The 138,775-nt window shown below is 58.6% G+C and overlaps 4 protein-coding genes across 6 annotated transcripts; all 4 read right to left on the reverse strand.

Moving 5' to 3' along the window:
* Nucleotides 1-6,570: 6,570 nt before the first annotated feature.
* Nucleotides 6,571-9,207, reverse strand: VENTX (VENT homeobox). Its single transcript, XM_026493631.1, has 3 exons — nt 8,973-9,207; nt 7,032-7,192; nt 6,571-6,951 (listed from the first exon to the last, which is right to left on the reverse strand). Exons 1-3 carry the CDS (start codon nt 9,205-9,207, stop codon nt 6,571-6,573), a joined length of 777 nt encoding a protein of 258 aa, XP_026349416.1.
* Nucleotides 9,208-16,892: 7,685 nt separating this feature from the next.
* On the reverse strand, nt 16,893-18,091 carry UTF1 (undifferentiated embryonic cell transcription factor 1). The gene is made up of 2 exons (XM_026493629.2): nt 17,527-18,091; nt 16,893-17,377 (listed from the first exon to the last, which is right to left on the reverse strand). Exons 1-2 carry the CDS (start codon nt 18,089-18,091, stop codon nt 16,893-16,895), a joined length of 1,050 nt encoding a protein of 349 aa, XP_026349414.2.
* A 5,588-nt stretch (nt 18,092-23,679) lies between these two features.
* Nucleotides 23,680-86,393, reverse strand: KNDC1 (kinase non-catalytic C-lobe domain containing 1). Its single transcript, XM_048219226.2, has 31 exons — nt 86,258-86,393; nt 79,105-79,303; nt 78,417-78,475; nt 66,590-66,736; nt 66,080-66,197; nt 64,325-64,971; nt 61,994-62,108; nt 61,044-61,115; nt 60,890-60,951; nt 53,662-53,820; nt 51,565-51,642; nt 50,943-51,036; nt 50,225-50,387; nt 49,501-50,150; nt 49,041-49,185; nt 47,839-47,936; nt 46,617-47,011; nt 42,081-42,110; nt 37,588-37,681; nt 37,411-37,508; nt 37,064-37,284; nt 34,615-34,728; nt 33,627-33,774; nt 33,334-33,513; nt 32,515-32,721; nt 31,854-31,936; nt 31,435-31,585; nt 26,680-26,802; nt 26,533-26,592; nt 25,587-25,744; nt 23,680-24,055 (listed from the first exon to the last, which is right to left on the reverse strand). Exons 1-31 carry the CDS (start codon nt 86,357-86,359, stop codon nt 23,824-23,826), a joined length of 5,202 nt encoding a protein of 1,733 aa, XP_048075183.1. The 5' UTR covers nt 86,360-86,393; the 3' UTR covers nt 23,680-23,823.
* A 15,352-nt stretch (nt 86,394-101,745) lies between these two features.
* On the reverse strand, nt 101,746-133,336 carry ADGRA1 (adhesion G protein-coupled receptor A1). Of its 3 annotated transcripts, XM_048219227.2 has the most exons (6): nt 133,248-133,336; nt 125,298-125,425; nt 124,083-124,206; nt 119,617-119,762; nt 105,443-105,541; nt 101,746-104,850 (listed from the first exon to the last, which is right to left on the reverse strand). In XM_048219227.2, the coding sequence occupies exons 1-6, from the start codon at nt 133,248-133,250 to the stop codon at nt 103,635-103,637; spliced, it is 1,716 nt and encodes a 571-aa protein (XP_048075184.1). In that variant the 5' UTR covers nt 133,251-133,336; the 3' UTR covers nt 101,746-103,634. The 3 variants fall into 3 exon arrangements, with proteins under 3 accessions (XP_048075184.1, XP_057164709.1, XP_057164710.1); XM_057308726.1 differs by lacking the exon at nt 105,443-105,541; XM_057308727.1 differs by lacking the exons at nt 124,083-124,206; nt 125,298-125,425; nt 133,248-133,336 and adding an exon at nt 120,318-120,597.
* Nucleotides 133,337-138,775: the final 5,439 nt, after the last annotated feature.

Genomic DNA, 138,775 nt, shown 5'->3' on the forward strand with positions numbered 1-138,775 from the left:
CTGTATCCCACAAACTAATGGGGTACCCTCTCTGGGAACAGACGGGGAGAATCCAGCAAGGGTTAACAACAGGCTACCTTCTGGGGGCTGGAAGCCATGGCCTGAGCTGAGCAGACAGCTGTGGGACAGGCCCTCCCCGCCTGGAATGGAGTATGGGGAGGGAGCGAGTTGTCTTGAAGGCCACCCCTTATCACCCATCAACTCAGTGCCAAGCACGTCCTCCCAGGGCCAACAAGGATATTTTCTGTCTTGTAGGCAAAGGGAGGGCCGGGCCTAGTGCATTTGGAGTTTTAGGGGCCGCTCTTGGGGTCCATGGTGCCCAGGGTTGCACCAGACCTAGCAAGGGGGCCCTGCTCCAGGTGACAGGGACCAAGACACAGAGCCCAGGCCTGCATGGACTCCACGGGGCTGGCCAAAAGGAAGGCTTCTTGAGGGTGGAGTCTGCCTAAAGGACCCAAGAGTGCTACAAAGACCCCAGCCTCGGTGTCTGCCCACTGGGAACTGTCCTCACCACTTGAGGGGGGTCTGTACCTGCGTGCAGAAAAGTCTGACCTGGGGTCTCCCTGGACAGGTGGGAGCCAGGCTGTGTGGCCACATGTGCAGGGAGGGGCCGCCTGTGGCCTAGCATTCCTGCTCCCGGTTTGGGTTCCACTCAAACACGGAGGGGGCCACGCAGCAGGTCAGAGCAGGGTGGGTGGGCAGGGTGCCCCTGTCCGGCAGCGAGTGGCCCCAGCGTCCATCTGCTGGGCACTCTCCCAACAGCTCTACCAGGCTGAAGCTGTCCCTCAGTCCATTCCTTCATCTCCTGGATCCACAAGACTGACGTGTGTGGGAGGCTGACGCCTCGAGAGTCGGGCTGTCCAGGGGCCACAGCCAGGCTGCTGGGATGGGAACCCCCCACAGAGCGCCCAGCCTCTCAGCCGCCTCCTTCCTCTGACCATCTCCGCCGGCAGGCAGGCAGCCGAGGGAGGCTCCCGGACACAGAATCTCCCACGTCTCTGTGGCTTTCGGGGGAAACACAGACAGTGGCCTGGCCCCTTCCCCCAGCTGGTGGGTCACTGGCCACCCCACCCCCAGGATAAACTCTTGGGCTCCTCCAGCTTCGAAGGGAAGGGCAGGCCAGGGAGATCATGAGGTGACTGGAGGGGGACCAGGGACACCCAGCCGAGGCCCAGGCCTGGGGTCCTTGCCTGACGCTGTCTCTTTAACCCTTTCTGGCCTTACACTGAGCAGGCCTTGACTTACAACAGGGAAAACAAGTTTAAGGAAACAAAGTGCAGACATGGCAGTGCTCTGTCCCCACCCCACCGCCCTCTGCCCCAGGACCCCGGCGGTACTGCAGAGAACAGTGAACAGAAGACGCGGCCTGAGCCACCACGGGGCTGGAGGGCTGGGGCGTAAGGGCGTCCCCCTTCAGCCCGAGACTCCACAGCCAGTGTGAACGAAGGGGGTGTGAGCAGGTTTGGGGCTCTGCTCCTCTCAGCAGAGGATGGGGGCTGACACGCCCTTTGCCTCCCCAGCATGGGCTCGGGGAGTGTCTGTCCCTGACTGCCCAGACGCTGGTCTCTGCACCTCTGTGTCCATCAGCCTGAGGCAGAGGCCTGAGGCCAGCACTGGGGGACTGTCCCCGCAGAGGCCACGGGCCTGCACTAGCTCTGTTCCAAACAGGGGTCCAGACCATGGCGGGGCGTGTCAGGAGGGCCTGGGCCAGGCAGCAGGGCCCATGCATGTCCATGAGAGGCTGATGGCTGTGCTCATGTGTCCACCTGTGCCCCCCCCCCCAGGGTCCTGCCTCTGCCCACCTAGTGGCCGGTGCGGTCAGAGACTCAGATGCAGCGGCATTCACCCCTGCTCTACAGGTGGGCAGAGCTGAGGGGCTGCGGTGCACATGTACACACACACCCCATCCCTCTCCTAGGCAGGTGCCCCAGGCTGAGGAGTTGCACGCAGGGCAGCTCAGCTCCTGCCATACGGAAGTCGGTGCCCGGTCAGTGCCAGGCCAAGTTGGGGGCAACCTGGTCCCCATGGGGGAGTGTCCACCACTCTGTTCACAGAACTTCCTGACTGTGGGGAGTGGCAGAGGTGGGGGCCTGAGTCTGAAACAGGAGGGTCTTCCAGGTCCCCACCTGTGTCCTGAGTTCCCTGGGGGTGCTGCCTGTCCAGCACCTGCAGCCCCCTCTGCTCTCCCCTCGGCTCCCGCTTGATCTGAGCCACAAGCGTGTGTGTGTCTGTGTGGGCAGTCTTGGGTCCTTGCTTGGCTGTGCCCTCGGTGTGTGGGACCCAGGCAGAGCTATCCCACCTGATCCTCAGGACTCCCATGGAGTCTTGGGGGGGGGGTCCGGGACTTGGTGCCCAGGGGCATCAGCAGGGAAGGGAGGGAGTGGGAAGAGACGTGCATTTTCCGGGCCTGACGCAAGCAGCAGCACGTTGGTAGATAAGGCGGGCTGGGGCTGGCCTGGTCCCAGGCCCCAGGCCGGCAGCCCCCAGGCCCCGTGGCCTCACCGCCCTCCCGCTGGGCCCAGGCTCAGCGCTCTGCTCAGAGCGGGCCTTTGTGCCCCAATCTCGCAGGCGCGGGGGTGGAGGGGGTCCTTGGCACGGCTCAGCCTGGAACCACATGTGACAGCGGCTGCTCTGTGGGCCCCAAGGTCGCGGCCTCCCATAAATGGGACGGACCCGCCGGCAGAGGCAGAGCTCCGCCAGCAGACGGGCTCTCCTCCGTGCTCCCAGGCTCCGCCGCCTGCACCGGCTGCCCAGGACCCGCTGCCTCCCTGCTCCTCGCCAGACCTCCCCGGCCGGCCGCTCCCCGGGACCCTCGCCCAGGACCAGGACCGGTGCACGCTGCTTGCTGTTCCTTTTTCCTATGCATATACTTCTTTGAGGGTCTGGCCTGAAGAGGTGTAAGGCATGGGAAAATGGGGCAGCGAGGTCCTCCTCGCCCACAGAGCCGCTCTTGCGCCGGCATTCCCGCCTGCGCTCCCGCCGGTCCCACGTCCCTCCTCCGGCTGGGAAGGCTTTTGTGTGTGCCCTAGGGGCCTGCCCCTGATTGACCTTTGCCCCCAGGGGCCGGGTCACCCCCAGAGTCACAGAAGCTGCTGGAACAGGACCCAGGGCGGCTGTCAGCGGGCACGGGGGCAGGACCCCTCAGGCAGGGACCGCGAGGGGTGTCTCTGGGCTTCCGCGTGCGGGAGGCTGGGGCAGGTGGGGGGTGTCGCAGAGGCTGTCCCGGGGGCTGGTCACGTTGATTTCTGTTCTTATACCTTCATTCTACTTTCGTAACGGTGAGTGTGAATCGATTTTCTGATCAGAAATGTCAATAAAGCTAATTTGATGTGAACTGAAGTGTGATCATGTCTTGAGGTTAGAGTTTAAATCAAAGCCTCCCGGTCCTACGAGGCTTTCTCTCGCTGCTGGAGTGCGTGTGGGGGGCGGTCGCATGAGGAGGTCTCGGAGGAATCAGTAAGAAATGTGTGGACATGGACGTGAGGGGGTGACCTGGCTCCCGGGCGTGTGCAGGGACGGTGCAGCGGCCAGGGCCTGTGCCACCTAGGGCGGGTGTCCCCAGGGTGCCTGGGAGCGGACGGGGGGGTGGGCCAGGAATCTGCAGCCGCTGCCCCGCGGGTCAGGGTGGGGGCCCCTTATCCCTGGAGCCTGTGATCTTAACTTCCTGGTGTAGAAAAATGGACAGAAGCTCTCAGGAACCGAGAGCTTAAGCAATGATTGCTGGCCTTTGTCGGCTAATCGGCCCAGCCAATCGAGCGATTACAGACGCCCCTTTATCAGCAGTGCTGGGCTGGCCGGTCCCCTAATCTCATTTGATCGTTCCTCCCTCCAAGACCACAGCCTCCGGGAGGAGGGGAAGGGATGGGCTGGGTGGGCAGCAGGGCGGGGCAGCTCCCAGGAGACCCTCCCCGTGCCTTGTCCTTGTGGGGTTGGGGGGCGGGCTCCCCGCGGGACCCCTGAGAGTGCCGCAGGACAGCAGGGATCCCGGCACCACTCAGTGTGGACGCAGCAGATAGGGCCTGGCTCCTGGGAACCTGGGGCGGGGGGTGGTGGGTCCCTCAGCATTGCCAGCTTTCCCCCGGGGTTCCAGGCTGACTAGGTCACACGCCCCACCCCAGCGCTGGGGGTGGGGTCCCCGTCGACCGTGTGGAGCTGGGTGGGCTGCTCCCTTGCCACTTGCAGATAACTGCCTGAGCTGGGAGCGTGGGTGCTGCGGGCCCGGCCGCTGCTGGGGGTCCTCTCCCGCCACTCACGACCGTGGCTGCTGCACAATGATGGGGTCCCGGGGACAGCCCTCCCTCTCGCCCCGGGTGCCCATGGAGTGGAACGTGTGCAGAGCATCGGTGCCACGGCACAAGGAGCTTCTTCGCCGCCGTCGTGGGGGTGCAGGGTCTCTCCAGATGCCCCGGGGCCGGGGGCCGGAGGGGACAGCGTTTGTTCAGCAAGCCCATGACTTCCTCTCTGCTAGCGGGGGTGTGTGTGTGGCGGCGGTGGCCCCCGCCCCCAGGGCTCACTGCCTGGCGCCCCCCGAGTCTGGCCTGCGCGTGCCTGCAGTCCAGCCAGCGCCCATGCAGCCCGCCAGACACCGGCTGTGGTTTCAGGAAGTTCTCAGGGACATAAACGACCGTGGACCCAGCACCCGGCTCCGCAGCGAATAGCCTGCCATAGGTGCTTTTTCCCATTGCTTTTGAAGCCTGTGAGTGTCTCAGACACGAGACCCTGCAGGGACCCCGGCTGCTCCTCGCCTGGGTTGTCACCCACTGAGGGGGGCGCTTGTCTTACAGCTGCTTTCATGTGGTTCTAGCTCGGCTGCTCTGCGGCCGCCGCGGCTCCCTGCCCCTCTCACAAGTGACTTTTGAGGAGCCCCAACAGGTGTCCACTGTAAAGTCTCTGTTTTCTGTAGACTGGAATTTGGGTTTTGGGCAAGACTATTTCACAGGTGTTTCTGTGTTCAGCCGCAGGGGGTGAAGCCTGCTGTCCCGTGCTGGTCCCGCCTAAGGGGGCTGGAGCCCAGCACCAGTCTGAGCAGCAGGGGGAGGGCCTAGGAAGCATGGTCCCAGCAGTGAGTCCCACCCCCCAGCCCCACGGTGACTGCTCATGAAGGCCACTCGGGTTATAGAGAAGACCAGGCGAAGGGGCGTCTACTGCCCAGGTTTCCAGCAAGTGATGCCCCAAGCAGCAGGGTGTGTGGGTCCTGGGAGCAGAAGACACAGCACAGATGCCCCTGGTCACGCCGCACGGAGGACACAGGACATGTAGGACACACACTGTGACTCACTGAGCTTCCCCTGGAACCACTGGGCAAGTAAAAGATCACTAAATGCTCACATTTTTAGGGATGTAGAAAGATTGGTGTTTTTGAACCAAATTAAAACCAAAGAAAACACACAAAGCTGAACAGCATGTGTTTAAGCAAATCCTGACTCCACAAAAAATCTTGAGTAAACGGCCCAACAGAGCGGCAAGTAACCACAAGTGGATGGAGTAGTGGCCGTCCCTACGAGAGGGTTCAGGCCTTGGCCTGTAGCTGGCCTGTGGCTTTGCTGCCCCTGCACAGGTCTGTTCTGACGCCCAGACTTTTGCTGCTGGAACTGGGTGGGGAAGCCGCTCTCTACAGCAAGCTGGACCCTGTGTGCCAGGAGCTCTCGGGGTCCTGCTGCAGCGTCCTTCCCGGGGCCCAGACTGAGGCCTCCCCCTGCAGCCATGACAGTCCGGCCAGAGGGACTGGTAGAAGGCTGGGCCCTCGAGCCACATCGGACACAGGTTTGGATGCTGGCTCCCCACATTTCCAGCCAACGTGAGAAGCACCGAAGCACCCAGCACTGCGCCTGGCTTGCATGGGCTCCGGAGACAAGGCCACAGCAGAGGCTGCCAACCCCACCAGCCTCTAATGTTTCAGTGTGCAGGACGACTATCTGGGTTCCTTTCCGGTTCCAGCCTTGGGGTCGTTGTGAACATGGAACTCAAACCCCGAGGTGATAAAACAAACACGTCACCTCCTTTGATCCCTTCATGGTTTCCACGTTTACACTCGGAACTTACAGGCATACAGCACAATGGAAGTCTCCATCTTAATTTTTTTTAAGATTTTATTTTTAAGTAAGCTCTACGCTCAACACAGGGCTTGAACTCACAACCCCACGATCAAGAGTCGCATACTCCACCCAGCCAGGCACCCCAGCCTCTTTATTTTTTCCCAACACTTTGTATTAATAAATTACCATTTAGTCATATGCTATAAGCCCAACACTTTGCAAGTGCATGTCTGCCTTTGGTTTTGTTCACTGACCCATCACTTAGTTCTTACACTAAGCCTGGAGTGTTTTCAGTGAAGGAGCAGCTGTAAACTGTCTTCAACTGTAAACCCTCCGGAATCTTATGTTGGTTCAGGCTTCCAGGTCCTGCCTGTGGATGGGCACATGGCTCACACCTGGTGTCGCTGTGACGGAAATGAATGGTGAATGGCTCTCTCGAGATGCCAGGCACAGCTCCGCTCGCACCTGCTGTGGGGGGATGGCAGCATCTGACACGCTCCTGTGCCAGCCCAGGCCTCCGGCTTATCACACTTCTTCAAAAGGCATCCCCGGTCTGGGGCAGGGCACGCAGGTCCCAGGGTCCTCTGGACAAGGCTGGGCCCAGCATGTGCGCCTGGCCCCCGGCGTCTGGGAGGCAGCACAGGAGAGGCTGCCTGCTGCACGAGGCCCACGCCAAGGCCACGGAGGTTTGTTCTACTTGGCAGAGATCCCAAAAGGAGCCACGGGGCTGTCCCAGAGCTGGAGGCCCAGGTAGGGATGCCCAAGGGCACAGCAGCTGCAGGCCGCTGCCCAGGGCAGAGGGAGGTGGGCAGAGAGCCACCCGTGGGTAGAGCGCTCCAGGGAAGGGGCTGCTCAGCTGGGAGTCCTGCAGTTGGCGTTTGTGTTTCATTCGACGATTCTGAAACCAGGTTTTTATCTGTGGGAAAAACTCGATCAGAGCACGGGCGAGAACAGCCCCATCTCCTGGGCCGCTCCCACCCTGGCCTGGGCCCTCACCTGCACCTCGGAGAGCCGCATCTCCCGGGCCAGCCTCCGGCGCTCCAGGGGGCCCAGGTAGCGGTGGTGCTGGAAGGCGCTCTCCAGGGTGCTGACCTGCTCCGCGGTGAAGGCCGTGCGCACGCGAGGAGCCCGCAGGGTCTCTGCCTCCTTGCTCCACCCTGAGAAGGACAAGAGGGCACTGAATCCCTGGGGTTTCAAGTGCCACAAATTCTGCAGCCCGCAGACATGGGGACGAGAGGAACGGCTGGGGCCTCCACAGGAGCAAATGGCCCCCCGCGGCTCAGGCTTCCCCTTCCTAGTGGCTTTCACTGCTCTGCTGTCCCATGGTCTGGGCGCAAGTGTGGATCACGGCGGCAGCCCCCTCCTCCCCTGCCAGGTCAGGCGTGGGGTGGAGTCCCGGGACAGGAATCCTGGAGACAGAGGACTGCGGAACGGAACAGTTCTGATGCAGCCCCTCAGCTTCCGCCAGTGCACCCGCACCCCCCCCCCCCCCAACCTTCCAGAGAGCAGCTTCTTTGGCCCACACACAGGGAACCCAGATCACTGGGGTGGCTGTGAGGGCTCAGGGCCTTCATCACCACGCCCCCAGGCTTCCCTGTCACCAACTGAATCTGTGGCAAGTTCGTGTCTTTTTCTAAGATTATTTATTTTAGGGGTGGGGGCAGGGGCAGAGGGAGAGAGAGAATCTCAGGCTGACCCCTCACTGAGCGCAGAGCCCCATGCCAGGCTCGATTCCACGACCCCAAGGTCATGACCTGAGGCGAAACCAAGACTCAGACTCTTATGCAACCATACCCCTCAGGCACCCTGTGTCTAATTTCGAAGTCGGGAGGTGGGGGAAGGCACTAAGTCCCTTGCGGTGAGGAGTGCTACCTGGTGTTTCTTCCACGCACGTCAGACCAAAATGCCGACTGGCTCTTTGTGGCGGAAACAGATCCTACAAAATTAATTTTAACACTTACCTGAAGTGTGCAGTAGGACACGAGGAGCTTTGCTAGAGGGTAGGGGGGGTAGGGTGTAACAAGCCAGCATGAAGGATTTGGATGCGGGGATGACTGCCTGGGTTTTTTTCGGGGGGGGGGGTAGCTGGGTGCAGAGAATAAATTTAAAATTTTACTTCATTGAAGTATAAAAGTCTTCCATAAGATTCAACTTTTTCAAATGTGAAAACTTAACAGTATCAACCCCACGTCTGACTAGATAGGACGACTTTAATGCTAAAAGCAATGATTACATCACAAAGACAAAAAGACAGACCAAGAATCTCTCATCAGCAAACAACAAGGGTCAGAATTTAGGAAGCCACCAGGACCTCCTGGGGTCAAGGCACAGAAGGTACTGGGAATTCCCAGAACTGCGGGGCTGTCCCCGAGCCAAATTCGCGGGGCTCCAGGTCCACTGTCAACAGGCTGGTATCTGCATGCTACGCCAAGGCGCCCAGCTTGAGGGAGGAACCACAACAACCCCTCCGACCCGGGCAGGTTTCACGAGCTTTGAGACACACGCGCCCACTGCCCTGTGACTCCTGTAGAAACGGGCCCCAAGGACTAACTGCAGAACTGGAAAGTCAGCTGCACCGCGGGGTGAGTGTCGGAGTTACAGCGCTCACAGTGAGGAGATGGCGCAAGGGTGCAGTGCTGACTCCTGGAGTCCAGGGGCGGCCCAGTCAGGGCCAGAAGCCAGCCCTTCCAGGAGGGGCGAGGGGAAGCGGGGCCCCCCGAGGGGCTCGAGGAGGGAAAACCTCCATTGCCGTTGCTGCTTCCGAGAGCAAGTGTTTACTTGCGGGGGACAGGGGCGGTCAGAGGAAACCTCCAGCCCCAGCCTTGTAAGAACGTCCAGACCTCCCACCCTACTTAAGGCCTGCCCCTGAATCCTCCCCAGCTCCCATCCCAGTCTGGGAAGGAAGGGAGCATCCTCCCCACTCACCCCGAGACCTACCAGCCGTGGTCGTGCCTGGCGAAGACACATTTGAGGACTTCTCCTCCTCCATGCCCACAGTCTGAGGGAGCTCCCTGCTGCTGGACACCCTGGCTGGGGCAGAGAGGCTCCTCCAAGAGACTTCAGCGGGCCTGGAGGTGTGTGACGGCCCCACGTGGCTGCTCTGGGAAAGCCAGTCCACCGAGCCGAAGCTGGATGGCTCGCGGCCACTGAGCAGGGTAGAGGAGGGGGACATGGCCGTGGGGCCAGGCTCCGGGTTCACAGGATATTAGACCGGGGATGAGGCACAGGGTCCGCCGCAGAATAGACCGTGGGAGCAAGGCACGGGGTCCCCAGCAGGTTTCGCAGAGCTGAACGGCGTCTACAAGCTCAGGTGGAGGGAGTGGGAGGCTGGTTTGCGAAGATGGCTTAAATCCTCCCCCCTCCCCCAGATAAGCAGCACCTAATTGCCTTCAATTCAGAGGCACAAAGGAGGCCATTCACACCTCCCCCGGCTCCAAGATGTCTGGAGAGGGGCGGGGCTGTGGTCACCCGTTAAGGGAGGTGTGCTGGTTGAGGACTTGTCACATCCTTTTATCTCCCCCCACCCCCACCCCCACCCAGGCTGGCCCCCTCCCACTTTAGCACCCATGCTAGAGGCTTGTCCTTTGGGGAAGCGAAGCCCCCTCGTCTCCTGCCCCGTGGGTGTCTGCAGTGCCAAAGTTGACAGGTGTGCACACCTGCTTCGAGTAGGGGGAGTCCACATTATTGTTCCTAGGACAGGGGGGCTCCCAGGGCAGGTGTCCGCTGCCTCTGGCTGTCTGGCAGGATAGGCATTCCTGGACAGCAACTACAATCAGGCAGACGGGAGTACCCACTGGCTCCAACTGGCCCTTCCCTCTCCAGTTATACTCAGAGGCCTCCCAGAACCCTATCCCCCCCACCCCCCGCACTTCACTCTGGTGCCGTAGAGCTGGATTCCAGTGACAGGAAGGAGGGGTGTCTGCCCGCTGGGAGTATGGACTCCTCCCTGCTGCTCCCAGGAGGACCCCAGCAGGAAGGACCGAGGAGGCATTGTCCACGCCCCCACCCGTGGCCAGTGCAGGCTCAGAGCCGCCAGGGGACGCTGCAGCCCCAGGTTCAAGGGCTGTCGTCCTCGCTCCTGAATGCAGTGGGTAGGCCTCCAGGCACCGGTGCCCCAGGGACAGCTGCAGAGTCCCTTTGGGGTCATGCACCCCACCCACGTGCTCAGGTGGCTACCACCTCTTTCTCCAAGACAGACCCCAAGGACCAGCGCGTGCAGCGTCCAGGGCGACCCCCCCTCCCGGCGGGTGTGGTTGCCCCAGCCCACCGCCCGGCTCCCGGGGGCGCTGGCGCCAGCCTGGGCGGAACCGCCAGCCTCTGCGCCCGCCCCGTCCTGCGGGATCAAAGGCCTCTCAGGCCAGGCCTGGATTAACACCCCCAACCCCGCCTTCCGAGCCTCTCGGGCCGGGCAGGGGGTGATGTGGGAGCCGACTCCGGCGGGCACAGCGGGAACCGGCGAGCGCTGACCCGGGCCGTGAAGGGTCAGAGGAGGGAGCGCGACGCCTCGCGCCGGCCCAGTTGGTCCACCGGTCCCTGCAGCGTGTGCCGGTGTGGACAGTGAGGTCCCCGGACTGCTCGAAGGACGCAGGTGCCTAGCGCCGCGGCGGCAGGGGCCCAGCTGGGGGGGCCTGACCGACCCACGGAGGGGGGCGGGGGGCGGCGCCACACAAACCCGACCCCAGGAAGTCGCCCCCCCACGCCCCGAGCCGGCCCCACAAGCACCCTCTCGACGCACGTTTGTCGGGAACTTGTGCGTCGTGTGCTCACTGATGAAACGCCCGGAGCCCGCGCAGCCGCCGCGCCCGCGCCTTTGCAGACCCAGCTTAACCTCGGTCCACTTCTGATCTCAGGGCCCCATCCCGCAGCCTGCCGGGAGAGGCCTCCCTAAGGGGGCCCTCCTGCCTCCACCCTCCCCTACCCGAACCGTCCCCCACCCCAGCTGCCAGCTGTGCCTGGGGTGGACCCTGCCCTACAGCGCCCGCTCCCCTCACCCGGGGGAGTGGGGCTTCGTGTCCACTGGGGTCTCCCTTCCCCTCGCTGCTGCCGTCTGGGTCATCCCTCTCCCCCGCAGCTCGAGCCCACGCCGACCCTCAGCTTCCTCACTCTGGGGCTGCAGGGCTTCGCTCTGACCGCTGACCTCCCCCCGAATCCCGCACCTGCTCGCCGCGGAGAGGGGGCTCCCCACGCGGAGTCCAGTCCGTCCCTCCGAGGCCCTGGCGGTCCCGCCCCCGACTCACGTCTAAAGCCCCCACTCCCTCCCCCCGACCTTCCGAGACTTAAGCCCTCCACCTGGGCTCCAGGTCCCGGGTGTCCTGCGGCCCAGACGCCTCCGCCCCGCCCCGCGCGCCTCCAGGGCCAACCCGGACGCTCCTCCGGGGGAGGCCCGCCCCGCCCAAGACCCCCTTCTCCACGCCCACCCCCATTAGGAAGGGCAGGCTGGTCCAGTGCGGCCGCACCGGTGCCCTTCTGGTCCTGACTCACTCCAGCCCCGAGAAATCAAAGCCACAGCCGCGCGGCCCGCCCCCCCGCCCCCCGCAGCGCGCCCCTCCCCCTCCCCGCCCGCCACACCCCGACCTTGGATCGCCCACGGGGCGGCTCCTCCCCTTCCTTTTCCACCCCTCCCCTCCTCTTTGCCCCCTAGCCTACGCTCCAGGGCCCTCTGCTCTTCAGACTCCCACGGGCCCTTGCACGACCCTCCCCCGGCTTCCTCCCCACCCTCCGTTGGAGCGCTCCCACTTCCTGTTTGTGCTCCAGGTGGGAAGAACCGAGGTGTGAGCGTTGAACGAGGTGGACAGGACCCCACCCCAGCTGGCGGGTGTCAGATTTGCGGGCTGTAGGTGTGGTGACGCAGAGCACCACCCCCCATCCGCTCCCTCGCTCCCCTCCGTGGACATGGGAGTCCAGCGACAGGGCCAAGGGACGCAGGCTCTTCCAGCTCTGTTTACAGAGACAGGCCTGGGGGAGAACCAAAACCAGGCGGGGTTAATCAGGTCCCGTTGGAACAGCAGGGAGTAAGACCTCCTGCTGATCCGTCTGAGATCTGACATTTTTGGGGAGGTCCGAAGGGCCCTTGAAGGAATGTATCAGAACCCTTGAAGGGTTCTGAAAAGAAGGGAAGGAATGGAGTGCCCACTGGCTGTCGTGGAGGTGAGAGTCAGACTCGCTCTATGGGCAGAAAGGCGTGCCTGTGGGCCAGCAGATGGACCCTAAACAGATTCCCACCTACCGGTGATGGAGACGAGGGGCTGCATCCAAGTAGGAGGCCTGGGACGCTGGCCGGGACAGAGACAGGGACTCAGCAAGGCTGGCGTCTGGGCCAGGCCAGGAGGAGGGGAGCCTCACACCGGCAGAGCCATTATCTGTCAAACTGGAAGAACGGAAAATATTAGGATTTCTCTAGAATTGTCACAAACGACAATTCTGGGAGACAGCAGCATGTGAATGAGCCCTGGTGGGCACCATGGAAAACGAAGTGAGGGGCTGGCTGGGCAGACTTCTGGAACGTTGGCATGGACTCGGTGTTGAATTTGAAACGCGCTCATGTCATAGATTTGACAAGTGTGTGGGAGGTTGGAGCACCACCGACTGGGGGCGTAAGCAGCCACTTCTCACAGGTCTGGAGGCTGGAGGTCCAAGATCAGGGTACCAGTGCGCTGGAGTTCCGGGGAGCGCCACCTCCTGGCCAGCAGATGGTCACTTCTTTGCTGTCCTGTCTCTCCTTAGAAAGCACTAAACCCAGTGAGGAAGCTCCACCCCCAGAGTGTAAGCCCGGCCCAAAGGCCCCACCTCCTAACACCATCACACGGCCGGTTAGGATTTCAGCGTATGAATTTGGGGGACACAAACACCCAGTCCATAATATAGAGCAGTATGGTTTCTAACAGACAGGAAAATTTAGCAGCGGAACTGGTGTGGGAGGTCAGGTAGGAACCCAGCATGTAGTCGGAGTGGTTGGCCTCCGTGCTACAACACGGAGGGAGAAATCACAGACGCTGTAATCGCGTAGACCACAGGCCTCTGGCAAAACTGAAGGGATACAGAAGTCTGTCCTTTCTCCTTATAAATCATATGAAAGATAAATTTACCAAAATCTTAGGGATGTAACACTAAGCCGTTTGCTTGGACTTGGAAAACCAGATTTCAGAACCTGCCCCAGCAGAGTCCAAAAGCAGCAGGGGCCTGAGAGTGTTGCAAACACTGAAATGTCTACCGGCGGAGCATTACAAAGATGACGTAACTAGAGGAACAAACACGGAAGAGATGGCAGATAATTTGGACAGATAAACAAGGACGATTGAGAAGACAGCAATTTCAAACAGGAAGTTAAAAGTTTACTTCTGTTAAGTTTTTGGTCACAACTGGACATCAGAGAGAGGACAGGTGCCAGAGATCATTACAACAGCGATGCAGACCATTCAGGAGTCAAAAAGCAGCACCCAGGGGCGCCTGGGCGGCACAGCGGTTGAGCGTCTGCCTTTGGCTCAGGGCGTGATCCCGGCGTTCTGGGATCGAGCCCCACATCAGGCTCCTCCGCTGTGGGCCTGCTTCTTCCTCTCCCACTCCCCCTGCTTGTGTTCCCTCTCTCGCTGGCTGTCTCTCTCTCTGTCAAATAAATAAATAAAATCTTAAAAAAAAAAAAAAAAGCAGCACCCACACCGATAGGGTTTTTTGTGTATTTGGAGAAAATACATGTAACACTGAAGTGTTCCCTTATAACCAACATACTGATCACCAGAAAAAGGTTACTTCACGAAGGCCTGGGCAGCACTGGTCCTGGATGGATCGGCGCTCAACGTTAAAACACACATGCTCTTCACCCTGGAAGGCGGATGTGCCTGGCCGGGAGGCAGGGCCCACAGCAGGGAGGGGAGGACCCTCGGCCACAGCGCTTCCTAGGCTGGGCTGACGAGAGGTGCAGGTGACGTGGACACTTCCGGCCCTCAGAGCAGCACCGGACAGCACGTGCGTGGGGGGTGAGCTCCGGGCTGGCTGGGCGGGTCGACTAGGCAGTTCGACAGTAGGGCATGACTATCACTGGGGCACTGCCGCAGTGTGTGTGCCGTGAGAACACTCATCGCAGGTGCGAGCTGCACACCCACATGGATGCCTACGATCCAAAAGAAGCTAATTAAATACCACATGTTGGTGAGGACGGGGAGACTGGAACCTTGCTACCGCGGGCTGGAATGTGAACCGGGGCAGCCACGCGGACAACAGTATGGACCTTCCTCAAAAAATTCAAAACAGAATCACCAATGATCCCAGCTCTGGGCGCGCCCCCGAGGACTGAAAGCAGGGCCCCGAACGGATGTTTGCACCCCCGTGTTCACAGCAGCCTGATTCCCAGGAGCCAACAGCTGCAATGCTCCCGGGTGTCCAGCAGGGACGAAGGGATGAAGGGACGCGTGTCTCTCCGCCTTGAGAGGAGGGACAGGCTGGCACCTGCTCCCGCGTGGAGGAGCCCCGAGCGCCTGATGCCGAGTGAAAGCCAGACACGGAAGGACCAGGACTGGGTGCCGTCACCCCTGTGAGGTCCCTGGAGCCGCCACATTCACAGAGACAGAGAGGAGACGGTGGGCACCAGGGGCGGGGGAGGGGGTGGGGACAGAGCTTCAGTGGGGGCGGGGGATGAGCGAGTCCCGGGGACGGAGGGTGGGGCTGGCTGCACAGCACGGTGAATGTGCTGGAGGCGCGGAGCTGATGGGGTACATGGCACATTTTTTTTTTTAAAGATTTTTTATTTATTTATTTGACAGAGATAGAGACAGCCAGCGAGAGAGGGAACACAAGCAGGGGAAGTGGGAGAGGAAGAAGCAGGCTCATAGCAGAGGAGCCTGATGTGGGGCTCGATCCCATAACGCTGGGATCACGCCCTGAGCCGAAGGCAGACACTTAACCGCTGTGCCACCCAGGCGCCCCTTGGCACATTTTTTAATGTATATTTTAACTTAAAAAATTCTTTACAAGGTATGACTCTATTGTCCAAGGGCCCCTAGTGAGATGAGAGGGTTTCCCAGGACACCCTGCTGGAGATACTGCCCCGTGCTTGTGGCCAGTGACCCTGTTCCTACTGCGGTGTTCATCCCACACGCCCAGAACCAAACCCAGGCCCCAACGTAAGACAAGCACGTCACAGGACAGGGTGAGGACACGCCTCACCCCACTGACCCACACGAGAGCCACACACGAGGGGGAGGGCCAGCGAGAAGGGACTCGGGCAACTTCAGGGTTTCAGCCACAGTGGACTTAGAAGAGCAGAGACTCTGGCCCAGCAGCTGGGCTTGGGAATGCGCTCCCCTCCCCAGCCTGAAGACGCTGAAGATGACTGGAGAAAGAACGTTTCCTTACTCCGACTAAAGGGCCCGAGGAGGCGGCCATGGGATGCACCCCACCCGCAACATGGGCCGTAAGGCAGATGGGTTTTTCCTGATGCCCCCAAGTATCTCAAACTCAGTGACTTCCATATTTTTCTTCCAGTCACAAAACCACCTTTCTCCAAGGCAGAGGGTCCCTGGTGACCCGAGGGATGCACACACCTCAGGGCGTCATCTCCAGTCCTGGGCAGGGGGTGTATTTGCCTCAGCCTGTGGCTCTGACCTTCTAGGAGCAGGGGGAGTGTGGGTAGGTCTGCAAGCTGGAATCACCCCGTAGCAGGTTTTTGGCAGCTTGGAGACTCTCAGCATGGACCACATCATGAAGCAGAGGCAAATGTGTCTCAAGTGAGGTGACATCTAGTCACTTCTATGATTTTAGTCTCACAGAGCCCCCAGGACCTGCCATCAATGCATAGCTTTTGGGGTCAGGGAGACCACTCCTGCTCCTACTTGGGGATCCCTGCAGGCCAAGGGTGCAACTGGGGTATCTTCTCTGTCTCTGGACTTGGGGGAGATACCCCACCACCCACCCCAGAGCCCCAGGGACTGCTGGAACCTTGGAACACAGGAACAGCAAGGACACCCACCCCTCATTTAGCTTTGTGCCTAGGGCAATCACTTGAGTCTCTGAATGAGCCCCTGTTGGACAAACTGTATTGTCATGCCGGCCAAGTGCCCCAGGCTACTTCCTTATCTCCCCAGGGGGCGGGAGCACCTCCGGGCCCACCCAGTTGTCCTTTCAGAACCACCCATAGAGGGTGGGGCCACAATCACTATTTGGAAAATGCTCCCAGGGCGGTTTTGGTTAAGTCCTCTCAAAACTGCAGAGACCTGATCCTTGGCCGTGGCCAAAGTCGAAAGTCTCAAGAGCCCCTATCCAGCTGTCCCTGGCCCACCCAGAGCCGTCAGTCGCTTCCCTGGTGTGCCTTAACTCTCCTGCCTGTCCTGTTCCAGGCACCTCTGAGGGGTCCTTTCCCAGACAGAGGTCAGCAGAGAGGCTCAGGCCTACCTGGGGCAGCGGTGGGACTCTGGGCACACCCTAACTGCAACCCAGGCCAGGCTGGGGCAGCATAGTGCAGAGGACCCCCTGACACCCCCCCCCCCCCCCAGGGATGCCCAACCTCCCCCTCTTCCTGCTTAGCAGGGCTACAGGGTCTGGGAGACCTGGGGAAAGCCAGGGTGTTACAAAGACGCCAACTTTGGGTTCCACGTGCCCTTGGAAACTGGCCGCCTAGGGGAGGTCCTGGCCAGCATCCCAGCACACCTCAGGGCCTAGGCCGTCCAGGCCCTACCAGCAGGGGCCATTCCTACCCAGCACAAGACCTACACACGTTCACAGGATTAAATCGGGAATAAACAACCTTTTTATTGAACGTACCTAGATTTGGAGTGAGGGAGGGTCGCAGGATGGGGTCAGGGCAGAGGGAACACGGTCCTACAGGAGGGACACGGTCTTACAGAAGGGACCTGTGCAGGCCAGGCCTCACTCTCGCGGGTCAGCCAGGACGCCTCGCTCCGCGGCGGCGCTGCCTAAGATGAAGCCCACGGCCAGGGACACGGTCTGGTCAAAGGAGCCGCGCAGCTGCTCTACGTGCTGGTTCAGGGTCAGCAGCTGGTCGCGCAGCGGGCCCAGGATGGCCACGATGTCGCCCAGGTGCCCCAGGGTCTGCAGAAGGGCGGCGTTCAGCGACGGGGGCGCGGACTGCGGGGGCGCGCGGTCCTCGGGGCGGCTGGGAGGGGAGTCGGGGTCCTCCCGGGCGGGGTCTAGGGCCGGTGGAGGCGGGGATGCCTGGGCGCGGAAAGGCGCGTGGTCCTCCGGGCGGCCCGATGCGGGGGCGACCGTGGAAAGCGCCGTCGGGGAGCCGGGAGCTCGGGGGGCGTCCGCAGACTTGGGCGGGGTCGGGCTGAACCTGAGCGTCCAGGCCGGGTCTGCGTCGGGGTCGCGGGTGGCCGGCGGCGGCGGGACGTCTGGAACGCGGCGGGGCCGTCGGGGCGGGCTCTGGAGGCGCGCCCGCCGCCGCCCTCACGCCCCGGGGCCCCGACCAGCCCTCCCCCCACCGGCCAGCGCCCCAGGCGCCCCCCGGCCCTCTCCAGTCCCGGGGCCCCGCCCCCCTTACCTGGCTCGGCGGGCGCGGCGGGAGCGGGGCGGCGTCCGCGTGGCGGGCGCCCGGGTCCCGGGGAGCGGCGGCGGCCGCGTCGGTGTCCGTTGTCGCCCAGCAGCCCCATGAGCTCGCGGATCTGCGCGTCGAAGGGCCCGGGCGGTTGGCCCTGCGCGTCGCGGAGCTTGTCCTTGAGGAACTTGTAGCGGCGGCGGCACTGCGCGGGCGTGCGCCGCACCTGCTGGCGGGCCAGCGCGGCCGACACGCGGCGGTAGGTGGGGAGCGCCTGGCGGCGGTCCAGCAGCAGCGCGCGCCACACGGCCGGCTGCAGCAGCGTGCCCAGCAGCAGCTCCGTCTCGCGGGCGCTCCAGGGCGTGCGCTGCGCCGAGCCCGGGGACACGGGCGACCCGGGGAGTCCGGGGGAACCGGGGGACGCGGGCGCCGCCAGCGCTCCAGGCGAGGCGGGCCGCCCGGGCGGGGTCCCCGGGGTGCCCCCGGCCGGCCGCGGCTCGGGGTCCGGGCTGGCGGGCGATGCCGGCGCGGGGGGCGCGGGCGGGGGCGGCCGCCGCGGCCTGAGCAGCATCCCGGGGGCCGGCGGGGCTGGCGGGGTCGGGGCCCGGGCCCGAGAGAGGCCGCCCACACGCGCTCGGAGGGTGCGAGCTTGCTGGAGAGGGAGCGGGAGCCGGAGCCGGAGCGGGTCTACGCCGCCCGCCCCCGCGCGCCCCGCCCCGCCCCGCCCCTCCCGCCGGCCAACTTCAACTTGGGCAGGCCCGAGCCCTTACCGGGAACAACCTGCTAAACACCAGTGTTGTACTTTTTAAACTCTCGCACGGAGGTACAAACGGATACGGCAGCTTGCCTCAGGCGCGCAAGGGTCGACTGGTTTTTACGCATGTGCCGTGCCCTTTCACCGCCGCGCAGATCAAGCCATGGAACATTCCAGCTTCAGGAGGCGCCCCCGCGCCCCTCCCTTTTGCCTTAGGTGCGTCCTCGCCCGTGGTTCGAAGAGGCTAGGGTGTGCGGCCCCGCCCCCACCTGCGGGCGGTGCGGGAGTGTGCGCAGGAGGCGTGGTCGCCGCTGCGTGCGTCCGCTGAGGGTAGGACCTGCTGAGTTAACGACCACCGTTCAGAATTGGTGTCATAATTCACACACACACTTCACAGAAAACACTGCTTTGTTCTGATAAAGAGTACCTACAGCTCACGTCATGACTAACAGAATGTTGAGCATAACCCCCTGTGATTAGGAATTACAGTGCCCAGCATCACCGGTTCTATTCCACGTTGTTGTAGAAGTCTAGCCAGAGCAATAAGACAAGAAAAAGGAGAAAGGTTTATAAAGATTGGAAAGGGAGAAGTAAAAGTATCATTATCTGCAGGGGATATGACGGGGTCAACATGGAAAATACAAAATAATCTGTAAGCACAGTATTAGAATTAATACATGAATATAGCCAGGTCATTGAATACAACAGTAAACAAAAATCAGTTGTATTTCTGTATACTAGCTCTAGTAGTTTTTACAACATTTTAGTTTGGGACGATTTTAGATTTACAGCCAGGTGGCAGGGAAGGTGCTGGCGTCTCCGTGCTCCCCTTCAGATGAGCGTCTCATGGGAACACGGCGCCTTCGTCAAAGCTGAGACATCGCAGTGGCGCGTGACCATTGGCTGAGTCAGAGAGCGTGTTTGTGTTTTTCCAGGTTTCCCCAGGTTTCGCACAGGCATGTCTTTTTTCTGCCCCGGGACCCGGTCTGGGGTACCGCTCCGCATTTCATCATCCTGCCTCCTTTGTCCCCTCTGGTCCCTGGCTGTTTCTCACTCTTGTTCCACGTTCCTGACACTTTGAAGAGACTGTTAGGTGTTTTGTGGGTGTCCCTCTATTTGGGTTTGTCAGGTGCCTTTTCATGATTAGCCTGGATTATGGGCTTTTGGGAAGAAGACCTAGGAGTTCAAGTGGTGCTTGCCGTCTCTCCACCTCCCCTCCCTGCCCTGCAGCTGGGGCCAGTCATGGGGTGCACCCCGCACTCGGGGGTCACCAGGCCGTACTTTGGGGGGCACCTACATGTGTTGTTTGGGATTCTCCTGTAATTCTTCCTGTTCAGTGGACTCGTGGGTGTTCTCCTCTCCATGGGGCACAGTCCCACGCTGTCGTGTTTAGGGGCTCAGAGCGCCCCAGCTCTTTTCCCCTTTCCCTCTTGTCCTGTGTCCTTTTGACATGCTTTACGCCCCACCCCCAGCACATCTTTGCTTTGTGGTGCTACCAGATACCTCTGTTCATTTTGTACTTTCTCCACTCCAGCCCCAGAATCAGCCATTCCCCCATTTCTCCAAAAATCTCTAGTTCCTTTTTTTCGGAGAATGGTATTTGCAATCCAAGATCTGGATACAGGGTGTGCCTGATGCTGCAGGGGTGTCACTGCTTCCAGGCCACTGGTTCTCGGGGGTAATAGTTTGCCCCCTGGGGTATATTTGGTGATGTCTGGAGACGTTGGTTGTCACAACTTGGGGATGCTGCTGGCATCTGGCGGGTAGAGACCAGAGGTGCTGGGAACCCCCCCTGCAGTGCCCCTGGGCGAGGGTGGCCCACGGCAGAGATCGTCCACTCAGAGCATCAGCGTGGCTGTGACTGAGCCCTGTGCTGGCCTGTGGAGGGTGAGCTGGGAAGTGCATGCATGTGTACCAGCCCACATGTCCACACACACCTTCCCTCCCCACTGGCTTTTCTGCAGCTTCTTTCTTGGGCAGCAGGAGGCTGTCAACCTTATCTATGATATACTTACTGATTAATGAGCCCTTGTGTGTAAGGAAAGCAGCTTTAGGATTGCTAATCTGGACTCTGGTGAGAAGTCAGTCCACTGACTGGAGTGCAGTCCTTATGTGGTCTCTGGCCTCACACTTTCCCTTCAAACTGCTGTTTCCCATGGTGACGTAGGCCAGCCCCCCAAAGGGGTGGGAGGTGGGTGAAGAGACAGGGGCAGCCTCTCGCACAGCATGCCCCCGAGAACACCCCCCCCCCCGCCTGTAGAGCGGGCTACAAACAGCCACAGCAGCCACAGGAAGCAACCCCAAACTGCCCCCGTCTTCAGGGTCATCCTGCTGGGCTGGCCAGCTGACGGGGTCCCCTTTCACAGACCGGAAGCCCGTCTCAGAGCCAGGAGCCCATCCGCCCCACAGCACACATCAAACAACCGAGTGAGTTGTTTAGCACAGCCTAATAACCCAGCACTCTGAGCAGTGGCCAGGGGTGGCGCTGTTTGGTCATGCTGGTGATTCTGTGGTCAGAGCTGGGACCAGGGTGCGGGTGGGCTGCTGGGCTTTCCGTCCTGACTGGGCACCATTTGCTAGGCCAGGGCCTGGCTGCCCGGGGCTCCCCAGACGTTCTCCAGAAAGCGGATCATGGGCTGGCTGACCAGACATCTCTCTCTCATCTCCTCTCAGCCCACTAGGGCTACCTTGGGCTTGGGCCAGCATAGTGGTCTTGGGGGTAGTCAAACATTGCACATGGTGGGGGCTTCCCCCAGAGCATCCATACACTGAGCCAGCCTCCATCTGGCGTAGGAGGGGACTGCACAGGGTTGGGGGTGTGACCTGGGAAGCATGGCTCCTACGGGGTCACTGGCTGATTCGCCTAAAGAAAAGCCCATTGATTGGATTAGACCCAGTGAAGTGAGGGAGACCCTGGTCTTCATGGCCTTCCTCATGTCTCAGGAAGGAAGAGATACCAGGGTGTAGTGATTTTAAGGTGGGTGAGGACCGAAACCACCCACCACCCACAACTGGGACACACCAGAAGCACGTAATGGTGGCAGCTACTGCCCACGGTGACTTTACGACTTTACTCTTCCGGGACTCTCCTGCCATGCAGAGGACTTCATCACTCATTACGGGGACGTCCCCAGATGATGCTGGCACAGAAAACATTAACTGTTTAAGTCCCCAAATTCTTTGAACCCCTGGCCTTCCACCCTTCCGTTTGCAGTGCCCACCAATCCTAAGCTCTTCTATCAGGACCCTTCGCACTGGGACCCTCAAGGTAATACGCTTGCCTTGCCCTGGGAGGGAGGAGCTGGCTGTCCTGCCCTTAGGCTCCGGGCGACGTTAGTGGTCTGCGGCAGCATGGGGCCTGCCACGTCGGGACTGGCTGGGGTTGGACAGAGTCCGTGGGATAGTAGCTTTGGGGCTGTGATGCCGTGAGGCCTTGGTGGCTCTGCTATTTTGGGTGGTTTGCAGGTAAACATTTCCTGCAGCAGAATGAGTCTGCTTGCTCGTAGTCCCTGGAGTTACGGGGTTTGATACTGGTGGGCCCTGAATTAGCAAATCGGCAGACCTGGCCTTTGTCCGTGCCACCCAAGGACACGGCTGAGGCTAGGACTTCCTGTCCCCTCATGCCTTCATGAGCAACCCCGGAGATGTCTTTGGTCACGAAGGAGCCTACCCTGACCCCCAAAGCAAGTGTCACTTTGGAGACAAACAAAATAAAGTCTATGGAAGCCATTGTGGTAGAAATGATTTTATTTAGAAATCTGTGCCAGTGACATTCGGGCGACATGCAGAGTCGTGCGTAAGCTGAAAGCCCAGTCACTTCCCCGTGAATAAATCGTTACGATTGGAATGTTTATCTGCTCCAGACACGAACTCAGTCTCAGGCTCTGTGACACTACGTTTGTTAAAGTCAGGCTCTGAGAACGCGCGTGTTGCTTAGTAGAACGTAACCCTCGTACGGAAGCCGAGCCCCCGCAGCCGCATGGCGGGAAGCACCGGGTCCCTCTTCTATTCTAGACGTCTTAGATGCATTTATGTGGGAAACACATCTTCACGTGAGAGGCTCAGCATTTTATCACAAGTAACAGTTTTCCCAGAAATACTACTAGCTGCTTGTTCTAAAGAATCACCGATTCTGGAAGCAAGAGAACAACCTCGGGTCTCCCAGCGATTTGCAACGTGAGGACGGTGGTGCCCAGGACGGTGCCCGGGTCTGAGCTCCCTGTCGTGAGGGATGCGACCGCACCTTCCTGGTCCCTGTACATCTGGCCGAGGGTGTCTTCCACCTGCTGAGCAAACGCCCAGCCCTCGCTGTGTGGAAACAGAGCCCCGGGGAAGAGCTGGGTACCATCCAGGCAGCACAGGTCATCTCCTCCGCTCTGGCAAAGCGCTGGGAAGGCAAGCGGCGGGAGCCTGGGCGTAGGCGTGGGCAGCGCATGCATGGCTGCTGAAGGCGGACGGCCGCGGGCCCCGGCCTGAGGCCGCCGGGCCACCAGGTGGGACTGGGGGATGCTCTCAGCGCCCCTGAGGCCTTGAGTCTGCTCTGGAGCTGCTGTTTGTGTCCTGTGTGCTTTGCTAGGAAGCAGAGCCTTGCAGGCCACACCGGGAGCTGTTCTAAGTGGTGGGGGTTGGCAAGGGTGGAGGGCACACGGGGCCACGGGCACCTGGGGGGCTGCCGGTGTGGTGCTGTGAGGTGCTCACCAGCAGGAGGCTGGGCCAGGACGGAGACCCCATCAGGCCTGCTGGGGCATGGCTGCAAGAGTCAGGCACGCCCATGTGGGCTGGAATGGGGGTGAGCTGAGCTGGGCCCTAGAGGGGGGTCTGGAAGGAGGGGTCAGGGGATGTGGGGTGTGTGGAGGGAAAGTCTGGGGTGTGAGGAGAGGTCTGAGAGAGTGTAGGGGGAAGTCCAGGGGGGTGGGGTGGGGAAGTTGAGGTGAGGGGGAGGTCTGGGTGGAAGGGAGGAGGTGTGGGCATGGGAATGTGGACCCAGGTTGGGGCCTGGGCCACTGAGAAGCCTTAGGGCTCCAGGGGAAGGTTTTGGAAACCCCTGGAACCTGTGGTTGGCATGGGGGTCAGAGGTCATTTTGGTCCTTGGTTGCTGGGCAGACATAAGCAGACTTATGAAAACACTGGTCTGAGTCAGGGTGGGTGGGTGTGGGGTTTTGGGGGGCGGGATCCCTGGGGACTTGGGTGAGAGCGGTTTATCTCTAAGAAGTGTAAATAGGTATGTGGCTCCTGGGGAGTTCATTTATTCTATTTCTGTTTTAATTTTTAAATATAGTTTTACACTAGCAGAAACACCCCGACCTCCACTGGAGCCCGTCCTCTCCGGCTCAGCCAGGCCCTTGAGCCTCTGCCTCCCAGTGCCCCCCGGGCATGCCCCCCGCCGCCCAGGCCGAGCCCCGGCTCCTACGCTGTGCTGTCGGGCTCCCTAGTCTAGAGCAGCAGGTGCTGTGTGCGGGGACCTTCTGGGCCTGGGACAGCAAGCGGGTGCCTCCTTTCTTTCCAGGTCTGTCCTCACTTTGGAATCCACGCCAGACCCGCCATCCCCATTACTGAAACGTGGCCTTCATTCTCCGTAACTTGTCCTGGATCTTCCGGGAGTGTTTTTCGCTGGTGATCTGGTGGAAGGAGGCCCTGTTGTCTGCTGCTAAAACGGAAATGTCAGCCCCGCTGAAGCGTGCGATTCTTTGCTTGAGGTAGGACTGCAGCTTGGGGTCGGGGGCGAACGTGTAGGGGTTCTCCTGGAACGCGTGCACCTGGCTCACCACCTTGGCTATGTTTCTGCGTTGGGAGAAGCGAACTGTTAGTTTGCTCAAGCCCGTGCTTGTGAATTCCCACCTTGTCCCGGGAAGTATCTAAACCAAACCTCTTCCAGTACAAGCTCTGGGGTGAGTTTTCTGTATTCATTCACCAGGCCCAACCTCATTTCAGTACTCAGGCCTGTCTGCCCACCCGCACTCCATCCATCCCTCTGTTCATCCCTCTGTCCGTTGGTCCATCCAGCCACCCTTCAGTCCATAAACATGTACTGAAAATCTGTGTTGGGCCTGATGGGTGCTAAGGGCTCCAACGTGACCACACCCCGGGGTCAGCCCCTGAGGGCCCACCGAGGAGGTAGATAGATACAGGGTCACTTAAGGGTGTATCCAGGGGTCATGGGCCCATGTTTCTCCCCAGCTCTGTGTTCAGGGACATCATGATGGCGGCTCAGGAGCCACCATCACGGAAGTATTTACACCCGGGGCATCGGCCTGTGCTGTGGACCGGGGCTCGCTTCCCCGGAGAGCTGGAAGTTGGACTGTGACCAGCACACCCTTGGGGGTCATCCAAGAAAACTGGGACCACGAAGCAGAAGTCAGTAATTCTGCCTGGGGGAGGCCGTGGGCTTCACAGACAGATATTCTCATCCTGACACTTTGGTCATTAACAAACAAACATGCGGGGTGCCTGGGTGGCTCAGTCGGTTATGTGTCCGACTCCTGATTTCAGCTCAGGTCATGATCTCCAGGTCCTGAGATCGAGCCCCCTGTGTGGCTCTGCGTTGGGAGTGAAGCCTGTTTGGGATTCTCCCTCTCCCTCTGCGCCTCCCCGCCGCCCATCTCTCTCTCCCTCAAATAAATAAATAAAAGACAAACAGGCATATACACCCAGACCTAAGACAGAGTGAAGAAGAGTCATCGTTGGACCTCTGCCCACGCTCCTTCTGGACTGTGGCCTTCCCTCTAATTGTTAGTTTCCATTTTGCTGACACGGACCAGCGTGTGCTGTGGTGCTTCCTAAATAGCTTTTGAAGCTGGTCACCAAAACGAGGTTGGAGCCGCTGGGCTCCGGGTCTCCTGGGCCGTGCCTGCTGAGGTCTGCCCTTGACCCTAAGGGGTGTGCAGCTGGACCTTGGGCTGACCAGCCTCACCCGTCTGCACGTGTGGGTGATGCAGAGGGGTGGAAGGAGAACAGGTGGCTCCAAGTCTATGGGGGTGCAGGCCTCTGGAGAAGGGCTGGCCCTGGCCTGTGAGATATGGGGGGCATCTCCGATGAGGCCTGGAGCCCCCAGGAGAGGAGCTGGAGGCAGGGCTTCTACTGGCTTGCTTGCGGCTTCCAAGGCAGAGATGAGCATGGCCCTCTTTGTCCGGGGTCACCAAGGTGGTTTTCACAAGCAGCTCCCAGTCTGCACCTCCCAGGTATGTTGGGCCCCCAGGGGTGCTGGGCAGGGAACCACGGCACCACCGGACCAGGCTGAGGACTGGCCACGGGTGCTGTGCCGATAGCGCTAGGGCGAGGGACCACGGGGTCGTTGGGAGCACAGCCCCTTCACCTGAGCTTGCTCCACCTGTGGGCGCCGTTGGTCATGGTGAAGCCCCCGGTCTCCAGCTGCTGGATGTGCATGGCCAGGAGGCGGGCTGAGGGCAGCGTGGGCTGGGCCCGGAAGCGCCGGCCTTCCATCAGACACAGGCTGTCGCTCTTCAGGAAGACCTGGGGGCCCAGCCAGGGGTGTGGGCAGGGGGAGATGGGTGAGAGGTCAGTCCAGCATGCTCAGCTGCCAGTCCGGGTTGGTTCTAGTATTCCCCCTGCAAGGAGGCTACACAGCACTGATTTACATCCAACCCACACTATGCCTGGGATGACTGGATCCGGGCGGAAAGTCTGGACGTCTGAAGCTTGCAGACACCACGGAACACGGACACCCATCGGAAAGCTGGACACTTCCCGCCACCAGAAATGGCAAACTTGTTTCCTAACTTACTCTTTCTGGGCTCCGGAAAAAAGCTGGGTGACCCAGCTGCCCCAAGGAGGCCAAGACCCAGGCTGCCGGGCTTCAGGGACCTGTTTCTAGTGTCAGAAACCTGTTTCTGGTCCCCCCAGGGAGAGCTGTGTTTGTGGCGGGAGCTGCCAGGCCTCTGCTGCAGTCTGCTCCTGAGACCTCATCTGGGGAAATGCCAGCCTCCCAGTGTTTCCTCGTTTATGATCTCATGAGGCTGCCTCTGCACTTTGAGAGAAGCAAGGAGGCCAGCGGGTCAGCTAAGCTCAGTCTGGTCCTCTGGGCACCTGTACCCTGTGCACCGGCCCCGCGGTCTTTGCCCCTCGGGTGGGGAGATGGGCAAGACTGGTCTAGCTCAGGGCGGGAGGGTGGGGGGTGCTGCATGGTCTGGGGGCCGTGATGCAGGCTCTGCCTGGTGAGCCCCTCGGAGGTGTGCAGAGTGCGTCTGTGGGGGAAGCCCCGAGTGGACACGAGCCGCCAGAAGCTCACGCAGGACCAGTACCTCCACGGCTTTCAGCTCTTCCATGACCTCTGCTATCTTCGCGGGTAAAATTCTCCAGGCCTAAAAGAAAAGCACAGGTGAACCCCCAGCGGCCACGCTGGTGCCCACATGCCCGCTCGTGGCCAGTGGCTCTCCGGGGTGACTCACAGGGGATTGCCTCACGGCAAGGTGCTCCAGGCCTCCCAGGATCTGCATGGCTGTCGCAAAGTTCCTTTGCTCATAGCAGGATTTCGCAATCAGCAAAAATTTGGACAGCAAATTCACCTGCAACTGAAAGCAGAGAAGGCCATACTCAAGGTCCTCCGATTAAAGACAAGTTGGTAGAGAGCCTCTGGGGCCCGTCAGAGTAACCCGGTGACAGGCACACGGGCAGCGAGGGTGTGAAGCAGGTGGGCAAGCGGGCTCAGGTCTCAGAAGGGTGGCCGTGAGGGGGCAGGAGGACAGGCGTGACTTGAAAACACAGAACAGAAAGGCAAGTGCCCCGTAAGTATAAAGATGTGAAGTCAACCTCACTCTTCAAAAGTAAAATCACTCCCAAGACAAAACTCTGCTCTAGGAGTGGGACAAATGGGGAAGGGGGGGGCACAGCTTCAGGACCAGAAGGGCGCCCCCAGCTGGGGAAGAGGGAGCGGATGCATCTAGTGCCAGACAGGGAACAAACAGGCAGCTTCTCATTTTCCACCGGAGTGCACCGTGGGACCGGTTTCAGAGCCTGACGGGGCTGGGGGTGGGGTGGGTCTGGTGCCACGGGTCCCACCGCTCCCTCTGTGCTTAGCCAGCCAGTTGCCTCACCCTGTGAACTGTCACCAGGGCCGGGGCCACCCTTCAGGAGGGGACAGTGCCTGTGGGTCCCAACCACATGCCTCTGCACTGGGCTTGCCCTTGTGTGCGCGACTCCGACGCCATCGAGTGTCACGAAGATGGCGCTCACTCAGCGTGGCGGCCCCCCAGGTGTGCGGCTTGGGTGCCTCTTAAAGGGTCTTGAAAAACATTTACTCACTTATACGTTTTAAGTTGACATCCCAATTTTTTCTTCATATATTTAAATAGATGCAAAATATACTTTCCAACACTTTCAGATAAAACTGTTCCATCACATTTTTGTTTTTAAAAAAAGTGTGGTTAAAAAATGCGTAATATAAAATCTACTCTTGAACCATTTTTAATAAAGCTCAGTAGTGTTAACTACACTCCCCTGGTTGTGTCACAGCTTAGAACTCTTTGTTTCGTGAAACTGAAACCCCTGCTCCGCATCCCTTGTCCCCAGCCCCTGGCGCCCAGCCTTCTACTCTTTGGCCGTGTGACTGCAGCCACTCCGGGGACCTCCTAGAGCGGAATCACGCCGTATTTGTCTTTCTGTGACTGGCTTATTCCCCTGAGCGTAACGTCCTTTAGGTTCATCCACGCTGTAGCCTGTATCAGGACGTCCTTCCTTTTTAGGGCGAATAATATTCGATAGTACAGACAGACGGCATTTTGTTCATCCATTTGTCCGTGGATGGACATCTGGGCTGCTTCTTTCTTTCAGCTGCTATGTTCTATCACTTGTAAGACTATCTGATAAATTGAAATCCAGTTTTGCCTTCAAATCCACCATTATTCATCTAAAAAAAACATTGACAAGCTTTTCTTTAAGGTGACAAACTTCACACTATTTCTTTTTCTTCTTCGCCTTGTCTTTCCATTCTGTGCCCCGACAGGGTGTCATCTGCATGGAATGCAGGGTTACCACCAAGGACATTTAATGACTGTCCCATTGTATTCTCTGGCTCAAAATTTAAATTTTAGCCATTTTCTTGACCCCAGTTTACAAATGTAAGTCAGTCTTCTGGATTGTTCTGACATTACAGTAAGCAACGCACAATACGTGAAACATACCGTCGGAATGTGACAAACACCTCTGCCCGAGGTCCACGTGCCGTTTCACTGGAAACACGACTCCTGGTGAGACCACCAGGCTCTTTCTCCCGTTGGTTCCTGTATGCGGTGAGTATTGCTTATTTGCTTACAGGGATGCGGGAGCCCTTTCATGACAATGGAAATTCTGCCCCCGTGACACCATGAGTCCTTCCTGCCCTTCCAAGCTGGGTGCCAACAACGGGGTGTGTTATTCTGCTCCACTGTGCTGACCACACAGGCCTGTAAATGTGTCATGCCTCTCTGTGCTGACCCGCTGGGCAGGGCACCTCAGATGCAGGACACAGAGCCCACCTTCTCTCTCAGGCAGGGAGGGGGCCTGTCCTCCCTCTGGGCTCAGGTGTACGAATACTCCTGGGAAGCTGAGGTCCGCGAAGTGACTGTTGATTGTCCTTGGTCAGTTCTCCTTGGAAGTCTTTGGGAAGCCCAGCCACGCAAACCCTCTTTGAAGACCCTGATTTAGGGAAGCTACATTTTGATTTCTCTCATGATATTTGTAATGTTGTAGATTAGAACAAAGTGGGTAGAGCCCAGGCTCCCTGTTCCTGAATCCTGGCAGGAATGAAGACAGGTCAGTCTGTTGACTAACAAACCCCTAAAGCTTGAAAATTCTCCCCCAAGAAGGAAAAAGTAGAAAACTCTGCATATGTTAATGGGCTTTGGGTGGCCCTATGAGTTTGGGGTGAGCGGAAACACGAAGAAACATTAGGAAAAGAAAAACAAATTGCAGCGGCTGTTAATGCTGGAATAGACTTACCTTCACTTTGCTGTCTGATGAGGAAGTGGTGGCTTCTGTGGGCTCTGGGGCAGCTGGGGCAGACCAATGGTGTCCCCCACACCCCTGAGTTCCCCCTGTGATGCTCTGCCCAGGGGCAGCAGGAGTGGGGACTATGGTTGAGGAGACCTATTATTTGGGCCAGAGTTTGCTTTAAGGGAGCTGCTGCCCATGGAGTGGTGGGTGTTCCCCATGGGAAGGGGCTGTGTTACACAGGAGGAGCCCCAGTGGTCCCGACTGTCATTCCTCTACGTGCCAGTGCAGCCGCATCATGTGAGCAGGACTCCGGTGATGCTCCGTCCCACTGCTGGCCTCAGATAGTAAGAAACTGGAGGCCTTGGCAATAGGGTTTTGACGGGTGGAGGTGCAGATGTGCTAGGGACTGGGGGTCTCTGTCCTCCCCCAACACTCCTGAGTGGGTGGCAACCTGGAGGGAGGCGCTGACTTTGAGGCAGGTGACTGTCCCTCTTGGGCTGCCCAATACCCTGCCTGAAGCAGGTAGATAAGTTCAGGCTGAGATACCTGCAGTCCAGGCCAAGGCCCAAAGGACATAGAAGAGGCCCCAAAACAGCAAAAGCTTGACCCTGAGTGGACCGCTGACCTGTGTTTCATTTATTCCACAGAATGGCTGAGAACACACACTGTACTGCCTGTAGGGGATGTGACAGTGACTAAGTTGTTCCCAGTCTTGGAGAGTTCAGGTTAGTGGGACAGTTGGGAGTCACAATTCCCAGCCCTGGGACCTGGCTCAGGCAGGAGTGTGGAGTGAGCCCCCAGGGAGCGCACTCTGACTGAACCCTGAGCATGAGCGTGAGAGTGTGTGAGGGGCTGTGTGTGAGCAGGATGGTGTGAGTGTGGGAGAGAGAGGGTGTGTGTGTGATAGGGACTGTGTGTCAGGGAATTTGTGAGAAGATCTATGTGGGCAACAGGGCTATTTAGGAGGGTTTCTGTGTCAGAGAGATTATGTATGTGAAAGCAACAGTGTGTGTGTGTGGGAGGGAGCATGTGTGTGAATGTGAGGGGATATGTGTGTGAGTGTGAGGGGGTATATGTGTGAGTGTGTGTGTGGTTAGGGTTAGGGTTAGGTGTGTGAATGTGAGGGGGTATGTGCGTGAGAGGGAGTGTGAGCGTCAGTATGTATGTGTGAATGTGAGAGGGTATGTGTGTGTGAGAGGGCATGTGTCTGAGGGAGTGTGTACGTGTGTGAGGGAGTATGTATGAGTGTGAAGGAGTGTGTGAATGAGGAGGGTATGTGTGTGAGGGAGTGTATGAGAGGGAGTATGTGAGTGTAAGAGAGTGTGTGAGACCAAGGAGTATGTGTGTGAGGGAGTGTGTGAGAGGGAATGTGAGGGAGTGTGTGTGTGAGGGGGTATGTGTGAGAGGGAGTGTGTGTGTGAGGAGGGTATGTGTGTGAGGGAATGTGTGTGTGAGAAGGTATATATGTGAGGGAGTGTGAGAGGGCATGTGTCTGAGGGAGTGTGTATGTGTGTGAGGGAGTATGTATGAGTGTGAAGGAGTGTGTGAATGAGGAGGGTATGTGTGTGAGGTAGTGTATGAGAGGGAGTATGTGAGTGTAAGAGAGTGTGTGAGACCAAGGAGTATGTGTGTGAGGGAGTGTGTGAGAGGGAATGTGAGGGAGTGTGTGTGTGAGGGGGTATGTGTGAGAGGGAGTGTGTGTGTGAAGAGGGTATGTGTGTGAGGAAGTGTCTGTGAGTGTGTATGTGTGTGCGTGTATATATGTGAGGGGGAATGTGTGTGTGAGAGGGGGTACTTGTGAGGAGTGTGTGTGAGGGAATGTGTGAGTGTGAGAGGGAGTGTGAGGAAGTGCGTGAGAGGGAATGTGAGTGTGAGGAGGTATGTGTGTGAGGGAGTGTGTGTGAGGAGGGTATGTGAGGGAGTGAGTGTGAGAGGGAGTGTAAGAAGGGTATGTGTGTGAGGAAGTGTGTGAGTGTGAGGAGGTATGTGTGTCAAGGGGTGTGTTTCTGTAAGACTGTGCATGTATCAGAGTGTGGCGCACATTGGAGAGCTGGATGGTGTCTGATGTCACCATTAACAAAAGCTGTGACACTACATTTACCTTTTGCCTTGGGTTGAGTCTATGGATTCCCTGCACTTGAAGAACGTTCGACTGGGGGTTCCACAGGAGGCACCATGTGCCCGTGCAGTTCTACCCCAAACCATTCTCTGAGATGGGGGCTGGAGGCACCAACCTTGGAGGTGTGGCTGGTCACAATTTCAGCTGCCACCCAGGTGCTGACATCATCTGCACTTCTCAAAAGCTGTAATAGGTACTTGTCCTGCACGTAATTGGGCAGAAATAAGCTGCAGGTTTTTGCGGACAGAGACTCGGAGGAGCTGGCTCTGGAAGAGACACAGGTGCACATCACAGCGAGGACTGTGGAGGTGGCCTTGTCCAGCCCTGGGGCTGCAGGGGGCTCTCCAGATCCACGGGGGGGGGGCAGGATGGGCTCTGCCGAGAGGGGAGGGCTTGACTCCGAGGCCGTTCATGACACCCGTGTCTCCCTTTGGCCGCGAGTGTCCACGAGACACTCAGATGAAGCCCGGAAGACCCTGCCACCAGCCATCTGTCCAAGGACTCTGGGGTGACACCCCACAGGTGAACACTCACTTGGGGATGGCCACACTTTTGTCCATGACGCCCAGGGCCCGTGAGTTTAAGAAGTGGACGGGATGGCACTTCTGGAATAATTCCTGTCAGAGATAAGGACACAGATGTTCAGGCCTCTCCCAGGGGCCTGGTGGGCAAGGCAGCATCTCTGGGGGATTCCCCATCTGCTGAGCCACGGTGATGGCAGGTAGGGTCACTGCGGTCACCATCACCACTGTCGCCTGCCGAGTGACACAGGGCCCAGGATGGCGGCGGTGTGTGGTGTGTGTGTGTGTGTGTGTCTCAGGGTGGGATGCCTGGAAAAGGGACACCTGGGGGTGGGGATCAGGGTGGCAGCGGAGGCCCCAGGAGGGAGGAGGCCCGCAGGGCGCCCTCTAGTGCTTGCGAGGTGGGAGTGTCAGGAACGCAGGAGCAGGTCGCCAGTGGGAGTGGTCTGTGTGCTGCCAGAGCGGTTCTGGAGCTTCTGGAGCGCCGTCCCCACCCGCCCCCTGCCTGTGCATCTGGCCCCATTCACTGCCCTCCACGTGTCCCTCCAGCAAACATTTGAGCACCAGAGCGTCCCTCCCCGGGACGCCCCTGCAGGTGAGCTGTGTGCAGGCCCTCGCCCTCCATCCTGGGGCCAGCGGCCCTCCAGGCTTGCTGGCCACGCGGCCCCCATCACCTGTTGCAGCAGGGTCAGCTGGCTGAAGAGCTGGTGGGTACTGTACTCGGTCAGGAAGTAGGGCCCCTTCTCGTTGGCCTTGGCATAGGGTCCGTAGAAGTCCTCGAAGAAGCAGGGCTTGGGCAGGGCAGACGCAATGGTGTACTGGCGCTCCTTGTGGTGCGGCAGTGCCAGCCCATTGCCCCGGGACAGCCTCCAGGGGAAGCTCTGCAGGGCAAGGTCAGGCTGTGCTAAAGGGGCCGTCAGTACCAGCTGGTCCCTTCCAGGTGGGCAGCCTGGTGGGGGTGGGGCAGGGGAGGACCAGGCTGGCTCCCAGCCAGGGACCTTCAGACTGGCTCGGCTAGAGCCACAGAGCAAATCCCGCCCGCCTGTGGCCGTGTTGGCTCAAGGACACCTGCCCTGGTCATTTCAGCAGGTCCCCCATGGACAGAGCCACTGAAGTTTGGGGCTGTCCCCATATATTATAGACAGGTCCCTTCAGACCCGGCCCCCATCCCAGGCCATTTCCTGACAATGGTTTCTTCCACCCAGACCTCCGGCCGGAGGGTCAGGAATGTTAGGTCATCTGAGCACCTGGCCGGGGCTCCTCTGCTGTCCTGTCCTTGTGCAGGGCGAAGAGGGGCAGGAAGTGCCAGCCTCACAGGGCTGGTGCCTGGGACTGGCAACATGGGGAGCACGTGTGTACGTGTAGGCGGGTGTGCCTGTCCGTGTGTTCACAGGCACGCGTGCGCGTGTGTGTGCATGCGCTCTGTGTGCTCTGAGCTGGGCTCAGGGGGCTGCACTGCCGGCCCGGGAGGCCCCCCCGGGAGAGGCCCCCACCTTCCGGGAGACGCCGTCTTCTGAGAGCCTCTTACAGAGGGCGTTGAGAGGTCTGGCGTCCTCCTCGGCTTCCTTGGGGTCCTCCAGGTCTGTGCCACGTGAGGTGCCCTCGGCCCGCCGGTCAGTGCCCACCTCCAGGAGGCCCAGCAGGTGCTCTGCGGAGCCGTCCAGGGGCAGGATCTGGGCAGATGCAGAGGGCGGTCACTCGCCACCCAGACAGGGCTGGCGGCTCTTACCCCCTGAGCGCGCCCGCGGAGGTGCGCGGGCTGCTCAGGTGCTCTGCCTGTGCTCACCTTGGAAGAGATGAAGTCCTCAAGCCTGCCCAGCAGCCCGGTGTTCCTAGTGAAGTCCACAGCGTAGCAGTCTTCCAGCCAGGCCTGCAGGAGGCAGAAGCTTCGCTTGTAGATCTTGGTGAAGGTTGAGCTGGGGTCCTGGTGGGCCCTGCAGGCAGAGGGGAGGAGACCTAAGCCGTGCGGGGACCTCTGCCGGCCCCGTGAGGCCTGTCTGCTGCCTTGGGCAGATGGTTGCATGTGGTCACACCGCCAAGCAAGGCGGCGTCGGTGGGGTCTGAGCGTGGCTCTGTCTTTAAGGGCTATTTGAGCCCTACCCTCCTGTCTCAGGGACGGGAGACAAACGCAGTAGCTGCACAGCTGAGCCCGGGGCTCGGCGACCTGCTGCCTCTCCTCCGCCCTGGCCCGGCGCCCAGTCCCGGAGCACCTGTCACCCGCTGCAGCCAGGGCTCGAGATGCTAGGGGTCTGGGAGACAGGGTGCGGGCACTCCGCAAGAGGTGGCCTGGGAGCTTGGCTCCACCTGTGGAGGTCTCTCCTGTGAGTCCCTGCCCCCAGGGACTTAGCTTTTGAGAAGTGCAGATGATGTCCATCTAGCCTCTCCTCCACTGACCCCAGCCCTTGGCCGCCTGTGTACTGCAGAGGAAGGCTGAGGGCTGGCTGGACCCTCCCCCATCTCCCGTAGCTGGCGGGCTTGGCACTCACCCGTCTTCCTACCCGCCCCTGCCCCCACCCTCGGCCTTCCCCCACCCTCTCTGTGTCCATTAGCATCAGTGGCCTCTCTCTGGCCTCTCTCTCCTCCTGCCACTGCTGGTTTCCTTCTCTGGGGCCCCATGTCCCCTATCCTTGCTCTTTCTTCTCCTACCAGGCTCTGCCCTCATCCTTATCAGAGTCACAGGGACCCCCTGGCCCTTCGAAGTCACTAATGAGGTGCCACGGGGTCCACCCTGTGGCTGTGTTGCCCCTTGTGGGTCCCTGGGTCCACGGCCGTACCTGGACAGGGTGCTGTTGATGCGGTCCAGTAGGAAGTGCAGGAAGTCCTGGGGCGTGCAGAAGTACCGGAAGGTGTAGAGGAACTGCTGTACGTACCCCTCCAGGAAGGCGTCGCTGGGGCGGAGAGGAGGCGGTCAGACCACAGGCACGGCTGCAGCGCGTCCTGCCGCCCTGTCGGCCCACGGCCAGCTCCTGGCGCGCAGTTTCTCCCCATGCCCGAGCAGCCAGTCCCCGGGGGGCCCGGGCAGGCCTCTCCTCCCACCAGACCTTACCTGTGCTGCAGGTAAGTGCGGGGGGCCCGGCTGCCCGCAGTCTTTGTTAGCAGTTCTGGGGTAAATGTGTGAAAGAGTGCACAGAGGTGCGTGAGGTCCGTGTGTGTGCGTGTGTACATGCGTGCCTTTGCCAGGAGGATGGCGGACAGGAGAACCACTTGGAGAAGTGGTTAAAGGTGCATGTGGGGTAGTGGTAGCGTTAGGGACTCCCAACCATGTCTGGTGGGAGGACCTTCTTTACCATCGATTTTTAAGGCACCCTCACTATCTGCTTCTAGAACCTATCCAGAAAACTGCACTGCGCGGGCAGCGACCCCAGCCCCCGAACTGGAACTCACTGAGTTAGAAATGAGAGTGGCAACTTGTGCCCCAAAGTTCTCAGTTTCTTCAGGGCAAAACCAGGTAATTGAGGGAATGAGGGTCTTTACCGTTCACTGAGCATCCCCCACCCTCAGGGGTGCCCCAGGTTAGGGGACACCATGCAAGTCATTGACTGAGTCCCAGAAACAAGAAAGGTGCATGGGTCCAGGCGAAGCCACTGGGAGGTGCTTCAGAGCAGAGATCTGGTGTCTGAAGAATGAGGGCGGCCAGCTCCCTGGTTACCCTGGGGCTCCTGTGGGCTGGGGATGCCGTGGCTGGGGTCAGGCCCAGCCTGCGAGGATAAATCACATCATGAGTGAAGGCCCTCCCCTTGTTGGAGGTACTGTGCGCGTACACACACACACACACACACACACACACACACACACACCATGTAAGAGCCCTCAACACATACACACCCATGCACGTATGCACATGCCCCCATGCACACACACCCCATTCACACTCCCACATGCACATCCCCTCACATGCACACACACACCCATGCACATATATAAACACCCCACTCACACACCCACACATGCACACGTACACCACACACACATATACATAACACAACCCATTCACACACCAGACACACATATGCACACACACACCCATGCACATACACACACACTCCACTCACACACGTGCAGACACATGCACACATACGTCTCCTGTGATCACACAGCCAGCCCTTGGTGTGTGTGTGGTATGCCCATCTTGCAAAGGGTACACCCGGGCCCCAGCTGCTGGAAGGCTCCCAGCACAGCCAGGTGCAGCCCACCGTGGGAGTTCAGGGTGCATGGCAAGAGGCTGTTGTCCTGGGAGGCCTGGGAGGCCCCTGCTCTTAGGGACTTCCCTTGTTCCCTGACAGTCCCGTGTTCTCTGCTGACACCTGACCATCAGTTCTGGGGTCACCACAGCTTCCAGCTCAAAGAAGGCCTTGGGGGCTCCCAAGTGTGTTGTGGGTCTCCCAAAGCCAAGACTGGGTGAGGCCTCCCACCACTGCCTGGGAAGGTAGTCTATACTCGACCCTGAGCTGCTGTGCCCCATGCCTGGGAATGGGCCAAGCCATCGGGTCAAGGGAACCTGCCAGAAGGTCCTGTGCCTGCGTACCAGGTGGACACGAGAGGCCCATCCACGCGGGACATGTGGCCGTGCCAATGGACAGGGTGGGCACAAGGGTGGAGGGGTCGGGTGGGGGTCCTGGGGGTCCCTGTGACCCTGGGTGTGAGGGGACTGGTCCTCCCTGCTGCAGGGTGAGCACGCACACCTTGTTTATCAGTTAGGGTGTTTGATGAACGACTGCCATGCTCATGCCCAGAGACAGTGGCTACAGAAATAATTCAATGAGCGTGCTGAGACCAACCTCCCTGGTGTCCCTGGGGAGCTAGATGATTAATGACCAGGTGTTCTGACCTGGCAAAGTGGCTGGGATCTAGGCATGTCTCTGAGGCTCTGGTGTGTAATTTTAGAAGCCCCTGGGCTGTTAATTGTGCATGGCCACATTCCCCGGCTCTCCTCCCAGCACCTGCCTGGGCGCACCTGAGTCTCCAGGTGCAGGTCCAGCCAAGAGCTTGGCAAAGGAGGCAAATGGCAGGTGACACAGGCCGTTTAAAGTTCTGATGAAAACAGTTTTTAAATTAAAAAAAGTATTAACCCATCTCAGATGAGGGAAGGCAGAGACTTTCCTCACCTCATTCACTTCCTGGGGGACCTCTTTTTTTCTGTCTCCCTTTTGCTTTCAAAAGGGATGAAGGGGTCCAGGGGATCCCACAGACCCGCCTCCCCACTTGGGGCACGGGCAGCCGCACCTGGAGTAGAGGTACGCCATGAGCCCCAGAGGGGTGCCGGCCTGCAGGACACGGGCCTTGCTCTGCTTGCCGCCGCGCGGGTGCTTGCTGACGTTGTAGAAGATGAGGGACGAGGACTCGTCCAGGGGGCTGAAATCCAGCGTGTCGCAGTGGGCCGCCGAGATGTTCACGATCACGGGCAGGGCGCAGGGCTCCAGGCCCCACCGCTCCGCGTACATGACCTGTGTGTGCGGGAGACGCGAGCTGCCTCCGTCTGGTCGGCCTGCTGCCTGCAGGTGCTGGCAGGCCCCGGGGCTGGGTCACCCTGCTACTGATCCCGGGGGTGGGCAGGGATCGGGCAGACTTGCCTGCAGGTACTTCTTGACCAGTCCCAGGAACTGCACTTTGCACTTCATTTCTTCCAGCTGCCCCCTCAGTTTGGACAACATGGTCTTCACCTCGGAGCCTGGGGGTGGGCAGAGTTGGCACAAGGCAGGCCCCAGCCCCCCGGCCCCTGGGAGTGCCTCTGTCCAGCCCCGTGCTACCTTTACTGCGCTTCTCCTTCTGCAGGAGCTTCTGGTAGAACTTCAGCGTCTTCCGGTAGTTCCTCTTCTCTATCAGGAGCTGCTGCTCCAGCTCCTGGCCAGGACAGAGCCCATGAGCCCGGCAAGCCGGTGCCCCACCCCGCGCCCCACGCTTTCCCGGCCTGCTCTCGGAAGGCGGCCTCCCCGCAGTGCCTGCACAGAACCAGAGCGCAGGACACATCCCACGCAGGGACACCAGGGTTCCTACGGGACCTCACGGGGATGCTGTCGTCCAGGCACAGAAACAGTATCTGCGTGCGCCACGGGGGACGTGAATTCCAACAAGGAGGGGACTAGGAAACGCCAAGGGAAACCTCGCTGAAGCGGGGGGAGGAGGCTAGCAGGGAGCGCCACTCTCAGTGAACAGCAGAGCCAGCAGGGACCTGCAGCTGGACACACTGCTCTACCTCGTGTGGACTGGGAAGGTTTCCTCCTGCCCTGGCAACAGCCCAGCCAATGAGAGACGCTCACGGCCCAGCCAATGAGAAGCCATTACTCTTGCAGCTGCCATTTTCCTCCAATGGACTTTTAGTTTACAACAGGTTCCCCGACACCCCCCATAAAAGAGCCTCCTCTTTGTCCCCAGGTCTCCCCTGTGGTTTTGCCCTAGTTTTCTTTTGTATTGCAATTCTCTGCTTTCCTGAATAAACCGTTTTTCTGGTAAAGTAACTGTTTTATTAGGAAGTCAACAGAACTGGTGCACAAGGTACCTCAGTAAATTGGTATTTGCAAAGTACATGCCATTGAGTCACTTAAAACAATGAAGGCAGAAAACGCTGAGGCAGCTAGTAGCCTGTCCCAGCTTCTCGACCGTCCCCCACCCCAGGAAAGCCAGGCCCCCAGCACAAGGAGAGGGTTGGGGTGCAGGGGGTGCAGGGGCCAGCAGTTTGGGCCCCGCCCCGGCCCACCGAGGGGATGCCCTTTTGGAGAGGTGTCCAGGACCACTTCTGGCTGGTTGGGGGCGGGGGGCTGGCCTGCACTTCAGGCCCCCTTGGCCCCCTTTGGCCCCCCAGCCCGGCTGAGGGCCCTGCTGCCCCGTGAGGCCCCTGCAGGACCCCCATGTGACCGCGTCCCTGCACCTGGGGCACTGCGTCCCTGCACCTGGGCCCTTGTGGGTGGGGACCCCACCTGAGGCCTGGCCGTCCGGCTTGCGTGGCTGCCCCCGAGGGACTCCTGCGCGGACGCCCTGCCACAGACTCAGGCTGGTTAGCCCCTGTTCCCTCCGGGCCCCTCAGCCATGCTGCTCGGGGACAGCGGCCAACCCGCGTGTCCACTGCAGCCCGAGGGCAGTCCAGAGAGCCACGGTGCCAGCGGGGGTTCCTCAGCGTCATGGTTTGTGAGGATGGTCAGCAACAGGGCTCCCAGCTCCCTCCTGGCATGTGCCAGGAGGGTCCACAACCTTGCTTGGCGGGGTGGGGGGCATTTCACCCAGCTCTGTCCTCCCATTGGGACTGTCTGGGTTCTTCTCTCACCGGGAGGGAGCAGGAAAGCTTCGACAGTAGGGCAGGCTCAGGGCAGAGAGTGTTAGAAACGACCAGAATCCAGACATGGCTCCTCTGTTCAAGAAAGAGGCGGACAGACGCAGCCTGACTCACTGCCCCCTCCCTGTGGGGCCCTGGGCTGAGGAGGGGTGTGCTTCTGGACCTGGAACCTGGCAGGTCCCTGCGAGGAGACATTGCTTGAGCTCCCCCGGGTCTCCAACTGTGGCTCTGAGGTTGCCTTTTCCTGAGGGAGGAGGACAGGGGTGTGGGGTGGGCACAGTTAGGGCCAGGAACCAGAGGAAGGGGCAGAGGCCCAGGGATCGCTCAGACTCGCAGGGAAATAACTTCCTGTTAACTGGGCTCAAGGTGGCCCCAGGGTCTTGAAATGGCCACACTGACAGGAGTCTTAATCTGAAAGCCAAATACACTCTGGTCTTCATTTGGGCACATCTAATCAGCTCAAACCCAAACAAGCTTTCCCCTAATCTCCTCTAACTACAACAAGGTACTTTGCTTTGTTGGTAGCATTTATTTCTGTACGATTTTGTGAAATTAAAAATGCCGGTGGTGTTTTTATTTAAATATTTGAATCCCCTCTATCTGGTGGTTTTACTGAAAAGGTGGTTCACGTGGCTGTCTTCTTCCTTGTGCCGCTATTTTAACAGCGGGGTAGCAGAGAGACACGCCAGATGGTAGGAACCTCCAGGCCCGGGGCAGCTGTGGGGCAGGGGCTGTGCCTGGTGTTGGGGACATGGTGCAGACTGAACGCAGAACCACCTCCCTCTGCCGCGTCTCGGTTGTTAAATCAGGTCCCCTAGGGCCTCCTAGGTCCTTCTCCAGCTGGGCCACGAAAAAGCTGCAGGGGAAGGGTGTCCCACACTGGGACGGCAGGCTGTCTCTCTCCATGGAAACAGGCGTGGAGAAAGTTGATTTCCACCACAGCGAGATCCCCACGTGAGGCAGACGCTTTGGGAGGACGCCTGCTGGTCGCAGCTCGTGCGGCCCCAAAGCTTCTGGGACATCTTTCGGCTGGGACTGTGCGTGAGGAATGTGGCTCTGACGTCACACAGTCTGGCTCCAAACCTGCCTCCCCAACTTGTCGGCCCGAGAACCCATCGCCGGTCGCCAGGGTGGGGGACAGATGAGCCCCCAGGGTGTATGGGGCAGAATGCGTGTGCAGGACCTGCGTGTGCCCCCAACATGGGAGCCACAGGCCGTGTGTGGCGGCTCTAGGACTAAAAGGACATGCAAATGTCAACTCCGCTGTCTTGTGGACCACACCTCAAGTGCTCAGCCACACACGGCTGCTGGTTACCCGGCGGATGGCACCGATCTGGACGGTCGTCACTGAGGACAGTCCCGGGGGGATGGCACAGACCCTGACAGCACACACGCAGTGGCCCCCCACAGCTGGGTGCCCAGACGGACTCATCCTCTGCCCTCGGGAGGTCTGGCTGGAGCGGGGCTGAGTGTCTCTGCAGTCCCATCCACGCATGCTCCTCTGTGATCCTGGCTGGCTGGCTGGATCTTTCTTTTTCTTTCTTTCTTTTATTTTTATTTTTTTTTAAAGATTTTACTTATTTATTTGGGCGCCTGGGTGGCTCAGTCGGTTGAAGTCTGCCTTTGGCTCAGGTCATGATCCCGGGGTGCTGGGATGGAGCTCTGCATCGGGCTCCGGGCTCCTTGGGGAGCCTGCTTCTCCGTCTCCCTCCGCCTGCCGCTCACTCCCCCTGCTTGTGCTCGCTCTCTCTGTCGAATAAATAAAATCTTAAAAAAAATATTTTATTTATTTATTTGAGAGAGTGAGCACAGAGAGAGAGAGAGGGAGAAGCAGACTTGCCACCGAACAGAGAGCTGGACACGGGGCTCCATCCCAGGACCGTGAGATCATGACCCAAGCCAAAGGCAGCCGCTTAACCAACAGACGCACCAGGCGCCCCTGATCCTGGCTTTCTGAAGACGCCATGACCCTGGCTGACACGCCCCAAAGCCTGAAGACGGGAAGGACTGCCCTTAGCCCTGCATTCCAGGGCTCTCCTTTTGTGTAGCTCAGGGCTGCCGTAGGGAGAGCACCCTGTGAGGCCATCGCCCCCTCGCACACTTGTCCAGACGCTGATACAGACCCCCCCCCCCCCAGAAGGCCGATGGGATGCGCCTGTTTCCCACTGGAACAGGGCTCACACAGACTGAAGGACCGTTTTGACTGATTTTAAAACTAAATCTATGTGAACTAAACTCCACGCAAGGCGGGATGATGGAGAAGACACACGCGAGCGGGGCAGCACCACAGCCGACGCGGACTGGCGAGGTCTAAATAAAATACTTAGGATCCTTTGCGTTGAGGTGTTTCCCTGGCCTAACCCAACGAAGGGTTTTCCGCACAGAATTACGAGAAGTAAACGCGAATGATCTGAGGCAGAGCCTCACACAGAGGCTCTCGATGGCCACGGGCCTGAAAGCTGGCCAGTACTGGGGACAAAGAGCACCACAGGCGGAAGGAAGCCAGAAACCAGAACTTGTAGACAGAGAGAGACAAGAGGGATGGACCGAAATCAGCACCATTCACCCAAATACTGAAAGCAAAGCCTGTCTTAACAGCAAGTGAAGGGCAACAAAGCACTTGGGCGCCGGCTTCACAGCCTGGGGCGCCTGTGGTACGGGCGCCACGAGGCGTGGGCACGCAGCCCGCACTCACGGCAGGTGCACGGGGCACGTCGGCACGCGCTCGGTGACGCACGGAGACAACACGATGCCCTCCAGCCGCTCCGCCCACCCAATGCCTGGGCCTGCTTCACACTCGCTGGGTTTGGGTAGCAAATGTGAAAGTGTGTCCAAAAGTTGTTTTACACCTTTCGAGTTTGCCCGAGGCTCCTGTTTTGAAACAGACGCAGGGGGTTCTCAAAGGGAAACGTGGAACCTTGGCCGGCCTGGTCCAGCCCACCCACGGTGCAGACGAGGGTGCGGGAAACTCACCTGTCTGCATTCCGGTTCCAGGAGCGATGTCTTCCCAGGTGAGCAGGAACAAAAGGGAAAACAAAGTCACTCTGGGTCACTCCACAGTGTCCCTCAGACCACCCGCCTCCCCCCGACTGTGTCCTGCAGGAGCCACCGCAGAGTGTGGGACCGAGCCCCAGTTTCAGAGATGGGAGGCCCAGGGCACCTTGTCCCAACCACAGGGTTATGGTCCAGAGAAGAGCAGGCACTGGTCGCCAGCACTCTTTTGGTCTGAGCTGGTCTCTGTGCCTGCTTTCAAGAACAGCCCGAGTATGGTGCAGGGGTGACCCGGGCTCACCAGTGGGTGTGTCCCCCTGCAAGGGGCTGCCACCCCGAGGAGAGCACAGGATTGAGGAAAGGGCCCCGTCAGCCTACACCAGGCGCTCGCACACGCAAGAGCCACCCTCTGCAGTGCTGGAAACAGGGCAGTCTGTCCATAGCCGTCCATCATAAAGACGGGACTACAGTCAGCAGGCGTGACCTGTGAGGTCAGAGGATGACCTATGACATTGGAGGACACATCTGGACTCTTAGCATCCCCCCTTCCCCACAACTGTTGGGATTAAGCTGTTGGGAAAGCCAGTGTGGACACAGTGAGCTGCCTCTAAAAGGGCCACACCCTCCGTTACTGGAGGCATGGGCACCCCCTGGCCTCCCCGTTCCCAGGTCAGTGGGGCTCCTGTCTCCTGGTCCAGCTGAGGCCAGAGTAACAGGAAGGCGGTAGAGTGGTGTGCACGGGATGAGGGCAAAGGAAACCGCGGCGATGCTGCCTGTCTCTTCCCTGTTCACTTAGACTCCGCTAGAATGACATGCGCTAGCGTTAGTTGAAGTTCCCAAGGCCAATGATCATCCCTCTCCCCCTTTTTTTGTTCTCAACTATTTTTTTAAAGGACTTATTTACTTATTTAGAGAGAGAACACTCGAGTGCAGTGGGGAGAAGCACAGGGAGAGAGAGTCCCGAGCAGACTCCCTGCTGAACGTGGAGCCCAACGCGGGGCTCGATCTCACAACCTGAGATCATGACCCAAGCTGAAACCAAGAGTCGGGTGCTTGCTTAACTGACGACACCGCCCAGGCGCCCGCTCTCAGCTAGTTTTTAAATTTTTATTTTGAAAATTTTTTTGTGACAAAATATACATAACATAAAATTTACCATTTTAACCATTTTTCATCATACTGTTCAGTGGCATGAAGCACATTCACCCCCACCCTCCACGTCCATCTTACAAAAGGGAAGCTCTGTCCCCATCAAGCCCCCATCCCCTCCCCCTGCGCGGTCTCTGGGAACACGGCAGCTCCGAGGACCTCACGGAGGTCCTGGTCCTTCCGTGTCTGGCTTTCACGCAGCATCGGGCCCTCGGGGCTCCTCCACGCGGGAGCGGGTGCCAGCCTGTCCCACTGTGCGTATTCTCCATCTCTGTCCACCCATCCACTGATGGGTACTTGGGCTGCTCCCACCTCCTGGCTGCCGTGAACCCTGAGTGCAAACGGCTCTCGGAGTCCCTGCTCTCAGCTCTTTGGGGTAGACACCCAGAGGTGGACTTGCTGACTTCCATGGTAAATCTAGGCTTAATTTTTGGAGGAAACTCCAGAGTGGCTGCACCATTCTGCATTCCCACCAGCCATGCACGAGGGCTCCGGTTTCTCCGCATCTCACCAACACAATATTTTCTTCCTTAAACTGGGTAAGGGCCACAGTACCGTGTGTGAGGTGGTGTCTCACTGTGGTTCTGATCTGCTTTGCCCTGATGACCAGTGAGGCTGAGCACCTTTCGGGAGCTTTGGGCTGTTTGTGTAACTTCTTTGGAGAGATATCCATGCAAGTCCATCAGCCCCTCTTCACTGGGGTCTTGGGTGGTTGCTGTTGTGTCCCCTATACACTCTGGAGATTAAACCTTTCTCAGATATGTGATTTGCAGATGTTTCCCCTCTGTTGACGACGTCCTTTGACGCACAGAAGATTTGCATTTTGATTGAGGACAGTTTCTCCATTCTTACTTCTGTTGCCTGTGCTTTTGGTGTTGTGTCCAAGAAATCGTTTCCACGTCCAGTGTTGCAAAGCTTCTCCCGTTTTCTTCTATGAGTTTTATAATTTTAGCTCTAATGTTTAGGTCTCCGATGTTTCAGTTAATTTCTGGAATTGGCCTACGGTACAGGCCCGACTTCATCTTTTTGCAGGTCACACCCCGTTTTCTCAGTGCCACGTGTTGTGAAGACTGTCCTCTGCCCGCTGGCCGGTCTTGGAAGTTTGTCAAAAATTATGTCCTCACGGGCTTACTTCTGGGCTCTCCAATCTGTCCCGCCGGTCTCTAAGTCTGTCCTCACGCTGGGACCACACTGTGTTGACAACGGTAGCTCCATGGCAAGTTTGAAATCTGAAGTGTGAGACATCCGCTTTTGTGTGGCTAGTTGAGGTCCCTTGAGATTCTGAATTTTAGGATGGCTTTTTCTGTTTCTTCGAAAACCATCATTGGGCCGTTGCTCTTCTCAGCTCAGCGGTGTGGAGCAGCACGGATGTGCGGATGCCTCACTCTCGGAGCTGGAGGATGGTTCTGTGTTCCTTCTTTTGCTTCTCCAACCGCCCCAGCTCTGGCTGCCGGGGGTCCCGCAGCTGGTCCTCTGATCTTCGACGTGCCCCATCATGTGTTCTTGATCACGTCCTCACTTTCTGGCACGAGATGGTCCCGGCTCGTCGTCACAGGTCTTGCCTCCTCCCAGGGCCCGTGATTTCTCCCAGGAGCCCTGGTCCCTTTGACTGGAGGACGGCCCTGGAACCAGGACCCTGGCACAGGCTCTCACTGCTTCCAGGCCCTCAGCGACACAACTAGGAAATGCGCGGAGTGTATTTCAGGGAAGCGTTTTAGTTCCTCATCGCTCCCTCGGCAACCACATCACGGCACTCACAGTGATGGACGCTGGAGCCTCAGGACCCTCCAACACCAGGACAGCCCTGATCTACGCCTGGTTACGAGCCCTGTCACGCGCTGTGGCCCCATCGCTGGTCCCACAATGGGCAGTATGGTGTGGCTTTCTGCCTCTTGTAGTCTGATGGTTTTCCACTTCCAGGAAAGGCCATTGCAGGTGGAAAGCCAGTGCTGCTGGGGTGAGAACATCCAGCAACTCCGAGTAAGCTTCATGTGTGCAAACACACATCACAGAAAAGCAAGTGGGGGCGAGGTCTGCAGGCCCCCAAGGGGAAGGAAGGCGACGGTCAGGGGCTGGGAGCCCCCGACTCTGACGCGGCGGCACAGAGCTTCCACGTGGTCCAATCGGAGGAGCCCTGACAGCCTACATGGGGACACCCTCTGTGCCAGGGCCCCACGGGAGGCTCCTGCCAGGCTCTGAAGTCTGGTGCCTGCGATGGCACATGTAGGGGACCACAGCACGAAGCCGTGAGGAACAGGGAGAGTCCACAGGGCGTGGCCCCCATCCTCCCATGTGCAGGCCGGGAGCAGGGCCCTGCTCTCTTTCCAGCTTGAGCCTGAGCACGAACGCGAAGTTCAGGCAGTGGCAGGAGGTGAACGATGCGGGGGAGCCCTGGGGGAAGGTTCAGACAGTGCCGTCCGGGCTGGGGGACATAGCGTTTCTGTGGCTTCTGCTTGGAGGCCAGAGGGAGTAAGCCATGCAGGGCGGGTAGAGGCGCTGGGAACAGGACGCCCGAGCACTGACGGGGTCCTTCCCGTCTTCTGTCCTGGAGAGTCAGGCCTTGTGCATTAAGGCCCGAGTGGGAGCTCCTGGTCACGGGAGGAAGGCTGCAGCCCAGGTCCCAGGTCCAGGGACTCTTGGTCACTTGGGAGTGGGGCCTGCAGCCCAGGTCAGAGCCGCTGGGTACGGGGGGCAGGTGCCCAGTGGTGGGGGCAGCAACCATGAGTCCAGAGCTCTGCAGGGTGCCCTCATCCAGGGGCTGCCTGGCTGGCCACTCTCAAGTTTGTGGGTTCCTCTCACCCTGCTGACCAGGGAGAGGCCTAGGCTGCTCTGGCTGGGATGGTGCAGGAGGGACGCTGCCCACCAGAGAAGCCCAGGCTAGATGACCCCAGGGTCCGGACGGAACCTGGGCAAGGCACGTATGGTGTCTTCTCATCTCAGTGCTGCCGCCCGAGGAACAAGAGTCTGCCTGGGAGGAGGGGGCTCACCTGCCTGCCCCCACCAGAGACACAGCCCGAGGCCAGCTGTGGTGGCCAGTACAAGGTGACCTCCTGTTAACTGGCGCCCACGAGCCCAGCTAACAGTGAGAAAGGCCATGTCCTACCCCAGATGTGGAGGACACACCCAGATGAGCACAACGCTCCCGTGGGAGGACGCACGGGGAAGGTGTCCAGACCAGCACGGGGTCACTGGTGGCAGGTGGGGGTGCCCAGGAGTGGGACGCAGGGAGGGGCTCTGTGCGCAACCCCCCACCACCTGAGTGACCGGGAGCTCCCGCTGCAACGCGGGACTCGTTGCCCAGGGCGCCTCTGTGGCCACAGTACCCCCTTCCCCAACACCGCCAGCAGCGGACGGCAGCCCAGGACTCACCGGGCTCTGGGCGTCCACGTCAGCGGCCCCGCCGGCTTTCTGCCTCGCCAGCTCCTTCACGTAGCTGAAGACGTCGGCGCCGAAGCAGTCTGCCTCATAGAAGGCGCTGCACCACCCGGGGCTGCAGCTCTGCAGCTCGGCCGGGCTGGGGTGCACAGCCAGGCCCCCCTCCTTGGGCCTGGCCAGCTGGGCCACCGCCTCGGGGCCCAGGCCCCCTCCCTGCTGCCCGTGCTCTCCGGCCTCTGGCTGCTGTTCCCGCTCGGCTTTGACTGACTTCTGAGGCCGGAATCCAACCTCAAAGTTCCCCCGTGAGAGCTCGTCGGCGTCCACCTCGGACAGCGAGGGGGGCGGGCAGGGGGCTCGGCTGACGCGCACAGTGGTCGGTTTCTCCTTCCCTGCACGGGAGAGGAGGATTCCACTTGGAACTCTAGTTCATGTGGCAGAATCCATCACTAATTGTTTACGGAGAGGCTGCTCGTGCTCAGTCAGGGACGTGAGGCCCCTCGGGACAGCCAGGTGCCCCCCTGCTGCTCTAGGGGGCCCAATAGGGTCCTGAGGGTTCAGGGCCGTGTTCCTGCTTCCCAGGAGGGCCCCCCAGATCCCCTCCCAAACACAGGCTGTCCCATGGGGCCGGAGTCCAGAGCGGAGACGCCCGGGGTTGTGAACCGCTTGTGCAGAGATGAGCACAAGGGACCGAGGGGCCGAGGGGCTCACTGGGCACAGTCACTTGGCTCTTAAACTTCCTGTGGCATGCACGCGGTAGAAAGGGTGGGATGAGGGTCCTCGCCACCTGCTCCAATGGCCATCATACGTGTGATCATAGTCATGCAACCTGATTCCTAAAACCATGTCCCACTCAGACCAGATTTCGTGAGATTACAAAGATTTCAGTTATCTTGGAGCCCTGCGCTAACATTCCAGGAAATAAGCCTCAGAGTCTTTAAATGGCATGTGTTTCCAGGAAAGATGCAAAGATTTCCCCATCACCAAGCTGTCAGCTGGTGATTCTAGGAAGGAGAAGTGGCCTCCCAGCCCCCAGCCCCCGGTCCACTGGGCTCCAGCTCACCCCCCACCTGCTGGCCTGGGAGAGCCCCCTTCACAGCACAGAGTCCCCAAGGGAGGACAAGCCCCGCTCTGGGGACTGAGGGAAGCCTCTCCTGTAAGAGGGTCAACATGGACCCCGCCGTGGAGAGTTCTTGCCCCCATAGCCCATGTCCCTTACCCGCTCCATGCAGCGATGGCCTTTTGCTGGACAGTGAGCAGCCACTTAGGGTGCTGGTCGCGCTGCCCTCGGGCTGTGACCCAGCCTCCTCTGAAGCACTGCCATCAGAAGGAAGGATATTGCAGGGACCCCCATGGCCCCCCGCCCCTTGGCCCCTCCCCACAACACTGCAGCTCCCTGCACTGACTCCAGCAAGAAACTTTCGGTGGATGTGGAGAAGCCCCAGAGCTCACCCCAATGTTAATGCATGCTGAGGCTGAGGTGGGGGCAGGCCAGCGACCCCGCCCTGGCACCCCCGGACACATACCACTTTACAGAGGCCCCATCCATGCTTCCCCAGGACACCCCGACCTCAGGCCACAGGCTGGCACAGAACACCCTCCATCCACAGTAATTAAGGGGCCCAAATAATTGGCACAGGGCTTTCCAGGTATTCATTTCTGGAGGTCCCCAGACGGCCCTTCTCCACACGACCAGGACACGCGGAGTGAGGGAGCAGGTGGGGTACTCATCTGGGCGCTCTGTTGCCTTGTTTGCACAGGCAGGGAGCACTGCAAGGTGCCCCACAGCTCCCACAGCTCCCACGGCAAATGCTAAGTGACCCCGTCCTACCTGCCCGGTGGGGCCACTGGAGGCAGATGGGGCTGTGGGTGTGCCTGGAGCTCAGGGACGGGGTGTCAAGGCATTGGGGTCCAGGCATGGTTCCAGCCCCTGGCGTCACCCCCCACCCACATGGCTCTCTACAGTCCACAGCACAGGAACACCAGGCCATAGTCTGTGAAGGGGCTGGGGGCCATGGGGCTGGGGGAGGGGCACCGGGGGGAGGGGAGCTGCCTGTCCTCTGGCGGCCATCACCCCACCTTCTGCCATTAGGATGGGAGCTGTCACCCAGTGCCGACCTGGATGGCGGGGTGGGGGCAGAAGCTCTTCCCTGTGGGGGCATCCTCCCCTTGGGGCGTCTGGTCCCTCTGCCTCCTCAAGCTGGTACCTGGGCAGGGAGATGTGCCTCTGGCACCCTGGAGCCCACGGCCCTCTCTTCCTGCCCAAAGGAGCCCGGTGCCCAGAGGGAAATCTGTGGGTTAGGATGGACTTCAGGCCCAGAGAGAGGGACCCGGGTGGGTGGCCAGTCTGGGGAGCTGGACTTCCGGGGACCAGAGGGAGCAGAACTGGCTGGCGGGGGACCCCAGGGTGGGGGAACTCACTTCTCGGAGGGGGATATCCTTCCATTCACCACTTTGAAAAGACTCTGCAGCAACTTCTCTCCCCAGTAGAGGTCACAGAACTTCTCCGATATGGCCCCACAGAAAGTGGCGTAGGTGAGGTCCTTCAAGGCGTAAATATATTCCCCTGGGTTTGCAAAATGGTAGCGGCCAGTCACAATGTGGGCGAGCATCCCCTCTGGGTTCTCTGCTCTCTACAGCTGGGGATGGGGGGAAGCTGGGGCGGGGGGAGCCGGCTCTGAGACCCTCTATCTGCCTGAGGCTCTGCTGCTGGCCGATCCCCCGGGGTGCAGCTCTGCCCCCTGAGCTCTTCATGCAGATGGATGAGTGGGGGCCCCTGGTCCCCCTTCACACTGACCCTCCCTCAGGGAGCTGTGTCCCCCCCATGGCCTCTCCCAGGTTCTCTGGGGAACCCTGTGGGCACCGCCCCCCCCCATGATACCCATGATCAGAGCTTCCAGCCCATTGTCCAAGTAGCCGTCGAAGGCAAACTCCTCCTGGATTAGGCGCATGGCCTCCTGCAGCGACGGGCAAGCTGTCCGTTTCGGGAGAGGCGAGGCATCCACACTGGAGAGACAGAGCTTGCGGTCTGCTGGCAGGGGCCGCTCTGGGTGACTGTCTGGGGCCTGGTCGTCCTGCTCTGGGACAGAGGTGCCTTTGGGGCTGTCTGGACTCGCCTTGGCCAGAGAGGGGTCCCACGGGGCTGATGAGGGACTCCCAGGCTCCTGGCCTGGGCCCTCGGTGGCTTTGCTCCTGGGTGGCTTGGCCGGGTGACTCGGGTCATGGCGGGCTGCCCTGGACCCTGGCGTTCCAGGTGGGACGGGTTGGTCTGGCCCTTCCTCCATGGGAGGCGCCTGTGCCTTCAGGAGTGGGCCAGCAGCAGAAGACTCGGGCATCACGGGTGAAGCCCCCTCTGGGCCAGGGGGTGGGGTGCAGGGGATCCCCTGGGCCGTGTCTCTTGGCATGGACTCTCTGAGAGGTTCTGGGGCTGCTCCCTGTGGCCCAGGAGCAGGTACCGGCTGCTCAGGAATCTTCCGGCTGCTGGCGGCTCCATGGGCCTCAGGAGCCCGCTTGCCGTCACCCTCCCTGTCCCTGAGAGCACAGAGAGGAGAAAGCACTCAGGGGTGGCTTGGGGACCCTGCCAGCCCCAGGGTGGGGGTGCTCACCTGGCGTCCCCTGCATCTGGGGCCAGCACGATGGGCTTGAAGTGTGCGGCAGAGCCGGTGCAGGCAGCCGGCAGCAACGTGGCCCCTTCGCGGCAGGAGGGTTGAGTGGGCACGGGCCCCTGCACTGCCACCAGCCTGGTGTCGCCGCCGACCCGGACAAAGCCTGGGGATAAACCCCGCGTGAGCGCAGGTGGTGTGGGCCGGCCCTGCAGATGCCCCGGAGCACCTCCCACCCCTTCCACAAAGCTGTGGTGGCTTGTCCCCGCGCGCCGTGGGTGCTATGCCCCCCACGCGTCTCCAAGGGGACTTCCAGAGATCTGAGGGGGCCGGAGTCAAGGGTGATGGAGCTGGGAGGGCGGGGACGGGTGGGAGCGACGGAGAAGGCCACAGATGGGACGAGGGAGTGTTCTTCCTGCTGCAGGACGGGCTTACCACCCAGACCGGGCAGGAGCCGGTCAGCAGGATGTGTGCATGGACATGGGAATAGAGCAGAGGGACGCTGGGGTCACACCGCCTGCTCTGGAGGCTGGCGACACGGGAGCGTGACTGGGCCGTCGGAACAGAGGTGGGGAGTGAACGGCAAGGCCGCCGGGATGTTCTGGACACCTTGTTCTGGGGCCCAGTGGTGCCTGCCTGTGGGTGTCCACTCGGGGCTGGGGGTCGGCAGTGGGAGTGGTGTGGTGTCAGGGGCAGGAGAGGCTGGACCCAGGCGGCCCACCTGAGCTGGGCCTGAGGGCGGGTGCTGCGCTGGGGTTCAGTTCGACCACCGAGAGGGCGTTCTGGAGGCTGATGGTCTCTTCCTCCTGGTCAACCTGAGGCAGAAGGACATGGACAGTCCCAGTCAAGGTGACACGAGGGCCTGGCCGCCCCCAGCCCACACTGACTCACACAGCTGGGCTTTGGAGACACCGCTTCCCAATTCAACAAGGTTTTGGTAGGTTTCTAGGGCTCGGGAGGGTTATGGGGCCGTCGGAGACCCTGGGCTTCTCAGAACTCAGACGCCCACACGTTGCTGGGCGGGATGCGGTGCCTGCCCGCGATCCGAGGGCCCCACCTGGGACAGCATGCTCAGGAGGTGGGCGGGCACATTTAGAAAGCACGCCTGCTACCTGAGGGTTGCCCTACAGGATACACAGCGCCCGCCCCCCCCCCCCCCCCCCCCGCCAGGCCGTCAGCAGAGAACCAGGGTGCGGGGATTCCAGCAGGAGAGAAGTTACCACCTCTTTCCTAAACTCACTCCTCATGGACAGTGAACAGCAAAAAGCAAGGACCCTCATCTCCCCAGAGCCCACAGGGCAGAATAAGGGGTCTTCCCCCTGCTCTGGAGGTCCTCCTCTTACCTTGCCGGTGGCTGCCCTCAGGTGGGCTAAAATCTTTCTGCTGTCCATGCCTCGCTGGAGGAGGTAAGTGCTGCATACCTGCAGAAAGGACGGGCCCGTGAGCAGGTGCTCTGAGGTGCTGCAGGCTGGGCAAGGCCCCACGTCACTCCAAACGTGGAGGGGAGGGCGCCTCAGGCAGGAGCCCTCAGACAGTGCCTGGTGGCAGGGAGGAAGGCCTGGGGGCTTCCCGGACGGGAAGACTCCACGGGTGCCCCTTCTTGGGGAGAGCAAAGCAGGTCCCAGCCTTGGGCAGCCTGGGATGAAATTCAGCAACCCCACATGGAAGGAATAAAGACTGAACAGAAATGGCCTCGGCCCCTCCCTGGGCCCCTGCCCCGCTGACAGCCATCGCATGGAGGGGCGAGGGGTGAGGGGCGAGCTGCAGCCTCCGGGGGTGGGGGGCTGCCCCAGTGCTGGAGAGGAGGGGGACAGGGACATATGCCCTTTTCTAGCAGGCCCCTCTAAGAACTATGAGGAAGGGAGAAGTTAAGACCCAAAGCAGAATTACGGCAAAACTACTGAGCTCCCACATACACAGACAAGACAACAACACCCAAAACTGCAACCTAAAAAACAGGCAAGAGAAAAATTCTGTAGACAATTACGATTAACTGCAATTTGACACAGGCAAGCCTGAGTCCTTTGTGACCTTGACAACAAGGTAGTGTCCGCTGCAGGCTGAATGTGGGTGTGGTCCCCAGAGCCATGTGCTGGGGCTTAAGTGGGTTTGACGCCCGTGGTCTGCCACTCCTCCACGCCCGCTGTGCACTTGATGGCTCTGGGGTGAGGGGTGGACCCTCGAAAACGCCGCTGGCCCCTGCGAACAGACCCTCTGCAAGCTCAGACATTCTGGTATTTGGGGACAGAATGTCACTGACGAGAATTTCTATTTTTCATTTGGGGTTATGGATGATACTGACTGTGAAGATAAAGATTCTTTCCTTAAGCCCCCCCCCCCCCCCCACCACACGGACACCCATATCATTTCCTAACTGCTGGCGAGAACCCCAAAAAGCTCTCGGCAGAGCACGACCCCATCCAAGCTCTGCACAGAGGCTGCCCTGCCCAGTACGGCTTGGGGTGCTGGAAGTCCAGGGACGGCCCAGACCCCTTGAGGTTCCTGTCTGGAAAAGGTCAGTTTGCCAACACCGGGCAGAGTGCGACCTCCCCACCTTACAGCATCTACTACCAAAGGTCATGACTGTGAACCTTCCTCTGCCCTTGAGGTGTCTGTGTCTCTTACAACCCAGGACTGTACCTGATCCCCTGAACCTCGATCTTCAGGAAGGATGGGGCCCCAGGCTCCCAGCGTCTGTGGGGTGGCAGACACAGCCACTTCCCTCCTGAACCCTTCATTCTCCCTGAAAACACACAGCCCCGTCTGTGCAATGTTCTGGAGTGGAGCGAAGCTCCTGCCCTGCCGTCTGTCCATCTGTCCATCCGTCTGTAGCTACAGAGTAAACTGCTTCAGCATTGTAGCTGGTCTGCTGCTTATCTCTGACACGAGCGCCCATCCTTACTTGGCTGAGCAGGCCCAGAGGCCCAGAATCGTTAAGCAACCTGCCGGAGGCAGTCAGGGGCAGAGAAGGCCGCACAGGGCTTCTCTCTCCAGGAGGTGGCCTTCCCGTGGCCTCTTGATCACTGAAAAACTCGTGGGACGCCCCCTGCACTCGTCCAGCTCCTGCCGGCAGATGGGGACACTCTTGGGAGGGTCAGGGAAGGGGAGGCCGAGAGGACCCTCAGAGGAGGTGAGGGAACTTGGGTTGTTGGGGGAGAACTCTGCTCCCTGCTTGCAGGGCAAACGGGCACGGGTTAGGCTGGCCCCGGGACATCCCCTGCCCACTCTGGCTGGGCGAGTGCACTAGAGACAACAGGGTGCTCTGGGAGGGGCATGCCGGGGTAGTGAGTGGCAGACACTGTCCACCACCTGTCCACGACGAAACCCATGGCCCTCCGTATCCAACGCCCACTTTTCCTGGAAACAGGAACTTGGGTGTTCTGTCGGCCACTGCCCAGGCCCCGGACTGTGAGCTGGGGTCCCTACTGCAGTGTGGTTACCTTGATGGCCTCAGCTGTGCACGGCCGCTCCTGGGCACTGCGTCTGGCCATGTCCAAGAGGAGGGTCTTGAGCCTGCGTGGCAGGGCCAGCTTGTGGTCTCGGGGGACGCTGAACTTGGCTGCTGTCCACAGGACTGCAGCCACACAGTACACGGAGGCCTGGGTGGAGAAAAGTGCAGCCCTGCTCAGCAGCACCTCCCTACCAGGGCTCCCCCAAGGGCACCCCGGGCACTAGCAGGAGAGCCGCTCCTGTCGGGAGCCCCGCTGCGCACCTCCTTGGAGCTTGGCGGCCCCAGCCAGACCCCGGGTCAGATCCCCCAGGGGCCTGGCCTGGGGACCTGCATGTTTACGAATATCCACAGGTCTTCACACTCAAGTGTGAACGGCCACGACTTGAGGCCTCAGCGGGGACCCTCCCACTTTTAAGGTCCTCAGGCAGGTGGAGGCCACAACTCGGGGCTCTGAGGCCAGGGGCCCCTGGAACCAGTGGTGTGCTGCTAAATGGTGGACCACAGGCTTCAGAACAGCAGTACCCGCCTCGACATACACATCCGTTTCTTCTAGATGTCCTCGGTGCAAAGGGCGGGCGGCACACAGTGTAGAAATAAGGCAAGGTGAGTACTCCTGTTTGTAAGTTCCAGAGAGCCAAGGGATCGTCCCCGGATGTGCTCGCGGACTTTACCCAGCTCTTGTACCCGAAATCCACCTGCAACGGACAAGTCTGCTGGTTGATGTTTTCATTTAACTCGACAGGCGAGATGGAAGCAGAATGTGGAAGGCTCTGGTCGGAGCTTCGCTGCGGTAAGCGGGTCGGCTCTCCGCCACCGCCACAGCTGCTGAAGGTCGCGGTCGCTCTACAGACACGGCTGCTGAAGGTCACGGGTCGGCTCCACAGACACGGCACACTTCTGCGTTCAGTCACACCGTGAACACTTCCTCCGTCACTTCGTGAGGTCGACACAACTGAAAACTGCAAGCCAAGCCCTGGTTTCCGCGTGTGCACATCTCCACGGTGTGAACACTCTCACACGGCCAACGCCAAGCTGCCAAGATGGTGTGGGCACATGGGGGAGGGGAGAGTGCCCGGTGGTGCCCCTCCTGGAGCACTCCCACCAGCCAGGAGCATAGATCACCGTGCAGGACACTCACATAACGAGGAAATTATTAGCTGTAGATATAGACTTCTAAAAAAATTTAACCCTTTATTTTGCGATACAGATTCACATACAGTTGTAAGAAATACTACAAAGCGATCTCGTGTGCTGTGTACCCAGTCCTCACAGTACCAACACCCTGCAAAACTGTAGGGCAGCAACCCATCCCGGACGCCGGACTGACACCATCACGACCCAGAGCGTTTCTGTCATCAGGATGTGTCCAGTTGCCCCAAGCCACGTTCCTAATCCCTGGCAACTAGGAATCTGTTGTCCGTTTCTACGGCTGTGCCATTTCATGTAAATGGAATCGTACAGTATGTGACTTGTTGGGATTGGCATTTTGCTGTCAGCACAATTATACGGAGATGCATCCAGGCTGGGCCTTATCCACACTCCATTCCTTTTACTGCTCAGTAGCATTCCATGGTGTGGACGGACCCCCCCGTGTTTAACCACTCACATATCGGGGTTGTGTCCCATTTGGGGCTGTCTGAATGCAGCTACTGTGACCATTCATGTGCAGGATTTTGTGCAGATGTCAAGTCTCATTTCTCTGGGACGACCACCTGGGAATGCGGTTTTTCCAGGATGAACACCTGGGAATGCGGTTTCTGGGCTTTAGGGCAGTTACATGTTGAATTTCTGACGAAATTGCCAAACGGGCCGCACCCTTTCGCGTGCCCGCCAGCAGTGACCAGGGGCTCCTGTTGTTCCACATCCTTGCTGGCATCTGGTGTGGGCAGTGTTGGGCTTTAGCCATTCTCATCCATTCTCATCCCAAGTGCCACGTGACGTCAGACAGCTTTCATATGCTCGTTTACCTTGCAACAGCGTTGGCGAGGGTCTGTGCCGATCTTTTGCCCCCTTTTTAACTGGGTTGGTTTTTAAATTAATTTGGTTGTTTACTGTTGACTTTTAAGAGCTCTTTGTATATTTGGGATATAGCTGCTTTATCAGATGTGTGTTTTGCAAATATTTTCTGCCAGCCCGTGGCCAGTCTTCTCGCTCTCTTAAAGTATCTTGCAGAGCGAAGTTTGAGGTGGTCATGAAGTCTAACATCGACTTCCTCTTTCATGGACTGTGCTTCTGTGCTGTGCCCAGAAGTTACTGCCAGAGTCCTCCTAGGGGCTTTGTGGTTGGCATTTCACGTTGAGGTCTATGATCCATTTTGAGTTAATGTTTATGAAAAGTGCAAGGTCTTTGGTAAGATTCGTTTTGTTTTTGTTTTGCGTGGACGTCCAGTTGTTCCAGCACTGTTTATTGAAAACTGTCCTTTCTGCACTGACTTGCCTTTGCTGTTCTGTTCAGACCAGTTGACCATATTTCTGCGTCTACTTCTGAGTTCTCTGTTCTGTTCCATGTATTTGTCTTTTGCCAACAACACAGCCTCAGTTACTATTGCTTTACAGTTAGTTTTAAAATTGGGCGGTGTCAGTCTTCCGACTTTGTTCTTCTCCTTCAATATTGTGTTGGCTATTCCGGGTCTTTTGTCTTTCCACACATATGTTAAAATCAAATTGCTGATATCCATGAGTAACTGCTGCGATTCTGATTGGATTGCATTTAATCTATACATCAAATTGGGAAGAACTGATATCTTAACAGTATTGAATCCTCCTAGTCATGAACATGGAATATCTCTCAATTTATTTAGATTTTTTTCATCAGAGTTTAGTAGTTTCCCTTATAGATCTTATACGTATTTTGTTAGATTTATATGTAAGTAATTTTTTGGTGTGAATGTAAATTGCATTGTATTTTTAACTCCAAATGTCAATTGTGCACTGCTGGTAAACAGTAAAGCAACTGACTTTTTGCCCATTAACCTGCTATCCTGGAATCTTGCTATAATTGTTTATTAGTTCCAGAAGATTTTTGTTGATTCTTTGGGATTTTCTACGTGGACAATCATGTCACTTGTGAATGGAGACAGTTTTATTTCTTCCTTCTCAATCTGTACACATTTTCTTTTCTTGTCTTATTCCGTTAGCTAGGACTTCCAGTACAATGCTGAATAGGAGTGGCGAGAGCGACATTCTTGAGTTTTTCCCAATCTTAGAGGGAAAGCATCTAGTTTCTTGCCATTAATTATGTGAACTGTAGGTTTTAGTAGATATTCTTTATCAAGTTGAGGAAGTGCCCCTGCATTCCTAGGTTGCTGAGAACTTGTATCCTGAATGTGTGGCGGATTTTGTCAATCACTTAGCTTCTGTTGACATCAACACGACTTGTCTTCTTTAGCCTACCGATGTGATGTACTAGGTTAATTGCTTTCCCATCGTTGAGTCAGCCTTGCATACGTGGAATAAATCCCACTTGGTCAGTTTTTAACTTTGATGAAGTTCATTTTGTGGAGAAATTTATGGACACTGCTTTTGGTGTCAAGTCTAAGAACTCTTTGGCCATTTATCCCAGAGACTTTGTTTGATTTCTTTCATCAGCATTCTGTTGTTCTTAGCACGTAAGTCCTGTGCAGCTTGGTTAGATTTGCATGTAAAGTATTTCATTGTTTTTGAGTCATTGTACATTTACATTAAGTTTACATTTTATATTTTAATTAAATCTATATTTATATTTATTTTTAAATTTTTTCTTCAGCTAAGACAACAGAAGAAAAGATTTATTGTACATGTTACATTCAGACACAGCTGAGAACAGCATTAGTCCTAAAACTCACAGGTCTAGGGCAAAGGACCAAAAGGGACTGTTTTGGTATGAACGAAGTGGGTCTCTCAAAAGTGGTCGTTGTGATCAGATGGCGATGGGTGTTTTAGATCCACTGAAACAAATTCTAGAAAGTAGGTGTGTTGTCCAACGATTTGTATCACCGTCCCTGGCCTCTGGCTTTCCTTGTTGCTGCTCCTGTGGCTTCGTGGGTGCACAAGCGAGCCCTTTACTTGGACCTCTGCCTCATCTTTCTTCTTCTTCACTTCAGCCAGCGCATTCGCTTCTTCCTCCACTTGGTTTGTGGCCTGGAGGTTTCCAAAATGGTGCTAATGCTGAGAGCAAATGCACTGTATTTTTTTTTTTTTGCACTGTATTTTAAATTTTGGTGTCTGCATGTTCATTGCCAATATACAGAAATACAGTTGATTTTCGAATGTTTATCTTATATCCTGTGACCTTTCAGAACTCATTTATTAATCCCATGGGCTTCCTTGGAATTTTCCATATAGACAGTTATGTCTTCAGCAAATAATATTATTTCTTCTTCCTGCTCTTTATGCTTTTTACTTGCCTTTTTTTTTTTTTGCATTATTGTAGTGGCTAGAACTTCCAGCACTATGTTGAATAGATGTAGTGATAGTGCACATCCTTGTGTTGTTCCCAATCTTGGGGGAAAGCATTTAGTCTTTCCCCATTAAGTTCGATGTTAGCTATAGGGTGTGTGTGTGTTTGTTTTTTTGTAGATGCTCTTCATTAAGCCGAGGAAGTTTCTTTTATTTGTATTTTTCTGAAAAATTTTTTTATTATGAATGGGTGTTGAATTTTGCCAAATGGTTTTTCTGCATCAATTAATGTGATTATGGGATTTTTCTTTTTTAGCTGGTTAATATGTTGGACTAATTGATTTTCAAATACTAAACCAGCCTTGTATCCTTAGAATAACTTCCACTATGTCATGGTGCATAGTTTTTAGATATTGTTGGATTCTATTTGCATATTTTGTTAAGGATTTTTGCATTTATATTCATGAGGGATGTTGGTATATATATGCCTCTATCATCTATCTATCTATCTATCTATCTATCTATCTATCTATCTATCATCTATCTATCTATCCATCTATCTATCCATCTATCTATCCATCTATCCATCCATCCATCTATCTAGCCATCCATCCATCCATCCATCCATCCATCCATCCATCTATCATCTCTCTCTCTCTCTCTCTCTCTCTCTATCTACATTGACAGTATATATATATTGGCTTAATAAAATAGACTGGGAAGTGTTCTCTCCTCTTCTATCTTCTGTAAAAGATTGTGTAGAAGTGGTATTAATTTTTCTTTAAACATTGAGTAGAACTCTCCAGTGAAAGTCTGGACCAAGAGATTCATTTTTTTAGAGTTTTAAAATTACAAATTCAATTTCCTTAATAATCAAGGGCTATTCAAAGATCTATTTCATATTAGGTGAGTTGTGGTAGTTTATGTTTTCTGAAGAACTGGTCCATTTCATCTAAGTTGTCAGACTTATGTGTGTAGAGTTGTCTGTGGCATTCCACTATTCTTTTGTTATCCAAACAGTTTGTAGGGATATCCCTGTGTCATCCCTGATATTGGTAATTTGTATCTTTTCTCTCCTTTCTTTCTTTCTTTCTTTCTTTTTTTTCTTTCTTTCTTCTTTCTTTCCTTCCTTCCTTCCTTCCTTCCTTCCTTCCTTCCTTCCTACCGTTTTCTCTTTCTCTCTTTCTTCTTTGTCAGTTTTGCTGGAAGTTTTAAAATTTTATTGTTCTTTTCCAAGAACCAGCTCTTTACAGTTTTTCTCTACTGTTATTCCATTTTCATTGATTTCTGCTCTCATCTTCATTACTTCCTTTCTTCTGCTTTGGGTCTATGTTGCTCTCTTTTTGTAGGCTCTTGAGGTGGTAGCTTAGATTACTGAGTTGAACTTTTACCTCTTTTCTCACATGACATTTAGTGCTACGAATTTCCCTCTTAGCCCTGCTTTGGCTGTGTCCCACAGTGTCAACATTGGCATCTGTTGTCTTTTTTTCATTCGGTTTGAAATCTTCCTAGATCTTGGTATGGCAAGTGGTTTTTGGTTAAAACCTAGACGTTTACATGCTGTAAGACCCTTGATCTTATTTAACCTTTTTTACCTGGCTTTTTCTGATAGCATGGTCAGGAAGAGGGGTACCCTCTCATTATTGTCGGGGCGGGGGCAGAGTTCAGGTTCTGTATTTGGCTCCAACTGACACCTGAGGAGAGGGCTCCTCCTCACTGCTGGATGGGGGTGGGGGACCAGAGCCCCATTGGGCCTCCAGTGTGATGCTGCTGGCTGTGTGGGGTAGGAGTTCATCCTTTCTGCTCTTCACCTGCCTGCATTCCCAGCATGAGGTTGGGGTGGCCTTGTTGTTGCTGGGTGTTGGTGAGAGTCCCAGCTCTCCACGAGGCCTCCTCCAACAACACCTGGCTGGGAGGGGCATTTGCTCCTGCCGGGGGAGGGGCACAGTGGGGCTCCAGGCTCCCCCAAGTGTTCCCCACGGCCTTATGGGCAGGATGCTCATTACAGGCTGGTGGGGGTACTCAGTCTTCTCTGGCACCATGGTTGGGGTCTTTGCTGGCTTAGGTGGGCCCACCCCTTCCCTTGCCATGTCCTCTGGCTTAAGAGTGTGGCTTCTGTGTCCCTGTGTATGAGGCAGAGAGAGGAAGCAGGGTCCTCACTACTGTGCCTTCCTCAGGCCTGAGGCCCTGGCCGGGCTGCCTTCTGCTCTTTACCTTTCAGACTTCTCATTCTTGTTTTAGGGATGTGGGTGGGGTTTCTAGATGTACATTGGGCAAGTAGGGAAGTGGATTTCCACCTTGGTTTGGAATAAAATTTACCTAATTTTAAGTTTGTACAATTTGATTTTTTGTTTTATTTTATTATTATTTTTTGAAGTAAGCTCTATGCCCAATGTGGGGCTTGAACTCATGACCCTGAGATCAAGAATTGCATGCTCTACTGACTGAGACAGCTAGGTGCCCCATAAGTTTGTACAGTTTAATTTTTAATAATGGTTCTGTTTAACAAGTGCCTTGTAAATATTCCTGAAAGTTCAGCCCTGGGCTCTCTCAAGCCAGCACATACTGCTCAGAGTTGTCCATGCAGAAGTCCCACCCATCTCAGGATGATACCACTAGAGCCATGCCCCTGCCGGCACCTGCTAGGTGGATGTTGCTGAGGCCAGGAGAGCCAGGGCTCTGGATGTGACCGCTGTACTGGGGGAGGGCACCCTGCCTCCCCCTGTGCCCCGGTGCTGGGCCCGTGCCTCTTCCCCCACCCCCAGGCTCTCTGAGCAGAAGGGGGCACCACTGGGGATGTGCGGCAGGAAGCTACAGGAAGGGACAACAGGGCCCGGTTACCTTCTCAGTCACCAGTTCTTGCTCTGCGACCTCAGGAGCCAGAAAGAATGTGTCATAAGCGCCTAAGGGAGAAAAGCCCAAGTTCTGAGTTCTCTTTTCAGGCTTGGGTGTCGGTGGTGGAGCACAACTCCTGAGGGTGATCCCGTGTACGCACCATTGGCAGGAGGTGGGCTGAAGAGCACGGCCCCGTCCTCGGCCACCAGCACGGAGTCCAGGCATAGGTAGGCTGCAAGAGAAGGTGAGGGTCAGGGCAGCTGGACTCACTGTAGGGACCATGTTCTCCCTGAAAACCTGCAGAGGCGTGCTCAGGGTGGGGCAGCCCCTCCCCACCCACCCCGAGGGAGCACAGGCCAGGGGCCAGGGGCTAGTCGGCTGCTTCTCCTTCTCAGAGGCCCTGGCACACGGCCAGGTGGACGGAGCATGGGGGGGGCCCTCTGCGACACCCCTCCTGCCCGCCAGAGCTGCCTCATGGCCGCTCCTCACACATCAAGCTGGAAATGGAAAGGAGATGAAGGAAGGGGAAGGGGCACGGAGGGTCACAGCCCAGCACCGAGCACTGCCCCTCTGAGCGGTCCCGGAGGAGGCTGCACCCCAAAGGCCTGTGGGTCACAGGACTGGGGGGCAGCCAGATGGCAGCATTTCTCCTCATTGTCCCTCCCCAGGATGTGCTCACATTAAGGGTTGTGGGCCTGTCACTCTGTCCAGGAGGTTGAGCTTTGGAGAGCTGCAAACTCTCTAAAACTCTCTCTAGTGTCTAAAATTCCCACCTCCCCTGGCCACTTTTGCCTCCTTGGTGACAATGTCACCCCTTTGAGGGGATGTGGGCCGACCACACAGCTCCCACTTCACTCTACGGCAGGGTCGTCTCCCTCAAGGCCACATTCCAAGCATCTGCCCCGCTGATGCCTCGGGACCCCTTTGGTCCTGAGACCAGACCAGACACCTCCAGGGCACCATGGGCTCACAGTGGGGACACAGCCACCTGGCCCCAGGCTGTCCCCATGGCCCACATGTGCCTGATGGAGGCCACGTGCTGCTCTTGGTCCTGGCCCTGGAACACACTGGGGGGCAGGCTGAACATGGAACCGCAGGGCAAAGTATCACCTGGGTGTTCGCTGTGAGTGCGCAGAGCAGTGAGACACGCGTGGGACAGAGCCCAGAGCTCATACTCCTTGAAGGGCCGGCCCAGCTGGCACAGGAGCTCTTGCAGGGAGACGCCCTGGGGGAGGGAGAAGTCACATCTCAGTGAGAATGGTCCTTGGGGTCAGCTCGGGCTGGGCCCATTGGGAAGGTGACAGGGCGGGAACCACTTCAAATAAGGGTGGGATGTCTCCCACACGGCACGCTCCTGACGACGTGGGCTGGCAAAGTCCCCACATGGATACGACTGGGGCTGGGAGGCTGTGAAGGAATCAGAACACAGCGCACCTGGCGGGAATGTGGGGACAACAGTGTGGAGGCGCCTCAGGAATTCAACAGAGAATCACCATATGACCAGGAAATCCCAGCTCTGGGCACGCACGCCCGAGGACTGAAAGCAGGGCCCCGAACGGATGTTTGCACCCCCGTGTTCACAGCAGCCTGATTCCCAGGAGCCAACAGCTGGAATGCGCCCGGGTGTCCAGCAGGGACGAAGGGATGAAGGGACGCGTGTCTCTCCACCTTGAGAGGAGGGACAGGCTGGCACCTGCTCCCGCGTGGAGGAGCCCCGAGCGCCTGATGCCGAGTGAAAGCCAGACACGGAAGGACCAGGACTGGGTGCCGTCACCCCTGTGAGGTCCCTGGAGCCGCCACATTCACAGAGACAGAGAGGAGACGGTGGGCACCAGGGGCGGGGGAGGGGGTGGGGACAGAGCTTCGGGGGGGGGGGGGGATGAGCGAGTCCCGGGAACGGAGGGTGGGGCTGGCTGCACAGCACGGTGAATGTGCTGGATGCTGCGGAGCTGGATGCCGGATGAGGGACGTGGCACATCTTACCTGATGTGTATTTTACTCTACCCCTCCCCCCAGAAATTTCCCGGAGTCAGAAGATTGTACTCAGCTGGAAGGTAGTTCTCCACTTTGAGGCCACGGCAAGAGCTAGGACCACAGCCACCACACTTGGGACAGACAAGCGCACGCTTTAGGGAAGCTTCCCGAGGCAGTGTCTCCACCCTTGACCCCCCTCCATGCCTGGGGTGCAGCTGCCTTGGTCTTTCTAGCTTGTTGCCACATTTTTGCAAGCCTGGCTGGTGGCCCGTGTTCCGGTCCTCCCCAAGCTTCCCGCTACATGTGGGGGATGGAGCAGCTTGCTCTGAAACCAGGACGTGCTCTGCAGCAGATCTGGGGGCCCTGACGCACAACAGGCTGTGCGTGGGATGGGGGCAATGTCTGGGTGGGCCCTGGTCCTATGAGGCCTCTGTGGTAGGGGAGCCTAGTGGTTAAGTAGCTGCGCTCCCGGTCAGCTCTGCCCCTCAGTGGCTGCCCACCCACCAACAGAGCTCACGGCCACTTCATGCCTCAGTTTACCCATCTGGAAAGTGGGCTGTCATGAGGCTGTTGGTCATGGGAAGGTGAGCCCAGTCCAGGGCTGGGGTGTGTGAGGTTTTCCTGCCTCAGTGACTGGGAGCTCTCTGCACACAAGCCAGTGTGGATCCAGGAGGCCAGTGGAGACCATGTGAGTTGAGGTGTGGACACACGTGTATGCGCTGGGATCTTCAGGACAGACGTTTGTTCTAAAGTAACTAGAGTTTTGTGGCTCCGGGTGGCACAGTCGGTCAAGCATCCGACTCCTGATTTTGGCTCAGGTCATGATCTCGGGGTCATGAGATGAGCCCTGTATCGGGCTCAGGGGGGAGTAGGTCCCACGTCCGGCGTGAAGCCCAATGCGGAGACTGAACTCGACCCTGAGACCAAGACCTGAGCTCAGATCAAGAGTTGGGAGCTCAACCAACCCAGGCGCCCAGCTCCTGACTTTTAACACAATCCACAGAAGACGACGCTGCAGCCCCTCAGCGCCCAGGCTGGGGAAGAGAGCCGCAGAGGCAACCGTGTTGGCCTGGGGCTGCTGGGCCTCCTCCTGGAAAGGCTGCCCCCTGCACGCATGGTTTGGCAGGAACATTAACCCCAAAGCCGGGGTGGGCCTCCTTCAATGAACGCGTGGGTGCTACATGCTGGGTGAGGCTGGGGAGGCCTGGGGCGTGGGGGTGCTCTCTGGGACGCCCCAGCTCCAGGGAGGCTGCAGGAGAGGCTCCAGCCTGGGGCAACAGCAGCTGTATTCACAGCTTCCTTCAAAAACAGGCAGTTTGCTTAAAACTTGTAAAATACTGAGCAGGAGTGAAGGCTGAGACTCCCTTCCTCGAGGTAAATCAGCACTGAGTGAGACCACAGACAGGAGCGTGCATGCACGTGCAGGGCCCCTCCTGGCCACGCAGGATGGGAACCACTATCACCCACCTGCTCCGCTGCCGTGCGAGCCGACTCCCCAGCTCTGTCCGGAGTCCTCTCATCAGCCCTGGAAATCCTGGGCTCTCGGCCTGCATCTCCGGGCTCCTCGGAACAGGGTGGGGCACTTTCCTCCACAGGGCTCTGGCCCAGCGCCCCAGATACCTTGTCCCCACTTTGGCTGGCGTCTCCAGGTCCTCCCTGCTGGAGCTCGGACTCCCGCTCCAGCCCCAGTCTGGACTTGGGCTGTGACTTGTAGCTGGAAAGGCCATTTTTCCCATCTAGAAAGGCCTTCCTAGGGTCTGGAGGGAAGACTTCGGATGTGGGCAGCTGGTTTTTGGTGGGGGTCAGTGTCAGGCAGACGGCCTCAGGGCCGTCGGGCAGGAGCCTGGGGAACGTCTGCACCTTTCTCAGGCGGCTCCTCTCCAGGTCACCCAGGGGGTGCTGAGCGTCCAGGATGAGGCTGGTCAGCCGCTCTCCGTTTCTCACGGGGGCTGACAGTAGGGGCTTGGAGGGCAGGGCAGCAGGCTGCTCTGGGCTGCCATGGGCTTCATGGGCAGGGCGCTGGGGCAGGCCCTCCAGGTCCGTGGCGCGCCCCCCGGGCTGCTTCCTGGGCCCCCCGCTTCCTGCAGCAGGCCTCCAGGCACTCTCGTTGACATCTGGGCAAAAGCAAGGTGATTGCTGCAGGGGCGGCAGCCAGGGACCTGAGCCCAGGGTGCGCATCCCCAGCGACCCTACCCGTTGCCAGAGGGCATATGGGTGCCTCTCCCGCACTCTGGGGTCCCCTACTCCTCCCGTCAGTACGGGCCCAGAACAATCTTCGCCTGCCTCCTTTATAGCATAACCCGGCTGATTCTAACTCTCGAGGCTCCAGAGGCTCCTAGGCCCCTCCGCAGCCTGCATGGCCCCCTCGGGGTCTTCCTAAGGTCATCCGAGCAGCTTGTCCAAAGAGCCTTTGCTTTCTAGTACAATTACACGAATGATGTCCCCGAAGGAAGACTCTGTGTCTGGCTGCAGCCGCCCTCCCGCCTGCCCCGTCCTGGCACACAATCTCCCACACAGCTGTCTGTGGTCTCCGTGTAGACCACTTCAGAGACACATGCCCCTTCCTTGTGGCCTGCAGCCCCTCCCGTGGTGACTGCTCTCTGCGGCACGTGGGAGCCGAGCCTCAAGCCTGCGGTCCCCATGCAGGCCGCCCCTGAGGCCCTCCAGGCCCCTCGCTGCAGGCACAGGGCAGACCCTGGCATTTGTTCAAAACGTGACCTGAGACCACGCCGGAGTCCCACGTGAGCCGGGAAAAGCCCAGATGCTTCAGTAACTGCTTCTCCAGCGGAGAAGTAACAGGCCTGCCAGACACCGCGTGGTGTCGGCAAACGGAAATGAGCTGTGCCATGTCCCCGCGTCCACGTACCGACCTGCTCACAGCGCCGGACAGAGACGAGAGGTCTACGGCTGCTCACTTCTCAACATGCCCTCGGTTTTCACCCCCAGGGGCACACGTGTCTGCAAAGCGTGTGCAAGGTGACTGAGAGTGAGGGTCAGCGTGTCAGTGTGTGAGCATGGCTACAAAATGGGTCTGTATGTGCGCGAGAGTGCTGTGCTCGTGCACAAGTACGTGGGTATGACTGCACTTTCACGTACGTTTCTGTGACTGTGAGCAAGTGAGTGTGAACGTGCGTGTGTCTGATCTGTGCCGAGGTCTGTGCACATTCCCATGCACGTGTGGGTGGGTGCGTGACTATCTGTGTGCATGTGTGCACTGCTTACCTTGAAATGCTCCAAAGGACTCAATGGAGAGCACCCTCCTCCCGATGGCCGAGAGGCTCCGGCACAGGCGGCAGGAGGACGTGAAGAGCATCTTCTCTTCACACAACGCTATGATGCGCTGCAGACACGCGTGTGAGCAGCTCAGACGGGAAAGCTCACCACGGAGGAAGCCCTGCCCTCCGAGAGCCCACCCGCCTCCATGTCTATTTTCTGGCATAAAAAAGAACATATCCTGTGATTACAGAAAACCAAACGATTCTGTTCAGCCCATGAGAATTATAAGCCGAACCTTCTCATAATAACAACGTCTAATAAAAGGTCAAGTTCTTATTTAAGCAAAATGCAATGCCACCAAATCCCAGGTGAGGAAGAGCCCGTGCGACCGAGGGGAGAGGTGTGGGGGCAGGAGGGCCCCGTGTGTGTGTGTGTGTGTGTGTGTGTGTGTGCGTGCGCCTGGGGCATTGGGGCCGTGGGAAGGTCTTAGGTCTTCGCCTAGGGGTGACTTTGTACCTCGAGGTCGGGCCGGTCCCTGGGGTCTTCTGCCTGCATCTGGCTCAGCAGCGCCTCCAGGTCTTGGCTCAGCCTGGGCTCGGGCTCGGGCTCAGTCACGTACTCCAGGGCCGCCTTCAGCGTGGCCCCCAGAGAGTAGATGTGAGCCTGTGGCACCAAAAAGCCTGTCAGTGCTTGGAGCACGGCTTGTCCCCACACGGTCTCTGCTCCACTGGCCAGGAACACGTGTTTTTGGGGACACCCGCTCTTGACAGCCGGTGCCAGGATGGCCAAGGCGGCGCTTCCCCCCACCACGGTGACTGAGCGGACACTAAGGCAGGGGGCCCCATGCTCGTGAGTGTGGGGTCCGTGCTGGCCTCACTACATTGACCAGTGCCCCCCAGCCTCCCAGCTTCCGGCTCACCCCAGCCCCAACCCAGGGTGTGCAGACACTAGGATCAGCACCTGTGATGGCGGCCGTGTCTCCCAAGGGCAGTCTTCTCCTTTTAAATCTGCATTTCTCTCGTTAGGAGACTGGGCATCTGCTCATCGCTATTCACAGTTCTAACTTTGCCTCTTTATGCCCACTCGTGGGCTTTGCAACTGCACCACGCTGTTTCCTGTGTGGGGCACACCCCTGGCACACTGGGGCTCTGACTGCCGGTCTGTGTGCCACACGTACGTTCTTTCCATTTGTTGCTGAGCTTTTGACATAGTTCATGCATCTTCTGACACTCAAACCTTCTCATGTTTAATTCGTGAAATCGACATTTTTTCTTTTGCTGCTTCTTAGGAGGAATTTCCTTACCTCAAGATGATAAAAACAGCTTTCTTCTGTTTCCTCCAATATTTTTATAATTTTTACACATCCAGCTCTAATCCATTTGAAATTTGTCAGCATGCTGGCATGCCGTGGGGATCTGGGTTTGTTTCCCTGCTAGTGGAGAGCAAACCCTGGCAGCATTTAGAGAACATTCCACCCTCTGGTGCTGCCCGTCCTGCTGGCTCTCCTGGGACCCCGGGCACCAGCCGGCCTCTCCCCCTCTGATGCTGGCCCACGTGTTTGTCCTGTCCAGACCATGCTATTTTAATTACAGTAGCATCAGAGTGTATTTTCATATCCTGCAGACAGGACTGTCCCTTTTTCCCCCTCAAAAAGTTGGATTGTTTCCACATTGGTCAGGTTTTAAAAAACAAATAGAAGTTCTCCCATTCCCATTCACAAAACAAACCAAAAATGGTTGCAATTTTATTGTAATTCCATTGACATTGCAGAATTTGGGAGGGACCAGCTTCTTACAAAATAAAATGCTCAGGATGTCAGCAAGATGGCCAACAGGATGTTCCCGGAGCCTGTCCCTCAAGAGCAAGTCAACCTCCACCCAAGGACAGCCAAGAACACGTCTGTGTGGGCCGTGGGGCCGGGGCCTCATGCCAAGGGACCTGGCGGGAGTTTTGCCCACCTATGTGTCAGGTGAGAGGCAGACAGACCTCGGTCCTGGTGTGGACCCGACTGCTGAACTAGCCAGGAAAAAAAGAAAGGACTCAAATTCGTAGAATCAGACGTGAAAGAGGAGACATAACAAGTAACACCACAGAAATACACCGATCTTAAGAGACCAATAAGGACAACTGCACACCAATAAATTGATAATCTAGAAAAAAATGGATAATTCCTAGAAACATACAACCTATCAAGACTGAATCATGAAGAAATAGAAAATCTGAACAGACCATGAATAGTAAGGAGATTGAATCAGTAATAAAAGACCTTCCAACAAAGAAAAGTCCAGGACCAGATGGTTTCTCTGGCGAATTCTACCAAACATTTAAAGAATTAATATCAATCCTTCTTAAATCCTTCCAGAAAATTGAAGAGGAGGGAACACTTGCAAACTCATTGTGTGAGGCCAGCATTACCCTGATACTAAAGTCAGGTAAGGAACCAAAAGAAAACTACAGAGCAATATCCCTGATGAACACAGATGTAAAAGTTCTCAACAAAACATTAGCAAACTGAATTTAACACCACATCAAAAGGATCATACACCGTGGTCAAGTGGGATTTATCCCTGGGACGCAAGGGTGATCCAACATCTGCAAATCAGTCAACGTGATGGCTACATTAGTAGAATGAAGGAAAAAAATCGTATAATCATCTCAATAGATGCAGAAAAAGCGTTTGACAAAATTCAACATCTTTCATGATAAAAACTCTCAAGAGATTGGGTATAGAAGAAACACATCGCAACACAACAAAGGCCACGTGTGACAAGCCTCCAGCCAACATCACACTCAATAGTGACAGGGTGAGAGCTTTTCCTCTAAATCAGAACGAGATAAGTGTGCCCACTGTCCTCTCTCCTATCCAACACAGCACTGGAAGTCCCAGCCAGAGTACGCAAGCAAAACAAGAAATAAAATACATCCAAATCAGAAGGGAAGAAGTTAAATTGTCTCCGTTTGCAGACAATATGGTCTTACATGTAGAAAATCCTAGAGATTCCACCAAAACTCTGTTAGAACCAATCAACAAATCCACTGCAGGACATAAGGGCGATATGAAGAAGTCAGCTATCTTTCTGTAACTAACAACGAAATAGAGGAAAAATAAGTAAAGGAAACAATCCCATTAAAATAGTATCAAAAACAAAAAAAATTAGGAATAAATTAAACCAAGAAAGTGAAAGTTTTTACACTGAAAAGTTTAAGACTGGTGAAAGAAATTAAAGAAGACACAAATACATGGGAAGATATCCTGTGCTCATGACTGGAAGAATTAGTCATTACAATGTCCATACCACCCAAAGTCATCTCTAGATCGAATGCAATCCCTATCAAAATTCCTGTGGCATTTTTCACAGAAATAGAGAGAACAACCCTAAAATTCATATGGAACCACAAAAGATCCCTAAATAGCCAAAGCAATCCCGAGAAAGAAGAACAAAGCTGAAGGCGCCACACGTCCTGATTTCAAACTTTACTGCAAAGCTATAGTAACGCAAACAGCGTGGTACTGGAATAAAAACCGACATGTAGACCAATGGAGCGGAATCGAGAGCCCAGAAACAAACTCATGTCTATACAATCAACCAATATTTGCCAACGGAGCCAATAATACTCAATGAAGAAAGGATAGTCTCTTTAATAAATAGAGTTAGGAAAACTGGACAATCACCTTCAAAAGAATGAAAATGGACTTTCTTATAAGCACCACTTACAAAAATGAACTCAAACTGGATGAAAGACTTAACATAAGATCCGAAACCATAACACTCCTAGAAGAAAACATAGGAAGAAGCTCTAAGACATCGGTCTTGGCAATGATTTTTCGGATGTGACACCAAAAGCACAAGCAACAAAAGAAAAAACAAATCCGTGGGAACGACCTCAAATGACAGGCTTCTGCACAGCAGAGGAGACAGTCAATGCCATGAAAAGACCACCTATAGAATGTGAGAAAATATCTGCAAACCATCTGTCTCACAGGGAGTTAATATCCAAAATATATAAGGAACTCCTACAACTCAGGAGCAAAGAAACAATCTGATTACAAAATGGGCAGAGGAACTGAACAGACATTTCTCCAAAGAAGACATGCAGATGGCCAACAGACACATGAAAAGACGCTCAACATCACTCGTCATGAGGGAAACACAAATCAAAACCACAAGCAGACGTCACCTCACATCTGTCAGAACGGTTGTTACCAAAAAGACAAGAAATAATATGTGAGCATGAGATAATGGTGAGGATGTGGAGAAAGGGGAACCCTCTTACACTGTTGGTGGGAATGCAAACTGGTGCAGTCGCTCTGGAAAACAGCATGAAGGTTCTCAAAATTAAAAAGAGAGCTACCCTACTATCCAGCAATTGCACTTCTGCGTACATATCCAAAGGAAATAAAATCAGGATCTCAAAGAGATGCGTGCATTCCCATGTCCACGGCGGCATTATTTACAAAAGCCAAGACGTGGAAGCAGCCCGAGTGTCTGTCTCTGGATGAATCGGTAAAGAAATGAGGTCTAGAGATACAATGGAGTACGATTCAGCCACAAGAAAGGAGGGCCCTGGAGGGCATTATGCTGCACGAAACAAGTCTGACAGAGAAAGACAAACACTGCACGATACTACTTCTGCGTGGGATCTAAAAAACCTGAGCACAGAAACACTGGGGTGGAGGTTGCCAAGGGCTGGGGTGGAGGAGACAGGGAGACGTTGGAGCAAGGACCCAGAGCTGCGGTTGTAAGACGAGTGAGTCCTGGCCTCTAACGTGCAGCTCAGTGACACAGTTAGTGACGCGTATTACACACTTCGAGGTGGTTAAGATAGTACATCCTAAGGGGCGCCTGGGTGGCGCAGTCATTAAGCGTCTGCCTTCGGCTCAGGGCGTGATCCTGGGGTCCTGGGATCGAGCCCCGCATCGGGCTCCTCCGCTATGAGCCTGCTTCTCCCTCTCCCACTCCCCCTGCTTGTGTTTCCTCTCTCGCTGTCTCTCTCTCTGTCAAATAAATAAATAAAATCTCAGTAGATCCTAGGTGTTCTCACACCCAAAAGAAATGGTGATTGCACAATGGAGGTGTTAACTAACCCTGCGAGAAGTGGGAATCATTCTGCAAACTACAGACGTACCAGATCATTAGTTTGTGCACAGACTCACACCATGTCATGTATCAGTTACTTCTCCGAAGAGGTGGGGTGAGGCTCAGGGGCAGGACAGGTCTGTCTCCTCATTTTCTCGCATCTTGTTTTCTCATCTTTAGAAAAGTGGTTCACTTTACATTTCTAGTCCTCCTGCTATCTTTACTCCAGACTTTCTACAGTTGTTGCTATTATAAATGAGACAGTTTCCATTTCATCTCTAACCAGTAATTACCAACACAAAGAGAAGATCCTTATTTTTTGGGATGTATCTTGTTTTCAGCTGGCCTCTGAAGTCACTTACTCTATCATTTTCCACTGAAGTCTCTTAGATTTCAGGCCCACAAACTCGTCATCCACATACAAGGCAATCCTGCCCCCCGACCTCACACACCACTCAGTGTTGGCTTCCTGCTGCTTGCTTGGGCCCCCCCCACATGGTTGAGCTGCACTGGTGACCTCTGGATCCATCCACTCTCTCCATGCCCAAAGCTGGGCCCATGGGCCACTATCCCACCTCTCATGAAAAACAGTGGAACCCCTAGCCTCGAGCCCCATGTGGAGGGCAGCCTGCCCCCCCTTCTCACACACTGACCATGCCGATCCACCCCAGGTTCCCCGCCTCGATACCCACACAGCCAATGTCCAGGGCTTCCTGAAGGGGCCAAACTTAAGTCAAGCTGCTGCATGGACTCAGGACAGATGCCTTGTTTTAGGGACCCTGCTGGTTGTTGATGCTTGGGTTGGGAGGAAAGGCAAACCCTATGAGCCACCACCTGGAGGGCTCAGCCAGGGCTATGAGCTGTGAGTCTGCAGTGAGCACTGCCCCCCACCCCCTGGTCACAGCCCTGAGAATAAAACCTGGCTCCGTACCTGCAAGGTCAGGGTATCTCCTTCTGCCCTCTACCACCTTTTATTTCTCTCCAGGGACAATGGTACCTGTCTATCCCATCACCAGGACATCTAGTCATCCATTCATCTGCCGTCTCACACATCCACCCACCCACCCACCCACACATTCATCGATCTATCCATCCATCCAACCACTCGCCCACCAACTCATCTACCCACCCACATATCCGTTCATCCATCCGTCCACCCACCCACCCACACACCCATCGATCACACATCTATCTGTCTATCATTCCAGATCTTTTGTTTGACAGTAACTCGACAAACACACTTCTCATTGGCTGTTGGATGATATGCTAGCCAACATCGGCACCTTTGTCGCTTAAGGCTTTCGCACACTCCCTTCCGTCTGTCTTGGGAGGCCCCCCCTGCTCTTGACCTGGTGACCCGTACTCACCCTTGGGAGGCCCTCCCTGCTCTTGACCTGGTGACCCGTACTCACCCTTGGGAGGCCCTCCCTGCTCTTGACCTGGTGACCCGTACTCACCCTTGGGAGGCCCTCCCTGCTCTTGACCTGGTGACCCGTACTCACCCTTGGGAGGCCCTCCCTGCTCTTGACCTGGTGACCCGTACTCACCCTTGGGAGGCCCTCCCTGCTCTTGACCTGGTGACCCGTACTCACCCTTGGGAGGCCCTCCCTGCTCTTGACCTGGTGACCCGTACTCACCCTTGGGAGGCCCTCCCTGCTCTTGACCTGGTGACCCGTACTCACCCTTGGGAGGCCCTCCCCGCTCTTGACCTGGTGACCCGTACTCACCCTTGGGAGGTCCCCCCCGCTCTTGACCTGGTGACCCGTACTCACCCTTGGGAGGTCCCCCCCGCTCTTGACCTGGTGACCCGTACTCACCCTTGGGAGGCCCTCCCGCTCTTGACCTGGTGACCCGTACTCACCCTTGGGAGGCCCTCCCTGCTCTTGACCTGGTGACCCGTACTCACCCTTGGGAGGCCCTCCCTGCTCTTGACCTGGTGACCCGTACTCACCCTTGGGAGGCCCTCCCTGCTCTTGACCTGGTGACCCGTACTCACCCTTGGGAGGCCCTCCCTGCTCTTGACCTGGTGACCCGTACTCACCCTTGGGAGGCCCTCCCTGCTCTTGACCTGGTGACCCGTACGTCCTCCCTGCTCTTGACCTGGTGACCCGTACTCACCCTTCAGGCTCCAACCTGAATGTCACTTTCTTCAGAATGGCCTCCAGGGACTTTTGAGATGGATGAGGACCCTGTCATCTCCTTGAAAGACCACATTCTCCTCTGTCAGGACCCAGCCCACTGCCCACATCAAGTCTGTCCCCTGTCAAGACCATGACCCCCATGAGGCAGGAGCCCGGTGCTCTGTTCACTGTGAGGCCTGACACACTTGTCTGTGGACAAGTGACAACGGACAGTAATGTAGGGGGGTGGGTGTTGAGGTCGTCCTGGGTTGGGCTCCACTGGAACCTGAACGTGCCCAAGGTGACAAGGTTCAGAGAAGAGTCATTTGAGAGTCAGGGGCCTGCCTGGGGCAGGCCTTGAGTGCTGGCCATGGTCATAGTTTAAGCTTTTGGAAACTAGCCCATCTCTGGGGTTTCCTGGTCAAGGGTTGGGATGTGCAAGGGATGGTCCCAGGAGGGCCAGCTTCCATGCATCTGGGATGTGGGGAGCCTGAGACGTCATCCCTGTAGTGGGTGGGGTGGTGGAGCAGGGTCACAAGGGGGAATTCTGTGTGAGGACTAGAGGGCTCAGGAAAACAGCTCCTTATCTTTGTCCTCTCTGTGGGAAGGACAGTGGGCAAGGGTGTGGGCTCGGTGTCGACATGGCCAGCAAGCACGACCCAACATGCTGCACCCTTGCCACAGTCCAGAGACCCAGAGGTCGGGGCTGGAGGTGTCCTGATCAACAGCAGCAGGAGCTGACACTGCTGGGACCGGCACCAAGAAGGCACATTTGCCACCGTGGTCCTTGTGGGCAGGGGGCCATGGCCCCGGGGTGCAGGCAGGAATGGGCACCTGAGCAGACGTGATAAGTCCACATGACGGGCGCAGCTATTCCTGGGGTCTCCAGAATGCGGCACTCGGGGGGTCCTCATAGCCCCAGGAACAGACACTGGAATGAGGCGAATCGAGAGCAGAACAGAGACCCTGGAATCACAGGCCTGACGGGGGTCGCGTGCAAACACTGGGCCCAAGGCGTCAGTCAGTGTGCACCGGCAGGCCCCTTCATGTGTCTGGTAAGAAGGACTTGCTTGCTCCGTGGGTGGAAAACCAGAGAAAATCACCTATCACCCACTGGGAATTAAGGCAACTCAGAAAACAAGACCTCATCGTGGGGCGATTCCAGAGACGTGAAGCATTAGCGACCTGGCAGCCGCACTAGCCGCACTTGCCGCTGGGGACAGGCTGGAGTGCGGACCCCGTCGTGGCCCCGCCCCGCCCTGTGCCCTGCTGGCACGCCCTGCTTCTCGGTCTGCAGGCCGGTTTAGGGAGGCTCAGTCTGAAGCTCGTCGAGCTGCATGCTTGTGCACGTGTCTGTCTCTGTACGTGTAGTGTATCTCAGTAAAAAGTCAGGAAAAACTCAACCCGTTCTTGAAGAAATTCCAGTGGGAATAAAAGAAACACGTAGAAGTAGAGGGTACTGAAAATGCTACCTGGCAAAGCTCGTGGACGCAGCAAAACCGTGTTTCGGGGGAAATTCATGGCCTTGTACGTAAACGTTCATGTTAGAAAGGAAGATGGGCCGAAGACAGATGAGCTGAGTGTGCAACTCACGTTAGGGAGGGAACACTTGCCAAACTCAAAACAAGGAAAAGAGAACGAAAAATAACAGCAGGATCAGTGGAAAAAGAAAACAAGACACATCAGGAGAGATCATGTGGTACGAACTGGGGTCTTTGAAAAAACTAACCAAATAAATACACTCTGGCGACACTGACAAGTGCGCGGAAAGAGAATTTAAGTCATCCAGCGTCCCGCAGACAGTGCAGTGACTAACAAGGGACACTGCGACCAAATGCCAACGACTGAAAAAACAAGTAAAAATGGATAAACTTCAGAAATACATAGCTCACCAGAAAGCTTTCAATGAGAAATACAAAACAGACTAATCCTGTAACTATTAAAACTTGAGCAGCGATGCAAAGACTTGCCTCCAAGGAGACTGGTGTCCTGACGATTAAGTGTGACCGGACCTCGAGGACGGAGCGCCCCGTTGTTGCATGAACACTCACAGGCAGAGCAAGGGTGCTCGCATAGCCTGGGGGGGTCCTGCCCCCAACACGGTCAGAAACAGCACAAAACACCGAAGTAAAGCATCTGCAGGTCAAACGTGCCAGTGTATTAAAAAGATAAGACACCTGCCCACTTCAGGTTTTTCTAAGCAGGAGAGAGTGAATTAACATTAGAAAATAAGTATGTAAATATTAAAAATCTTAACGGTCATTTCAAAGGATGCGGAAGCACTTTCATAAAACCCAAGCTACGTTCACGGTAGAGCTTGATAACTGGCACAGAGGGGCCTCGCGTAGCAAATTCCATCCTGACTGGAGGGGGTTGGCGAGGAGAGAAACACTGCTTTCAGAGCCCCGCGTCCCGGAGCGGGAGGCGCGTCCGCCACTCTGCGCTGCTGGCGACGTGAGCGGCTCCTGTGGCCCATAGCAAGACGAGGAAGGGAAACCTGATGCAAACCTTCACACAGGCTGGTGAGCTGATCAGTTAGAAAAACTAAAGAATCTGTACATTATGGGAAGTAACAAAAGAATTCAGCACGATGGCTGGACATAAGATGAAGATATTAAAGTGAACTGAGTTCTGTAGACCAGCAACAAGCAAGCAGAAAAATGTAAGCACAAGAAGACCACCAAGTTAGAATGCAAGCAGGAAACATCAGATTCCCGAGAACAAACTAGTAAAGGGTACCCCAGACTCCTACAGTGAACGGTACTCCACGTACCGAGGTGTTGAGGACGTGAGGACGTAAAAGGGTTTATGCAGCAGACCCTATATGATAAAGCCCGCCTCCTCCCCAAAGGGATCGACAGATTCCGCATCGTTCCAGTCAAAGTGCCAGCAGAGCTTTCCATGTTATCCATGGAACTGGATAACAATTCTAACATCTATGTGCAAGAATAAAGGGCCAAGAATAGTGAGAACCCTTCTGAGGAAGGCGCTGGGTCTGGGGCAGGGCTGGCTGGGCCGGCCGCGTGGGTGCCAGCGGCCAGCATCCGCGGGAATGGGTATCCACACAGAGAGGGATGAAACTGGGTCCTTACCTCACCCTACAAAAAAAGTCATCTTCAAGCAGTTTGAATGTGACGAACAGAAATTTAAAATTCCTAGTAGAAAATATCAGCAAACCTCCATCAGAATTTGGTGTTGGAAAGGTCTCTTAAAGTACAAAAAATACTAACAAAGGAAACATGAATAAATTTGACTGCATTAAACTGGAGAGACTTCCTTCCTCGTCGGGGGTCTTCGAGCGGCCCTCCTGACAGTGTGGTTCCTGAGGTGGGCGACCCTCTCGTTGCAGCAGAGCACCCCGGACCTTCCAGAGGCTACGCCCCAGGGACACCACAACGGGGACCTCACCACAGGCTGAGCTGCCAGGAAAAGCCAGCTGGCTTCCACGGAGCCCGACATTTAAGGGTGGACAGATATCTGAAACAGCCCTACTCTTCTCACAGTGTCTTTGGGGAAAAATACTGCTATTTTTTACAAACATATGTTCTGTACGTTAACACGCAACGATTTCTTATTACTTTTAAGTGAATTTGTAGGTACAGATTTCGCAGGTGTCTCAGTTCTAACCTGTAACACAGACCGTGAGGTGTAACCGGCACCAAGGAAAGCTCTCTGGCTCCTCAGTCATTTTCAGGAGTGTGAAGGGTCCCGAGAACGGCTCGCTGCTTACAGACAGCGTGAAGACACCGTGTAGACGAGACATTCACAATCCTGACAAAATGGGTGGAGGTACATAAAGAAAAGCATAACAACTGCATGGAAAACGGGCCTTCCTGGCGACGTAGAGCCGGGGGTCCGCAGCCCCTGCTGGCGGGAGTGCACTCTGGTGCGGCCACCGTCAGAGACCGTGGAACACCCGCCTGCCCCGCCATGTGGCCGTCCCGTGGCCGGCTCCACATCCGGGAGGAGCTCCTGCCCAGATCCACCAAGGGCGTGCAGAGAGGCACTGACGCTCCCATGAGCCGCGGGGTACACAGGACCACCCGCTGTGGTTCAGACGCATCATCCAGAAACACGTAAGAGAAAGTTCCAGAAGATAACATGTGGCGACACTCTTGTTAGAATGTGAAAACCAGCACACGCCAAACAACGTTGCTTTTGGGAACAGCCCGGCGGCGTGGAGGCGGGAGGCACCGCGAGGACGTTCGTTATTTCCAGGGCTTTGGTTTTGTGTCGGTTCCAGAGCTAAACATGCAAGTAAACTAGAAGTCTATGCACGGACCAGGCTGAGAGCTCCACAAGCCAAAGAGCACCTGGGCTCTGGTTCTGGCCCTGGAGGTCCAGGGAAGCAGAAGGACCCAATCCACCAGTGAGCCAGGGCCCCGCGGTCCTGCCCGTCACCGGAGCGCCGACGAGGGCCTCTCAGGGCAACGGGCTGGATGCTAGCTCATTTTAAAGTAAAACTGAGCATAGGAGAAGCCAATCCTAACACTTATTTTGGGGTAAAAATTTAACCCAATGTCACTAAGCTAATGCGTTTTCACTGAAATTTTTGAGTTTGTAATGACTCACTTGTCAAGAATGGCTCTATTTCTCTCCGCGCATCTCAGACTGCAGGGTCCGTGGGGGTGGGAACTGGGAACGGCCGGTCTGCTGGAGCGGGCGCTCAGGGGAGAGGTGGGCTGGGCGGCGCCCCCCAGCCACGCTTTCCCGCATGCACACAGGGGTGCCTGGGGGGTGGTAGCGAGGTAGCGTGGCAATGATTCCCCACAGGCCACGTGCCTCTGCGGAGCGCTGCGACCCACCGCTCCGCTCGCTCCCTCGGAGAAGCTGGGATTCCCCGCCAGCCACACCCCCAGCAACTTCGGACACTTTTAACACGTTAGATACAGTTAAGTTCACACTCGGGAAACATACTCGACAACTGCAATGATAAGCATGCGTCCAAACACCACTCTGCCCCTGGAGCTGAGCTGCGCTGCCAGGGACCCCGAGTCTGACAAAGGTGAGGGTGCCCTGAAGGCAGCCCCCCGGCCCCACCTGTGCCCTGCACAGAGGTGTCCCCGCTGCAGCGGCCTTTCCTGTGTTAGCCTCGTACCAGCTGCCCGCCCGGTAAGGGTCGTGGGAGCCCACCTGCTCACCCACCTCAAAGGTGTTCCCGGTCACATCGAACTCCGGGGGAACAAAGGCACCCTCGGGGTCATCTGGGGAAGGAAAAGAGAAGGACTCTGATCGCACATGCACGAGGCCCACAGTGAGGAGGAAGCCCGCCAGCCAGGAGGGCAGGAGCTGTGGTCTCCTGCCCACCAGGGCCCCTCCCTGCCCCCCACCCCCCTTCTGTCCTGGAGTCCCTGGGGCCTGTGTTGAGCATCAGAGGAAATGCTTCTTCAACAGGAAAACCTCATTCTTCACTGGAAGCCCCGGGGAAGCCGTCCAAAGAGGAAGGAGAAAGGGTTTTCCCCGTTTCCCAGCGAAGGGGGTCTGAAGGCACCGGTTGGGGAAAATCGGGCCGTCTGCTCAGGCCCTCCCTGGAGCAGGGGAGGGCCTGCGGGAACACGGGAGGCCAGGCAGGCAGCGGGGGGCCTCCTGCGCTGGCCACCACGCCCCACATCCACTCACCGCGGGCCAGCTGCCCCAGGGCTGGCGGGCCCCGCGCGGGTCCCCGGCACGAACCGTGTGACACAGCCCACGGGGGCCTCCCACCTCCTTCTCCCTCAGCGGTTCACGGGGCTGGAGATCCCACCAGGGTAGCGGCTGCGATTGGGGGCGGGGAGCCCTGTGTCCACGTTCTCCCCAAAGGCACCTTCTGCCGCCCCCGCCACCCCAGGCTCACCGCTGAGCTGCTCCATGAAGCACACGTTCCCGCTGGTGTTGAACGCCAGGGTGTCAGGCGTGATGCACAGGGTCTGGAAGATGGCCGCGTGGGCAACGCTCCTCATGGACAGGCTGCACTCCAGGCACACGGCCCACGCCTCCTGCTCACTGAGGCCGCTGTCCCGCAGCGAGAGGATGTCGGCCAGGGACACGTTCTCCTGCCAAGACAGGATGCAGCTGAGGCAGGTCTGGGGACAGGCCCAGGCCACAGCGGGCCCTCCTCCCCAGGAAAGGCCTGGCACCACGGCGTCGAGACTGATTCTAGGGAAGCAGACAACGCGCGGCGATATTTCACTTTACGTCAGAAACGGGGCTGTGGGCAAAGGCTTTAAAAAGAAACACACCCAGAAGCTCACCCACCCCACTGTCCCCCGGCTGCCAGAAGCCACAGAGCATTTGGCAGAATGACCAGCGTGCTGTTGGGAGCAGGTGTTTACTCCTGGGGCCGGGACCCAGTTCTTTGTCCCAGAAATCACGGCCTCCCCGCAGCCCCCGTGTCCAGCTGGGGTCCCCGCACGCCGACCGCACAGGCTCACGCATGTGGCTCAGTGGGTGTGCAGAGGGCTCTCACTTCTTTAGGGTGTAAGCAGATGAGCAAGACGTAGACACGGGTGGGGGTGAGTCAGCGCGCACAGAAGCGCAGTCGTGCCGGGGAAGCCCGTAGAGAGCAAACGAGGTGTGAGCGCACGGCGGAACCATGTGACACACGGTAACGCACAGACAAGATGGCTGAGCGACGGCGGCCCAGACATGGGCTCCGGGCAGCGCACACAGAGGACCCACAGTCACCGCGGTCCCTCCTGCACAGCCAGACCGCAGGCCTCCCTGTGCTGGGCTCCCCCTTCGGATCTGACCAGGGCTCAGCGTGTCACCACCACGCACGCGTGCCCCCGACATGCACACAACACACTGATGTGTCGTCACGCACCTCCCCTGTGCACACATGCACACTGGCACACACCGTGTGTACTTTCACACACACACACAACTCTCACACGGTTCCAGAGACATAAACTCACACATGTGCACACACAGGTGCACAACGAGTTCGTGCACCCTCTGTGGTTGTGCCACACAGCCTCACACAGGCAGACACACACACACTCACATACCCACACTTCCACTCAAATGCACAGTTGTGCAATCCCACACTCGCACACGCCCACATACTGACTCCTACACACTCCGTGTGTTCACACATGTACACCCACACTCTCACACATACATGTGCCCCAAGTATGTGCACACACACATTCTCATACATCAGACACCTTGGATCTCCAGACCCTAAGCTGGCCTGCTGTTTGACGCCCTGGTCACCTCTGTGTGCCCGCGTGTCTGTGCTCCACCGGCCCGCAGGAGGGGAGCTAGAGCCTGGAGGAAGCATGTGGGTGGGGTCAGGAGACGGGTGGACAGTAGGGGGAGCAGGGGAGATGGTGCAGAAGAGGGAGCCCCCTCCTGTCTCCAGCCTCAGCCGCCTTACCCCTCCCAGCACACAGGACTGTTTTCTGAGTGTGGCCAAGCTTCTGGCTATGAAAAGTCTCCTGGCTCCTGCCCTCGAATTTCCCCCACCGGCACTGCAAGGGGTCCCCACAACCGCAGACAAAGGGGACAAGGAGCGGAAAGAAGGAAGGAAGGAAGGAAGGAAGGGAGGGAGGGAGGGAGGAAGGAAGGGAGAAAGAAAATGAATCAGGGAGTGGCTCCTGTGGGCTCCTTGGCTAAGCCTCTGGGTTCAGCAGTGTGGGGTGATGGGAGGGGACCCTGGGACTGGGCTGCCCTGTGCCCACGTGACTTGGCACATACCACCATCCCCTTCCTCCTCAGAGCTCAGCACGGGCCTCCGCATCACTCCCCAGGCCCTTCCAGCTCTTTCTGTGGGGTAGATGGATAAGGGGAGGGCAGCCCGTTGGAAGCTGGTTCAAGAAGGGGCCACAGGGTTCATGCAGATCCAAGAGCAGAGAGCTGCTAACCAGCTTCCAGAAATGTGTGCACCCCTGTGAGGAAGGCAGTCTGGGAGTTTTAAAAGGACAACGAGAGCACAAAGCAGATTAGAGTGGGATGTGGAGGAAGCTAGCAAACCCGAAAATCTCAATTTCCCCATCTCCCTGCTGTGTTCCCAAGGGTCACGGATGAAAGGTCTTTCTGATTTGGCTCAATCTGGGGGTCGCTGGGCACCACCCTGGGACTCCCCAGGACGCAGGACAGCCCCGTGGTGCCTGTGGGGCCTCGCAGAAGAGGCGTCTGGGGAGTGCACACACGTGCACACAACACACATATGTGCACACACATGCAACCACACGTACACAGGCACGCGCTAACAACCGACCAAAGACCCCGCGGTTTTGTGCTATTTAGGAGAAGAAAGATAGCCCACACTGCGAGTCCGAGCCAGGTCCCCCCGCAGGGGCCTTGTTGACACTCCGCTGGTGGTAGCCTACGCCGGCCGCACGCGCCAGCTCACGCAGCTGCTGACAGGGTGCGCTGCCAGGGAAGGGAGCCCAGGTCAGGGTGCCCCGGGGGGTCTCGCGGCCTGTGACATGACTTCCTGTTCAAGGCCCCGCCCCACCGCCCTGTCCAGCTGGAAGATACCCTGTGACGGGGGAGCCCCTTCCTCCCCAAAAGACCTGTAGCCCCCGGTGCCTATTCATGGTGGGAGCATCTAATGGGGGGATTCTCTGCGTGATTTTATGGAGCGAATCTGTGGGTCCTGCGTCATTGCTCCCAGGGCGTGGCTGAAGCCCCCACTCATGGACGAGATGCTCTCAGCCCCTCTGAAACCCAGCTGTTGTGATGAGAAGGCACGATTCAGCTGACATATGGTTCCGGGACAGAGCTGAGGTATGCCGCTGGCTCTCCTGCTACACCCAGGTTGGCGGGGGAGGGTCTCACCAAGTGCTGGGGGATCCTGAACCATGGACCCCATGGTCACCTGTCCTCTGGGACCTGACACCCACTCTTCCAGTTCACCCTGGCTGGAGGAAGGACCCTTTCTTGCCTGAATCCGTGGCCCACGGAGGGTGGACGGGATGAGACTTGGCTAATGGGCTGGCAGGAGCAAGGACGAGACACCGGGAAGCCTGGCCAGCTCCTCGGGCTCCCTCAGTCCATGTCCACCAGAGTCCCAGGGGTCACCCCCTTTCCCTGGCCACTTGGACAGATGAGAGCTGTGCGGGCATCCTGCACATCTGTGGTATCTCCGGGACCTGGGGGCTCTGAGCCTCACTGCCAGGTGGGCCCCACACGCCAGGGGACACGGACCCCGGGGACATCACAGGGTCTGGGGCAGGATGGAAAAGAGCTTCACTGGCCGTGGCAGGCATTTCAGAAGGAGGTGATGTGCTATGAATAGTAAAGCTGGTCACAGGGCCCACTAATGCCTGCCTGTAGCCCCACCTCTGGGCACCCATGAGGGCCCGTGGCAGCCGGAGGCGTCATGACTTCCCACACCGCAGCGTCCCCTGTCACCGCCAGCACGGTCTGACCTTGTCACTGCTGGCTGGGCAGCCTCTGGTGCTCACCTCCTGAGTACAGACCTAGCCTCTGGGCAGGCGCAAGGGTCCTGAACCCCACCCTCACCCTTCCCCAGCAAGGCGCTGCCTGGGTGGGACGTGGAGCAGGCCTGAAGGTGGGGCTCAGCTAAATCACGGTCCTTGCAGGACAGGAAGGAGTTGTCCTTCCCTAGCAATCCTGCAGGCACAAGCCCCACCCCGTCCAGGCCGGGGGAGGGCCAGCCCCTCATCAGCCAGGTCCTGGGTCTCAGAGGGCAGGGCTGGCTTCCCACCTGAGGACCCTTGTCTGGTTATGGCAAAGTGTGCCCATCCAGGAGATTCTGTGCCTCGAAGACACCCCACTGCCCCCGTCAGAGACAGCCTGTGAGCCAGGGTTACACAGGGACCCACAGGGACCCATAGATTGCTCTTGCAGATTTCAAATGTTCTCTTAGATATGAATGTTTTCAACCTTGGAGCATTCTAATAGGCTCTGCAAACACAAAACCCAGATCATGGCTGAGAACAACCGTTGACAATCTCTGGGCCTGCTGGCAGGTTCCTCCAAGCTGCCCGACCCCAGGCCCCGGGAGCTCTGCTCAGTGCCCTGTTGGGTCTTCCCACTGGCCCTAAAGTGCCCCCTCCAGCTTGTAACTATCGCCCACCACGAGGCTCTCCTTGGCTTCCCAGTTGTCCGCTGCTCTGTGCTGTTTCTGTAGGGGCCTCACACGAACCCAGCAGGGCTCGCTGGGAATATCTGCTTCCCCACAGGGTACCCCTAAGCCGTCAGCTATTCTCAGCACCAACACAGACCCCACCCACCTCCAAACCCCTGGGCCCAGCCCAGCGCCCAGCCCATAGATGCCGGGGAGGTGCTCACTGAACTTGGAAGGGATGAGAACACTCCTTAAACCTCAGGAGAGTCTAGGGACGGGGAGACACGCCGCCCCCAGGGCCAAACCGGTGCCCCATCTTCATCTCCAAGCCTGCCCCTGTCCTTGTCCCCCGAAGGCTCCCGTGCGTGGCACCACAGTCCTCCAGAAGGCCCGGCATCCGCCCCTCCTGCCCTGTCCTTTGCTGGAACCAATGCAGCCGTGCCGCCTGAGGAAGCCAGATGCTGGGCTGGACGACAACCTCCAGGACCTTGGGCCCACTCGCCACGTGCCCCGGGGGGTTTCCAGCTGAGAGAATTCTCTGGGGCATGCACCCAGAGTGAAGCTGCTGGGACACAGGGAGCGGCCATCTTCCATGTCACTATCAGATGCCAACCTGCTTTCCAGAGAGGCTGTTCCACACACACTCACCGGCAAGGGAGCGTCCACCGCCACGCCAGTCCCTGCCGACTCGGCCACTGCCCAGTTTTTATTCTTGCCAACTGGCACTTGTGGAGAGACCTCATGGTGGGTGCCTTTTGCGTTCCCTGATGATAATGAAGTTGAACATTTTTCATGTGTTTACCAGCCACTCGTATTTTCTCTGGGGTTACAACCACAGAAACATTCCGAGGGGCTCCTGGATGGGGGGGGGCTAGGGTCCTGTGTCTTGACCTTGCTGTACAGTCTGTTGTTAGGATCAGCTGTAAAACTGCAAATCCCTCTGTCCATGTCCTGGGTCTGGCACCGGCCGTCCCTCTGTGGGAGCTTCCCTGTGTCTTCTCCGGCCTGGCTCCCTCCAGGGGTTGCATCAGCATGACCCACCCTGGGTGGTGATGCAGCCTGGCTCTCCCCTCATCTTACGCAGGGTGGCTTTTCAGATGCAGCCTGACTCTAAAATGCTGTGGCCAGCACAGTCACGTGTCTCTGATGGAGCTTTAAAACCTTCAGTACCAACTGAGCTGAGTGTGTGCGGGAAGCATGAAGTCCAGGCCAGGTGGGTTCACAGGTACGGGACGTCGGTCTGGCTCTAAGGCTTCTGTTTTATGGGAGCATACCCAAAGACAGTGCCTCTGCCTCCCCAAACGGCCCACCTGAGCTTTCCCAGTGGACGGCACTAAGGCAGTGCTGTCCCACTTCACCTGGAGGCCTCTGTCACAGGACGATGGAAACCCCCAGCCCTATGCACTGTGCACAGCTGGGGGGCTGCTCTGACCCAGACGGGCATGAGGGAACCCCAGCCCAGAGAAGGCACCAGGGCACACAGGAGTACAGCCCGTGGGCGGGGATCCGGCTCTGGGTCTGAGTCCTGGCTCTGCTGTTCTGTCCATTTCGCACCAGCAGTGGACTCTGCACAGGGCCCAGGGGAGGCCCTCAAAGTGTGGGGTGGCTGACACAACAAGGTTCTGTATGAAGAACCATGTTCTACATTTGCTTTGGATGCTGATTTCGGAGGTGAGTCTTCTAACAGATACACTGAAATTTGTCCTCTGGGGGAGACTCTGACGGCACCTTTCATTGTCCATGAAAGCCATGGAGATGCCCAAAGGGTTATTCAATCTCTTGCTTCTCCTCTCTGCAGCCTTGCTTCTCACCAAATCCAGGCCACCATGGCGGGGTGGGGGGGGCAACACCAGCCCTCAGGTACAGCCTCAGCGGCTCTCGGCCGGCCAGCCATTGGCTTCCTGTGGCAGACTCTGCTTGCTACCCAGGACAGGGCTTCCACGGCATGAACTCTGTCCTTACAGCCAGCTCTCCTCTGAAAGTGGGGGGTGGGGGTGGTGGCAGAGGTGGAAGACCCTGGAGACTGCAGCTGCGGCCCCTATGGACCCTCTTATGTATTCCACGAGGATGGTGGCCATGTCTAACTCTTGGCCACCAGCCTTGTCCAGATGGGTATTGGAGGGTCTTCATCAGCACCATGCTGCTTACAACCCATCCCATGACTGGCTGCATGATGCCAGCATTCCTCAACCATGAGCACAGAAGCCCGGAGACTGGGGCATTTGCCTGCTGGAAGCTTGGTAGGCCCTCCACCCAGACCCCATAGCCTTGGGTCTTCCTGGGAGTGGCTACATCCTCTGGGGGGCCACCTATCACATGGAGGGACCTGGCTTGTTCATTTGACCCCAAGCCACAGCCTCTGGGGTGCGCTAGGGAAGTCAGAGTTGCAGGCAAATTGTTTCTGTGGGCACCTGTCCAGTGAATGACCAGAAGCTCCATGTGATGGTGACTGCCGGTCCCTCTGAGCCTTGGGTAGGGGGATGCCTCAGGACCCAGGATCCTGAGTGGAGGCCCCTGCTGTCCTCTGTGTGAAGGAAGCAGCCCTCTGTCCTGGGGCGGGGGGCTTCCCGGACTTTCACCCCAGCTCCTGAACCTACTGGCCAGATGGGGCTCTGCTGGCTGGGGCCTCCCGCTGACCTAGAGTGCTGGCAAGGAGGAAAACAGCGATCCACCTCCTCCCCTCACGATGCCCCAATCCACACTCATGCATCCAACATTTATAGTCAGGAGCCCCCCAGCCCACAGGGCCCCAACTTCTTCAGTGACCACCCACCCACTGCTGTCCCATGTGGCATTCCACGGGGCCTGTCCTCTCTGAGCGAAAATGTTAAAGGCCGGTGGGGGGTTGCTGAGAGCCGCTGCCAAGACCTGGGCCAGGGGCAGGAGACCTCGGGGGCGGGGGCACCCTCCCCCGGACTCTCCCTAGAAGGTGGGGGAAGGCGGGACCCACCGCGGGCGCCGGGCTCACCTCGTCCTCCGGCAGAGTGGGGAGCGGCTCGAAGTCGTAGCCCGCCAGGTCCTTGCCATCCTCCTCGTACAAATCCGCCGCGGCCGCGTCCATGGCCTGCATCCCGCTGGCGCGCCGGCGGCGCCTCGGACTGGCCAGCGCCGGGGGCCTGGCGCTCCGGCCGGCGCCCTGGCCGCCGCGCCCGGCCGGCCTCGGCCTTCCCGCGGGCCCTGCGCCCGGCTCCGCGCGCCACTCGGGCTCGGGCTCCGGCTCGGGCTCGGGCTCCGCGCGCCGCTCCGGCTCCGGCTCCGGCTACGCGCGCCGCTCCGGCTCCGGCTCCGGCTCCGGCTACGCGCGCCCGGCCGCCATGGCAACGCGCCCGCCCCCAACCCCCGCGGCCCCGCCCTCGGCGTGCCGCCCGCGCGCCTGCCGCAGTGTCACCCGAGCGGGGGGCCCGGGTGCCTGGCAGGACCGGGGGTCCTGGCACTCGCAACGCCCTGCTCGCTTTGGCTGGCGCCGGGGGCTGCGGGCTCCTGGGGACTCTGTCCCTCGGGGACGTTGGCCGCCTTCCGCAGGCTGCACGGAGCCGGCGGCCTGTGCGCGGCGGGCACCGTTCCGGGCGGGGCCCCTTGTGTGGCCGGTGTCCTGAGCGACGCCACCGCAGGCTGCTGCCCCGGCGTGCGCCCACCTGGGCCCCCGGAGGTCGAGGGCGTGGCCCGCTGCTACGAGGGCTCTGGGTGGGTCGCGGACCCTCCGCTGGGGCTCTTCGGTCCCTCCCCCGCCGCCCAGGGGCGGGGCTGCCGCAGTCTTCGCCGGGGGTGGCGGCTGCAGAGGCGCGCCGTTGGGGGTGGGGGAGCGGAGAGGGGAGAGAGGGGGCAGGAGACCCGGCGGGGACCCGCCTGAGCAGCTGGGGTCTGGCCCGCCTCCGCCCTTGAGTGAGGGTCTCCTGGATGCCTGTGGGGAGCAACAATTACAGCCTTGGGGCACAGGAGGCCGGAGACCAGACAACTGCTCCGGCAATTCGGCTGTCCTGCTGCCTCCTGATTAACCCCTTCGTTGCCCCGTTTATGGTCCAGTGGATGGATGGACTTGCTTCAGCAGCGGGGTGAGCTTTGGTCCAGGCTGCGGCCCATGGTTGCCTGAACAGCCAGGATACTCTGCCAACCCTGGCAAAAGGCCAACAGCACCCCCTACCTGCCTTTCCGCAGAAGGTGGGCAGCCCCCGCCCCCCCCCCCCCCCCCCCCCCCCCCGCGGAGCTCTGGGTCAGAGCCCGGTGGGAGAGCAGATGCTACTGCCAGGCTATCACCTTACACACGTTGCCAGCCCTATCCTCACAGCCTTGCTTGGCCAGGTACACAGCAGGTGCTCCATAAATGCTCCTTGTGTGAATGAGCCAGGGCTTGTGGCAAGGTGTGCAAAGTCCAAGCGTTCACTGGGAGTAATTCCCAATACTCTGTGCTTGGGTCAGGTCACTGTGACCCTGGGCCCTCGCATGTGACACCCAAGCGTGTGGGGGCATACGCAAGTCACCGGAGAAATAGGCCTCAAGCGGGTAGCCGGGTGGTCAGCCTCATCTCGTGCAAGATGCTGGTCCTTGAGCCCACCCAAGTCAGCGAAGCAGAAACTGGGTGCAGCGTCTGCCCTTCTGGGGGTGCTGGAAAGCTCAGAGCAGCAGCCAGGGTGGGTGGGTGGAGGTAGCAGGGGCTGGAGAAAAGCCGCCTCACAGTCGCGTGATGTGGGCCAGCTGTCTGTGAGCTGCCTTTGAGGGCACCACACAGGGCTTCAGAAGGAGGCAGAGGGAGGCAGGCGGGCCCTGGGCTGCACCCCTGCCCTCACACCCAGTTCACAGAGCTGAGTGCCCCGGCTGCAGGGTCTGTCTGCTGCAGGGTTGACGGAGCGTGCTGGTGAGGCCCGGATGTGGCTCCCCTCACTTACCACCCAGTCTAAGTGCCCTTCGTGGGGGCACAGAGGCCGAGCTGCAGGGACCTCATGGAGGTGGATGTGGGCTTTGTCACCTGGTTCTTGGATCACGGTGCACCTGCCTGCAGGTGCAGGGTTCATGGGTGGGGACTTAGGCACTGAGTGGGAGGGGCAAAGAGAACCCTGTTTCCGAGGAGATCTTGTAGGGCAAGTATTCTGGGTCTAATGACACATCATCTACTTGAGGAAAAGGTGCGTCCAATTTGGGTGAAATGCAGAGCGAAGAGGCTGTTGATGTGGGCATTTCCCATCTCCCGGGCAGACCGTTGCTCCGTGGAGAGGGACTGGGAGTGTGGGCCAGTGAGGAAGGGCCAAGGGGAAGCCCACGGGGCCACACCGCAGGCCCTTCTTTTACCCCCCTGCTTGGTGTACCTTGTTCAGTGGCGTGATGTCACCTCCACTGAAAGCTGGGTTAGTCTGTTTGCATATTTACTTGCTTTTTACCAGCTTTGCTCCAACAAAGTATTTGGTATTGGGCCTGTGTTCTGGTGCCTCGAACATAATAGATAGTTCATTACTGTGGTTGGATGAGGCATGATTCTTAACATCGGAGCAAGTCTTGATTACGCAGGCTCTCCAGATCTTCCCAGAGCTGATGAGACCACACATGCATATGAGGACATCCAAGCAGCCCCTGGGTGTCTGTTCAAAGTTAACTCCCAGCCCAGTTTCAAGCAGTGCCAAGAACCTCATGAACAGACACTGGAATGGCCTCTTAGCGTTGGCCTCTGTGCCTGCCCCTCCCACCACGCCAGTGTGTCCTCACATGCCCAGCGGGCTGGCCTTCTTCCTGATCCCCCTCAGGTGACGTCAGAATCCTGCCCGGCAGGCTGAGGCCAGGATGTGCTGGAGCCCCGGTCTTCTTAGTGGTCTTCCCTGACCCGTCTGCGCACGCTCTGCTCTCCTGTCTGCCCCGCTTCACTTTCCTGCAAGACCGTCCCTTCTGCAGGTCCTTGCCTGGGCTGCCCTCCCTGCCTCTGGCCTCTGCCTTCCACAGATCCTCGCTCTAGACAGATAGTCTCCTGCAAAGTTCCGTGCTTGCCGCTGGACCCTTGTCCTCCGCAGACACAGGCAGGACTTTGTTTCGTTTTTCCAAGCCCCAGGTCTCCTGCAGGAGGGGGCTTGCTCCTGTCTTAAGGCGTGCAGTCGGCACTCAGCCTGACCAGTCTGTGGCTGATGAGAATGGAGCGGGGGTCTTCAGAGTCTGGGCTCTCATTTTCCTTAAATGAATTTTGAAAAGTTGTCAAACTGCTTGCACATTTTGAAGTCAACATTTAAGTTTTGTAAGAAATCACAAATGTAAATAATTGCAAGGAATGGGATTTCTGGTGTGGTAAATATTGATATTTTGAAGTAAAACTGTTACTCTTGTCAACATATCCAAGAAGCTAAACACCAAAATGTGGTTTTTTGTTTTTTTTACATTTAAGCATGCTCTACGCCCAACACGGGGCTCAAACTCACCACCCCAAGGTCAAGAGTCACACGCTCTACAGACCTGAGCCAGCCAGGGGCCCCAACACCAAAATGGTTTTGATGCCCACTGTCAGTTATTTTAAAAAATCACACAAACATGTTCTTTACCAGTCCAAAATCTTCACCAGAACGTTTTTCCTTCAACTTATTACAGACGTCAAATTTTGGACAGGAATTTTATCCTACTGTGATATCTTTTCATGCTTGACAGTTTCTGTAGATTCCCCGTCACACTTCTTTGCAACAAATACACATGTAGGTTTTAATAAATCAAATATTCAATAAATAAAAAAATTCAAACTTATTTTTTTTTGTTTCCAGTGACCATAAGACTTATTTTGCAGTCTTGAAGTCTTTTGGTGAAGTAAATGACCATGTTTGTCCTGGGGATGGGAACACACACTCAAGGACCGTGGACTACTGACGTGGCTTCTTTTGGGGAAGGCTGAGCCCTCCTAATACTCTGTGCTGTCACTCTGTGGTTACTCTGTGGCTGTTACTCTGTGGCTATCATTCTGTGGCCCTTACTCTGGCTGTGCCTTTTCCATAAAAACACAAGTCATATTGTGTTATATCTACAAAGCTCTTATTTCCAAATAAGGTCACACTCACAGGTGCCTGGGGTGAGGACTTCAACATGTCATTTTGGGGACCCACAATAGTGTCCTCAGAGCTGGCCCTGTGACCATGAAGACCCCGTTAGCACCCCTGCGAGCCTGTTTGCTGGACTGGGAGCTCTGCGAGGGCTGAGAGCAGCACGGTCTATGTCCTGGAGCGCAGTGCTAGGCGCAGGCCCCGGCTCGTGGCCGGCCCCTGTGCCGCTGGGGCCAAGTGCTTGGGTTGGCTGTGCATGCGTGTGTTTCTGCTGTGGCTGTGAAAGCTTCAGAAAGCAGCCTTCCCGGGCAGGGAGGGCCCTCCCCTGGGAGTGTGTGCTGCCCACGGCTGGGGGCTTTTATTCCCTGGGCGGGAGGATCCTGGCCAGTGAGTGTCCTGCTTTGTGCAGTTATGGGCAGCTGGGAGGACCGTCCTGTGTGATGTGGGCTGGCTCCTGTGGCAGCCCAGGTGTGGAGTGGAGCTCCCGGGCCCAGAAGCACCCCCCCAACTCCAGCCTGGCTCCCCAGCTGGGCTGCCGCTGTGCCAATTGCAGGTTTAATGATCAAAATCCACTGCAGTGTGTTTTCTTGTGTTTTCACTGCATGCCGTTCATGATGATTTCTGCCAAGGACAAATGCAGGCGTGGGTGGCTCAGGGCCTGACTCTGACATCCTAGTGCCAGACGGTGGCAGGTGGGGTGGGGATTGCCTGCCTGGGTGGGGGGGGGGAATGGTACCAGATGCCTCGCCCCCCACCCCGTTACTGTTAGCACCTCTCCCCCTCCTCCATTGCTCAAGATTTTCTGTGATTAAGAAGCCCTCAGTTACTCAGCGTGGGCTTTGGCGTGTATTTGTAGGGTCCCTGCAAGGGAAGCTGGCTGGAGCTTCTGTCCTGGGTTTGCAAGCAGAGAGAGCCCCCCTCCTGGGGACTAGCACTTCTTTTCCTCGTTCTATTCATGGAACCGAATTTCAAACAGGGCTTTTATGGGTTATTGGGACCCCCTGCCCCCAGAGTGGGGGCAATAGTCACTCTGTAACGTAGAGCTAGCTCATTCCTTTGCGAGGCAGGGCCCCTCGAGATTCATTGACCAGAAGACTAATTCTAACCCAGTAGAAACAAACATTGTTCTTTAAAAACAAAATTCCAGAATAAATTCAACTAAGCCCAGTTTAAAAGAGAAGTTGCCAGCCGCTTCCTGGCTATGCTGTTCCCTAATGCATGAAGGACCAAACTGATTTGACACCGTGGGTCCCTATAAATAAAATGCTAAAACGCTGTCACCTTTCCTGGATGGATGCTTCTGTTTCATGAAAACTAGCAGAAAACTCCACTTCACTCATTTCACTGGGAAAGGTTTCTCAGAAAAACATGAAAGGGTTTGGGACTCAGACACTGATGAGCACAGGTCGCAACCGGGAAGCCGCCCTGGGGCCCTGGGCCCCGCCGTGGTGGCGGGAGCAGCGGGCACGCGCATTCCCTCTGTCCTGGCGTCTCCCTCTCCTCTTTGCTCCAAATGCCACGCAGGTGTCTTCCTTCTGTGGACGTCCTGTGATGTGTCCTCTCCGGCTTTCCCGAAGCTTCCGCAGGCCACGGCATTGGCGACTTTTCCACAGAGCCCCGGGCCCTCCCGGAGGTCCACTCGGTCACCGACAGTCGGCACTTTCCAATGCCGGGCTTGGGAACAAGCTTTTCCTTTTCTACCAGGAATTGGTCTTACCATTGACCCCCAAATACCGGTCGGCTTCTCCCTTGGCTTCATCGGCGGACTGTTGGCCGTGATGTGCGGTCTTCATCTGCCAATTCATCTCCTCTGGGAAAGGCTCTTGGCCTCCGCCTGGGCCTGAGGCTGACGTTTGCTGTTCAGGATGGCTGCACACGGCTCTGGAACGAGTTCCACGTGTTTATTAACGGTCCAGACATTTATTTTTTTTTTTTTTTTTTTTAAATTTTTTAAGATTTTATTTATTTATGTGACAGAGAGACAGCCAGCGAGAGAGAGAACACAGCAGGAGAGTGAGAGAGGAAGAAGCAGGCTCCCAGCAGAGGAGCCCGATATGGGACTCGATCCCGGAACGCCGGGATCACGCCCTGAGCTGAAGGCAGACGCTTTAACGACTGCGCTACCCAGGCGCCCCGGTCCAGACATTTATAGTCCCCTGCCTCAATTCCTGGCGTGTCTGCAGGAAGTGAGACAACTCTGTCTTTGCTCATCCCGGTGTCTTTAGCTCAGGCTGGAGACCTTGGAAGAGCTTTACCTTGAGAGCGTGACTGACACCACTTCGTTGGCCCAGGAGGGCTGTGCCTCCACACCGCTCTGCCCACACCCGCGTGTCCGCCGGCGCTGGGGGTCCGTGGGGCCCCCGCCGCTCCAGTCGTGAGGATGTACATCACGTGGGGAGTCGGCACAGACGGGGAGAGAGGCCCATGCAGCAGGAAGTTGGTGCTACAGGTGCGTCATGTGAAAATCGGTCCCTCCTTCACGCAGGGGCAGCCGGGGAGACGGTCAGGCCTGGAGTGGGGGGTGCTGGTCTTAGCGCTGCTTCCTCGGAGCAGCCAGAGGGGGATAGACGCCAGAGCGTGTGGTTCATGCACGTTCTGGCTCTGCCTCGTCCTGACTGTGCGATCGGGGGCAGGTCACTTGACTTCTCTGAGTCTGCTCACGGTGTGACATCAGCATTTGACAAGTGACGTGTGAAAGGCGCCTGGCCTGGCTGTCTTCAGTATATGTTCAGCACATGGCATGTGGACATCAAGGAAGCCCCCCACCCAGATGAGAACAGCAAGGCTGATGCCTCAGAGCGCCCCAAATTGGGGGCCCCATGACACTTGTGTGTGGCAGAGACCCAGGGGCAGGCGGGGGAGTGGGAGACGTAGTAGTGGGAAAGGGGCTCAGGTGCCCTGTAAGGAGGCTGGGGCAGGGTCCTCTGATGGGCTGGGGAGCTCAGCTTTCCCCCATCATTGGTCCCGAGATGCAAGAGAGTGGGAGGGTGACCAAATCAGGGAAGATGCCTGTCACTGAGCTGGTTGCCATGGACGCTGTGGGTGGGAGTGGTGCCCTGTGTGAGTGGTGCCCTGTGTGGTCCAGTGGCCGTCTGTTGTGAGTTCAGTCTGTCTCCTGCATGCCCAGCGGGTCCCGGCGCCCCAGGCTCTCCGTGGGTCACCCCTCCCCCAGCGCCTGGCTCCCTGGAGCCCCAGCTCAGGCTGCAAGATGTGGGGAGTGGCAGGGACAGCCACGGAGCACTTTGTAAACTATGAAGTGTGGCCCTTGGGCCCCAGGGACAGGACAGGGATGATGAAAACTTCTGGTGGGACTCATTTCTTTTTTTTTAAGATTATTTATTTATTTATTTATTTGACACAGAGAGAGAGAGCCAGCGAGAGAGGGAACAAAGCAGGGGGAGTGGAAGAGGAAGAAGCAGGCTCCCAGCAGAGGAGCCTGATGTGGGGCTTGATCGATCCCAGGACTCCGGGATCACGCCCTGAGCCGAAGGCAGACGCTTAACGACTGAGCCACCCAGGCGCCTGGTGGGACTCTTCTTAAGCTAGAACCCTTCCTGTGGGTTCCTAGTGACGCTGTCTCGGGCTTGAGTTGTCAGTGAGTCCTGGGGTTGGGGAGGGGACACCTGGGGACGGTTGTGAACAGGGCGGAAGCCGTCAGTCCTCAGCTTCCATGAAGGATGTGAGTCAGGCAGGCAGGTGGCCTCTTGGCCCTTGTCATGGCCCCTTGTCACGGTGTGCAGGGTGACAGATTCTCTCCTGACCAGTCTCTGCTCAAATTCCCGAGCCTCTCACCTGGGCCTGACTCCCGGCCTTCCGAGCTTCCCTCCAAACCATCTGATTTTAGCAAGTGTCCTGCTAGCCAGTTTGGCCAGAACCCTGGCCTTGGTATCTGACTGGGTTCCTCCTCCTCTCCTGGGACGTCAATCACCATGGATGCCTCCAGCATCCTGTTAGGTGACTTTAGCCAGAAACCCCTCCTCCTGACACTTCCTTCCAGTAGCCATCCGTCAGTCCCTCACGACCGATCATGGCCGAGAGAACAAAGCAGGACAGAGGTCTTCGCAGTGCGGGCACCTGTATTTGGGACCACTGTGGGGAAAGGCTGGGCCCCGTTCTGAATGCAGCATGGACACAGGGGACATCACGGCAAGGGGACCTTAGGTCTGGGGGGGTTCTGGCTGCATTGACCTACCAGAATTCCTGGGGATGGCAGCCCAGTGTGATCAGGTACCGAGGGTGGGGCTCTTGCTGACACTGGATGGGCCCAGGAGAAGGTCGGGAGCCTCCCTGAGGTCTGGCCATGCAGAGAAGCTTGGTCAGAGATTCCCTGCTCCCTTGCCCGTGCTACACTGGGAGGTGAGCCTCATCTCTTACCCCTGCTGCAAGACCCCACCGTTGTGTGTGTGATGAAAGCCTGGCTTTCGTTCTATAACAAATTTCTCCTTATCAGGGGCCCCCACTGCTCCCAGGGAGGGGGCGGGTGCTCAGACCCCCAGAGGCCCCAAAGATGGGGCATGTGCTCCAAGACTGTCTAGGGGGCAGCCCTGGTCCCGAGGACTCAGCTTCCCTCGTGTATTCTGTAGCCACCAGCCTCAGCCCCGCGTTTGGTGCCCAGGACAGGACCATCAGAAGAAAGCAGCAGCCAGAGGTCTGGGGGAGATCGTGTGAGTGCGTTCCTGCTTATTAGTGCCTGTCCGGAGGCTGTGGTCAACAGGAGCGGCTGATGGCTGGTATCTGCCTGGACACAGTGGGTTGTACTGCAACTCTATAAGCATTTATTGAGCTCCTATTGTGTACCCCACTTGCATTGTGCAGGACACAGAAGGACACACAGCTCGGCCCTCCCTAGGAGGTCAAGCAGGATCTGCAGGGCCCAGTGGGGTCTCCTGCTCGGACCCCTAACCCAGGACAGGCCCTTGGGGCCCGATGGTCACCCTGGGCTGGTGACCCCACCCCTTGTCACCTGTAGACTGTCCTGCTGTGTGTCTGCAGAGCTCCCCTATCGCACAGCTTGTGGGGGCCCAGCTGGACCCCTTCCCCCAGGGGAGCAGTGCAGTGCAGCCGACGGCTTCTGGCTTTGTAACTGGCCCAGCGAGTGTCTGCCTCCTGTCCAGACCCTGACCTGAGCTGGCTGTCCATGGAGCTGGAACTTTTTGGGAGTGGACTAGGCGTAGCAGTGGCCACCATTCGTCCTGGGTTGGCACCTGGGGAGTGCGGGGCCTGTAATGGGCCTGACTGACCCCCAGGCCGTGCTTTAGCCCTGCATTTCCTCCAAAAACCAGGCCAGGAGGCTGTGTCCTTACTGATGTCTGGGTTACCCTGGAGCGGGGTGAGGTCTGGGACGCTGTGCCGCGTGTAAGCTGCTCCGGAAGGCTGTGCAGTAGGCCCTGGCAGGTTCCGGCTCACGGGTCCCAGCTCTGTCCCTGACCGGCAGGGGGACCCGAGCCTAATCTCTGTCTGAACACAGTCCGGTGGCCAGGAGAGTGAAGACAAGCAGCAGAGCACCCGTCCAGGGCCTTGCCCCCTACTCGCCCACCCTGCCATCCCCCACCCCCAGGTCTGGACCTTCTGATATTTCGTCCTTCCTTCCTTCCGGGAGGGCCATGGACTGACTCCAGGACCCACTGCTTCCCATGAAGGCCCCTGCTGTGGCCTGGCCTGAGCTGGCCCCCTCCCCTCCTTTCCTTCCCTCCCTCTCCTCCCCTCCCTCTCCTCCCCTCCCTCTCCTCCCCTCCCTCTCCTCCCCTCCCTCTCCTCCCCTCCTTCACCAGAACTTGAGCCAAATGGCTCAGGTCCAGCTGCCCGAGGCAGGAGGCACAAGGAGCTGGCTGACACCCAGGGTCCCCGTTTCTCTGGGGTCTGCCTGCCTCTTCTCTCCCGATCCCCATATCGGCTGCTCTGCCTTGTAACCCAGCTGAGAAGGGCAGGGGACCTGAATCTGCGGTTCAGTTTCCTAAGGTGGATGGTCCACCAGCAGGTGGAGTGGGTAGAGCCAGATGGGAAAAGCTGGAAGGCCCAGGGGCCCCAGCGTTCAGGAGGCAGGAAGGCTGCTGTGCACCCCAGCTCCAACAGCAGGAGACCACAGCCCATCTGAGTCCCAGGAGGGAGACCACAGTCCCAGGCTTATCTTGATTCACTTCCCACTGGGGATCCGTTCTCAGGGTGGTCCCAGGCACCTCCTTCCTCCGGCCTGCAATGACCCTCATCTTGTCTATCCCTGGTCCTCGGTCCTGGCACGGGGAGCTGAGGCAGTAGCCCAGCAGGCCCCGATGTGGCCCCCTCCCCCTTGCCTTTCCCTTGTTTCTTGCCCAATGCCTATTAGATGGTTTCGACGGCTTTACTGAAGTAGAACTGAGATTTTCTGAGCTGTACACATTTACAATGTGCGTGGCTACCCCAGGAGACCAGCACGGGGGTGGCCGCCACCCTGTTTGCCCAGTGGGGTTGGGGGTCCCTTGGAAGCAGTCGGTGTGTTCAGGGGGACACAGCGTGGGGAGAGCCGGGAAGGGCACCTGCACACTTGGAGCAGGAAGCCGGAACAGAGCTTGAGGCCTCCCCGGAGAACACGGCGGGACGCCGGGGCACTGCCCTCACCGGCTTCCCGGGCCCAGGGGCAAGCAGAACCCGCGCGTGGGAGCTCCGGGCTCTGCAGCTTCCTGTCTCCACGCGCAGGAGAATCCGAGGGCGTTCCGGCCTGCGGCAAGTTCCCGAGGTCACCAAGTTACTCATTGTGCACAGACTGATTTTTTCTTAATCTCACTAGAGTAATTTGGTTGAATTTGGACTAAACTGAACTGGCATCAGGAGACCCAGACACTTAGTGTCCGCATTTGCTACTAAAGCCCGAGTTTGAAGTGTGCAGAGAGTGCCTTCTGCCTCACTGAGGGGAAGATACACGGCTTCATGAAGTTCTGTTCGGGCCTCTGAACAGCCTACTTGAGGCCAAGTGGAGAAGCCGGTGCTGGCGGTGCTGGTGGACCAGAAGGGCTGGGGTATGGGGGAGCCAAACTGTGTCCCGGAGCCCTGAGCATTGCCCAGCTCCCCTCCCCGTGGACAGCTGGGGCAGGATGTGGCACAGGCTCTCCAGGGTTGCGTGGAGGGCATGCCATCTCTCCGTACAGATCCCCCACCCCCTGGGACTCACCTGCTTGGGGACAGACCAACAGTCCTCCTGCGGCTCCAGACCCCTGGTGCAGGGCTCGGGGCTGCCCACCGGGGTCTCCCCTGGCAGCTCACCCATGTCAGAGCAGGGACTCTGACCCTGGACCAGCACATGCCCGAGCCCCCGTCCTGTGCGCTGACAGAACACGGGCGCTCGTTTGCAACAGCGCATACCGAGTATGCCCCCCCACGATACAGGCCACAAACACCGGCCGATGACGACTCAGGCAGCTACCGCCCAGCCCACCGCGACCCGGACCCGAGTCCCCACTGTCTCCCATGGCGCAGGGACGATGCATCTCAGAGGCACTGTGCTGCTCTAGCTTGGTCCAGAGCACTGCCCCCACCCCACATGACATGAATGTCACCCATCACCACACCAAGACCATGAGCCTCACAGAGGCCACGGACACTTGCTCCACTGCCACCCAACATGAGGCGTCACTGGACACGGGAGGCCCGTGCCACCAGGGGACTGTTCCCTCTAGACGTGGACTGCGAGTCCTATCCCAGGCTGTCCCACGGGAGGACACCGTCCCTACAAGATGAGGACCGTGAGCGTGCTCCACACCGGGACACAGATGTGCATGACCTTCCACGCGATGCCATGCCTCAGCACGGAGCCCTTCGAATGCATCCTCACTGGGAGCCAAGACAGTGACCTCCAGAGAAGCTGTGTTTCGCTTTTCGAATGTATCGTGGTTACAAAGTCGTTACATGGCAGAGGTGTTCATCTGTTCGGATGAAACAGAAACGCTTGCAAATGAATTTCCGAGCCAGCCCTGCAGCTGGCGTGGCCCTTGCTGCCACCCATGAGGTCGCTGAGTGGCCGCCACGGCGGTGCGAGTCCAGACCCCGTGCCCGCACCCGGACAAGCTGGTGAGCCAGGCCACGCCCCCACTCTCTCGGGCTTGCTGGGAGCTGCCCCGGTCCCCACAACGCTCATGTGGGTGAGAAATCGTCCTCATGGGACGCCATCGGTCTGGCTTCTGAACCAGGTGTTGGTGGCGGTTTCTGTGTTTGCAGGCTCCACTCGGCGTTCCCTAAAACCCTCGTGTCTGTGCAGTGCCCGCTTAGCGTCCACCGTGGCCACCACGGCACCGGGAGGCGACCCCAGGTCTCCAGGGGGTGCAGGGAGGTGCCCTTCACTCCCCGGGCTCACTCTGTTGCTCAGCCACGTTCCGAGCTGCTCCCCAGACCTGAGATCTTGTAATAGCCTGAGGTGGTGTCTCCCCCTGATGTGGGGACGTGTTTGGTATGGGGGTGACCTATGTATACAAATTGTGTGGTGTCAGTGTCCTTGGGACCCACTCTTCCCTGGGCACCTGCATGCCCTTGGGGCCTTCCACACACCGGGGCCACTGTGGGTTTTCTCCCGGTCGGCTCTTTGCTCCTGATTACTCACCTCGCAGCCCATGGCTGGGGTCCGCACAACCTGGGCGGGGGGGGGGGGGCGGGCGGGCGATGTGGACGTGCCCTGCCTGCATGTGTCATCTGTGGGGGCTCCTGGGGGGGTGTCAGCCTCTGTTTTCTCTGCTTTCCATCCAGGGACCAGCCCTGTAGACTGGAGGGTCCACCAGGACTCACACCTGCCCTCCAGCAGCCAGGGCTTCACGGACGAAGTTCTTCCTGGGGTCCAACCACATCCTTCTGGCGGCATGAGGAACTGCCACATACCTGGGTGGCAGGAGCCTGACCGTGCCTGGGGGCCCCTGGAGGGAACTGGCTCCCTTCTCCAGGGCCCCCAGAGCGGGGAGGTTTATAGCAGGTGAGGGCCTCCAGGCCTGGATGGGAGGTGGGGCCTCAGTGGGACCAGCTTCTGGGAGAAGATGGGCTGGGATGAAGGCTTCGGTGTGTGAGTGCCTGTGGCACGTGCCCTGTGTCCTCGTGGGACTCTCCCCCTGTCCCCTGATCCCACCTTCTGGGCACACCCATTCCCTGCACACTCAGAGCTGGCCTCCATCTGAGCCAGAGGTCCCTCTCCGACCTGTGGGCGGCAGAACATTCTTTGATCTTGGATCCAACAGGCAAAGTTTATAACCCAAAGGTGCCTGTTTGATAATAAATCATGTAATAAAAGCTTCTGCTGAAGCCTCTGGAGCATAGACACACCCTGCTGACAAGGTGAGGAGGCGGCCCAGGCACAAGCAGGTGGGGAGGGTCAGCAGTCCCTGGGAGGATGTCACCGTCCTCAGAGCCAGGACATGCACGCATGGCCTCTGGCTGCCGGTGACACCCAGGCCTGAAGCCCAGCAGTCATTCCGCTCCCCATCCTTAGAATGAGGGTCACAGGGAAGGCGGCGGGACTGCAGGTCAGCCTGGGCCAGTAGGGACAGATGTGGCCTGGCTACAGCCCCCATCTCTGCATGTGGCCGGCTCCGTAACTGCCTAGGGCCCTGAGTGCTGTGGGCAGACTGCTCAGCGCAGAGCTGGGCACGATGTGGGTGCCCCCAAGACAGCTGCCTTTGCAGATGGGATCTGTGCCATGAGGCCGCACCCCAGAGGCTGCTTCTGGGCTCTGGCCCCCAGACAGGGGGCACTCACACCCTCTGAGCTGACCTTTGTCTCAAGGCGGGCTCTTGGGGGCTCAGGGCTACCCCTGACTGTCTTGTAGAGCCCCAACCAGGCAGGCAGGACATGGGGTGACAGGGTGAGGGCCAAGGCTGCTCAGCCCTGAGCCCTGATCCAGCCCTTTCCTCACAGACCCGGTTGTGCCCATGTTGGCAGGGCTGGCAGGGTCTCCCCAGTAGCGTGAAGCCCCTACGGGTCCCTCATTCAGAGGTGGCTCAGTGGGCTTCTTGGAGGAGTCAGGGGGTCGGCAGGGTGCCCTTCAGCTAATTGGCGAGTGCCAGCGCTCTCCAGTGGTTGGCAGGGCTGGCCATGCCTAGAGGAGGGTGGAGCCCTCCAAGACGAGCTTCCTGGTGGTGGTGGTGGGGGAGAGGGTGGGGGAGAGGGTGGGGGGGTTACCCCCACAGGGCAGGCACGTGCAGCTGCAGCAGACTGCATGGTGAGCCATGGCGGACGCTGTAGCAGCGCCCAGCGCTGACAGTCAGGCTCTGTGGCTCGAACTGCCTAAGGGATGCCATTCAGACCTGTCGGGCTTCTAGAGGCCTTGGCTGATTGGGGTGAGCATGGCGTCCCTCTGCCAGGGGAAGCTAGATGGGCCCATGCAGCACCTCCCGCGTTCTCTGCAGGGGGTGGGCATGTTTCACACACACACACCACACACACGCATACATACACGACACACGTGTCCACACACGTGTACACAGACCCAGACAACACACATGTAAACACGCACACAACGCACGTGTACACATGCACATGACACATGTGTACACACATGCAGACAACCACATGCACACACGTGTACACACGCACACGACACACCCAGACAATGCACATGTGTATACACACGACACGTGCACACACATGCAGACAATGCACACGTGTACACATGCACATCACACAATGGTGTGCACATGCTCATGACACATGCGCACACGCAGATGATTCACACATGTACACACATGGCACATGTGTACACACACAACAGACATCACACACATGCACACACGACACACATGCACACAATGCCCACACGACACACATGTACACATGTGCACGACATACGTGTCCCCACGCAACACACACATGCACACACATAACACAGTGCAGACATCACACATGCGCACACAGGCTCATCCAGATGACACACATGTACACATGCACACGTCACACGTGTACACACGCACATACCGACCACACACATGCACACACGTGTGCACACGCACATGTGCACGCACACATCCAGACAACGCATGCATGTACACACATGACACACATGCACGCACCACACACATGTGCACACGCACATGACATGTGCACACGCAGACTACGCACACACATGACACACACGTGCACACAAACACACGTGTGCACACACGTGACACATATGTCCACATGCAACGCAGACAACACATGTACACACGACACACAGGCACATGCAGACATCACAGTGCACACAACACACATGCACACACAGGACACACACGACACGTGTACACACACAGACAACACACACGTATACACATGCACACACATGCTCCAGGGAAGGAGGTGACACACCATGACACCAGAGACACTGGCTGTGGCTGACCTCCAGCCCACATCCTTCCAGAAGTGTGTCCGTGTGGCGTGAGCCTGCAGCACATCCGTGCTGGGGACCAGATGCTCTGAAAACATGGCATGCAACGGCAATGGGGTTACCATGCTGTCCCAAGCGGACTCCGGAGGCTGAATCAATATCGAAACACACGAGGTTTAATATTTAACGTTAAATTTCTTTGGTTTGAATGATGAGGTACGCTTTGCTCTGCCCGGCCTGTTGGGGGCAGAAAGGACCATGATGGGCACCTGCCAGGGGGCCGGAGTGTCCGGGGCGGAGCAGCCTCTCTGAGCTCCCCGGCCCCGCCTGGGGCCCCGTGTGCAGAAGCGGAAGCCACGCGCCAAGGTGGGCCCGCCCCCATCGAGGACGAGAGACACACGTGGATGCCATTAACCAGCCTCACGAAGGGCAAACAGTGCAAAATACTGTATTTTGTCTGACGGTTCTGCATCTACATGTGTGCACAGCACAGCGTCGGCTCTCTGGTTCCTATCGGCTACGGAAGCAGGTGAACAGGCTGCACAGAGACAGAAACTGCCTGCTGGTCATCTGGTTGCCTGTCTGGTTGACCTGTGAGGACACACAGGGTTTGCGGGAGGCACGGGACAGTGTCAGGTTTACGAGAATCCCGGGAAGCAAGGCTCCTGGTGCTCAGATACTGAGCGTTGGCCCTGGGACACCCGACACCCTCCTCCCCTGAGGCGTGTGTTGGGAAGGGTCTGCTCCTGGTGAAGTCCCCCCCAACCCCAGATAGCGGAGCACACTGAGGAGTCTCACAGATGACATCTGTGTAGGGCAATGAAACTGGTGCTCGAATGCCTGGGAAACGCCGACTGTGTGTGTGCATGGTGTGTGGAGTGCGTGTAGGTGTGCGTGCACATGTGTGCGCACGTGTGGCACACGTGCTGTGCGTGGTGTGTGCAATGTGCATACACGTGTGCGAGCATGGAGACGTACACGTGATGCATGTGTGCACACGTGTGACACGTACCCATGGTGGTGTGTGCACGTGCTTCTGCATGTGTGCCACAGATCTGGGAGGAGGGGGGGAGGAATGGCTGCGCACAGTCTCACACGTGCTCCTCAGGATGTCTGGGCTCTGCCTCCATGGGGACCCATGGACCCTTGCCCGTGGGATGACCCTTGCTTCACACACAGCTTGCTTTAATGGACAACTGTCCTCTGAGTCAGGGCTTCATGCTCAGTTGTTCCTGGAAATGCCAGCCCCCCCTCTTCTCAGGGCTGGGAACATTAGAGCCCTCGGTGACCTTGTTGGGGCGGGGTACGGTCCCAACAGTGGCTGGCTTTGACAGTCGAGTCTGTTGAAGGGTATCTGGGCATTTCTGAAGGCACAGGGCCCCTCGATGACCCCAGCCAGTGCCCTGGAGGACTGTCACGGGCTGCCCCCTCTTCTCATGTGCGCCCGGATTACGGTCACAAGCCCCAGCGTCCATGACACTCTCAGGCCTGTGCAGCCTGCCCCCAGGGCGGCTGCTGAAGGTGGAGGTGGTGATGCGGCCCCGGACTCAGACTCAGGCTGGCAGAGGGGCCGGCAGTGACTGCCCAGGTCCAGAGCGCCCTCTACTGACCAGCAGCCTGCCTGTGCCTTGGAATAAAACTTTAATGAGACACACACTAGACACTAGAAAAAGTGGGTGGCACCCCCTGCTGTGGGCAGGCTGGCGGGGCAGACGGGACGCACCCCAGGGCTCCCCACAGCCCACGCTGGGTGCGGAGGGTGTTTTCCTCGTAGAACCCCTGCTGTTCCTGGGCTGCTGGGACTGGGTACTACGGGTCAGAAAGCCGGTGACTGGGACGTGGACGGCCCGTCTGACCTCAGGATTAGCGGAAGCAGATGTGGCCCGAAGCATCTTCCTGCTTGGGTCCTTCACAACGAAGGGTCAGTGGGGGTGCTAGCCACTTCTGAGAAGTGAACCCCCGCCGGCCTCACGTGGCAGGACCCTGCTCTGCTCCGAAGCTCGTCCGTCAGGGCTGGGCGATGTGAGGCCCCGGCCCAGCTACACGGTGGTCTCGTTCTTCCACGGCCCTGTCCGGATGTTGCCCATGCCATTGGCACTGAAGGACAGGACTTCACACATGTCTCCCTTGAGCAGCCCGTTCTGGCTGGGTCCACCGAAGGGCAGGGACTGTGTCCTCCGGAGCATCTCGAAGTGCACTGGGCCGTGGGCCGACTCCCTGCCTGGCCGCAGGGGGCAGCCGTAGAGCACCGGGCTGGTGTCGCTGCCCTCGGGCTGGCTGACCAAGGGGAACGGGTCGCCCTGGGCGCAGCAGGCCAGCGTGTGCGCCCCCACTGGGCCCTCAAGCGAGCTGGGGGGGCTGTCTGTGCGTGAGCTGTGGGGGCTGCCGTCCAGGCTGGACGGGATGTGGTAGGCATACTCCTGCTCGGCTGCGGCTGCCCGGTGCCGGCTGAAGTACGGAGGCTGAGTTCTGCCCTGGAGACACCTGTGCAGGTGCGGGTCGTGCCCAAAGGCGTCCTCCTCGTGCACGTGGGCCGCGTCCTCCATCAGCTGCTCACAGTGCATCTTGGCGCAGCACGGCGTGGCTGGCGACAGGCAGCTGACGTGGCTCTGCGCAGCCTGCAGGTTGGTCATCTTGCAGTGGCCCGTGGGTGCGTGGCTGAAGCCCCGTGGCTGGCCCGGACACGGCGAGTCTTGCAGGCAGGCCATGTGCCCCAGCGCGTCCCCGTTGGTGTCGAGCGCGGGGCAGGCGGCGAGCTTCGTGGGGTGGGCGTCCCCGCGGGAGGGGCAGCAGGACCACCAGCAGTGCCACACGTCATCCCGCTTGGCACAGTGGTGGATGAGCACGAAGAGCCCCAGCGTCACACAGAAGGCGCCGTACAGGCAGCTGAAGACCATGTCCAGGAAGTGGCCCTGAGACACGGCCAGCGCCCCAAAGGTCCAGGTGGCTGTGAACAGGAAGAGCGTGAAGGCTGCGGCCCGCAGCTGGGCCTTGAGCGAGTGCTCATTCTGTAGCAGTGAGCCGGCCAGGGCGTCGCAGGCGGGCAGCGAGCCCAGCCGGGCCTCGGGGTGGGGGCCGGCCTCGGGCCCCGACGGCCGCTGCTGCGCCTCTGTCCGCGCCCTCAGCTCGTACCTGCGCTCCGGGTGGCGCCTCAGCTGGACGTAGGTGCCGAGGAAGTACACGCACGTGACCAGGGCGATGAAGGCCGCCGGCCCGTAGAATGCGCCCAGGCTGGGCTCCCAGGCCATCCAGCAGCTGTGGGAGGAGAAGGGTCCGTGAGGGGTTGCCCTGGGGCCGAGCGCCTGGCCGTCCTGGGGTCACGGAGGACTTTCTCGATAGGGTGTGAGTTTAACCGTGGTGAGGAGACAGACACGGACACGCCTGCGCTGTTAGGGCCGGGACAGTGCAGGTGGGAGTCTGGGCTGCGGGGGGGCCAGCTGCCCACCTCTCTGCCTTTTGTCCTCACCTCAGTCCCCAGAGCTGGAGCCCCCGAGGGAGCAAAGCCGGTGTGTCCTGCAGGCTCGGCCTTTTGGGGGCAACCGAGAAGAAGGAGCTGGGATGGGGGGGTGGGAGGGTGCTGGCGTGGGGGGCACGACCGGAGGGGCCAGAGCACTGGGCACCGGGTGTGGCCTGTGCATATCTGAGCTGGTCCCGGGTGTAGCCCGCCCACCTCAAGAGAAGCAGCCCACTGCACCCAGGGAGGGGAGCCTGAGAAGGGGTCTGCTGGGGGAGGGGAGGACACGTGGGGAGTGGAGGGCAGCCCCCTGGACTGTCCCCACAGCGAGGTGGCCTGGGCACGGGGAGGGGCTGGGAAGAAGCCTCCACCCACTTGGAGCCCAGGACTCACTAGGGCACATCCTCATTCTCCGTCCCGTAATTCCTGATGTTCGTGGCAGCTGTGACCCCGCAGATGATGAAGGGAACCCCTCCACTGATGAGGTAAAACCTGTGAGGGCAGAAGGCCTGCTCGGTGCCTGAGAAGCCGCCCTGGGCCCCCCAGGACAGCCTCCAGCAGCTTGGGCAAAGGGGGCACGCTGTGTCCTAACACCACCAACCCCCCAGAGGGGCCCCTTGCCAGAGCCGGGCCTCCCCCTCCCCCACCTCACGCCCTCTACTCCCCTCCCCTCCCCCATCTCCCTCCTCTTCCTACCCATCCCTCTCCCTTATCCCTCCCTACACTCCCCCATCTCTCTCCCCTCCTCCTCCCCCCCTTCCGGTCCCCTCCCGTCTCCTCCCCCCACCCTCCCCTCCTCTCCTGTCCCTCAACCCATCCCCTTCCTTCCCCATCTCCCTCTTCTCCCCACCCATCCCCTCCCTTTCCCCTCTCCACCCTCCCCTATCTCCCTCCCCTCACCATCTCCTTTCCCTCCTCCTCCCCTCCTCCATCTCCTCCCCCACCCTCCCCTCCTTTCCTGTCCCCCAACCCCTCCCTCCCTCCCCCCCTCACACCTTTGTGCACTGCCTGGCAGCCTGGCTTCTCAGCTACTTAGGACGCATCTGGCCTCTGACCCCAACCCCCCCAGGACAGCGACCAGTCTGGATGGGAGTTGGCCCCCACTCCGGGCATGGCCTGACCTTCTTGCCAGCAGGGTCTCAGCCAGCAGCTCCATCTGAGGGCGTTCTAGTGTCTAGTGTCCGACCCACTGAGGCTGGATCTCGAGAATGTGAGGAACCGCCAAGCACACAGGCCAAGACACCTGGCCATGGAGCACGCTGGTCAGAGCACGTGAGGGTCATGGTGGCCGAGGCGCCAGCTTGCGGATGATCACAAGGACGGGCTGCCACCCTCCCGGATGCCACACACACCCCAGTGGGCTGATGGCTCTTTGTCCCCGACAAGGGGAACGCCATGGATCCCAGGTCCACGGGCAGGAACAGGGTGACCCTGGGGACTCTGTGCCTCCCAGGATTCTATATGCAGAGAACATGTCCTTCAGAACAGGACAAATACAGACATTTTCTGACAAAAATAAAACAGCGAATTTGTCACCAGTGGACCTTCAAGAAATGCTCAGTTTCATCCTTCAAGCTGAAGGGCTATTGCACCAGATAGAAACCCCGAAGAATGGAGAGCACCGGAAATGCTAACTGGTAGGGCAAACATAGAACACTTTGTTTTCTCTTAATTACAAAATATATGTGCATATATATGATTGCTTGAAGAAAGAATTCTAACGCTGCCTAATGGAGTTATTAACACACGTTGACTGACAGATGCCGTGTCTTTGGCACCAAGACGGTGGGGGGATGGCCCTACAGGTGAGGCTTCTGTGCACACTTTACACGAAGTAGTGTGACTTTCACACCAAAGATATGGGGAAGAGTCTGTGGACTTCGATCCCTAAGGCAACATGAAAAATTAATAGGCAAAGGGCTAATAGATACATTAAAATGAAATGCAGGAAAATATTAAAGTAATACAGAAGAAAAAAATAGGACAGGAAAGGAGGAGCAGAAGGAAAAGAAAAAGTAAAACCAGAAAACAGGTGGACAGGTGGTTGAAACAGACCTAAGTCCATCTGAGGTCTTGGACCTGAGGCCCTGGTGTGGGCAGAGGGGGGGTGGAGCAGGTGGGCAGCTGCCTGTCTTCGCAGGAGACGCAGAGAGGCTGTGGTGGCCACACTGACATCGGGGACGGACTTCTGGAGAAGGAGATATGAGGCCATCTTATGTCAGTGTCAGCACAGCCCACAGGAGGACATGGCGACCACGCGTGCGTGGGACCAGAGACTCAAACCACGTGAAGCAAAGGAGGACAGACTCACAGGGAGGAGCAGACAAAGCCAAAATCACAGGTGGCGATCCAGACGCCCTCTCTTGGCGGTTTTCAGGACAACCAGGCAGAGATCAGTAAAGAAACAAGATTGGAGAAACAATTCGACTCACTTTGCCCCAGTGCTCTTCCTGGAGCATCACGCCAAGTGTGGTCCGCTCGCCGGCGGACGACGTGTGGCCGTGGAATGAGCCTGGGTCGTCTTACCGGGGTTGTCATCACGGAGTCTATGGTCTGACCTCCATGGAGTCCAGTTAATCAGTAACAGCAAGGTAACTAGAAAAACCACCAATACTTGGAAGTGAAACGACACACTTCTAAATAATTCATGGGTCGAAGAAGTCATAAGGGAATTTAGAAAATATTTTAAACAAAACGAGAAAGGAAAACAACATATTTCTGGGATGCAGCCACAGCAGGGCTCGGAGGGGCGTTCACCACAGAGAATGTTTCTGTGGGAAGAGCAGGGATGTTCGTGGCCCGACGTTCGTGGCCCGCGCTCCACACACTAAGGCAGAAGAGAGCCAAGCAAACGCAGAGCCCCCACACGGAAGGAGAGGAGGAGCAGGAGAGCAGACCGCGAGCCGCGCTGAAACCCCTCCAGCCCAGAGTGGATTTCCGCAGCAAGCGGACAGCACCGCGCTCCCACCTCGCGGACGGATGACCCGTCTCCCGCAGGGCGAGGATGAGCTTTGCAAACAGCCCTTGCGAACACCTCCGCGGCTTAGAAGAAATGGATAAATTCCCTGAGAAGAATATGAATTAGCAAAATCAAAACAAGAATTAGGAAATCTGAATACTCTCTATCTGGTAAAAAGGTTGATTCCTATATCCACAACATCTAACAGAGAAACTTCCAGGCCCCTTGAGTGTCACTGGGGAATCTGGTCACACGTCTAGGGAAGAGATGGCACCAATCCATCTTCTATGGGCTTTTCCAGAAAATGAAGATGGGGCACCTCCTGACCCCGTTTGCGAGGCAGCGGAAGCTGGTCCAAAACCCAGCAGAGGCGTGTGAACGCTGGTGGGCACAGACCCCCACTCCTCTAGCAGCAGATCAGCAAACGGAATCGAGGACTTTACCAGCAGGAGAAAACATCACGACAGGTAAGATTTATCGCGGAAATGCAAAGTGTGTTACTCATAAAATCAGAGTAGATCATCATGGAGACGCACTAAGGACATAGACACCATGTGACTGTGTCACAGACGCATTAAAAACACCTGACGGAATTTAACACACATTCGTCATAAAAAATCTCAGCAAACTAGGCACCGATGGACTGTCCTCCATCTGCTGAGCGGCATCGACGGCAAGGGCTTGCAGGGCCGTCCCCGGGCGCTGGGGCTCCAGGTCCACAGCCGGTGTAAGAAGGACCGTGGTTTGCGGGGCAGGGGGAGGGGCAGGGGGACGGTGAGCCTGGGTACTTGTTCCCGCTGATGTGTCCTTTGGGGTCCAGCCTAGTACGCAAAGCGGGGCGGTGAGCCAAGCCAGACAAAACCGTAGGGAAAACGTCCCCGATTGCTTTTAATGGTTGGAGGAAAACGCCACAGGTGAGCGTGTGCTTGGGGACCCGGCCTGGCACGGTCCTGGTCCACGGCCATCTGTAGCTCTGCTCCCGGTGCTGACCAGGCTCGAAAGCCTCTCAGGACCTGCAGAAAGCCACTCCCCCTCCCCAGCCATGCCTCCACCCTCCAGGGAGACAAGGGCTCTGGGGCTCCCATCACGAGGTCCACTTTAATGCAGGAGGGGGCACAGCAGCAGGGGGCGCGGGAAGGCGCTGTGACGAGAAGGCGCTGTGACGGAAAGGAGCTGTGACGGGAAGGGCGCTGTGACGGGAAGGGCACTGTGACGGGAAGGCGCTATGACGGGAAGGCGCTATGACGGGAAGGCGCTATGACGGGAAGGGCAGTGTGACGGGAAAGGCGCTGTGACAGGAGTGGCGCTGTGACGGGAAGGGCGCTATGACGGGAAGGCGCTGTGACGGGAAGGGCGCTGTGACGGGAAAGGCGCTGTGACGGGAAGGGCGCTATGACGGGAAGGCGCTGTGACGGGAAAGGCGCTGTGACAGGAGCGGCGCTGTGACGGGAAGGGCGCTGTGACGGGAAGGCGCTGTGACGGGAAGGGCACTGTGACGGGAAAGGCGCTGTGACGGGAAGGGCGCTATGACGGGAAGGCGCTGTGACGGGAAGGGCACTGTGACGGGAAAGGCGCTGTGACGGGAAGGGCGCTATGACGGGAAGGCGCTGTGACGGGAAAGGCGCTGTGACAGGAGCGGCGCTGTGACGGGAAGGGCGCTGTGACGGGAAGGCGCTGTGACGGGAAGGGCACTGTGACGGGAAAGGCGCTGTGACGGGAAGGGCGCTATGACGGGAAGGCGCTGTGACGGGAAAGGCGCTGTGACAGGAGCGGCGCTGTGACGGGAAGGGCGCTGTGACGGGAAGGCGCTGTGACGGGAAGGCGCTGTGACGGGAAAGGCGCTGTGACAGGAGCGGCGCTGTGACGGGAAGGCGCTGTGACGGGAAGGCGCTGTGACGGGAAGGCGCTGTGACGGGAAAGGCGCTGTGACAGGAGTGGCGCTGTGACGGGAAGGCGCTGTGACGGGAAGGGCGCTGTGATAGGAAGGCGCTGTGACGGGAAGGCGCTGTGACGGGAAAGGCGCTGTGACAGGAGCGGCGCTGTGACGGGAAGGGCGCTGTGACAGGAAGGGCGCTGTGACGGGAAGGCGCTGTGACGGGAGCGGCGTGAGGCTCGCTCTGCTCCAGCGGGCACAGCAGCAGGAGCCTGAGCTGGTCCCTCTGGTGCCCCGGGGAAGACAAAGGGGCGACTTTGCTAAGCTGGGGACAGCTTTCCCTGGAGACCCCCTGTGGGTGCCCCCAGGCGACACAGCCCCCTTGACTCCTGGCCAGTCCCAGTGGCTGTGCACCATTCCCAGGGGACCGGACAGGTCTTCCAGCGAGTGGAGGCCCAGAGGCAGCCAGGGGCCTAGCCCTGCCCGGCTCACGGGGACTGCGCCCTCCAAGCCCTCCCGGCCTCGTATCCTGCAGGGTGAGGTGGTTACAGCCCCTCCACTGCCTCTGGCCGGCCTCTCAAGCCACTGGGTGCCTCTTCCTTGGCCGGGGGCTCCCCCTGCCTCTGCCTGAGCTGTGTCAACCCCAAGTTGCCAAGCTTCCTGGACCAAGCTCGGCTCGTGTGGCACAGGCTCTGTCGGCAGAGGGCGCTGCAGGCCACGGCGGGTGCCCCCACCTGGACCGGCTGTTCTTGCTGGGGCTGCTGGGCATTCAGCACGGTGGACATGCGGGACACTTGCGGGCCTGCCCGTCCCCGCTGTGGACCACTCTGCACCAGCTTCAGCACGCCCAGTGGCTGGGGACACTTTTGGCCCCATCACCGGTCAACTCCAGCCACACCCTCTCCCTTGGGGGCTCCTGTTCCCTCCTGGGCATCCTGTCCTGCCGTTGTCACTGACCTGCCGTCTCTCATGACATTGAAATCCTGCCCGCTGGGTCAGCAGCCCTGCACAGCCCCAGAAGACACTGGCCATGGACCACTCACGTCTCTGCGTTCCCGGGTCACCACACAGACCGTCCAGGGCAGGTCTGCTAGATGTCTGGGAGCTCACCTGGCTGCCAGGGTCAGACCAGCCTCTTCCTCTAGGGGAGCGTTTCTAGGAAGAAGGGTGAACCAGGACCCCGAGGAAACCCTAGCTGCTGCCCCGTGAGGCCACACCAGACCCTAAGACACACACAGGGCAGGGCCGCAGGCACCTGGGGAGGGGGGTGAGGTGGGGGACTGGCCTGGGCTCCTCGAGGAGCAGGGGGACAGCGGCACGGGGCAGGGGGGGAGATCCCAGCAATGGCCTGAGTGCGGAGCAAAGTGACATTCGGGGTCGGGTGGTCCAATGAGTAATTGGGGTGGGTACGGGATATGCAAGTTCAGGAACGTGAAGTCCGTCCCTGCCGCGGGCTGATGACGGCCCTCAGAACACGGGTGTGCTGACCCCATGCTGCGGAGGGACCCTGCAGACGTGACCAAGCGGTGGGTGCAGGCACCGGGGATGGTCCGGAGCACCTGGGTGGCCTGATGTGGTCCAGGGGTCCTTGTAAGGGGGGCAGAGGTCAGACGGGAGGGAGGTCAGAGGGAGGCTGGCGAGGAGCATAGGTGTCTCCACAAGAGGCAAGAAGCCCTCTCTCCCCTGGAGCCTCAGGTGAGCCAGCCTGGCCACACCTGGATGTAGCCCAGGAGACCAAATTGGGGTTTCTGCCCGCAAGACCGTGAGAAAATAAATGTGCTGTTTTAAGTCGTTTGTCACATCAGAAGCAGAAAAGGAATATGGTCCCAAGCCACACCCGCTCCCACGTCCCCAGGGCACCCTGTGGGTTGGAGCTGGATGCGGAGGTGGGTGGGGGAGGGTCACCCTTGAGGAAGTGCGCACGCACCTCTAGAGGCCTGAGTAGGAAAAGCTATTTGTAACCCACGTAGCCTCTCGTGCTCAGCGTGGCTGCCAGTCCACCTGTGTGGCCTGTCTCTGGGGCATCTTCACTGCACACCCCTCCGTGCCTTTCCTCGCGGCTCCTAGTGCATTTCCTCCCTGGACTTGCAACAAGTCTTCATGGAGGAGGCTGCCGGTCAAGTGCGTCGTCAGGCTGGTCAGCGACCGCTGTCCCGCTCGGACCATCCACCAGGGGCCCGGGATTCAGCTGAGTCCAGATTTGGGGCCCGGCTTCCGCAGACTCGGAGCCCTTGGCTGCTTCTCTCTCCTCTGGAGGCTGTCCCCTTGCCTGCTGCTGACCACCCAGGTGGACGCTGCCCACGGCCATGTTCACCCAGGCCGGGGAGGCAAGGCGGTGAGAGGGGCACTCGGGAACGCGATGCCCTGCCCGCAGGCTGGTGCGGCCTCACTCAGGCGATAGAAGGAGGCCCAGGAGCCCTTCTAGGGACTGACCACTCGGGCCTTCTGGACCTCGATTAAGCCACCCCCTCCCCCAAAAGGCACCTCCTCTTTTGAAGAGTCCACCAGGACTACTTGGCCCTGGTGCTGTCCCGCCGGTGCCCCCACTCACGGAGGAGAGAACCCACGACGTGTTGGGACCGTTTGTCACCAGGGAGCCGTCCGGGCCAGGTGTGGACACGAGGCGACCAGCCCACTCGAGCTGGAGGAGCATGAATATCTGTGTGCAGTTGTGGGGGACTGTAGGCACCTGCCGCAGGCACCGCCCCCACACAGGATCCGTCCAACAGACGCTCATCTCCGGGTCCAGTTAGCATCCTTCATACTGGCCGGGACTTCCGAATTCCAAGAAATCAGACTGACGGTTTCAGCTGAGACCGAACAGGCCCTGCCGCTCTTGTCTGAGTGTGCTGCTGGCCAAGCGTCCAGGGCCTCAGAGACACCAGCATGCCGATTCGCAGTAGCCACGCGGGTTTGGAGAAAAGCTGTTTGCAAGACCTTGGGGGTCACGCAGAGAAGGAGAGCCATGCCTGTGCTGAGCACCGCACACGGAAATGTGCCCCAACCTTTAACATGGAACCGGCTGCCCCGTGATGACGAACGAGGATGTGCTGACACATTGCAGGTGTGCACTCTGGCAGGTGCCAGCCTGTGGGGCTGCACGACCCCTTCTGCCTGAAAAGAGCTCCAAAGTCCTGAAGCCAGGTCTGGGGACCGGACCTCTGCCCCCAGGGGTGGCCTCGTGAAGTCACGGGAGGGCATGGGCATCAGCCTGGGTGGGCCGTGCTCAGTTCACTGATGGCCCTGGAGCCCCCCCCAATGCAGGGCAGCCTCCCACTGGGTGCTACACGGGCTCCTGGGGGCTCCTGTGGCCGCGTCGGGGGCCTGTACGAAGACGCTGAGAGCAGGTGCCAAGTCCTGCTTCCCAGGATGTGCACTGCCATCCCAGAGGGGCTCCTGTGGAGGGAGCCTCGGGGAACCATCCCTCCACTGGGCAGGGCCGTCCAGTTTGGCAGCAGCTGCACATTGGTGAGTGGATGGGCAAGTGCCCTTCACCACAGAGCTCACGCATCCAGAACGTGAGTGCCTGGGTCTTAGGGCAGCTCCATGTTTCAAGAAGCAGCACTATCAGACCTTAAATAATAGGGAACGACTTAGGAGCATGTTGTCAGGAAGGCCAGGAGGGGTGGTTGCAAAATGAGGACGTAATCATATGCAGCGAACTTGGGGCCCGGCCCTGAGCAACCAGAGATGCACAGCAGGGAGGTCTATTTGCTTGTGAGGCAGCGTCCCTCGGGAGCTGCTCTGGTCTCAGTGTGTGTCCCCAGATTCATACCGGGAAGCCCCACCCCAAGGGGAAGGTGTGCGAGGCCGTGCACTATAAGCATGGAGCCCTTGGGACCAGGGTCAGTGCTCTTATGAAAGAGGCCCTGGAGAGCCCCTGCCCCTTCTGCCCTTGAGGACATGGCAAGAGGTCTGCTCCCAGTCAAACTGAGCTTGCTGACTCCTGACCTCAGGCGTCCAGCCTCCAGACTGGGAGACACACTTCTGCTGGTCGTAAGCCCCCAGCCAGCAGCATTTTGTTAGAAAGGTAAACTGCACGGATGGAGACCCTAGTGGAGGGAGTAGAAGCCTGCGGAAGGTGTGTCTACTAAGAGACCTTGCTGCAGGGGGCCGAACAGCATGGTTGGGGGGCTCCATGGCTACCACCCAGCCAGCCAGCATGGCACTCTGCCTGGGACGTGCACTGTTCTCCCAGCACACGTCCAAGTGCTCAGGGCTGGAGCTGTGCCGGCAGAGCCGCTGTGCTGGAAGTCTCCGCGGTGTGCTGGGGGCCGTGGTCCTTAAATTGCCTGTAGTGTTGCCCATGGAGGTGGGACAGGAAGAGAAGACGTGCGAGTAGCCATTAAAGTGAACCGAGGACACACCAGATGGGCGGTGTGGCTTTGGTCTGGAGTCCACAGCACCACGAGACCTCTCGGAGGCAGGGCCAGCCACGAGTCCTGTTCTGTGGACGAGGTGGGTGCAATCTGCAAAAGCAGCCTTGTTCTTTCTCCTCCAGTGTTTCTGAGCCAACCTGCCCCTCAGCTTGTCTTTCTTCTCTCAGCCACGTGGTTGGAAGCGAGCAGGGAGGTGGCCGGCTTGTCTTAGAGGATGCTGGCTGCACCTGGCGGCCTGGCCTCTCCCTGGAGGGTGCGTCCTGGGGCTGCTCTGGGCTGCCGTTGGGGACCTAGTTTTCTGCGTTTCCTATGTACCTGACGGGTAAGTCGCTCTTTGTGCCGGGCCGGGTCTTAGGAACGTCCACCTTCCTCTGGGGTCTGCAGGGTCATAGATGGGGCGGCCAAGTGGGTGGTCCCCAGAGAAAACCCTGACCGACTTGCAAGCCGGCTTCCGGGGCAGAAACCCTGTGTGTGTTCTGCTACCAGAGGAAGGACCGGGTTCTGTGTGGACCCCCCGCCTGGAGTTCACCTTTGCTGCTTCAATACTGTCCTCCCAGTCCTGAGTAGGAGCCACACCCAAAGTGGCTGAAACCCTGACCCCGGACCCGGGCCTTGCCAGTGCCTGCCTGCCTGACCGGCTTTCTGACCGCCCGGTGAAATTGCTGGGGCTGACGGCGGACCCCAGCCGGGCTCCCAAGAGGGCATCTGCTCCACCTGCAGGGGTGAGCACCCCTGGTTGTGCCCGCGTGGCACACAGCTACCCTCTCTCTGTGAGCAAAGCGAACGTCCCCTTGGAAACCTCGTTCTCGGCTTCTCCCACAGGGCACATCTTCACGCCTGACCCCACGGCTGCTCTCCTGGGACCTGCCCTCTGGCCAGAAGGGAGCATTTATCAACCCTGGGCTTGGGTTCTTCCAGACTCAGTCCTGTGAGTAAAATGGAGGATTTAAACTAAGGTTATTCATTCAAGGCCAATTAAAAAAATATTTATTGAGTTCCTATCATTTCCCCATCAAATGTGTAGGCGCTGTGTACTGGGATCTGAGGACACAGTCCTTCCCTCGGGCCACGGGAGGATGCTGCAAAAGCCCCAGGGAGATGCACTGGGGTGACGCAGGGTCGGGGAGGAGGGCAGGTGGGGTCTGAGCATCTAGTCGTGGGCACTGTGGCTGGAGAGGTGGAGAAGCCGGCTGGAGGCCGGGGGCCAGGCTGGGCAGCAGCGGGCGGCCCTGCGTGCTTTGGGAAGGGGAGTGCACCGCCAGGCCTCCCCCTCAGGAGGGGGATTCTGCAAGGTGGTGGCAGGACCCACGGCCACCAGGAAAGGAGCCAGAGGCCTGCGGGGGATGGGGAGATGCAGGGTTGGGGGGCAGAGTCAGGGCCTGGGAGCTCCTGATTTGGGCAGGGGGACAAGAATACTCTGGAGCAATGGCAGCTTTCTGACACGGATGATGGGATGCTGAACTGGGGACATGGGGTTGCGGTTAGTTCCTGGTGGACACACAGGGGATGTGGGGTTCCTTCCATGTGGACGCACTGGTGGGTTTTGTCAGGATCCCCAGGGAGAGGCATCAGCCGCCATGGGATGCGAAGGTCTGGATCCAGGAGCACGTGGACACCGGCGTGGCCCCAGTGGGATGGGGCTGGGTTCTGGCAGCAGAGACCCTTGGGTTGTTTTGGAAGAGAGTCCACATGATGAGCAAGGTGCAGTGGCCTTGCATCAGAGAGGCCTTGGTGATGGTCACCGGGGCTGGCAGCCTTCCTGTGTCTGTCACCAATCCTGACCCCATAGAGCAGCTCTTCTCTCGAGCTGACCTCTCTCACGCCCTACCCCCAAGGTCATCACCCTTGAAAATGCGTCCTGCACTTCCCAGCACTGACCTTGCCCGAAGACCTCGCCCTCCTGCTTGAGAGAGACAGAGCATCCTGGGGCCGGGACCTGCACCCCCAGCTGAGTCTGTCCTGTCCCCAAGCCACATCTCCGAGGCCCAGGGGCAGCACTTCCAGTGTCGAAGATCTCACCTCTCGGTTGCAGGTGTGACACCAGGCAGGAGGCACTGGGTCAGGGCTGAGGGACAGGGACGGGGTTCACATTCAGCCGACAGTCACACCGGAGCCCCGGGCAGGAATGAGGGCAGGAATGAGGTACTATGTGCTTCCCGTCACTGTAACGGGGACGTCCTCCCAAGCCACGGGCCACTTTGGTGGAGCTGGGATTTCCTTCCCTCAGCTCGCCACTGAAGCTGGCACAGGTCTCGAAAGGCCTCTGCCCTGAAACCTAAGCATGTATGGAAGTTAAACAGCATATGCTACGCAACCAGTGGGCCGAAGAAAACAGGAGCATCAGAAAATGTTAAAAACGATGACAAACATGCCCGAATCATGGGATGTGGCGATAGCATCGCCCCAAGAGAAATCCATAGCCGTGACCATGTACAATGACAGAAAGATCTCAAATGACTAGTCTAACTTTACACCGTACGGAACTAGAAAGAAGACGAGCAAAGTGAACTCGCAGCTACCAGGAGGACGGGAGCGGTGCAGACCGGGGCAGAGGTCCCAAAGAAGGGGAAAACCTCACAGGAGATGTATGAACCCCTCGCGGGTTCTTCAAAACAGTCCACAAAACTGGCCAATCGCTAGCCGGACCGACAGAGAGAGAGAGAGAGAGAGAGAGAGAGAGAGGGAGGCTCCTGTTGTGCTGGACGTCCCAGCCAGGCAGAGTTAAACCTAAAAGCCGTCTGGACTGGGTAGGAGTCCCTGTGGGCCGATGACGGAACCACATACGCACGATCCTAAGGAACCCACAGCTCTCGGGGCTCGTGAACGAGTTCAACAAATCTTCAGGACACAAGACCGACACACAAAACTCAGTTGTGTTTCTGCACGTATGCAGCGACCGACCCGAAGGTGAAGAAGACAGTCCCATTAAAACAGCGTAAAAGCCACCCTTAGGGAAGAAATCTAACCCAGGCAGTGCAGGACGAGTGCGCTGAGGCTGTAAACGTCACCAGCAGAGATCACGCAGACCCGAGGACACCGAGAGCTGGGCCGTGGGTACGGACCGGATGCTGTTAACGTTACTGTGTCAACGACTCTTCCTGAAGGGCTCTGTAGGGCAGGCAAGCTCCATCAAAACGCCAGTGGCCATTTTTGCAGAAATGGGAAAACAGATCGTAACGATCATACGGAATTGTAAGGCACCGCGAATAGACAAACCAGTCCTGAAACACGAGAGCCACGTGTCCCCTCTGCTCCCTGAGCCGGCCCTGACTCAAAGGCAGCACGTCTGACACCCGGACTCGGGGTCTTGGCCCTGGCAGTGCCTCTGCTAGGTGAGGATTGCCCCCAGGGCTCAGGCGGGGGGGGGGGGGGGGAGTCAGGCCCAAAATGTTCCTCCACTCCAGAGTCCTTTAAAATTCTATGTGGCTAGAGTTGCCTTGAAATCTCTAAATGGGCTTGGTTTTCCCCAAAGCTGCGCAGAGGGGTTCTTTGGACGAGCAGGCAGACCCTCGTGCGGGCCGCAGAGACAGCGAGGGCCCTGGCCCCCACAGGCCCACTCCCCTGTGGCACACACCCCTTGCTGCATCTCTGTGGCCACCTGGCAGCGAGGTCAACATGGAAAGTGAGACAACTGGCCTCCAGTTTCTCAAAAAACTGCATGCTCTGAGCTCACACAGACGGTCCTAACCCACGACTACTTTCTTTTTATTTCTCATTGGAAAACTGCAGAGCAGGGAGGACACAGGAGCGCCTGCCTGCCTGCAGACCACGTACCCAGCTCTTGGCCCCGCCGCAGGTCAGCGGGACCTGCTGTGCTGCTCTGATCAGCGTAGGGCGAGGCCAGGCAGCACGAGGCCTGGGGGCTCTTCCTCCCCCAGAAAACTCAGGAGCTACATTTCCGTGCTGGGAATGGGGTCGGGGACACAGATACAGGGATGCCTACTGGGGCCAGTCGAAAGAGCCATCGCCGGTAAGGAGGCCTATGGCTGGAGGGCAGATGGCAAGTCCAGGGGGCTCTGGGAGGAAAGACTCTGGCCCCTAGCCTTGGGGGTTCTCACCACTGGCTCAGGCCAGGCCTGGCCAGAGAAAGCAGCGAAGGAGGGCAGGCCCTCAGCGGAGCCCAGAGCCAGTGTCCCCACCCTCCCGAGCCTCATCCTGCCAGAGGGGTCGTCATGTAGGGAGCTGCTGGAATCACATCACATGCCCCCCCCGGTCCCCCAATGTTAAGCTTTTGTACCAAAGAGGGAACATGGAGGGAGAGGTGACAGTGGTTTCCAGAAAGCACAGCAGGAACAGCAAATGTCCCAGAGCGACCTGCAGGTGTGACACAGCCAGCTTAGAGCACAGCCACCGGGCCCATGCCCCTCTAGTCCTGGGTCTCCTGAGCCCACAGCCCACAGGGCACATGCCTACGGAGGCTACAGCCCACGGGCACGTGCCCACAGAGCCCACAGCCCATGGGGCATGTGCCTTGAGGCCCTGGGCCCACTGCTTGGAAGCACCAGGGAGTCTGGTTCATTATGCACATGTGACACCATCAGACAGAAAGGTTCTGGAATATTCCGAGGCCGCCATGTTGTTCTTCAAAAAGCCGGGCAGCTTTTCAATCAATTATAGACCAGGGCATTCATTCTGAGAGTGATTCTTGAACCCCAGGGAATGGGGGCCTCCCTGGCAGGAGGAATGAGGAACGGGAACCCTGCCTCCCCGGCCGGCGTCTGCAGCAGAGTGCCATGGGCCCTGCTAGCTGTGTGGCAACGGGTCTGCTAGCTCCAGAAACTCAGTGTCAGTAAACCTCTGGGGGAGGTCTCCTTATTTACTGAACAACACAGGGCGTTGTTTTATCTGCCTCAAAATGAGTTCTTCTGATGAGTTTTAGGTACACTGAAGTATTCCCAGATGGCCCTTCAAATTTGGAGCTGGACAGAGTTCAGTCCAAGGGGCTGGGTGTCCACAGTCCAGGGCCCAGGCCACAGCCTAACAGTGGCATCAGCTGCCCACCCCAAAACCCTCCCAGCTTGACCAAGTAACAGTCTCCAAACCCATCTGCCACCCAGCCTTGAAAGGCCCAGGCCGTGTGGCCACCTTGGGATTGGTGACTGAGCCGCCTCAGTTTCCCCAGCTAATGAGCAGGGCCCCCAGCACACGACTGTGTCCAGCACCCCGACATCCCATCTCTGACACCCCACCCTGCCCCCAGCGCCCCCCCAACCCCGGCCCCCTGTGCAGAGTGGATCGTCCTTGGTCCCCAAGTTTGCCTGTGAGCCGGTTTGCTGAGACCTCCAAAGGTAGCCCAAAACTGGGGCTCTGGGTGCCTTGGGGGTGGAGATGGCCGCACCCGTGGGTGCTCGAGTACCTGAGCAGGGGCTGCCTGGGGAATGGTGGTTGGTCTGCGCCCGGGCACGGTGGAGCCTTCCTGGTCACCTGCTTGTAGATGTTTCTGGCAGTCACCCCGATCCACAGCATGGTGGCCAGCGTGGAGTAGTGCAGCAGGATGCCTACCTGTGGGGAGAGGCGGGTCAGCCGGGCCTCCGTGGGCCATCTCCCCCAGCGTGCTGCCCTTGGACACTGTGTGTTCCCCGAGGCCCGGGTCTGAGCCCCGCTGCTCCCTTTGCTTTCTCGGGAGGCAGCTCGATAGTGACAGGGAATGAGACCAGCAGGAGGGTATGTGGGGCCTCCACTCAGGGCAGATGTCCCACTTCCCAGGGAGGGCTGCAAAGGCTCTGGCACTGGTTAGCTTTGCTGCCCTGTGGAGAGATGGGGCTGGGAGCACACGGGCCTGTGCACACGATACTCCTGGGGCAGTCCACGTGAGGCTGGCCACATACGTGCCCCTCAGCTGCGCGCACACCGTGCCTGCACACAGGCCTGTGCACGTGTGTCTAGGGTCAGTGCGGCCTGGACGTGGGACCCGAGGGCCCCAGGGAGGACTTCCTCTGGGCTCGGCGGCCCCGCAGCAGGGGTCTCCCAGTAGGCTGGTGCTGGGAGTGTGTATGACATAGAACCCTTTCAGGATCAGATGCCGAAATCTACTCCCCACAAGGCCGAGTTACTCACTGCTCTCGGCAGCTGCCCACGTTGGTCCCCTGGCTGCAGTTACTTCCTTAGCTAATTATGCATCCCCTCCTTGGTCTGCACCTGGTTCTGTGAAACACGGTTACCTATGAAGCAATAACCTGACATTTCACAATGACAAGTAAATTATGGCTGTGATTGGAAAGGGCATAGATGTTTAAGGAATACAGAGATTCTCTGAATAAAGCTAACATTGCGTTATAATGATTTATCAAATCCAGAGTTCAATGTTCACTTCTTAGAAAACTCCAGGATAATCGATGAGAATGGGATGCGTGGGGGGGATCCCCAGGGCCGTCTGCGGTTTCAGGTGGGCTCCCTGCATGTATGTGGCCAGTCCAACCGTTTCCTCAGCCTGGCCGGACCTCCTGCAGGCCTCAACCCCAGCGGGGACCCGGGGGGCAAGCACTCTCTGCACCTGAACCAGAAGGAGAAAGGGGCCACATCCACCTGGCCCTCGCCTGAAGGATGGTCAGTCTCTCTGTTCAGGGGGCAGCATTGTGGCCGTCATCACAGATGAACAGAAATAGTCGTGAGTCCTCGGAGGAGCCTTGGGATCAGGAGGAGGGGGAGGAGCTGGCTCCGATGCTGTCCGGCTGCTCGGAGCCCCGCCCAGACGGCCCCCCGCTCGCTTGTGGGGTTGCTGGACGGAGTGAGCAGTGGGACTCCGCCTCTCAGACACCCACTTCAGGATGGACGCAGGGAGGTCACAGGGACCCAGCCCTGGCTTCCAGACAAGGTTGCCGCCATCCTGGGAAGGAGGCAGCCATGGGCCCTCACACCGCCAACCCAGGGTCAGCACTGACGATGACGTCATTATCACGTGGGACCACCAGCGGCAGGCTGTTGGTGTGCATGATGTCACTCAGGACTTTAATGAGACTCCTGGTCATCTTGTTGCCATAGCGACCATCTGTTCTCTGTCGACCGGAGCTCCGGGCCACGTGGGGTGCATCATCTTACCCTGAGTCTGAGCCACAGCTGGACGGGGGGGGTCCAGGGGTATCCCATGTTCAGGTGCCAGGCCCCGGGGTGGTGGCGCGCTGTCCCTTGTCAGAACGGGGCAGACTTGGCTGCCACCAGAGGAAAACCACATTTGCCAGGATGAATTGGCTCTCGGAGATGAGGACCCTGAGACGTCTGATATCCGTGGTGGGCAAGCTGGAGGCTCAGGAGAGCTGAGTCCAGGGGCTGGACACTGATGTCCCAGCCTGGACAGGCACAGAGAGAATCTCTCCCTCCTCTGCCATTATCCCTAGACCCCCAGGGGAGCGGACGAGCCCCACAATGGGGAGGGCGCCTACTGGGCCCAGTCCAGGGCTGACCTCATCCACACCTGCACACTGGCACCCAGAACGATGTCTGACCAGATGTCGGCCCCGCGACTGTTCCCATCAACACAGTAAGGCTAACTATCCCGTCCTCTGATGCTCCGGTGTCCCAGGTGCGTCTCCTCAGGCCTGCCTCCTCTGCAGCGAGTCATGGGCAGAGCCGGGCGTGCTGGCTGAGCCAGGCATGGCCTCTGCACTAGTAGCCAATGCTCTGTTGGCGTCTGCAAAGCATCTGCCTGTGTTACAGAAATGTTTGGGGAGTTCCAGGGAGAATGTCACCCTGAGGGCTGGCCGGGCTCTCCAGCACTGCAGGCCCCCCCCCCATTGCCTCACCTGGGCCCCAGCTCTGTTCTCTCGAATGCACATGAGGCCCTCCGTCCCTCCTTGCCTGCTGGAGGGCAGCCCAGCCAGGGCTCGTGTGGCTTCACTCCCAAAGGTGGGTCAGGTCCTGATGCATGTTCGCAAATGAACGAGTGAGTGAATCATGCACCTGGAACCTTGTGGAAATGTAGTTGGGAGGTCAGGGGGCATCTGCTCCAGAGCTCATCGGCTGACTCCCTCCGACCGGGGGCCTGAGGGGTTGTCAGCACAAGACAATCAACCATTTCTCACGCTAACGTCATCTTGGCAGACCCTGCCTCTCTGGACCTGACCAGGCCTGTGTTGTCCCTGGGGTGCCTACCCGGCTAATGGGCCGGGCCTCAGATGCCACGAGTACACCCGGTCTCCAGGAGTCTCCATCCAGGCTGGAGCATGGGTACAGTTCCCAGGTTTATCCCCGTGGTGCCGAGGAGCTTGGGGGGTGGCCGCAGGGCCTGGGAGCAGCAGGCTCCTCACCGCCAGGGTCCCTGCGCAGGGGTCACTCAAGTGGCCGAGTGCGATATGGAGATACAATCCGTTTCACGGCTCGCAGACGGCTCCGCTCCTCAACGGCGCTCACAGGGGGAATGTGGATCGGATTTTCCTGTGTCCCTGCTGCGGCTGTTTCCACACCACTCCACAGGCTTCAGGAAGCGTGTCTGCCCCTCATCGTGGTTTCCACGTGTGTGCTGGCAGCTTTTCTGGGGGGGCTCGTGTGCAGGGGAGAAGCCAGCCTCTGATGGGGTGGACAGCCCCGACAGGGATTTGCATGCAAGCAAGCCTGGGCTCCGGAGCAGGGTGCTGCCCGGTGGCGGGCATCTGCAGCGGGATCTCACCGCCCGATTCTTCCCCAGGGCGCCCCTGTGGGAGCAGCCTCTCACCGAGGGGCAGTCGTCCGCCATCTGTGCAGGGGACAGGCTATCTCGTGTGCAGAGACCACCACCAAGGTTGGCGCTAGTGCCCCTGAGTGTCAGGTAATCAGGCCCCAGCGCCTCCCACAACCACCAATAAATGTTGAATTGACAGAGCAAAGGCTGTAAGGGGGCAACTTGACACCCTCTGGAGGCCGAGAGCCTCCCTCCATGTGGCCCAGACAGACCCACACCCCCAGTGACTGAAACCCAAGAGGTGAGTCCTTGGTAAGATGCTCTTTGGTCCGTGGGGCAGCCCCCATCTGGCTCCTGCCTGGGCGCTGGAGGTCACTGTCCATCTGGAAGAGACTGTCCACCCTGGAGGCCACTGTCCGCGTTGGAGGAAACTCTACTTGGAGGTCACTGTCCAGCTGGGCGAAGCTGGGGCCCTGAACAGAGGGGCTGGGCAAGGAGCCGGAGGGAGGAGCGCACAGAGAAACTTGGGCTTGGGGCTGCCTCTCCTGGGCTCGGGCCACACTCGGCAGCACAGGGAACCAGGCTGACAGCTGGGGGAAGGGCCTCTTCTGATCTCTGTCAGAACCAACAGGTATTCCCCCTTTTATAAAGAAACGCCAGGTGAGGCCACAGGGAGAGAAGACACTTTGGTGACTTGTTCTCAATGCAGCGATGCTCTGAAGCCCCTCTTTTTTACCTGAGAGGGGAGCAGAACTTCCAGAGTGAGGTCGCGCGGTCTGCCACGGTTCCACGTGGGGGCTGGGCCTCCGTGGCCTGGACTCCCTGGCCACCTGCTGGTGCCAGAGCTTCTCCCTCACTAGAGCCTGGGCATCAGCATCTGTGGATTCTTACCTGGCCGGGGGCGGGGGAGCAGGTGGCCCCTTCTCCGTGCTCCTGCCCAGCAGTTTCTGTGGGAGGGCAGCTCCCACCCCATTCCCGGGACCAGCACCGTTTGCCGGACAGTGAACGTCCAGGTAGCTGGTCAAGTGGGAAACGGATTCTCTGACATGATCCAATGCTGAGCGAAACCATAGGCCTCACGATGGGGAGAGGCCGCGATACGGGAGGCGCGTCTGGACAAACCAGTGTATTTTAATAAATAAGACTGTGATCGCATATTTCCCATTTGGTAGCAGGGCGGATACACACTTGACATCTTGTAACAACACGAGGACACGGACAACACTCACCGCCTGGCACAGGATTGGGTACTTGGTGCGGTTGACGCCGCCGGCAAACACTGTGAAGGTCAGAGCCGCGTGGAAGCAGAAATTCAGGAGTGTGTGTCGGCCTTTCCGGCTGATTCGGATGGCGCTACGGGAGATGGAGGTTTCCCTTCAGAACCCGGCATGCAGGGCAACGCGCGCAGTGCAGTCCCCTTAGCCAAATGCCGTGCTCCGTCCACACGGGGACCGAGCTGAAGACCTCCAAGGCGTGACTGAGTGGGGGTCGGGGGGGCGCACCCGAAGGACCAGATGGAGAGAAAGGCATAGGGACTTGCTGAATCCACCGTTAGGGTGCTTTTGTGGTAAATTAGGCAGGAATGCTCTGACTGGAAGGGTTTTGAGAAATCTCAAACCTGGTCACAGGCCAGATGCTGATATTGAAGCCCTGAGACTCTGTGACTTGTGTGGTCGCACAGACAGAGGGTGGGAGGGGTCCCCTGGCCACACCTCCTGGTTCCCAGGACAGAGTTCTTCCCTGTCTGTGCAGATGTCTGGTACCTCAAGAAGAGGGCATGGCTGTGACTGTGAGCAAGAGCCCCCTGTAGCCACCCTTGTCCCTGGACTAGGGTGTTGTCTGTGGCTGTGACCATCTCCATGACTAGGCCTCACCTTGGCTGTGGCCACGACAGAGATTGCTCAGTCCTTCCCCATGACCGTGGCCTTGGACACGCCCAAGCCTCTTCTCATCACTGTGGTTATGGCCACAGTCTAGGCTTCGCTCATGACTTTGATTATGGGCTTGACCCTGACCATGGCAGAGACCCCTCCTCACATTTCCCAGTGCATCTTCGAGTGATGCAGACATACCCAGGTCACCCCCCTACCCCTTGCAGGCAGAGGTGGCTGGGAAACCAGCTCAGCAGAAAAACAACTAGGTCCCCGTTCCCCCACCAGATTAAAAGGCACAATGCAAACGTGTGTGAGGGTTCTGGCAGCTACTGTAACTTCCTAAGGATGGGGCTCTTGGAGCAGCTGAACTGAGGCCACTGTGGGAAGACCCTGACGGAGGCTTAGAGTGGAAGGGCGAGGCTGTTCCTGAGTACTTGGCCACGCTCGGCTGCAGCCAGGCCCCCCCCCCCCACCCCGGGCTAGGCAGGCGATCTGTGAGGTGCCCTCAGGGACTTCTTGCTACGTGAGGGCAGCTCTCACTGCAGGGTCTTGAGCACAGTGGGGCCTTACTTCTGGTGCACGACGTAGGTGACGACGGAGGCGAGGAGACAGAGCAGCATGACGGCCGTGCACGCGTACACCACGGGGTGCAGGAACTCCCCTGGGTACTGGGGCAGGGAGAGGACAGTCTTCAAATCCTGGAAAGAACACAGAGCAAACCGTGTGAGCAGGGACTATGCACCAGGCAGAGCTGCCTGGATCTCTCGGGTCGGGCCTCCCCCCTGCAGGTCGTCAGGGGCATCTGCGGAGTCGAGCAGAGATTTGTGACGGGTGACCTGCTTCCCTGGAACGTGTCTGCCTGAGGGCCCCAAGCTGCACGCCATGAGGGTCTGGACGGAGCCGTGCACAGGGGCAGCGGCACACAGCAAATGCCCGCAGTCCCACTTTCAGTCTCAGGTACACTGAGATTCTGCTTTACGGCATCTCCCAGGAGAATTCCGCGTCACGTCCCTGGAGCCGACTCCGGTCATGGAGAAAGAGCAGTGTGGCCCTGAGCCCTCTGGAGAGCACTGCAGCCCAGGGTCGAAGGCCAGAGTTCAAAGGGGAACACGTTTCCCACGGGGGCGTGAAGCTGAGGGGCAAGGCCCATGGCTGGACGTGTGAACTGAGGGAGTTTTGTCTTTTTGTCCATAAGACCAATGAGGTGAGCTCCCACGTGTCAGCGCAGGCAGCTCCCAGAGTTACCTGCCCCGGGACCAGTAGAAAACGTGGCAGCAAAGCACAGCGTCACGCGAGCAGGCCTCGCACACCCCGCCAGGTACCCAGCAACCAAGTCTGGTGATTTCTGTGCCCTGGAGGAGAGCACCCCAAGGGTACAGACCCTTCTCTGCTGTGTGGGCTCCAGAGGCGCCAATGGGAGCCCTGGCCTCATGCCCCTCTGACCTCTGACACTCACTGAGCAATGTTCCAGACCCTTGATGTGTTGTGACTCACTGAGTCACAGGGAAACCCTGCTGTGGACTGAAACGTATCCCTACAATTGAGGGGTTGGAGTCCTCGTGCTCCACGTGACTTCAGTGGAGGTGGGCCTTCATGGGGGAGACTGAGGTCACGGGAGGTCATAGGGTGAGGCCTGGTTCTATAGGACCCACATCCTTATAAGAAGGAGACTAGGACACGACCTGCCCAGAGGGAAGGCCATTGGAGGGTTCAGCGAGAAGGCGGCTGTCTACATGTCCAGGAGGGTGGCCTCAGGAGAAACAACCCTGTGACACTTGACCTTGGACTTCCAGGCTCCAGGACTGAGCGACAGTTCTATATTTTAACCTGCTCTGCCTGGGGCGCTGGTTACGGCTGCCCGCCCCCCTCACTGGGGTGCTGGGTATGATCCCCTGGCACCCTGCTATACACGCCACCTCCCGGGTGCTGGTCCCAGCTCCCCCAACCCCCTTGCCCCCAGGTGCTGGTCACGGTCGTCGCAGCAGCTGGATACACCCTGTTGGGGGGTTGTTGTTCTTTCCACTTTCCAGGTCAGAGGGTGAAATCCTTTCTTGACCTCTCAGCTCATGCTCTGAGCCACACGCTCTGCTCGCACAGCCCCTAGGACCTGCCCGGCTTGGGGAGGGCAGGCGGGGGCTGGTGCCCACAGAGGGCTGCCCGGGCGTCCCCTGTGAGACCACGCTGAGCTGCCCAGTTGTGACAACAGACTGGTGGTCGGGTGGTGGCGTCTGAAGCCTTGCCAGCAATGCCCAAGGCAGATGCACCCACCCCAAGTGACACGGGCTCTGAATGTGCGATGGGCTCCTCCCCGGGCACTCAGGGCAGCAGGAAGCAGCCGGTGCTCCTCCAGGATGGTGCCCAGCCTGAGTCATGCGAGAAAAGGACAGAAATGCCCTTGAAGGGCCCTTGGCCTCGCCAGGGCTGGGAAGGCGGTGCGTGCAAGAGCTCAAGCTGCCTCCTTTCTCGTCAGTCCAGCTAAGACAAGGCCCTGGCCAGTCGGGGAAAGTCAGATTGTTCAGAGGGAATTCCAGGGACAGCCAAGGGCCACCCTAGTGTCCAGCCATGGCCTCTGCACCTTGATCTTGCTCTGCCCAGGGACCTTTTCAAAGAGACCTCTCTGCTGTCATGGCAACTGCAGATGGAATCCTGTCACCATGGAAAGGTGCCAAGCGACCTGGACACCAAGGGACTTCTCCCAGTCTGACCGCTGAAGGACCTAGCTGACGATCAAAACCGGAAGGATCACCCCTGACCCAGCTGCTGACCTGATGTAACCAAAGAAGGAGCACCATGTTGCCTGGTAGACTGTAGGCTGGACACTATTGTGGCCCCACACAGCCCCGACTGTCCACGGGCCAGGAAGCCTGAAGGGCAGGTGCAGACGTGCACAGAACACCAACGACTCCCATCCAGATGACTGGGGTTTCAGCAGGACCCATGGTGCGCATGCGGCCCCAATTCCCATGAAATCATGAGCTCAGGAGCAAAGACAGCCAAAGGATGCCAGCTTCAAGGTGACAGGGACACCACGGCTGCAGGGCCCCCTTGGGACAAGTGGGGGCAGCTGACTGTGGCCTGGAGCCCTGCAGGCCTGGCCCGCCCTGGTCACTACACCCACGCCCAACAAGGCTTCTCCCTAAGGCACACTCGTCACCCGGGGCCTTGGTGGCCGTGGCAGGCACCCACTGGGCCCTCCATTCTGCAGCGTGGAACTTGCGTCTGCAAGGACACGTTTCTGTGATGCAGGACACGATTGTCTGTTGGTGAAGAATAGGTGTTTTGTAAGGAAGATGGAGCAGCCCAGCTTGTCTGTCTCCCTGGGGCTTGCTAGGCTCCCTGGGTTATGCCGGCTGCTGGAAGTGCTCACGCACCCTTACCTGCCGCCCCAGCTTCTGGAGCGCTCCCTGGGGCCCTGGGGACGTCTGGGTTTTTGGTGCTTGTCACCATCAGCCGGCATCAGCTTCCTGACAACTGTAACTCACTGCAAAATTCGAGGAAAGCAAGTTTTCCTGGTCAAATCCTGATGTGTAATTATCTTCTCACCGCCGTTCCTTCTGAAACTGTCTGCTGCTGACAGGTGGACAGCGGCCCAGCTGGCTGTAGAAAGTCAGGCCTGATCACACCCCAGAGATTGCCCAGGCCCTCGTGTGTGTCATTAGTTCTTTTCACAGAGACGACGGTTTTTAACCTGGGGTCTAAAAAACCGATGCTTGACCTGGCTGGGACGGGCTTCTTGTGCATGGAGCCCGTCTTGGGTTGAGGCCTGGGGTGCGCCCACCCCCCCAGGGACTCACGGTCCTTTCCTGGCCTTTCTTGGGGTGCTATCACTGCTCACCCAAAGGCCCACACCTTCCTGCTGGGGGCAGGGGTGGCGGGTGGAGAGCGGCCGGGCAATGCAAGCACACCCATCCTAAAGCAGAGTCTGCCGTGACGCCTGGCACCCCGTGTCCCCGCACAGCATCCCAGGGTTGGAGAAGCGGGTCTGGTGCCCAGAACCTGCCATCAGAGAACTCACGCTCAAGGGCACCCTATCGGCCAAGTTTTATCCACAGACCCCAACCCCTTTCTGCTAAGCCAGTGGGAAGTCAGACCTCATTCCTGCTACAGGCAAACGCTTCGGGGTGTCAACTCAAGACACAGTACTTCCTGAGAACGGTGCTCAGGCCAGCGCACACAGCTGAGGTCACCCCAATGGGGGTGCTTTCTCATCCGAGGGCCCCGTTTTGAAGCAGCAAGGTGGGGGGCTTCAGAGCTCCGGAGCAGCTGCACCAGCAATGTGCACTTTACAAGACACAGAGCTTCGATTCCATTTGGCCTCCTATTGTTTTCCTCCAAGTTAGGTATCAACTGTGCCTTTCTATATTTTTAGAGGTGACATTTAAAATTCAAAGTAGGTAATGCAAAAGGGAGATATTATTCTATATTTTAAAGTTCACACGTGTACGAGTTCCTCCTGGAGGAATTATTTTGCAAGTGTCCCACAGACAAGATCCTTGTGACGTGTGGGGCTGACTCCCCGGGACGGGTCCCTTGAGTGCCCTTGGGACCAGCATGGCCCTCACATCAGAGAGGCTGGGCTCAGTCCAGAGAACCATCCTGCTGCCGTGGCCCCCAGCTCGCGATCCCTGCTCACTGCTCTGCCTTTAGAAGCCTTGCGAGATTGTCTTTCCCCCTGGGAAATTTGGGCTTCCATCTTCCCACGGGCTGGCCTGTGTTCTCCGTGGAGCCTGGAGGCTTGGAGCTCTTGCCTGTGGTTTGCTTGTATTTTCCCTTTTCTTGAGGCTCACCTTCCTTTTACATTTTATTATTATTTCAGTTGGATGTGTACTTTTCGGTTTGTTCTGCAAATAAATCAACTTGGATGTTAAGAGAGAGACAAAAAGAAAGAGGAAGGAGGTATTATATCAGGTGTCAGTCGTCTGATCAAGACGGGGCCCTTTTGTTGGGGGGTGGGGGGGCGGCGTAGGAAAGTGGCCTCTTCCACCAGGGAGATGCAGACCGTCCTCGGCGTCCCCTCTGCCTCTGTTCTGTACCGACTGAGACGGATCTCATTATTAGTGCCCGACGCCCCTTGTCTGTGTTTTTGATGATCATTGCATCTCATCGATCTGCCAGACTTCCATGAAAGTGTCCCAGGGGAAAGGCAGAGGCAAAAGGTAAGTAATTTATTCATTCGGAGCACAAATTACCCTAATTGGACATCACATTTGTACAGTTTGTTACATTTTTCTCTTGGCAGGGTATGTGGGAAACAGCACACGGACTCCTACTGGCCTGGGGTTACCGGCCTCAGGGGTTAACATTCAGGGGAGCAATGGGGTGATACAGTCTCCATTTCTGGGATGAAGGTAAGCTTGTACACTTTTAGAAATTTAAATATGAGGCTGAATGAAGAGTGGCAAGGGGAGAACTGGTGGGGTTCCAGGTCCTTGCAGGGGCGTGCAGGTGTGCACGTCCTTGCAGGGGCATGCAGGTGCGTGTAGGTGTGTGCAGGTCCTTGCAGGTGCATGCAGGTCCTTGCAGGTGCGTGCAGGTGTGTGCAGGTGCCTACAGATGTGTGCAGGGCCTTGCAGGTGCGTGCAGGTGGGTGCAGGTCCTTGCACGTGTGTGCAGGTGCGTGCAGGCCAGTGCAGGTTCCTTGCAGGTGTGTGCAGGTCCTTGCAGGTGTGTGCAGGTGCGTGCAGGCTAGTGCAGGTTCCTTGCAGGTGTGTGCAGGTCCTTGCAGGTGTGTGCCGGTGCGTGCAGGCCAGTGCATGTGCGTGCAGGTGCCTACAGATGTGTGCAGGTCCTTGCAGGTGCGTGCAGGTGGGTGCAGGCCCTTGCAGGTGTGTGCAGGTGCGTGCAGGTGTGCAGGTCCTTGAGGGTGCCTTGTGTGGCTGGTTGGAGGTTGTTAGGGAGCAGCCTGGATGAGCTGTGGCATGCATACAGGTCAGGCCGAGTCTTGACCAGCTCAGATGGGGCCTCCCTAACCCCCCCTGCTCAGCAGTGCGGCAGGCACCAACAAGGCTTCCACAGTTCCACCCTGCCTCTACCTCTGGTCTTTTCAGGGGATTTAATTCCATTGTTGTCTTTTCAAATGTGGGGTGCTTATGTACAGAAAAAGGGTGTCCTGAGCATGCTGTGTCTTTGGGAGCCTGCACTCCAAGCGCAGCCAGGGTAGGCCTTGCTGTTTACCCTGTCCCAGCTTCCAGCCCCTGCTGGACATGGCAAAGGATAGTCTGATGACACTGAGGTCAGCCCTGAGTTCAGAGTGAGTAGGGGCTCTGCAGGGTTCTCGGCTGCTGCTGGCACCTGCGGGGCCTGGGACACATCAAAGAGAAGCCACCAAAGTGGGGTCTCTGCCTCTCGGGTTCAACATTAGCTAGCGGGTAGTCCTGTCCTCTCAGATCTGCTTGATGTCCCAACGATCAGAGGAGTCCCGCCACGCCTTGTCAGCCACAGGAGGTGTGGCTGGGAAGACAGCGCTTGTGCAGAATGAACGTGGCCTCCCTCACAGTGACCACACTGCTCCTCAGGCAAACCACAAGACCTACGCTCTAAAAGGAAACGGGGAGAATGTGCACAACTTTGGACAACTTCTTACTCCCTTCTAGTGCCCGTCGCTGCGTTCTCTTGGGGAGGTTAAGTGTGAAGATCACAGAAGACCATGGAGTGCGAAGGAACACGTGTTTTGGTTGTTGCTTGAATTTGAACACTAACGGGGCCACCGCACACACAGGTCCACATTCGTTTGCTAACAGCTGTGACGCTGGCCTGGGTTCTGCAGGCTCCGCAGGAGTGTCCGGGTCTGTGTGCATTCATGGTCCTGCCAGAGCCCCGAGGGCAGGTGGGGCGCACGTCCAGAAGGGAGGACAGGGGCCTCAGTGCAACACTAGCATCAGTGTGGCCCCAGAGGTGCTCCAGGAGACCGTGTGTCATCACACTCAGGAGCCAGAAGGCTGATTGCCGACCTCAGGTGTCAGGGAAGCTGACTGCCAGCCCAGGGCAGGTGCCTCGCAGGTGGCGTGAGTGTGGCCGTGTGGGGTGCGCAGTGTCGGGCCACCCTGCTGTTCACAGACCCTGGTCTTCCTCCTTGTATAGCCAGGGCCCCGGGGGTAAGCCACCCAGGCGTCTACACAACAGGCTCAGGAATGCTCATGAAGAATGCTTGCCCCAGAGCTGCCCCCGTAGGGGCCTGGGTCTCCATTTCTTTTGGAGACTCTCCAGTGAACACATTATTTGTTAATAAAAAACCCAACAAACTGCTGAGACTCCAAACCCTCCAGGCAAGTGTAACCCACCAGTCCTCATGGTCCTGGACTGGGCCAGTGTCGAGCGGTGGAGACTGGGGGCAGTGCAGTATGTGAACACAGTCACCGGGGATGGGACACAGGGAGGGTCTGCTTGGAAGGGTCAGGGTCAGACAGGAAGAGGTGCCAGGGCAGCTGGCTGAGGCACAGGGGTCCTGCCCCTGCCCCCAGCCTTCGGCAGCATCTCCTGGTTCACCCTCTGTCTGCTGTCTGGTTCCATTTTGCAAATAAGGCTCTAACCTGAGTGAGGATGAAACCCTGAGAAACGGGCTGACCTAGAGGCCCCAGGTATGTCGGGCAAGGCACCGTGGGGCCACAGGTGGTCCCTTAAGAAGACAGGGCCTGGCCAGGCTGGTGGCCTCCCGAGGAGCGGTAGGGTCTGGATGCACAACCTCTAGGGTGTCTGGCATCCTCCTGGCCAGTGAGGCTTGGAGCAGCGGTGTGGACGATGCTGAGTCTTGGCAACAGGCACCGACCTTGTTTGGGCGTCTCGAACAGAACAGGAAGGAAACGAACAAGTGACTCAGACAGACCCCCCCCCCTTAGGAAGCAGACAATCGGGTGTGCATTTGACTCATTGCTGGCGTCCAAGCCACGGCCGCTGCCAGCCACGTGTCCTGTGGCCATTGGCATTCCCCGCACGCGCTCTGGGCCCTCGGCAGTCGCCGTCCCTCACAAGCACACACGATGCATTATTTACTCGGCCACCAGCCCTCCCAGAATCCAAGCCGGCAGCAACCACACCGGAGCTTCACGAGCCTTCACGCCAAGTCCCCTAATGGCCCTGCGTGCTGCTGACAGCAGCCGTGCCCCCTTTTCTGGGGAAACGTCCTCCCCGTGTCTGCTGTACGTGCTGCTGAAGCCCACCCACGTCTCCCTGCCGTTCAGCCAACTTTCTGAGGGGAAGGGGCTGGCAGGGCTGCAGCGGGAAGGCCACACGACGGCCTCGGACCCGAGGGGGGGGACCCCAGCCAGGGGCCAGAGGAGGTCTCGCGGGTCCTGGACCTGAGCCTGGGGGGAGGGACGCAGGCAGCGTCTCCTGCCCTGATTACATGGCTCCACATTGCGGCACGCCAGCTGCTAATTAGCATGAGGGACAGCCGAGCGGCCAGCAGGCAGTCCTGGAGACCAGGGGCCCAACGCCGCTAACTGACCACGCGGTAACCCCGCGAGCAGTGGTGGCCGCCCTTGGCGTGGCTGGCCCCACTGCCCGGTGGGGGCACGTACTCACCATGAGCCCTGCGAAGCTCCTGCAGTGTGAGTGCCGGACGGAGTGGGGTCGCCGCCGAGCCGATTATGTGGCCCCCTCTTCCCCGCCGGCCTCCATGGCCGTCCCGAAGGTCAAGGTCCCACACACTGGCCGTGGGGTCAAGCCCCGGGACGGGTGCCTCGGGGCGACAGGGGGTCAGTTGAGGGTCAAGAGGCCGTCCCCATCTGTGAAGACAGGGCACGGTCAGGGCAGGGTGGAGGGGGCCCTGGCCTCAGCCCGGGGCTGGCCCCACGCAGCCACCCCACCTGGCCAGCCTGTTGGAGCGTGTGGCTCAGGGCTTGGTCGCCCGGGACACACAGAGACTGCGTGCTGGTCTGGGGACCTCAAGCGGGACATGCGGAGCCAGACGCCGCCCTCCTGGGACCCCTGCCTTCTCCCCCCTGGAACCGGCGTCTGCGGGCCGCCCGGCGCCCTGGCTGCTAGAGCCCCGCAACATGTCTGTCGGTTCCGTCAGGAGCGCTGAGCAGACCTCGGAGCCCCCTCCTAACGAGCAACCAGACCGGCTGGCAGACGCGGGGGCCGGCGTGGCCCCCCGATGCCCACCTCGCCGGTGGCTGCGTGCCCCCCGTGGAGCCCAAAGTTATTCAGCCTCTGCGTCCGGAGCAGCGCCCGTTCGGCAGGAGCCGCCCCAGCCGGCTGGCCCCCGGGGCCGGGAAGGGGGACGGCCGGACGCCGCGGCTCCCCCTCGCCCGTGTGTCCCGCGGCTCCGCGCCGGCGCCCACCCGCCCGCGGCCCGGGGAGGCGGAGAGACGCAGCTCAACTTCTCACCTATTTCGGCGGCAGCGGCCGGAGCGGCGGCGCCGGGCAGCCGCGGCGCGTGGTGGGCGCCCGGGGCCGGGTCGCCATGCCGAGCGGCCGGCCGGAGGGGCGAGCGGAGTTAGCAACAGATTGCGGGACCGCAGCCGCCGCGGCCACGCGGGCTCGCGCCGGAGGGGATGAGTCAGAGCGGACCGCGGACCCGCGGCGGAGTCGGCGGGCGGCCCCGAACTCGGCGTGCGGACGGCCGGCCGCCTCTGCGCCTGCTCGGAGCGCGCGCCCGCCGGCCGAGGACCGGCCGGGAAGCGGGCGCGTAACCATGGGGACGGGGGCGGCGCCGGCGGCGGGCGGCTGCGGCCGGCTCCCTGCGGCAGGGCGGGAATGGTTCTTCCCGGCCGCGCGCCCCCGCCGCAGAGCCGGTTTAAAGGGACAACCGGCCGGTCCCGCCTTGGCTCCCAGCAGACTCGGACGACTCGCCTTAAAACGCCTCCCTGAAAGGAGGCGGAAGGAGGACTGGATGGTTTTATTTATTTTTAAAGGAAATCCGTGTCTGTTAAGGGTTCCAGGAACAGGAATGTGAGCAAGAAAATTGATTTCGGGGGAATTTTCATGGGCCTTATATTAAAATATTCTCAAATCCAAATTGCCCACAGCAAGGTGAGCCCACGTGCGTTTCCCCAGCGTGAGGCAGCAGGGGATCCTGGGGGTGGGGATGGGCTGTGGCCGTGCAGAGAGAGCCCCAGGCCCCAAGCCAGGGTCCCGGCCCCAACGCAGGGGTGGGCCAGGTGCCGAGAAGGGAGGCGAGGGGTGCAGGGCAGGCAGCGAGACCCAGGGAGGGGGGTGGGCTGCTGGGCCAGCAGGACCCCTGCCAGGACTTCTAGCTCCGTGCCCCCAGGCAGGTGTGGCTGGGGGCCTGGGGACCACACTCAGCACACGTGAGCCCAGGGGTTGACCCATGCTCTTCCCTCTGGGCTGGAAGGTCGTGACACTGTGCCCGCTTGGGAGAGTTGTTGCCAGATTCTGAAGAGCCTGGGCCCAGACTCTGGGGGGCATCATTAAGAACGAAGCATTAATGGGGGTTCTGCAGGCCCGGCTTCCTCAGCCCGTGGCACCTCGCCTCTGTGCAGGATGCTCCCGGCGCTCTTCTGGGGGCTGCCGGGAGGAGCCCTGGGCTCTAGACAGGGGCAGTGAAACCAGAGGGGTGGAGCGATTTTCTGGTTGCCCAGAGAGTGAGCGTCAGTGGGTGTCCTCCCTCAGGCCCTGGCCCACCCTGGCTTCCAGGGACCGCTCTCCCAGGGGAGAGGGCCCGGTCTGCTGGTTCTGGATGAGTATGGCAAGGAGGAAGGTGGGAAGGCCCACTGGGAACTCGGGGTTCTGCCCAGACTCCTCCAAGCTGGGGTGGCCCCATGGGGCTTGCCCACCTGTAGCTCCCCCCATAAAGACCGTCCACGTGCACACAGGTCAGGTCCTCGCCACCCTCTGGGGGCTCCCAGCCCGGAGATGACCGAAGGACAGATACCCGGGGCCGTGGGAAGGGCACGGAGGAGGGGTTTGCTGGTGGCCACCAGCCTCCTGCTGTCACCAGCAGTCTCTTGCTCTGTGCACAACCTTGTGTGCTGTCCCAAAGAGCCTGTGATCTGCCCTGGCCTCAGAGCAGGGGTTGTAAGGCCCAAACTGGGACTTCTTGAATCCCGAAAAGGTGGCTTCTGGGAGAACTTACAGAAGATGCTACTGGAAGGCAGAGGGTGGGGGCCAGTTGGCCCTGGAGGCCCTGGAGAAGCCCCTCTAGCCAGCACCCTGGGTGCTTTGGGGGACCCTTGAGAGGCATGTCCAGAACCTAAACTTTGTGTCTTGGACCCAGTGGGGGCCACGTCCAGAATCCCAGTGTTAACCCCAGTGAAGGTGTGGGTGTCCCTTTGGAATTGCTGGGCTGGCCACGTTGAGGGTTACTGGGGGAGCCACATCTGAGGGCCTCTGGCTTTGTGAGGGGCGGGGGTGCCCCTGCTCAGCCACGGTCACCCTGCCAACCCCCTGCAGGCTCCTGGGTGCCCTGGCCTCAGGGCTGCCACGGAAGGGCATCTGCTACAGACCCGGGCCACTGGCGCTGGACGTGGGGGTGGGGGCTCCGCCGTCACCTTGCACACGACCACACAGTGCAGAACACCTGTGAGATGGGGAAACAGCCGTGAGCAGTTGGGAGCCCTTTGCTGCTGTGCTTTGGAGCCTGACTGGTCCCACCTGGAGGGCCAGGGACGGTGGGTCCAGGGCTCGGTGTGACTGGTCATTGTGCAGAGCCTCAGATCTTCTCTCTAACGAGACAATGTCGGACAGCTCGGACAACCTGTAGGGACCCCACTCGATGGGACTGCACTCTGGAAGTCATGGGCACTGTGCTTTGTAGGGGGACCTGCCCTCACATTGAGCCTGCGGCCTCAGGGTGACCTTGACCAGGTGAGCCTCGTGCCCCCTCACCTTGAGCCTGCTCTCTGTGGCTGAGCGAAGTTTGGGGCTGGCCACGGGAGACGGTTGTCACATTACCTCTGGTCCCTCCCAGTGCACCGAAGTCTTGTCTTCTGAATGAAACAAGTCATCCCTGGACGCAGGTCCTCTGATGGCGCCGAGAACTCCTGCCCCTCACGGGCTGTGGGGCATCTCAGTTCAGTCCAGGACCAGTCTCTCCATAGGTGGGGGTTCCCCTCGCTGCACTGAGTCTCCGCTTCCTGCAGGAAGGCCAGCGTTCCGGCACATTCTGAGTTCAGGCCTCCGCACTGAAGGGCTCACACTGCAGGTGTGGGTCTGCCCTCTGTCCATGGCGGAGGCCACGTTGACCTCTGGACATCCCCCTGCTCCGATCAGCCACCTGGAACTGTTCATGAAGCTGCGGGTGGTTTCTTCTCTATGGGGACAGTTGGTTCTGACGCAGAGGTGGGCAGCTGGTGCTTTCTGCACGGGGCGGCCTGCTCAGGCTTCACATGGGGCTCCCAGCCTGGGGTCTGCCTTGTCAGAGCGGGGGCCTGCAGGGACCGAGCCCACCCTGCTGCTCGCGATGAGCTGGCTGGCTGCTTCTGCCAGGCCGAATGGCCAGTGTCCAGGGACCCCCTGCTCAGGGCGAGTGTTTGGGGGACGGCGTTTCCTTGCACCTGCTGGGAACCCACAAGCATTCATGGGAGAAGAGGAAACATTCTGGGGGAGGAGAAGGGACGGCCTCCAGATCAGCCTCAGAGTGGCTGGAATGAAAGGCCTGACCGGTGGTCTGGGGAGGTCATCGGTGACAGAGCCGACGTGATGGGGCTCAGGGAACGCGGGGGCTGACTTCCCTCTCTCCATAGTGAGCGTCCAGCCCCCACCCTGACGCTTGCTAGGAATACGAGGTCGCTGGGATGAGAACAGCTTCAGGGGCTGACGTCTCAGGCCAGCCTCTCCTCTCCTCAGAGCAGGTGCCTGCTTTCCGGCCCCGCATGGGCCCTGGGAGTGAGCAGGCAGAAGCCCCGGGATGCTGGAGACGGCGTTTCCTGGCACGAGCGCAGCCTGGCCCCCCGAGGGTGCAGGACATGCCTGCAGCCCCATCTCTCAGTGCACTTAGCATCCAAGGCTCACAGAGCGGAATTAAAACCGGCTCTCCCGTTGCCGTGGCAACCAGCCCCCACCCCCAGGCGTCAGTTTGAATTTGTGCAGACCATTTCTAACAAAGATTTGTCTCAACAGATTCATTCTGCCCTGAAGTGAAGCCTAGTCTGAGACCAAACAATAAAATTAACAAGCTTCATGGGCCCCCAGGAGGACCCAGGCCACCGTCCAAGGCCACAGGGAGGCCACGGGGCATTTGTCATAGGCAGGCCCAGGAGGAATGAGGGCCTGGGCGAGTTTCAGCTCGGAAGGGTGTCCTTAGGATTTGTGTTCATGTGTGTCTGGGCTCAGGGGTCGGGGGCAGCTCGAGCAGACCCACCCTGGGCTCCTTGGGCCACGGGGAGCCGAGCCCTTGGTGTCCGAGTGCTGGTGGTCAGACGGCCCTCCTCTGGGTGCATCCTGACGGCCCCTCTGCAGACACTGGGGGCTGGCGGGGTGGTGGGCACGTGACAGCGGTGCCCGGGTCACTCTTGCATAATTAGTCTTTTCTCCCCCAAATCACATTTTTCCCCTCCTTCTTAGTCTTCTGACCCCCAGGAGTGTCCTTCAAGGCTATATCCTGGAGCTGATGCACAGGGTCTCTGCGGTTCTGAGGGGCCCAGGGCTCCAGGTGGGCCAGACTCGGGAGGGGGCAGGGGGGAGCTCTGGCCCTGCTGGGGGCGTGCGGGGGCCAGTTTGCCTGGAGGAGGTTCACATGCTGAGGAAGAAAAGCTGGGTGCTATTTGGGACCAGGTGGGGAGGGCGGGTGTGTGAGGAATTCTCGCTGGTTCTGTAGCACTGGGGAGTCATGGTGGGTGTCAGGGGGAGAGAGCTGCCCTTAGCTGCACAGGAATGTTGGATGTGCCAGGACTTTGCTCTGACTCCTGGGTCAGGGCTGCTGCCTCTCAGCTCCTCTGAGGCCCTCCCACCTGGCTCTGCTGACCTCTGTGCTCTGTGATGGCAGTCCCCACAGCCTGCCTGCACAGTCCATCCACTAGCCCTCAGAGAAGGACACGACTGAGCTTCCCTCGGGGACCGTGAACAGTCTCAAGGCACAGACCAGCATGCAATCTGATGTCCACGGGTTCTCTGTGACCAGTGACCCCAGCCACCCACTATCACCACTG

This window comes from Ursus arctos, unplaced genomic scaffold (genome assembly GCF_023065955.2).
Source record: "Ursus arctos isolate Adak ecotype North America unplaced genomic scaffold, UrsArc2.0 scaffold_7, whole genome shotgun sequence".
In the NCBI taxonomy this organism is placed as follows: Eukaryota; Metazoa; Chordata; class Mammalia; order Carnivora; family Ursidae; genus Ursus; species Ursus arctos.

Coding starts and splice junctions, on each gene's coding strand:
- VENTX (XM_026493631.1), bottom strand. CDS start 9,207: ATGTCCCCCTCCTCTACCCTGCTCAGTGGCCGCGAGCCATCCAGCTTC. Junction 7,193..8,972: donor GCCAGGCACGACCACGGCTG/GTAGGTCTCGGG, acceptor TGTCCTTCTCAG/GGTGGAGCAAGGAGGCAGAG. Junction 6,952..7,031: donor TGCGGCTCTCCGAGGTGCAG/GTGAGGGCCCAG, acceptor TTTTTCCCACAG/ATAAAAACCTGGTTTCAGAA.
- UTF1 (XM_026493629.2), bottom strand. CDS start 18,091: ATGCTGCTCAGGCCGCGGCGGCCGCCCCCGCCCGCGCCCCCCGCGCCG. Junction 17,378..17,526: donor CGCCGCGCCCGCCGAGCCAG/GTAAGGGGGGCG, acceptor GCCGCGTTCCAG/ACGTCCCGCCGCCGCCGGCC.
- KNDC1 (XM_048219226.2), bottom strand. CDS start 86,359: ATGCAGGCCATGGACGCGGCCGCGGCGGATTTGTACGAGGAGGATGGC. Junction 33,514..33,626: donor AGGACTTCATCTCTTCCAAG/GTGAGCACAGGC, acceptor GCATCTGCCCAG/ATCCTGCCCCTGGACGGCTC. Junction 26,803..31,434: donor TGACCAGCCACACCTCCAAG/GTTGGTGCCTCC, acceptor CTCTGCTTTCAG/TTGCAGGTGAATTTGCTGTC.
- ADGRA1 (XM_048219227.2), bottom strand. Junction 124,207..125,297: donor ACCTACGTCGTGCACCAGAA/GTAAGGCCCCAC, acceptor CATCTCCCGTAG/CGCCATCCGAATCAGCCGGA. Junction 119,763..124,082: donor ACCCAATCCTGTGCCAGGCG/GTGAGTGTTGTC, acceptor CTCTCCCCACAG/GTAGGCATCCTGCTGCACTA.